Below are 115,473 nucleotides of genomic sequence, written 5' to 3'. Positions count from 1 at the left end.
CTGGCACATTGACGTGACAAGTCCAGGGCCATAGAGAAGGTGAGTGGCAGCACTAGGACTGTCGAGCAGGTCTGTCTAACCCTGAAGCTCTGCTCAAAACCACTCTGCCCTACTTCCTCCCCGAGCAGGCCGACCGTATGGCTTTGCCACATCCGATCTCATGTAGCCGTGTGGGCCCCACCCCCACGAGTCAAGTGGCCTGTGTTTTAAAAATTATTAAAAAAAAAAAAATTCCAAGTCTGATCTTATTCCTCTCTTTTTATTTTTCTTTTTGGAAACGAGAATGGGACCTAAATCACAGAGCACCATCATTCTCGAAAGTCCCTGCTCCAACCGTTAGCTTTTAGGTATAATTTCCTAGGTTGATTGTATGTGAACTGACAGAGATGAAATGCATCATGATTCCATGCTCTAAAAAGCTTGGGAATTATTCTCTTTTTCTTATCTCACTTGTCTATCCCTCAGGTTTCAGGTATTTCCTTTGTATGAGGGAGTGACAGGGGAGAGCAGAGCTGGGTTCTTTCCTTTTAAGGATTTGGTACCCGAGAAGGGCATTTTACCCAGCATGAGATTGATGGAAGGATTCCAGTCTGGCACATCTGTAGAGTTATGATACGACAGGGGGGACAGAGATTCTGTGAGTGTTTGTCCCCAGTGCCGAGAAGGCAATCCTGTGGGTTGAATCAGACTAGAATAACTAACGGGTAGGGAGTTATTTATCCTCAAGCTGCAACTCTCCTGAAAAAGCAAAGCAACGTAATTGTTAGTTAAGATCTCAAGCAGTTTTTCACCAGAAAAGATAAACCATACAAATTACTTGTGATGTAAGTTGATAAAAGTACTTGATTAAACCTAAAGTCCACGTTAACTTTTTTCATTGATCCTAAAATATATCCTGACATAGAATGTAACGCTTAATGATAATTAGAGAGCCATAATCAGGGAGTAAGAGGCCAGACAGTTGTAACACATTTCAGAATTAGAAAGTCTGGGTCGTATGTGTTTTAGCCCTTTCCCCCATCTTAAGACAGAGGTTCTAATTCTTGGGTTACTCCAAGAACTAGTACAATAATGATTGTAGAAATGCTTTATATCTGTAAACTATTGTTAAAATAGTGATGCTATTATGTTTTTGGTGGATCCCTGTGCAGATACATACATAGGCTGAATATTCTAGGTCAGATTAAAATATTCTAGAACTTGTTAATAGTGGGCCACATGATGGGAAATCCACGCAGAAGCAAGCTCCATTTTTAGCAATGTTAACTAGAGTAAGATGAAATAAAATGACACATATTGATAATAGCAAAATACTACATTTGAATGCTTACTGGTTCCAGGCCCTGTGCTAGGCACTTTATATATATATATATATATATATATATATATATATATATATATATATCATCTCATTTAATCCTCAAAACATGTTCATAAAGGAACTATTATTCTCTCTGTTGATAAGAAACTGACAGACAAAGAGAGATATTTTCCAGTACAGTTCTTTTCAAAATGTCTCAATTTTGCCATGTAATTTTGATTGTAAACTTGACCATCTAAAAATGATATTGTGAATTACATTTAATGTTCATTACCCCAGCTAATTTAGCTAAGATGGTGAGAATGATGCCTGTTACACACTGTAGGGACACCCTGATGATGAGAGCTTGGCAGCCTTTCTGTGTGAGATTTCTTTTGTCATTCTTCCTGTGAAAAGTCTCAGGTGGTTCATATTCCACTGTCCTGGCTGCTCTCTGCTGGCTGTCCCTACTCCCCCATTTCCATTTTCTACTTGTTGCTGAACTCCTATAATGAAGGGTCTCAGCTCCCGCTCCCCACACAAGAACGCAGGATATGGTGAGGCCAAAAAGGAACACCAACGGAGCCATGGATAGGGGGTTCATACCACTATATTCTCACTGGTGGCTGGGTTGGAGACACAGGAAGCAGGCTCCATATGATCCGCAATCCACAATCTGCTTGCTAACCGATTGCTAGCCCCAATCCGCTCTTGCTAACCTCACTTGCAATCCGCTGTCCGCTTCTCTGCCAACCAACCAACCAACCAACCAACCAACTAACCCCTTAGCATAGCCATGGCAGTTATATTAGTGTCTAATGGCTCACAGCAGAAGGCCATCTGATTACAGCTGATGGCCATCTAATAACAGAGCCAGCAGCTTTCCATGTGAGGCTGAGAGCCTGGAAACTGCTCTCTGGGACTCTGTCCCCACACTCCATCCTTCCAGCGTCTCATCTCATGATCTACACAAGTGTCTTCCGCAAGGGGCCCCATGCCAGGAACCCAGCTCACAAGAGAAAGTTTCAGTCCAGTTCAAGTAATGTCCCAGGGGGTGTCCCTCGATGTCCACCTACTTTCTGGGCACAGCCAGTGTTTCTCAGGGTATCTCCAGTCTTTCTGGGCACAGCCAGGGTTTCTCAGGGAACCGTTGTGGGGGCAGAGTCCCAGAGAGCAGTTTCCAGGCTCTCGGCCTCATGTGGGAAGGTGCTGGCTCGGGTAGTAGATGGTCATCAGCTATGACTAGTTGGCCATCAGCTGTTACCGGTTAGCCTTTAGTCACTGATATAACTGCCGTGGCTACGCTAGTGAGTGTGGATTGCGGATTGTGGATTGCAAAGAGGCGGATTGCAGTTAGCAAGTGAGGTTGGTTGGCAGATAAGCAGACGGCGGATTGTGGATCATGTGGCTCCTGCTTCCTGTGTCTCCAACCCAGCTGCCAGCGAGACTATAGTGGTATGACTACTCCATCTATGGCTCTGTGGGTGTTCTTTTTTGGCCTCACCATGTTCTGCATTCTTATGTGGGGAGCGGGACCAGGGACCCCACATGACACCCTGACAACCGTGCTGGAACCATAGTGGCTCACAGCCAAGGTGCTTACATATTCTCAATGACGGATGGTCGAGACACAGGAAGCAAATATCCACCTGTACCCCAATAAGGGGTCTTCCTGCACCCCAGTCTCACTGGTGGCTGAGCGAGACGCAGGAAGTAAATATCCGCCAGTTCCACCACATGGTGGCATGTTCCCAAGCAAACAGTTAAGCATTCCATCAAATCAGGGATGGAAAGCAATTCCCCATAACCCACAGTCATTCGCCAGGGCTGTGCATTGGCCTTACAATGTGTGCCCTCCCCACAGGGCGAGGGCTCCAAGTCTTCCCCAACCTGGGGGTGAGGGACGACCTTGACCTCACCCGCATGCTCCACCGAGGACTCAGCAAGCGTTTCCTCCTGGGACCACAAGTCCCGCACCTGGGCTGCCTCAGCAAGCACTTCCCAGCCCACACGGCTGCAACGACCTTCTATTTCTCTGGCCTATGCTGGTTGGAGAACTGTCCACATCCTCCCACCCCTCCACAGGCGTCCAGCTCTCCGGCAGCTGCGCGGCTTTTCCTATGCGGGTTGGAGAACCATCCACATCTTCCCACTCCTCCATGGGGGTCCAGCTCCTGAGAACAGTGGCCACCAGGCACCACACACTGTGTAGGGGCCACATGTCCTCCTGCCCAGAGTCAGGCATCATTCCTACCTGGTCGGAATCCTACTCTCCACGCCAGGTATCCGAGTGGGCGGTGGACCCCGTGCAAGATGTCCACAACTCTAGGAGCCTATGGCAGCAGCAGCCTACCAAAAAGCAGGCGATGCCTGCCATGACCAACAGAGCAGCACGCCATCCAGAGGCTCGAGAGGACCACCAATTCACTGAGGGGTCACGTTTCTCCCAGGCAGATTGTGTTTTCTGTTCCTGGCACCGCTCCTCATGGGCTTCCTGAGACTGAGTGTTCACATGCACAAACTCCTCCACCATCCTTCGGAGAGCCCTGGCCGGCACCATACGCTGCTGCTCGCTGCACCATATGTAATGCAGGGTCTGAGCTCCTGTTCTCCACACAAGAACTCAGGATATGTTGAGGCCAAAAAGGAACACCAACGGAGCCATGGATAGGGGGTTCATACCACTATATTCTCGCTGGCGGCTGGGTTGGAGACACAGGAAGCAGGCCCCATACGATCCGCAATCCACAGTCTGATTGCTAACTGCACTTGTTAGCCACAATCCACACTTGCTAACTCCACTTGCTAGCCCCAATCTGCCGTCCACTTCTCTGCCAACCAACCAACCAACCTGCTAGTGTAGCCATGGCAGTTATTTTAGTGGCTAATGGCTAACTGGTTACAGCTGATGGCCACCCAGCTGCAGTGGATGGCCATCTGATTACAGCTGATGGCCATCTAATAACCAAGCCAGCACCTTTCCACGTGAGGCCGAGAGCCTGGAAACTGCTCTCTGGGACTCTGTCCCCACACCTCCTCTGTGCCTGGGAGCCTAGCCCTGTGGACTGCATCATCCAGGAGCTCTTCCTGGCTGCCTTCCACTTGGGTGCAGCTGGTGGGAGACTCTGCTGGAAGTCAGAGGGTAGGAGGAGAGAATAGTTGGGTTTTTCTTCCTTTTCCTTTCTTGCTTTGGTGATGCTCATATGTCAATAGCTGTGACTCATTCCATGTGAGGAGCTGGAGTTCCTGCTGGGCAGCTCCTCCTCCACACCTCCAGCTTTCACTGGGGTCCAGGACAGTATTTCCTCACCCTGCCCATGAGCCCCGAAGGAGGTAATGGTTTCCCACTGGTGCTAGTGTTGGGATGCAACATCTCTCATGTCTTCTCTTAACAGACCTCTACAAGTAGTGCCTTCATTCAAGTCTCTTTATCTGAAACATCTAAAATAAATTTGGTTTCCTAAGGGATTCAGACTGATACACTCACTAAATATTAACAGTAATCTATATATTCTGGCATTAAGTGATTACTCAAACCTCCACTGAAGGGTATAGATGTGGCGATCTGGGTCCTAGCCTCAAAACCGAGGAAATATCACTCTTGACATCTATTTGCTTGGAAGAGAAAGAAGGAGTGTGTTGATTAATTCTGATCTCAATAAGTAAAAGAATAGTTCTGTGATAGCAATATTCAACAATTATGGGTCTTCTAGATATTTATATTTTAAAAGTTCTGTTATTATCCATAATATATAAAGAACTACTATGAATCAACAAAAATAACCCAACTTTAAAATGGACATTTCTCAGAAGAAAAAAATATCCATGACTGATAAACAATAAAAAAAAAGTACTTGAGAGGTGCTCAGGACCACTAGCCATTAACAGTCCCTGGTGGCTCTGCCCCAGACTCTGTCATGCCGTGATCGGCACTGGTACTGAGAGCAAGGACTCAGGGAGACCCGGGAAATATAGAAGTGAACCACATTAAAATTATAAATAAATTATAGAACTATCAACCTAGAGAACGATCTGAAGACTAGCTGAATAGAAGTCTTATAACTAAGGATATAAAGAAGAAGCAATGATGAGATTGGTAGGAGGGGTGGAGAAGTGAAATGGACTGGCCCCGCACCGACATGTGGTGGTTGAGAATTGGGAGAGATCTCACCTACTGAGGTTCCCCCTGAGGAGTGAGGGGTCCCAGCTCCACACTAAGCTCCCAAGCCCAGAGTACCAGTGCTAGGAAGAGGAGTCCCCACAACATTTGCTTGTGAAAAATCAGCGGGAATTCTGTCCCTCCAAGTAAGATGGAAGGTGGCTGGAAACCCAGGCGTCTAATTAAAGGACCTGCACACAGACTCACTCACTCACTCACTCACTCACTCACTCACTCACTCACTCACTCACAGGCATTCACCCTGGGCTCCAGCAAAGGGACAATGGCTTGGGAGGTGTCAGAGACATACAGAGAAAGACTGAGTTGTGTGGATTCAGGGTAAGAACTGGAGGGATAGCCACCATTGTCTCTGAGTTGAGCCCTCCCCACGACGTGGCCAAATCTGAATCTGTATTTGCATGGTGAACTCTGCTTGCCCCACACTGATGACTCCCTGGGACCCCACCCCACCCATCTTGAACACAGCTAGCTGGAGGCTTTTTTGGGTGGGCTGCCAGCCCCAGCCTGTACTGCAGTTTTTCTTGGACAATTCTCAGGAGTCTGTGGGCCACAGGTGGGTGGTGGCTGGCCTCAGTGTGCTCTGTGCCTTTTGCTGAGTAGCCCCAGGCTCAGGAGGGGTGTCAAATCTGAATCTTCATTAATCTGGTGAACGCTACTGGCCCCACTCTGATGACTCCCCTCCTTATCCAATTTGTATACTGCTGAAATGCTTTCAGAGACTGGGCCTTACAGGTAGCTAGGAGGTGGTGACAAAACTTGGGGGTACCCTGGGGCTTGTGCTAAGGTACATCAGGCCTGGTACTGGTGGTAGCTGGCCTTGGTTTGCAATGTGGCCTGTCCCACATGTCTTCAGGTCCAGCACAGGCAGCAAGCAACTGCGGATTACTTTGTAGCTCCTACCAGGTAGCCCCAGGCTGGTCAAAGGTAGTGGCTGACTTTGGCCTGCACTAGAGCCCCTTCCAAGAGGCCTCAGTACCAAAACATCCAGTGGTTGGCTTCAGACCACAACAGAGCATCACCCAATTAGCCCCAAAAGTGGGGCACCCAAAGGGTGGTCTCAGCAGGCAGCAGAGCCCTGCTCCCTGCTGTCAGCCCCCCATAGCAGCTTGTACACTGTGGTCATGGCCAATCCTCACAACCAGTCAGCCTGAGGGTCAGTACCACCCGATGATGTGCCAACAGCAATCAAGGTTCAACCACAACAGGAGGATACACACAACCCACACAAAGGACATTCCTAAAGCACCTGGCTCAGGTGATCAGGGGGACTGTGCCACTGGGTCCCACAGGACACCTACTACATAAGGCCACTCTACTAAGACTGGGAAACATAGCAGATCTATCTAATACATAGGAGCAAACACAGAAAGTCAGCCAAAATGAGGAAACAAAGAAACATGTCCCAAATGAAAGAACAGAACAAAACTTCAGAAAAAAACACACAACGAAACAAAATGGAGGCAAGCAATGTACCAAATAGTGTTCAAACCACTGGTTATAAGGATGCTCAAGGAACTTAGTGAGAATGTCAACAGGGAGATAGTAAGCATAAAAAACAACATAGAAACCATAAAAGAGAAGCCGTCAGAAATGAAGAATATAATAAATGAGATAAAGAATATGATAGAAGGAATCAACAGTGGATTAGATGAAACAGATGATTGAATCAGTGATTTGGAAGACAAGGTAGCAGAAAACACCCAATAGGAATGGCAAAAAGAAAAATGAATTTTAAAAATGAGCATAGCTTAAGAGACCTCTGGGACAACATCAAGAGTAACAACATTTATATCATAGGGGTACCAGAAGGAGAAGCGAGACAGCAAGAGATTGAGAACCTATTTGAAGAAATAATGACTGAAAACTGTCCTCATCTAGTGGAAGAAATAGATACAAAAGTCCAGGAAGTGCTGAAAAGTCCCAAAGATGAACTCAAAGAGGTCCACACCAAGAAATATCATGATTAAAATGGCAAAGGTTAAAGATACAGAATCTTAAAAGCAGAAAGAAAAAGGCAGTTAGTTACCTACAAGGAAGCTGCCCTAAGACATCGGCTGATTTCTCAACAGAAAATTTTCAGGCCATAAGGGATGGGCATGAAATATTCAAAGTGATAAAAAGCAAGTACCTAAAACCAAGACTACTCTATCCAGCAAGGCTATCATTTAAAATTAAAGGAGAGATAAAGAGTTTCCCAAAAAAGAAAAAATTAAAGGAGTTCATCACTACCAAAACAGTATTGTAAGAAATGTTAAAGGGTTTTCTTTAAGAAGAAGAAGGGGGAGAAAAACACATAAGTATGAATAGTAAAATGGCAATAAGTAGATATCTATTAATACTCACTTTAAATGTAAATGACTTAAATGCTCCAATCAAAAGACATAGGGTCTTTTGAATGGATAATAAAAGAAGACCCATAGATATGCTGTCTACAAGAGACCAACTTCAGATTGAAAGACATGCATACTGAAAGTAAAAGGAGGGAAAAAGATATTTCATGCAAAAAAAAAAAAAGCTGGATTAGCAATACTTATATTAGACAAAACCGACTTTAAAATAAAGACTATAATAAGAGACAAAGAAGGACATTCCATAACATAAAGGGATTGATTGAATAAGAGGATATAACTCTCATAGACATTTATGCACCCAAATAGGAGCACCTAAATATATAAAGCAAATATTGACTGACATAAAGGGGGAGATTGACAGTAATAGGGGACAGTAATAGTCATAATAGGGGACTTTAATACCCCATTGACATCAATGGATAGATCTTCCAGACAGAAAAATCAACAATTAACAGCAGCCTATCTCCAACACTGGATTGTTTCATAATTATGTGTTTATGTTTCCATTCCCACATTGCACCATGACCTTCTTAGCACCAAGGTTGCAAGTAGCCAAAGTTCCTGCTTTTGTGGCGTTTAGGATCTAGTTAGGTAGGGATAGGTGTGTATGTGCAGATAATAACTTTGTATACAAACCAGATAAATGTAGATGGGCTGTCAGTGGTATATGGAAAATAAATTAGGAAAAGGGAGAGACAATATTTGGTAGTTTCTTCTTTAAATTGAAGAAGAAGCCTGGACGATGTAGACAGACCTCATCATTTAAAAACAAACCACCCCTCTGAGAAAGATAGCAGGCTTAACTGTTTTTCTGCTGGCGCTCAGAGAGGGACACGCATGCTTTTTACAATAATCACTGTTCAATACCCAACTCCCTCCAGAAGTGACTGATTTCACAGGGGATTCCAACCATGTTGGGTTAGGGCTGTTCCAAGGAATGGATTAGCAAATAGATTGGAACAGAGAATGACATGATTAACAGAAGCAAAGTGGTGCTGGTGGCTTACATAGGCAAGTGGTTTCCAAAGGATTCTGAAAACAAGGAAGGAAACGAGCAGAACTCAGCCTCTAGATAGGACTCAAAGGAGAGCCAAGACCGTGCTTACTGGGCCCTGTGGAGTGATTCCAAGAATCTGTGCACCTATGTGGCTGCGCAGGCACGAGAAACAGCTCTGTTATGGCAGCTAGAGCCCATCTACTGATGCAGTTGGAAATGTTGTTTAACTAGAACATAGTAAGGTGCCCCAATCTGTCCGCAGAACTTTCACACCAATGCACACTAATTTCACATTAAGGGGTGTAACTTGCAAGTGAGTCACGGGAATGAACACAAGGGTAGTTGTTGGATGATAGAGCAGTCGTCTCAGGGAATGGAAGATTTACTGAGGATTTTGACTAAAGGTATTTTTTTCTTAAAGTCTTCAGAAAGCCCCCAAATAAATCAATATATGCATGTACTTCTCAAATACATCTCCTGCCCTTCCTTTTTCTCTTTTTCTTTTCACCATTCTCTCTGCAGCCAGGTACCCCTCTCAACCATCTTTGATTACTCCAGTACTGAGATGGGGCCATAGTAGATGCTGAATTCTCTTTCTTGTGTAGATCAATTCTCATTATCATCCTCTTGCACATTCATTCATGCGGCACTTTAAGATTGTCCAAAATGCTTTCCTGTGTCTTATGGTAATAACTGCCCATATCTGCTTAGCACTCTAGGTTACCAAGTTCTTCATGTACATTGTCCCACATTACCTCACAGCAATACTGTGGGCTATTATTATCTGGCTCATTTTACAGGCAAGGAAGCTAAAGCTCAAGAAGGCTAACTGACTCATCTATGCACACCTAACTAATGCTTGGCAGAACCAGGATTATGCTTTGACTTCATGGCTCCAGACTCCCCATTTTCCACTCCACCAGGCTTTCATCTGAGGCGCAAGATGACTCTGTGAAGTAGAAGTGAGAGAGGTAAGGCCCACAAAGCTATGTGACGTGTTCAGGCCACACACACAGTTACAGACCAGAAGTGAGGTCCCCATTTCCAAGCCATGGTTATCCTTACTATCAGAACACATTTTTAAAAATATTGGACCCACCACTGTGTGGTTGTCTGCTAAGCACTCATTAGGTAAGTAAAACAGACATAGATTACATCTATGGAAAAGTCTGAAAGAAGGAAATTATCTGCTAATCCAGGCCCCAAACCATATTTGCATTAATTCTCTGGATACTGCATGCAAACTCACACTAATTTTTTTCTCTCCTTTGTTAGTGTATATACCTCCACTGAGGGTCTAATATCTAAATTAACATGACTGGAACATTTGCTTCTATTCTTTATTATTTTTATTATATTATCTCTATTATTATACTATCTGGTATTATCTATATTATATTATATTATATTATATTATATTATATTATATTATATTATATTATATTATATTATATATTTTATTACAATTATATTAAGACTAGACTTGCATTTTTGGAGCTGGAAGGGAGCTTAGGGAGGATTTAGTCTAACATCACTTTACAGATCAGGAAACTGACTCTCCTAGTTGCCCAAGGACACAAAGCTGACTTCAGCAAAGCTGGGGTTTGAGAGCCAGGTCTTGGCTCCCAGGTGCTCTCCCCTCTTCCCTCAGGCCTCCACCTTTGCGCTATGGGCTTTGTGTCTATTTGTTTCAGTTTGAATGATGGAAGTTTAAAGCTTTACCCTTTGCTTAAAATGTCAGGGCACTGACAGGTGATTGTTAAAAAAACAAAAGAAAAGAAAATGTCAGAGACAAAGGCAAGCACATGAAACCAGCTACAGTACAGGAGCAGGAAGACACAGGACACAACTGCCAGCCAGAAGCACTGCCTCACCTGTTACTGACAAGCTCAACAGCTGTTCGGAGCGATGAGCCCTGAAGAGCTCAGGGCTGGGGCTTCATGAGTTCAGGGGTAACCTGAACTCTCCCACCCTCCACCCATACGCTCAGAAGCAAAATCTGCAAGCCAGCCTGATTGGGGCAGGTGAAAGGAATCAGAAAGGAAAGAGATTCTTTATATAGATATATATTTCTATATTTACCTCCCCCCTAATTTTTACAAATATTGCATGCTTACTGTTGAAAAGATTTTTTAAAACCAGCAATGCAAAAAGACAATAATAAAAATCATTCTGACAATCAGTTACATCATTTTCTGTATTTACCCTTCCAGGATTTTTCTTATACACGTATGTGTGTATTTTTTAGAAAATAGAATCACATGATACAATCTGATTTTCAACCTGCTTTTTTCACTTACTATATTGTGAACAGCTTTCCATGTTAGCATGTTAATGACTATACATACTCCTACGCCACTGTGTATAAAGGCACCAGGATAACTACCTCAGATTTTCCCAAGGAACCTGTAAGCACGAGTTTGTTAATTGCATCTATGGGCATCTTTTGAACGTTGTACTGGAAATGCATGAGTGTGTGCATGCTTGTGAGTATGTGTGTTTGTGTATGGCCTGTTTAAAGCCATAGTAAAAACCACAGATATATCTAGCACTTTGTGCTTTACATAAGTTAATTTATTTACTTGTAGACACTCAAAATACAGGTACTATTATTATCACCATTTGACAAATGAGGAAACTTACCCAAGGTCAGACACCTAGCATGCGTCAGAGTCAAGATTCAATCCAGGCAATCTGGCTCAAGCCTATGTTCCTGACCACCACACTGCCAATAATGGTTCCCCTTATTTGGTTTCACACACTGGCTCTTTGGTTCCATAACTGGGAGGGCCTATAGGAACATCCAGTCCTAGAAAGAAAAATCTTAGTATGACAAATGTGAAGTCCAGAGATTTTACTTTCCCATTAGGTCACCGGTAAGTTCATTACATAGTTTGATACCCATCCATGCAGCTATTCTCTCTCTGGTTTTCTCTATCTTTTCTCCACTGTCCCCGCATTTTTTCCTACCTTTTCTGCCCTTCCTGCACGGTAGGACCCCATAAAGACGGTCCCTAGAGGAGGCTTAAACCCTTCAGAGTGAAATAGCTACACAAAGAACCACCCTTTCTTTTATTACCATTGATATCTGTCAGACAGAACAGTCACTTTCCTCCATTTTACCAGACATCCTCCCAGGAAGGGCTGGGAGGGGGCCTTGGGGAGGAAGAAAAGGAGGGGGTAAGGGGGAAGAAAACCCCCATCCTGCCACAACACAGAGCCTCGGATTTTGCTCTGCTTTGATGCTAACGTCTCTGATTCTCCCTGGTTCGTTCTGAAGTTTGGGGGTAGGGTAGGGAGGAGAGTCTGCGCGGTGCCGGGCCTCCAAGCTATGGCATAGCTCTGAGAACCGGTAGATGAGGAGCCTAGAACGGACACCCCTCTTGCCCGCCCTCCAAGAAATAAGTGGTGATCTTAGGTGAGGCTCTTGTTAGAGCTGACTGGCTGAAGGTTTGTGTAGGGCAAACTCAAGGTCTCTTTCTTCCGCTTTGATATTTCTTATAAATGTAATTTCTCATGTGATAAAGTCGTCTGGACTTTCCAATGGGTCTGCGATCGTCTGATTAAACTGCTGAGGTAAAATATCTTTTCTTTTTTTAAAATTTCCAATCATTGCAGACCAATACTGTTTAAAAGCACAACAAATTCCTGGAAGAAGGAAAAAAGACAAAGGACTAATAGGAAAACATGAAATTAGAAAATAAACATATATGACGCCAGCCCCATTTTTTATTATTAGATTCAATAAACATTATTCAATTGCTAAAAAACTTTCTGCATACGTACTGTCAATTTCTGTGCTTATCTTGCTGTGGTCCACTAACAGTTTGCAGACCTACCTTGCATGGTCCTTGGATTGCCCTTTGAGCAGCATCAATCTGGTTTACTCATTTCTTTTCTGCCTGAGAAATTTAATACATTTGTTCATTCATTCTCTGAATAAACATTTATTAAGCACCTGTTATAGGCCAGACATGTAGGTTGATCCTGACTGTCTCAGCATTTCTGTAACACCATGATTATGTGTTATCATTACATAATTACTTTGCAATAGTCATGTAATACATCGCTAAAATGTGATGTTCACTGTAATAACATTGAAAAGAAAAATTGTCCCAGATCTGGTCTGGGGCCGACCCTTTCTGTGTGTGATGTAATTCAAAACCTCCTTCTGGGAAGAAAATCAGTGGTCCTGATAAAATGCCTATGCAATTTTCTGATAGATTGTAATGTGGTTAAGACTTGTTCTGGGAAACCAGTTACCCTCACACCACTCTTCTGTCTTCTTCAGTTGACCTTTACCCAGACATGCTTTTATTTCCTATGTCTACTCTAAAAATAATAATCTGGCCAATCCTATCAAGTGTGAATCTTTGAAATGGATTCCTAGAGGCCCCTTCACTGGAAGAAAGGCCTCAATACACTTTGACACATGATCGTATCTAAAGAGGAAGGAAGAAACAATTCTGATGGATTGGTGGAGTTGGTGTGAGCCGGCAACACTGAGCAAGCTTTGTAATATTTCTGAGTCTCAGTTTTTTCATCTATGAAATGGAGAGAATAATACCTCAGGAGGTGGTTGTGAGAATTAGGTGAGATATTGAATGGAAAGGGCATGGTACATAATAAGTGCCCTATAAATGTTTACCATTATTATGATGATGACTGTGGACTCCTGGTCTCCTTGAAGTAAAAGGCCCTGTGGTAGCAGGTTCCTGCTTTGCTCCAAATTATGCTCTGGGCTTTAGCTTGGTCTCGTAGCAATGAGGCGAGAAAGAGCAGACCCACCACAGGCCTCAGGAAAGGGACTGAATGTGGCCACAGGAGCCCACTCCCTCAGGGAGAGGAGGGGACTGCCTGAAGTGAATAAGCCATCCAGGCTTGCCTGTGGGGTAACACTGGCATTTCCCATACTTTTAAAGCTCCTTTTAAGGTAGAGAGGAGGGAATTAAGCTAGAATGAGTCTGGGGCTGATTCTAGCCAACAGACTTACAGCGGAGCCTGGGCCACAGCAGGTGTGAGATCTGGAACCCTGCCAAACCTGTGCTCACCCACAGCTGTGGGACACGGCAGAGCTCTCCTGTGGTTTCAATTCTGTGGCTGTTACTCAGGTACTGTTTATGGGTTGTCCTTTTTCACAACTGTTCTCTTAGCTCTTAGCTTGGAGGGAGGCTGCTGTATTCTGTCTGGTTCTGTTTTCTTCTTTCTACTCTTGGTAGAAGAAGCACATTCGTCATGTAGTGAATAATGTTTCTTCTTCACTCTCGATCTGCTTCTTCAGAGAAAGTGAAGTCCATGTGTAAGAGGCTCTGGGAAAGGTGTGAGGGAGAGATGGAGAATAGTTGGAGGGAGAGCGAGGAGGGGAGATGTGAGTCTGGCCAATGTTCCCAGCCCACATTATATTGTGGAGACTTACAAACTAACCATTCTCTGCCATGGCCCTCTATGGTAAAGGAAGAGGAGGAGGCAGGAGAAAAGAAAAAGCACAGTGTCAGGCAGGTGTTATAGCACTGGTCGCCTGCAGGGCTAATTCTAACTCATGAGAGTTAGAAAATGGTGCCTGCTCTGGGTGTACACAACCCCATGCCAGCCCCCAGAGCTTGGCAGGTGCAGCACAGGCCGGTTTCAGTCTCCACTGTTGCCTCTGCCTAGAGCCTTGTTCAGCGAACAGCCTGCACAACTGTGACCAGCGATCTTGAATGGGGACGACCAGTCCCAAATGCTGTGGAAGATGAGTCCTCACAGGGTACTGAGATAAGTGAAGAAGTAAAACCTGTCCTTGCTTATGACTACAATGTCTGGTGAGTGTATAGATACAGTCCATTTCCAGACATAAAGCCTTATTACTGGGCAATCACTCTTGCTCATCGAGTGCAACTCTGTACTTTCTCCATTAAGGCATCAGTCAAACCTTGCATAATCTAGTGCACTTCTTGTTCCACCGTACTTGGACTCTGTCCCTCTTTCCTCTCCTGCATTTCTTCCTTTGGACTCCCCAGGAAGTGGCTTCCTGAACTTCAGAATGAAATTTCTAACCTCAACCTTTTTGCTGCTAATATTCACTACTTCATACAGGAAAACTCTAATGCCTTATTCTGCTAAAAGAATCTTTTTTTCCTTTTCCCCCCTTCTTATCAAATGACACCTCTTTTAGAAAAAAAGGAAAAAGAAGTCATGAGGGTAAGGAAACATGAAAGTGGAGAAAATCCTGCCTAGTCACACACAATTTTTTTTGCTTTAATTCACTTTTTTTCCCTTGGGGAGAATGTCTAAAACTTTCATCAGATTCTCAAATGAGTCCATGACCCTAAAATTTCAAGAGCTGCTGCTATAAAATGATTTGGGAAATTCAAACAAAAAGGGCATAGAAAGTTCAGGGAGGGTTTATTAAATTGATTTTATCCCACTGCCTGATTTTCAGTGGATTATCTATCTCTTTTAGGCATGAACACCGCTGTTTATTATCCCACCTGGCTTGGATGGCTCCCAGAATCACATTATTCTAACTGCCATCTAGCACGCATCTTCAGCCCCTCATTCTCCATATGTCACCAGAGTTGTGTTCGTAAAACACATCTTTCATCTTATCTCCACCCAACTGCAAGCAGCTCACACATTGGAGTTAAACTCCTCCATCTGACTCACCCGACCCATCTGACCTTATCTTGCTCTGTTCTCTTGCCAGAGCTCCATGCCAGCCACGCTGGTCCATATATTACCCACAACATGGTCCATATATTACCTCTAGGTCGTCACTCATAATCTCCTGTCACCCCTTTCTAGAGATTCTTCCCATTGTTTAAGGCCAGCTCTTCTGAAGCGGGGTGTCTTGCTTCTGTGTTCACAGCACCCCGTTTTCCCCATCACAGACCCCATGACTATGTGCTGTAACTCTTTCCTGCCCTGCCCATTTCTCTCAGTGGTCTGTGACTTTTTTAAGAAAAGGGCCTGTGTCTGGCAATGTTCTTATAGTATTGCCTGGAACTTAGCATGTGATTAATAAATGTTGGATAAACGAAGCTTTCACTGACAATGGGAGTGCATTTTGATCCTGTAGTCCCCCAAGCTTCTATTGTATTTATTGTGTCTACCAGTGACTGATGATCAGAATTATTGGGAGTTCTTATAAAATGCAAATTCTAAGAGCTCTGTTACAGCTCACTGAATCAGAATCTGGAGGAGTGGGATCCAGAATCTGTATTTTTTACAAATTTCTCCAGGTGATTCTGATATAAAGTTTGCCTTTTATCTGCAGTTCTCAAACTTTTTGGTCTTGGGACCACTTCATACACTTAAAAATCATTAAAAAAAAAACCTAAAGCTTTTGTTGATGTGAGTTGTTGCTATTAATAATAACCAAATCAAAATTACAACAGATAAATTACTTATATGACAAAATATTTAAATATCAATTTACTTAAAGTAACAACAATAAACTCATTAAATGTTAGCATAAGTAACACATTCTTAAATGAAAAATGACTGTATTTTCCTAAACAAAAAATGTTGGTGAGAAGAGTGTCTTTGTTTTATATTTTTGCAAATCACCTGAATGTCTAAAAATAATGATAGCTGGATCTCATACCTGCTTCTGCATTCAATCTGATGTGATCTGCAGTGTGTAGTTTTGGATGCAATATATGAAAAAAATTTGGCTTTACGCATATATGTAGTTAGAACACAGAGAAGTATTTTAATAGCTTTTTCAGATAATTGTGGATATTTTCTCTGATAGTACTCCAAAACTTGACGTTATAGTTTCTTATAGGTTCGTTGTAATGTGGAATCTGAAACCCCATCAATGAACTTTTTGAACTCTGGTTACTTGTAGAGAATGAGTGAAATAGACAAGTAAGACCTTAGTATTATTGTGAAAATAGTTATGACTTCATGGTCCCCTGAAAAAGCCTTGGGGTTCCTGGATCACACTTTGAGAAACATTGCTATATTCTACAACATTCAGCACTTGTTCTCAAATGGTTTTATATTAATTCATTCAACAAATATTTGTTGAGTGCTATGTGCCAGGCAGTGTTCTTAGCATTTGGGGTTCTAAAAGTAACTGATCCACAACCAAATTGTTGAAGACTGAAGTCCCAGTTTCAAGGTTGCCTCTCGAGAACCTAATTTCAGGGCTGCTGCTCGGCCATTTGGCTCTTTTGAGTACATTAGAAAAAGTCATTTCCTCTGAAGAGACACATTTCATGGGCACACACCTTTGCAGACAGATCCCCCCTCCTTCAGGTGGACATAACCCTATACTGGACAGAGAGCTTGGTAAGAAGAGCCTGGGCAGAATTATGGCGACCGCTCACTGATCGGTGGAGCACTTTTATACAATAAACAACTTATGCAACTGCTCATGGTAGCCTTACATGTTTTATATTTCTTTTGTTCTCTAAATGGTGAGCCTCAGAGCCAGAATTTAAATGCAGGCAATGGGGCTTCAGAAGGCTCCAATAAGTCTATGGCCTGCACCACTAAACTATGCAATTCCTGATGCATAGGAGACTCTCACGAAGTAGCAGAGATGTGGGCATTAGGTGATAATATTACATCTTCTTAGGCTTAACAGACTTCTATTAACAGATTTATACAGACTTGGTAAACTTGGTACTTCCTGAAGACAACCAAAGCGCTAAGCTGAGAAGAACTGAACTTACTTCATAGAGCGACCTATACACAGTTAACTTAAGCACAAATATACATTCAACAACTACAAAGAATGCTGGTCCACTTTGGGTTAATTACCAAACCTCTGTCACTGGGGTATTGATGGACCACTCAGCCAAGTGACATCATTATCTGGGCACTGACCCTGTCTTCAACTGTGTCAAATGCTACTGACGTACAAGTGGATGAGAATTAAGAATAGTCCATTGGATTTATTAATAAATAAATAAATTTGGTAGTGACCTTATCAAGAGCAGTTTTAGCTAAAGGGCGTTGGCAAAATTTCATTGGAATGTGTTCCATAGAGACTTTTCAGTTAAGGTCTAACTGAATGTGAAAGAATGGGGCCTTCATCAGCTATATTTCTATAGATCTTTTTATTTCATTTAGTTATATTTCATTCCTTTGCTACTGCATGAATCTGTGCAAAGGTTTGAAATACAGTTCTGCAGATATCTCGGCTGTAGTTGCTGTCATATGGGGGTGAACACATTCTAGACAGCAGAGTGGTGACACTATCTGGAGTGTGGTGAGCTGAGAATAGTTGGGGTCTAGGGGGAGTCTCTCACCATTTAATTAAAGTTCACAGCTGCAGCCCTTCCTGCACCTGTGTGCAGAGCTCTGTGAAAGCGGGCAACCCAGCAAGTACAGACAGCTTGACCATGACCCGAAGGCCCAAGGATGTGGTTGGTGCGACCTGGGGGAGGGAGTGAAACAGAGAGGGAAAGACAGGTGAATTTTTCAACGCTTCCGAGAACTATCTGAACAGACATTAAAGCTCTACAGGAGGGACCAGGAGGAAACTAAATGAGGCCTGGCAAAATAAGGCTTGGACTGGAGCTTCGTGTGGCCTTGCCATGACCCTCTGCTCTCCCTGGGACAGTGTCTTCAACTATGAAAGGAGGTGACTGGTCTCTATGACTGTGAATGTCCCTTCTGGTGCTCTGTGCTGGTGTCATAGGGCTGCAAGTTTCTTGGATTGAGAGCAATTTTAAAAAACAGAAACAAAAATCTTTTTTTCTCAACTTGTAGGGAAGAGTGTTTCAGAAATGAAGTTTATTTTGGAATCCAATACTGCATACAAAGAATAATAAGATGAAACTCTCTTTTTATTACTTTTCTAGTATGTGTCTTCGAGACTTTTTAAATATTTGACATGCTTTCCTGTGATGTGTTATAAATGTATATCAAAGACATATGGTCTGAAGGTTAAAAGCCCAGTTTTAGCGTCATCAGAAGGATCTGAGTTTAAGTTCTTTCATGGCCATTTGCTAGCGGTGTGACTGAAGACAAATGATATAGCTGCTCCAAAACACTGTTTTCTAACTTATAAATTGGGGATAACACAAATAATTGTTCCATGAATTTTTGTGGGGATTGTGTGAGACAAATGAGTGTTAAGAGCTTAGCCTTGGGTCTGGCACATAGTATGCATTCATTAGCTGCTTTCACCACCATCACCATCACCATCACCATCACCATCACCATCACCATCACCATCACCATCACCACCACCACCTGTGAAGCAGGACAAGGCAAAAAGAATCAGCCCGTTTTACAGACAGGGAAACCAGGGTCCGTATTCAACTGGCAAGATACAGGAGAACTGAGCCCCACCTAGCTCATCAATTAAGCCGTCTTTAGTCAGAAACTCCCTCCCTCCATTGTTAATATAACCACAAAAACATCTAAACTCTCCTTTGGAAGAATGTCAGGGTGAATGAAGGGGCTTCTACTGAGTGGTAGCATCCAAGAGGAGGGAGATGTTCCTTTCCACATGCAACCAGAGAGGAACATGCCAGAAGCAGAGTGTGGCTCTGACACTGTGTGGGAATGTTCTGTCAGACAACATGGAGCTGGGGAGAACCGAGATTGTGCTGTTCTACCCGGCTGGCAGAGCACAGCATCCTACCCTCAATGCAGAGTAATTGGAGGGGATGAAACCTTGGTTTGTTTCCCCTGATATAGCCTGACCTGGAGCTAGAAGTGTTGAAATTGTGTTTTGTTGTGTTTGAGTTTTTACAGCAAGGAGTGATGAATGTGGGTGTGGGAGTGAGAGTGAGGGGAAAACTCTGAGTGTCAGCACTCAGATTGCAGGTTTTAAGAGAAGAAGTTTTTTGCTTATATAATAGCTCGTTCTTGTGTCTACCAATAAAACATACTGATGCTCAATTAAATTTATTCATAAATACCAATAAAATATTTAGATTCACTTTGAGTAATGCCCTACAAATATTTACTCTTTTTATGATAGTGTGGTATAATGATCTACATTTTCCAAGTTTTAAAATTGTAGTATACTGGTTAATAATTTTATTAAAATCCTATAAACTTGAAATGGCAACTATTTATATTACCTAATATTTTATCCCTATCATTTTCAATGTGTAGTTATATTTATGTAGAATTGCAATTAATGTATTATATGTATTTTTTTCACTTAACATTATTTTTGAACAAATTTCCATGTTTCCCATGGTGATATTGATTTTATGGCTAAATATTCCATTCAATGAACAGATGCTGTAAATATCTATGTGCTTTTTGCCTCTATATTATTTATCTGGGGTATCTTCAGAAGGTGTTTATACCTTGATTAGAAGGTATAAATACTTTATAATTCTTTTTTTTTAAATTGGGGAAGGGGAACAGGACTTTATTGGGGAATACTGTGTACTTTTAGGATTTTTCCAAGTCAAGTTGTCCTTTCAAGCTTAGTTGTGGAAGGCGCAGCTCAGCTCCAAGTCCAGTTGCCATTGTTAGTTGCAGAGGGCGCAGCCCACCATCCCTTGCGGGAGTTGAACAGGTAACCTTGTGGTTGAGAGGACGCGCTCCAACCCACTGAGCCATACGGGAGCTCAGCTGCAGCTTAGGTCAAGGTGCAGTGTTCAATCTTAGTTGCTGTGTTCAATTTTAGTTGCAGGGGGCGGAGCCCACCATGCCTTGCGGGAGTCGAGGAGTCCAACCAGCAGCCTTGTGGTTGAGAGGACGCGCTCCAACCAACTGAGCCATCTGGCCACCCAGGAGCTGAGCGGCAGCTCATTGACTTCATTGTAGTTGCAGAGGGCGTAGCTCACTAGCCCATGTGGGAATCAAACTGGCAGCCCCGTTGCCCAGAGCTCGTGCTTTAACCAACTGAGCCACCTGTCCGCCCAATATTTTATAATTCTTATAAAAGTTATTGAACACTCAGCAAATTGACATTGTTTTGGTCCCTCTCAGTTCTTAGTCTCTTTCTAGAATAATAGTCTCCTTTAAAGTTAGCTTTGACTGATAATTTACTAGAACAGTGTAAAGCTCAGAAATAATTCTTACAGGGGAAAAGGACTAACGTAACGTTATTGAACATCTATCAGCAGGCAGTTTTCATCTATCTAGCCAGTATACATGGATTTAGTTAGTAAATGAGAAATATGGGATTTAAACTCTGGCAATCTCATTCCAGAGTTTATGTACTAAACCACTATGACGTTGTATTAAACCTAACTCAATTCCTAAAGAATCCTCTGAGGCATGTGTACTTAACCCCATTTTACAGAGAAAACTTAAGCTGAGAGGGGTTAAATCAAGAGCTCAAACTGAGGTACATATAGGAAGTCAGTGTAAGAAAATTTTCACCCCCAGTCTCAGTTTGCTTGAAACATATAGCTCTTTCAATCTTTATCGATGATCACGGTGATAAGACCTATTTTAGTTTACTCTTAACCCAATGATGAGAATAACAACAGCTCAAGAATGATAATTAATGTCAACTATCACTCAGCTATTATGTCAGAGAGACAATAGTGGCAGGAATAGTAGGGAGCTGCAAAATTCATGCCTCATCTCAAGGGGCTGCTCATCGCAGTGAAGTATTACCATGAAGGACAGCAAGCCCACTAGTTAGCTATTGCTACGTAACAAACTATCCCAAAATTCAGCAGCTTAAAACCATAAACATTTATTATTGTCTATAATCTGTGGATCAGGTGGGTGGTTCTAGTCCTGGCTGGATTCATTCATGCATGTGTGGTCAGCTGGTGGGATAGTTGTGAGTTAGCTTTGTTGACATTGGGTAGGCTCTTTCACATGTCTTGGGCCTTGGCTGGGACAACTGAGACAACTTGTCAATTTGTCTTTGTTTGATATGGTCTCTCAACTTCCAGCTGTCTAGCCCAAGCTTATTCATAGGGAGTCCTGGTAGGTTTCCAAGAAAGAAAGAGAGGCACCCAAGGCCTCATAGGTTCAGGCTCAGAGCTGGCACACTGTCATTTCTGTCATAGGCTATTGACCAAGACAAGTCACAAGGTCGATCCACAGAAAAAGGTCGGGCTATAGACTCCAATCCTTTATGCGAAGAACTGTAGGGGTAACATTGCAAAGTGTGTGGACAAAGGGAGGGTGAAGAATTGAGACCACTTTGCAATCAATCTACTACATCATCTTCCAACTTTTTGGGAAAAGATAGAAATCCAGATCTTTATGTAAGATCTCTTGAGTTTTAAGTATTGTTGTGGGAAAATGACGAGGACGGAGAGACTCAAGTGGGACCCAGAGATCAGGGAGAACACAGCTTTATTACGTTGGTGGGCTCAGCGGGATTATTCCCAAAGACTGAGCACTTACCGGGTTGGGCGCTTTGTTTTATAAGGTTAGGCCTCTGGGTTTGGGGGGATTCGCACTATTGCTATTGCGACGCTAGGGATTGGTTAAATCTGGCCACGGTGCCGGGAGGTCCGTCCCTAATAGCTGTGATCATTCAACATTGTTTTGACGGGGAGGCCTCTAACTATGGTGCCCGCCGGAGACAGCTCTGATTAGAGGGGGATGGAGCTCCTAGCAGGGCCCGCCGGAGACAGCTCTGATTTAATATAGGAGGGGGATGGAGCTCTTAGCGGGCCCGCTGGAGACATCTCCGATTAGAGGGGGATGGAGCTCCTAGAGGGGCCCGCTGGAAAAAACTGTCCTGACAGTATTGTCAACTAATTTACAAACTTTTAAGACAGCGGTGGGCCAACACTCTGTGGGTCAAACTGATCATGTCCGAGTTGGATGTGGTTTGTGGGCTATTCACTTGCAACCTCTCGGTAAATAATTTGTTCATGTTTCCGAGGTTATTGGCAGAGAAGATCTGAACCTGGAGCTTTCTGGACTCTGGATCCATATCCATTCAGCAAACATTTGCATGCCTTCCAAGTGCAAGGCTCTGACAAACAAAGATAAAGAAAGCACAATTCCTCCCCTCAAGGGCTTTCCAGTCATAAGTGGGAGACGGTATGTAAACATTTAAGACATGTGATTTAACGCTACAGATGTTCCTGGGGAAACACTTCTTTCTCACTCCTGATGCTTCCTTCCTGTGAAGGGCATTTGATTAATATAACTCTGGGTCTCTCTCTCTCTCTCTCTGTCCTTTTTATACATTCCACACTTTGGAAATGGAGTGACTGATTTCATTGGTAAATTGAAGAAAAACAACAGGGTATTCTTAGCTCAGTTCTTGTCTGTATTCTCTTGGGCCAGACATGGCCAAGGGAGAGCCCATGTTGTCCTCTGACCCTTTATGCAGGAAGTCCTCCCAGAGCTGGTCGCTCTGCACTGATTTCTCTCTCCACTCCGTGCCCTTGGTGAGCACTGCTGAGAATGGGTGGGAAATCTACCTGATTCTGGTTCAGGAAGCAAGGCCACACTAAGCTATGTCTTCATACTATATACATATGTTTCTACATAATACATACATGCTTCATACATATGTTTGTTAGTAACAACGGTAACATCTTGGCCTCCAGCTTTCTCTTCTATTTTATTTCTTAACTTGTTTAGTACCAGGATAGGGAAGAGAAATGTTATGTATTAGGGGACAGCTTCAGAGGTCTCAATGGTGCTGTGATTATGATTAGAGTATATATGAGACATATATATGTGTGTATATATATACATATATATACATTCTATAGGCTTATATGCATACATGTAGGCTTATATACATATACATACATATATATGTGGCACTGTTAGAGCTCTGACTGTTTGTTTCCTTCAATAGGCTGCTTCCCAGAACTCAACCTTAAGTTTGAGTGTACCTAGATGAGGATAAGAATCTCATATTCAAGCAAAGGAAACAGAAATAGTCTGAACCCAAATAAACGCTGGCATTGAAAACACAGAGCAGCACTTTCTATCACATTACAAAATTACCTCTTATATTTTGACACATACTTTTTCTTTTAGGAATTTCTCTAGCTATCATCTGTTCTGATCCCACTCTAGCTTCTGTTCCAATGTTGTAGCGTCTGTACTTTCATAAGCTACAGGCCTATGTTTCCCAGAAGATGAGTTTGATTTCAAAGGACTCTTTAGGCTGCCTTCTGGGTCTCTGAATTTTGTGAGTTTATTCACCAAAAGGTCCTGAGCACTACCTGGTGGATGTTGTGGAATGCTGGGGACATAATGGAACGTGAAGCTCCATTCTTGCTCTCAGGAGCTGCCATCTCCGAGGGAAATATGAAGCCCAGAGAGTATAGTGAGTGCCGTAATTATGCTAGGGTCCAGGGTTTAGGTCCTGGGGTTCGTAATAAGAGGCTAAGAAAGAAAACTCAGTGAGTACCCCTCTCATTTCTCCTGACAAGGTTCTTGTTTCATAGCGTTTGTTTTTTTCCTGGTAGCGCTCCGTGTCTGTTGTACTGTAAAGACAGAGTGAGAGGAGCCATCCAACGCTGCACATATTTTCCGTCTGTCAAACGTGAGTGGCAGATTGTCAGGTTGTATAGGTCGGGGAACCCATCTTCCTTATGACCCACAGCTAAAAGCTCACCCACTTGCTCTCTTTATTTCTCTTTGCTTTTCCTCCTCCCTATGTGCTGCAGCCAAGATGAGAAGGAACTTAGTCCAATGGAAGGAATTTTATTTCTCTCTAGCAGTTTGACAAGATAAGCTTGAGAGGGAAGCCACATCAAAAAAGGAGGCTGCTGCCACCATTAGGTTTTTGCAGTACATATGAGTCAGTCAGAGCCCTCGTTTCCATGAGGCGCCTGTAGCAAGCTTAGGGACAGTTAATATTTTCCATTCACAAAGGCATCTGTGACCATTTTACGGTATATGTGTAAGAGTCCCCATGACATAACATTACCCATGTCACCTCAAGTTGACAAGTCAATTCTGACCCAAAGTAAACTTTGATCTAATCACTATTGTAACCATCTAGACCAGAGGACAGTATCTGGGAGAGTAAAAGCCATGGAATCTGATAACCTGAATTTAAAACCTTGAATGACCTTGGGCAAGTTATTAAACTTTGCAAATATCAGTTTCCTGCCCTGTAAAACAATAATTTTGTATTGGATGACATAGTAATAATACCTACCTCGTAGTGTAATTAAATTTAAACCAGGTAATGTACTTAGTATATGGGTGGGCCATATGGAGACTCAGTAAAAATGTTGACCTTTGTCATTTCTGGGGCATCCTCAGTCTTGCTGGTGACAGTGAAACAAAAGGGATGGGAAGATGCACCACTGGTCTGAAATAGGTTGCCTGCAGTGCACAGAATGCACTTTGCCCGCAGGGTGTTGAAATGTTTCCCAATCCAGTAAGGTCTTAATAAATTGGATGCAGCCCTCAAACAAACCAGGGCACAGAGCTGCTGTTTTTTCTCATCCTGGAGGCAGCAGGTGGAGGCAGGGCTCCTACTGCCCCATACACCTGGATGGAGCAGGAAGAACCTGGGCAGAATTCCCACTTTTTGAAAATTCGCATTATGTCACTTCTCTTTTACAAAATACCTACATTAGTACCTTCCTTTTGCTAACTGAAAGAAATCCGAAGAGGATTTTTGCTTTTACTGAAAAAAGAGAAAATAGCATTCAGCATGTGTTTGGCAGAATCAACATAGAAGCAGCGGCACTGAGAACAGCGAGAGTAGCGCCCCCAAGCGCCTTCCCCATGAACTACACTCCGCATCTCAGCGACAAGCCCCATAGCTTTGAATGGTATGCGAGCATCTGTTTTATCTCCGTTTATTTTGTGCATCCCTTAGCAAGATGTGGCCTAAGTTAATTGCTTTTTTGCTTTATGCCATTTCGGCCTAGGAAAGGTGTAATGCAGGGACTCTGGTCCCTCTCCCCATGCAAGAACGCAGGATATGGTGAGGCCAAAAAGAAACAACGGAGCCATAGATAAGGGAGTCATAACATTATATTCTCGCTGGTGGCTAGTCGAGACACAGGAAGCAGGAGCCACATGATCTGCAATCCGCAGTCCGCTTCTCTGCCAACCAACCAACACCGTGCTAACTGCAATCCGCCCTTGCTAGCTCAGCCACGGGCAGTTATATCAGTGGCCAATGGCTAACGGGTTACAGATGATGGCCAACTAGTTACAGCTGATGGCCATCTAATAACCGAGCCAGCACCTTTCCACGTAAGGTCGAGAGCCTGGAAACTGCTCTCTGGGACTCTGTCCCCACAAAAGTTTTCATAGGAATGCGGTACTTTTGGGGGAAACTTGTATTTCAAATACTTCAGGCTAAGGCACCAACAGGAGGGAGATGCTCAGAAGCATCTTGATGGTAAGGCTCTGAGAGCAAGTTGGAGAAGCGGCAAAAGGCAGAGAAAACCAGGAGTGAGAGCGGAAATGAAGAAGGTTTGACCCAAATCCTCTCCCTCTGCCCACTTTCCCTGTTTTTCTCACCTCCTTGAATCTGGGCAGGAGAGGCTACCTGGCTGGAACGGGGCTCGGGGCTTTTTTAGGGAAGTGAGTACAGCACACATCTGACCCTTCATTTAGACCCTTATCTACTTGAGGAGAAAACCTCTCGGGAAAGGGATGGGCGCAAGAGTGCACAGAAGTGCTCACTGGAGCTTCTGCTCTTACAAAAGATGGGGATTTTCTCCTGAGCTGATGGCAGCCTTTGTGGGTGCTGGGGGAGGATGGAACTAGCAGCGCTTGAGGGAATGGAACACCTCTCCTCCTCACATTGATTTAGGCTGATTTTCCCTTTTGGACTCTAATAAAAGCCCTGGGAGTGGGTTGCCATGGTTATGCTGGTTTTAACAGGAAATTAGGGCTAAGTGGCTTTCCTCAGGCCATGCAGCTTTTAATGGCTATGTTTGGATTTTTAACTTCTGCTCCTGGGAGATGCTGCTCTGCAAGGGGAAAGGATCACAGACCGTCAAGTCCTGGGGGGCCATTGGAAGGTGGGTGAATTTAATTTGAAAGAATTTATACTTTATTCATAAACAAAAGGTAGAAAAGGGTAGTGGTCAAGTGAAAGGGCTTTAGAGACAGATAATTTCATCTGAATCCCAGCTTTGTCATATACCACCTATGTGATCTTAAGTAAATGACTTAACCACCCTCTCGGAGAAATGGGACCTAAGAGTATACACTTCACAGAACAACAGTGTGAACGCACAGGGTTAAACGAGATGACGTGTGGCCCATGAAAAGCTCCCAGGGTATCTTGGTTCACCAGGTCCTTTCACTCACGTTCTCTCAAGGGCTCCTAGAATAAAGCCTGGCATACCGGTGAATGCCACCCTAATTTTCAAGTGGAAGTAACTGAAGCAGAAGCTCAAGGACTTCCTTTGCTGGCCTTTAATACTGATGTGTACCTGCTTCTCTGACTTCATTTCCCTTTGCTGCCAAGCCTGGGCCTGCCTTCTACCATCCCCTCTCTTTGTGACAGGCTTCCCTGTCTTTTTTCATGAGACCAGCTCCTTCTCTTTCTTTGGGTTTCAGTGAAGGCCCCAGGGGGCCCTCATTACTAGCTAATCTCTCTTACTTTGTTTTCTTTAAACAATTTACTATCATCTGAAATTGTCTTGTTCATTGTCTTTAAACAACTCATCAGAATCTGAAGTTATTGTGTTTATTATCAACCTCCCCCCACTAGAACATACGCTCTTGTGTTTCCTATTACAGTGTTTTCCCGAAAATAAGACCTAGGGGGACCATCAGCTCTAATGCGTCTTTTGGAGCAAAAATTAATGTAAGACCCAGTCTTATTTTACTGTAAGACCAGGTCAGCATTAGAGCTGATGGTCCAGCTAGGTCTTATTTTCGGAGAAACAGGGTATGTTCCCCGATTTAACCTAATTGACTTCTGGAGCCCTGAAGATAGAATTTTGGTTCTATGAATTTGGATAGAAAAAAATTACGTCATTATTTTCACTAACCCATAACTGAAATTTAGCATTTCCTTCCATTGTGATTGTAGGCAACAAACCACAGTCATATGTACTTGGTCACACACTACCATTTTACAGATATTTTGAAATATCATTTATGCTGATCACTAATATGAAGTTACAGTATTTTTTAGACCCACTGCTAGATCTTGTTATTTCTTAATAAAGAAACATACGTTACTATATCACACTTCAAAAATATTTTGGTAACTATTTCAATACACTTGGTTTCTTTTATAATCCTCTGTATTTATTTCATGCCTTTAAAAAGTGTTAGCCTGGAACACAGTTCAACACATAACAACCCTCTTCCTCCATCTTCAAAGTCAGAAATGTTGGGTCAAGACCCTCTTATCTTTCAAATCTCTCCTACCTCTTCCGCCATCTTATCTCTCTGATTAATTCTTCTGCCTCTCTTCCTCTTCCACTTTTAAGGGCTCATGTGATTATATTGGACTCACCTGAATATTCCAGAGTAATCTTCTTACAGGGATAATGTCTCTACAATAAAGTCCTTAATTCTGCTTGTAAAGTCTTTTTATGTTTGTTTGTTTGTTTTTGTTTGTTTGTTGCGCCATGTTACGTAGCATATGCACAGGTTCCAGGGATTAGAGCATGAACATCTTTAGGGGTGGGGATCATTCTGCCTACCATACCAGTGTTCACCGTAATATCCTTTTCAACCATGTTTATAATATCTTGGGGAAAAGAGTGGGTACGATAATATCTACCTTATCTAACCATAGGCCTGTGGTGAGTTTCAAGTGAAATAAGTAAACAATGACATAAAGTGATATTTAAATAAAATTCATCATCCTTAAAAAAAACATGAAAAGTTTTAGCCTGAGAAAGAGGCCCATAGATTTCACCAGATTGCCAATAGGGTTCATGGCACAAAAAAGTTTATTTACCTGTGTGGCCTGGAACAGTGCTTGGTATATAGTACGAGCTTGATAAAAAATGTTTTCGAATGAATGAATCGGTTAAATGAAGGGAGGTGGAGAAGGAAACTGTGTCCTAGGCAGAGGAAACAACATTCAAAGGCCAGGAGCTCTTCTAGAAACAGAAAAACTGTCTGGTGTGGTTTGAGCTTCAAAAGCTGAAGGAATGTTATACTCTGACACTAACAAGAAAGGCTGGTTAAACTTCATCCTGGGGCAGTGGGAAGCCAATGGGAAGTATTATGCAGGGACAGGAATAATTATATTCGCATTTAAAAAAATCTCTATGGCTGCTGAGAAGAGAGGAAAAAGAAGAAAGCAAGTGTAGTCACCAATTAAGAGGCGACTGTGGGTGGTTTGCAGTATTCTAGTGACAGTGGATGTAGAAAAAAGTAGACAGATTTGAGAGCAATTTTGGAGATGAAATAGACACCATGGGAGGACTGATTAGAAGTAGTGGTGAGGGAAAACAGGAAGTACAGAACAACTGTGGCTTTCCAGTCTGAGTTCCTGAGTGATGGTAAGGATGGAACACAGTAGGAAGAAAAAGGGAGGTGTAAGGGTAGGCCCCAGGGCTCCTGAAACTGCAGGTAAAAGTATTTTTATTTTGTTTTCTGCCTGGCTTCATTAAAATGACTTGAAACTCAAATAATGGTTTGAGACTCCAGCTTTAGTGTTAGTTCTGCCACTAACTTACCTCAGGCACCCTTTTCAACTTCTGTTTTCTCATCTGGACAACGGAGATACTGCTACTTGATCCAGCACATCTCACTTGTTGGAGTGACATCTTTCTCCCACCCACTTGCCTCAGGTCAAGTCAGAAACATTTGAGCCTATGACTTTGCCAAACGTAGTGTTCTTTTCTTTAAGCCTTGAAAAATAGCTTGGGTCTCATATTAACATTATGATGAACTTAATAAATATTATTATTAATAATAAAGGCTAAGTCATATTGATCCCTCATCACATGTCACATATGAGTTTTTAATGCACATTGTTCCTTTTAATTCCCTATGATAATACTGTGAAGTAGATAGTGTTACTATACCCAACTTACAGATAAGTAAACCGAGGCTTCCCTGAAGTCACATAGTTATAAGTAGTAGAAATCAGAACTCATATATTCTGTCTCTTGAAGCTGTACTCTTAATCACAGCATACTCCTGCCTTCGTAGATTAATCACTGTTGTGGTCCAGGTGTTCACTGTAGTTATCCTGACCTCTAAGACCTAGATTGAATTGGGTCATTACTCCATTTCATATTCTGTGCAAAGTCCAGCCTTCCCTGAGATTTCTGTGAATTCAGAGTCAGGTGGTCTTGCATTGTCATGGTAATCTTTCTCTTGGAGCTCCTGCTTCTGTGGAATTATTTTGGTTTATGGACTGTTAGCCTAAAAATCTAGGAGGCAATAATTGAACATAAAGTGTTTATTTGGGATTTAAAGAATTGCAATTCTGGGAATACAGATTCAGGCAGAAGCCCAAACAGTGTTCCGCCCACCCCAGGAGAGAGGCTCAGGATTTTTAAGGGAAAAAGGGAGGAAGAGGAGGTATGTTGTATTAAAGAAAAGTTCACTGGTGCTCGATGAGGTAAGGTTAGATTTGTACTTCATAGATTGGCTTCAAATTAGGTCATCAGGCCAAAGGTTAGGTTTGAACTTCATTGATTGGTTAGTGATTTGGTCATCAACAAAGTCCAATTTCATAAGTCCTTACAAACTCTTTTTGACTTCTTGGAATGTTGGTAGTTTGGCCTACTTTGGAAGATAAAGAAAACAAGACATGAAGGGCAGTTCTGAAATGGCTACTCCGGCTCTATTTTAATATGGCTCCACTCAGTGTCATTTTTAACAGGATCGTCCTGCATGTATTTTTTCCCTTGTCTATGCTCTGTAGGCCCAGCGATGGACCCAATATCTCCTTGATTTCTACCAAGCCTCTTACTCACACAGGCCTTTATGTTTGTAATACATTTTGCCAAACGTCAAAAGATGGCAAGTTTACAGCACAGTAATATACAAAATTAAAAAACTGAATAATAGCTATCTCCATTTTCTAAAAGTGTGATTTTGCCTTTGTATTTGTTAAGATTAAGGCTAAGCTGCTGAAACAACGAGACACTCCCCTCAGCCCACCCCACTGAAAAACCACTGTGACTTTATCTCTCTTAGTCCAGAGATGAGCAGTCCAGTCTAAATGGCAGCTTTGCCTTCTGCCACCACTCCAACAAGTGTTCCTTCTATCTTGTTGCTTTGCCATCCCCTGGGAGTGGTTTTGTCCTCATCTTCATGGTCAAAGCTGGGTCAAAGCATATCCACAAAAGCCCACTGAAAAGGAAGAAGAGGAGGGAATGGAGGCCTAGGATTTCCTTCTAAACAATCCATTGTAAACATTACTTCCATTCTCATTCCATTGGCAAGAACATAGTATTGATCACACTGGCTGCAAAGAAGCCTGGAAAATGCATTCTTTCACAGGGCTGCCATGTGGCCTGCCGGAAGCCTATTACTATGCGAGAAAGGGAGAACAGGTTTCTGTAGACAACTGGAGATGTCTGCTTCAACCAACCTGGTTCCAGCCTCCTGTCCTTTTATTATAATCTTTTGCTCTCTCTTCTTCTCTTTCTGTTCTCCTTTAATCTCACCTCTCTCCCTCTGCCTTCCCTCTCCACCCCCATTCTTATTTATTTCTAAAGCAGAATAGTTTAATCATCTCTCATTTTTCTCACAACTGTTCTCCCATGTTTCAAGGTCTCACTTTCCATCACAAATGACCCATAAGGCTATTGTCCTAAACAAAGGTATTTTATATTTAGATTGGGAGTCTGGCGCCAGCTGTTAAGATATTTTTTCTTACTCTGCTACATGGTGAAAATAAAACAAGACATTGTTTTAAGACACTTTTTCCAAAAACATTGAGTTAAGATTCAAAGAAATTCATTGCTCTGTAATGTAAACATCCCAAATTATAAATGACTTAAACTCTCAAGAAACACAGGCTGCTCGTTGCTTAAAAGGAAACAATTTCACACTACAGCAGTGTTAAAATCTGGACTTCCAAGAAAAAGTTTCAGAAAGGACAGCTGCTACTCTTATTACTTAAAAAGTAAAATGATCTTCGTGAGAGAGTTCTACACTCTTTTTCCCCATTTCCTAGAAGCCACCTGCCCTCTCAGTTCAGCTAACCCACACAAGCATTTGCAGTTCCTCCTAGGATGGGTAGATGTCACATCTGATTATATTTCATTGGGCAAAGCAAGTTATGTGGACAAACCCCAAATCAACGGAGCGGGAATTTATACTCTTCCCACGGAGGGGGGGGGGGGGACTATAAGTCACAAGGCAAAGGATATGGATGTATAATCTTATTAGGGGAAGGAGTGAACACTGGTGCACAACAATCAATTTATCTGTCTTAAGAGGTAGGCCTGGGTGCGGATGTTGAACCTAGGGCACAGAGACCCCTGGACATTAGACCCTGTAATTGGGGCTTTATTGGAAGGCCACAGAGAACTATGGAAGATTTTAAGCAGGCTGGTGATGTTATCAGAGCCATGCCTTAAGAATGCCAATTAAGAGCAAGACCTGCTGCTCTACCTTCTGAATGCACCATTGTGGGAGGAAGTGTGGTGAAGTTGAATTAATAAATTGTTACAAAATAACGTTTTAGTCCTGTCTCTATCCCCTGCTCACTGGACAATGGGTTAAGCCATTATATTAGTCCGAATTCTCCAGAGTAACAGAACAACCTCCTTTCCAAAGCACAAAGCTGAGCACACAATGGTCAGACAACCCACAGCCTTCAGTAGTGCCTCATTGCATTCCTATGAAGGCTGAGTACATTAGGCCGTCCAAGACCTGGTCCCAATCTGCTGCCCCAGTAAAGTCACCCACTTTATCCTCTGTGCTGTAGAACCTCCAGTCTTACCCCCTACCCGACCCTGGGAGTCTTACGCCTTGTGAGGACATGCTTCAGGGGCCACCTGAGGAGAGGTGTCCCCTACTGCCTCTACGTAGCCAACCTGTTTTATCACTGGGTTCCTACATATGATTTTTTGTTTGAGGAAAGGATTCTGTGGTTGACAAAACGTTTGTCGAGTACTCTTTTGGTAAGACCAAACGGCTTATAGTTTCCTGTATTCACGAAGTCATTTCACACTTCTGTTCCTTTGTTTATGCTGTTCCTGACTCTGGGAATGCCCAACTTCCAATGCCTGGGATTGACTCTTCCTTTGCCATAGACAGAATGTTTGTGTTCCCCCAAATTTATACATTGAAGTCATAATTCCCAATGTGGTGGTGTTGGGAGATGGAGCCTTTGGGAGACATTTAAGCTTAGATGAGGTCATGAGGGTAGTGTCCCTATGATGGAATTAGTGCTCTTATAAAAAGAAGAACAGATCAGAGCCCCTCTCTGTCTCTACCATGTGAGGATACAGGAAGAGGACAGCCGTGTGCAAGCCAGGAATATCTCTCTCACCAGGCACTGCACTGGCCAGCACTTTGATTTGGGACTTCCCAGTTTTTAGAACAGTGACAGATAAATGTCTGTTGTTTAAGCCACCCAGTCTAGGGTATTTTGTTATAGCAGCACAAGCTAATTAATACATTCTTCAAACCTTAGTTCAAGAAGCTCCACTTCCAAGAAGCCAATTTGAGCCAGAGGGTGAGCTAATGTGGTTTGTCTATTTTCCCACTGACACCTGTGCATGTATCTATAATAGTACTTATTATGTTAAGTCGAAAGATTACTGTTTATGTGTATACTTTCACCATTAGGCAGTAAACTCTTGAAGATAAGAGTTGTTTCTTTATGCCCTTAGCAGCTGGTGTAGTTGGAGCTCAAAACAGTATGTGTGTACATGTGTGGTGTGTGTGTGTGTGTGTGTGTGTGTGTGTGTGTGTATGACAGAGAGAGAGAGAGAGAGAGAGAGAGAGAGAGAGAGAGAGAGAGAGAGAGAGAGAGAAAGGAAAGAGAGAGAGAGAATGAAACCAGTTCTCTGGAAAAGACCCCCGTTCTGCCATATCTACTTTGAGCCCCACCCTTCAAGAAGCCTTCCATGACTACAGAAGTCCTCGGTGATCTCCTTCTAACCATCTAATGAAACTCAACAAAATAATGACATTTTGAATTTGTATTACATGGCTGAGCATAAATTGAGCCTCCTTCTTCATTTTTCTAGTGCTAATCAGCACTAAAAATAAATTTAAAACATTAAAAAAGTTATCATTATCCTACCCTCTTTACAGTAATCACATCCATTTTTTTAGGTTTCCCTTGTAGTTTCTAGTGAAGTGATGTTTTTAAAAACTAATGAAAGAAAGGTTTATTATAAGATGTTTTAAAAATAAAAGAAGAAAACATAAAGCATCTATAATCCCACTCAGAGGTAACAACAGTAACTCTTTGGTACAATTTATTTCAGTCTTTTCTATGTTTTCTATGTGTGTATGTATATGTATGGCTTATTATAATAACTAATATTCATTGAACATGCTCTATTCTAGTGTTCTAAGTATTCTAAGCTCATTGACTTTTCTTTTTTTTTTGAAATTGATTCTCTTTCTTTTTTTTTTTATAATTAAATTTATTGGGGTGACAATTGTTAGTAAAATTACATAGATTTCAGGTGTACAATTCTGTATTACATCATCTATAAATCCCATTGTGTGTTCATCACCCAGAGTCAGTTCTCCTTACATCACCATATATTCGATCCCCCTTACCCTCATCTCCCAACCCCCACCCCCACCCCCCTTACCCTCTGGCAGACTTTTCAACAATCTATGCAGAAAGTATTATTATTATCTCCATTTTAGAGACCAAAAAACCGAGACACAGAAAAGTTAAGTAATTTGTTCACGACACACAGTAGGCAATTTTGTGGGGCCCTGTGTATGTATGTGTGTTTGTATGTGTATATGTGCATTAATGTTCATATAGATAACCCATTATTTTTTTGTAGCTGCTGAGCATTGGAAGTTTTATATCCACAAATGTTGAAGATAAAGCCAGCTCCTAGGAAACACTTGGCAGTTGGCTGATGGTTTGCAGACAACTTCTGCATTATTATTTTTCAGCCTGCCATGCTGAGGCTGCCTATGGATCATGGCTCTGCTTGTCTCTTGGCTCCAGTCCTGCTTCAAAGAGGATTTCAAGGTCAACTCATTCTAAAGCTTCCCCATTTTTGATGACTTAGGGAGTTAAAGAATCCTTCTTAGGTTTATTCCAAGGAAAGGCTACCTAGCTGCTTTTCCCTCAGGAGAACATATAAAGTGACTCATATTTCCAGTTCTTATTGTGGAGTCATTTTCAAATAAATTGATTAAAATGCTTACTCTTGATCATAAAAATAGTTGATAAACACATGACAAAAATTAATTATGCATCATGAAAATAAGTGCTAAACTAATAGTTTCTAAGAAACAACAATCAATAACATAAAGCTCACGGCAGAGCTTTGTGCAATATATTGTAGTGTCCAGTTATTTATTGTAGTATAATAAACCACTTCAAACTTAGCAGCATAACACAACAATCATTTATTGTTGTCTGGGCTCAGGAGGCTGTTCTCACTTGGAGTCTCTCATGAGATGACTGTCTTGAGATGGTGACTGGGGCTGGAGTCCTCTCAAAAACTATCTGTTCTCTAGGACTTTACTTGAACCTGAGGAATGAAACACCTAAACATGGCCTTTCCATTGTCCCTTGGGCTTCCTCAGCCCATGGCAGGCGGTTGGAAGAGCAAGCATCCTGAGCGAGGCAGGCTAGAACACCTTTGATAGCCTCACCTTGGAAGTCACACAGTGTTACTACGTGTAGCACATATTCTAAGGTAGGGGATTCGACTCCACCTCTTGATGTGAGGAGTGTCAAAGCATTCGCAGACAAATAAAAAAACCCATGATATGTAGAAATTCTGCAAACTTTATGGTCATTCTCCAGTTCACTCCTCTCAGTGGACTCATTCTCTGAAATGTCCTGGGGCACGCGAAGATTTTCAGCACACTTCTTCTCAGAGACTCCCCTATTAGGTGCATTCCCTTCCGTGACAAACAGCTCTATGATGCCATCTATCTCCTGGATTTTGTCACTGCCTTTAAAAATCCTTGATGGTTCTGAAAATGCTTTGTGGGTCCTGCCACGACTCACCATATGCAGCTCCAAAGGGGAAGGGCTATATGAGGAGGCAGGAGGAGGTTTTCTCTGTCTTATGGCTTCCCCTCCCTATGTCAGCCATATGGAGTAGCTGAGATAATATGGAAGGCTCTGCTTTGGTCAACAGCGGGGAGTAACTGGAAAGAGGACAGGCATTAGAGAAGTAAGGAAGTGGATCAATGCTTTAGGCCACCATTATGTTGCTAATGATACTCAGCATTTATTGAGCTGTACTAGCCTTCAGTGGTAGGCACTCTTTTTATCCTCACTTTCTAGATAAGAACGCAGTGATCAGAGTGGTTAGATGACTTGCCCAAGGTTGTACAACTAGGGCCTGGATTTGACCTCAGGTATGTCTGACTCAAAAGGCAGCATAGTGGTTATAAGTTCAAACATTGGGGTCAGACTGCTTGGGTTTGAATCTTTGCTTTGGGTGATGTTTGACAGTTAACCTCCTTTGTGTTTCAATTTTCTCACTGGCAGAGAAGGAATAATCAATCAATCAATTGCTTAATCCAATAAGAGTTTTAGCATTAAATTTCATGAGGCAGTTAAGGTGTTTAGTACTCAACAAATGTTAGTTATCCCTCTTCCTCCTCTACTGCTTATGTCTGCTGGGGACGGTGATTTATTCAAAAGAATAATATGCTAAAGACCCAGCAATCTGAGGAAGTACAGGATGAGGAATCTGCCATAGATCCACTGTCAGAACTCAGTATTCAGCCACTCACTTCAGCTCCTAGTGACTCTGAGTGTTTCCATCTGCAAAGTGAACACAAGACTGGGATTTTGTGACAATGAATGGAGGACCGGAAACACTTCTGCACTACAGCATCCCGGTCTTTTCTCTATTACCAGGTCCAACTAAATTTGCCAACCACATACCAAGACCAATACCAATACCAATACAAATACAAAACAAATACAAATGATACATATTGGAAATTGATTCAGGAACTCAGAGTCAGAAGGAAGGGCTGGTGACAAGCCCTCTCTGCCTCGTTACTAGGTTCAGAGTGCTGTCCAAGTCACAGAATGGCCATATGCTGGTCTCTTCCTTTTGGGTTAAATCGTAGAGAGTGGGGGTATGATTTCCTGAATTGTATTGACACTGCAGCAAAACTGTGCAATCTGTTACAACAGGATCACATCTGTTGTCTCTGTGAGTAACATGGGGTGTTACTCTATGTTATGAAGCATTGGGCTGGAAAGGGCCTGATGCAGGCCCAGCAGGTGGTGTGGCCTGCCCTTTTCCAGATCTGGATCAGCTCTGTCTTCCAAACCCAAAGAGGCTTGGAGGTTTTCACACAGACCCCATGTTGTCAATGTGTGTGGTTTGGCCCCTCCCAGACAGGCTGATTTGTGAATGTGCTAATCTCCAGTGCGCTAGGCGGCCTAACCACAGAGCCGTGTTTTGTTTCTCTACCGGATACACCTGCCCAAAAGGCAGGGTTCAGTCATGCTGCAGGCTCCAGTTTGTTTTACTTTTGAAAGATCGTACCCTCCAGATAAACCAGAGCGTACAACTGTGTGCATTTAGGACCTGCAGAGGGTGAAAAGTAGTCAAATTAATCTTCTTTTCTCTTGGGGGCAAGGGACAGTTGTATAAAATTGTTTTTCCATCCAAATGAGCATCACATCACATCATTTTCACATCAGTCATTAATTATCACCCAGGACGATTTTAGGAATATGGGGACACAGCATTAAAGAACATCGAGTCACCGACTGAGAAAAACAAGTATATTATTTTTAATTTTTTTCAATCTTTCTGGTTTTGTCAAGGAAAAAATGTTCATTTGAAGATAGTACTTTTTTAAACATCTATTACTTGCTAATCTCCTTTAAAAAAAATGACAACAAAATGAGTGCAGACCTCAGATTTGAAGTTTTTATAGTATCTACTTAAATGTTATAATATTGTCTAGATAAAGTTTGATAATATTGTTTTGTTTTTATTGTGATTATTTTTTGAGGATTATCTTTAATTTGTGGCAAAGGATAGGAATTTACCATTTATTTTAGAGATACGTTTCTTTCTAAAATGAATATATTTAAGTTTTTTAAATCAGTTAATTTAAATAAAAATATTAAGTAAATAATGTACAGGTGTTATTCATAAATAATATAAGTTGTGTGGGTAGTATGTGGTGATATTTGGATACAGTAGAAATTGAGAAGGAATTACACAAATATCTGACATATGAGTAAGTGGGCTTTGGAGTGGGATGAACTTGGCTTTGAGTCACGGTCTGTCACCCACTAGATGCATGACCTTGAACAAGTTATTTAACCTCATTCCACATATGTAAAATCAGAAGAATAATAGTTCACTACCCACCTTAGGATTCTTGTGAAGACAACACATGTAAGGCTGTAATGCATTGCCTTAGAACATACTGTAGTAAGTGCCCAATAAAGTTAGTTATTATTATTATTACCAGGAATATATTTCTGTTTCTCAGAACTGTGCTTGTGTAAGCACAGTGCCTGGCACATAGCACACCGTAAATTATAACTGCTCCTATAATTGCTGTTGCTATCATTAGCATCATGTGTTAGTTCATGTCTGCTTTGAAGCAGATGCCAAGATGGGAATAGATATGTGAGAGATTTATGAAGGGGAAAGCGAAAGGAGAAGGGGGTAGGAGAAAGCAGGAGAGAAGTTCTGACACCTGTGAAAGGAAGGAGGCTTGGGTTGGAGGAGTCTCTGCCTGCAGTACAGTTATAAGAAAGGTTTGGCCACGCTCTAGGTTTGAGGAGTCCTGGAGCCAAAGTCTACCGACCATTAGAGAGGTCTCTGTTCTGTGCTCAGTCATTGTTTAGGAGGAACTATGGGAAGTGTGGACTTCATGTGAAAAATGGTGGCAGATCCAAAATGGCAGCATATGGGCCAACAGTCACTTATACTCCCCCCCGCAGGAGATCTGAGTGGTACATTTTGTGGCTGCTGCACATATCATCTCCATCTTATACGTGAAAAACGGAGCCCAAGTATTTCCTCCAATTCATTTATCTGGTGAACTAACTACCAGATCATTGCAACCCAGAGAAAGATTACAATTATTTCACACCAAAAGAGTGAAATATGGTATTTCAAGGACAAAAGAAATTCATGGCCAATTCGTGATTTTCTTGTCTTGATGCCCAACTAAGAAGCCGAGTATATCATTCAGTTTAAAGACATTATCTTGATCACAATTCTTTTTTAGCCCTGTTTGTCTTTTATCTCTAATTTTGGATTTCAAAAGTTTTGCATTTCAGGCAGAGAGTTAAGCACAACTGTCACTTTCATGCATATCAAATCTAACATAGGGCCCCAGATGCTAGTCCATAGATATGTTTGGCCCATATAGTGTTTAAAAATATTTTTTGAGCGAACCTTTTAAAATTAGGAGATGCATTTTTTTTTTAAATGTTGATTTCTGTTGAAAACCAGCAGAACTGGAACACTAAGCATGAATTTCTGCATGACAGTATTACCTAAGGTAAAAGTGGCTGCCCCTCAAAGTGGGCCTCTCCTGTTTGCTTGAGGCTGTATCACCCACACCAAATATGCATATTTCCTTATACCCAGCAGGCTTTACTGATTTATATTCTTGTCTGGTCCTGTGTGCAGAAACTGTTAAATGTCTCCCCATATTACATTCTCCCTTTCTTCTATAGTAATGTTTCAGCTGGACTCATGACTACATTTCCCAGTCTCCCTTGCATCTAGGTGTTGTCATGTGACTAAATTCTGGCCAATGTTATGAAAGTAGAATTGTTTGAAACTGCCAGTGCTTTTAGGGTAACGCAGGGCAAAACTTCCAGAGCTTTTAGGGTAAGGCAGGATGCCCTCTCTTGCTCCTTTTCTTCTTCTTGCCAACTGGAATATGGACATGATGGTGGAAGCTGGAGCAGCCATCTGATATTACAAGATGAAAGCTATGTATTGAGAATAGCTGAGCAAAATGATAGGAGGAAACTGGGTCTCCAACAAGGAGCCACATACCAGCTCTGAAAAGCTTATGCTCAGACTACTGCATCAGAAAAATAAATTTCCACTTTTGTGTCTCTTTTTTAAATAGTAGCCTCAACGACATCTTACATATTACATCCCTATTTGCAATTGAGTATGTAGCCCCTGGCTTAACCGGAACTGAGGTATAAAGAGAAAAAAATTTGTGATTTTGCAAATTGTTTTTTCCTTGCAAATGGAACTTATGCAGGCAGCATCAAATCAAATTGCACTGAGGACTGACATGAGGCATGATCCTCTTTACAGGAAAAGCATCATTGGAAAACCCTGTTCATGTCTCACAGACTCCGTTTGCAGGTGGCATCATTTTCTGGCTGTGGATGGGGTTGCACATGTGGCTCCCTAGAGGCCACTATTCCCCACAGTTACGTGTCTCAGGTTCACAGGCTACTGTGCCACATTTACATCTCCACCTTGTCTTAGAAGGCCACACTTCAGCAGGCAGCCCTCCCACCTTTTCTCGGTAGTGCCCTCTGAGTTGGAGAGAAGTAAAAAGTTCTCAGTTGGTACTGTCCTGGCTCCCAAGGGGCCAACAGAGGCTTCCTGGTGCGAAGTGTGAAACCACTGAGGATCCTTACAGTTTCGACCTGAGCAGACCCTGCTGTTTCATTTGAGGTTTAAAGGCCAGTTAAGGAAATGATCTATGACAAAAAAAGACGTTACTACCTCCCCAGAGGCAGGTGCCAAAGGTGACATGTTATTGTGTTCCTTAGAATGATGAATGAAAGTACTTAGTGAACTTTGGGTAATAGTAATGTCAAACTGTTTAGTATAGCCTTTGACAGAGAGTTCTTCAAACCAAAACTATTTTGGGGTGAACAGACAGGGAAGAAAAGAACTACTATTTAGTGAGCACTTAATGTGCCATAAATGTTATGTACATTTTCTCATTTAATCATCTCAAAAATCGTATATGGAAGTATTATAACTATTTTTTTTTAAAGCAGAAATGCTAAAGAAAGTAACTTGACAAAGATCACAGCTAAGAAGTAAAAAGCCAGGATTTTGACCTTCTGGTGACTTTTGTTCATTCCATATCATGCAGCCTCATGGATGCTCTAAGGTGGGCCTAATCAGAAGGAGGAGACAGTGAGATCATGGATAAAACTGCCAGGGATGGAAGTATCTGGGTGAGGGAGGTAGGCCATAATAGATGCAGGAAGGCCAGAAAATAAAGTGGGGGAGAGACGTGATGAAAAGACTATATACCTGCCTCAGATCATCCTATGATGCCCCACAGTTTACAGAAGATATCAAGATGAGTAAAATTCTCTCGTTCTTGAGGGAGATCGTGAGAGAGGCAGATAAATGGTAGAGCTGACCAGGGAGCAAAATCAAATAACTCCAAAAAATAAATCTTAATATGTCCTTTACACTGACGGATATTGCTGAGTCATTGGTTGGTATGATACGGCGTAGAGAAGGAATTACAACTTAATAGTTAGCCAGACAGAGGAGTTAATATTTCTGCTTATTTAAACACATATGCTTTTCCCTTTTCTGAAAAATTCTTTTGTTTTGCCATATGTATCCAAGTTATTCTTTTATATGAATGGTCTCTATATCCATTCAAACTGTTCTGCAAGATCAAAGGGAAAAACTAATTCTCAAAGCACTGTTCTGGGACATTGAATATCATCAAATATCAAACAAAATTGTATCAACATTCCTTTTGTTATTATCTCTTAACTTCTGCCTCTTCAGAGAGGCAGTTCATCTTTATTTTCGTTTAGTGGTAAAATATTTTCTAACAGCATCAGCAAAACCCCATTCAAAGTCAATGATCAGCTTTCTGGACAGAAGACAAATGTGAGTTCTGTTTGGCACGGAGTGGCCACTAACAGATCTTTAAATACATTTTTCTCTTTCTCAACTATGGACAGGTGTCTGACAGCTCCAACTCCCTCAACAGTAAGCCCATTTTTTAGACAGATAAAACCCTCAGAAATGGAAAAGTTGTCTAAGATGTAGCTGTTGAAACTTCAGTGGTGGTGGGCAAGGTTTAGGGGTGAAGGGTGGGGTGTGGGAAACAGGCTGAGGTTCCAGATGTCTGCATCCAGGTTATAAAAGAATTTGTCCTCTCCCCTCAGTCAATCAAGCTCTTTCTACAGAATGAGTCTCAGATGATTGAATGCCATTCTCCAGGCAGGAGCAGGAAAATGTATAAAATAGAAACACTGATGAGGCAAAGAGAATGATGCTCCCAAAGCTCTCTGTAGTTCTGTGGAGCTTTTATTTGTGCAGAGCTTATGTTTCTACAAAGCAGGGTGAGTTGGAGATGAGGCTTGCAGACAGCTATAGAGAATGGTAGTGGGCCCGGGAAGGACAGGGGCGTCTGGTTTTCAGAAGGCTTCTTGATGATTTCATCATGAATAAGCTTTCAGAGCTGGTATGTGGCTTCGTGATGTTGGGGACCCAGTTCCCTTCTATCTTTTCTCTCTGCTATTCTCAATATGTAGCTTCCCTCTAGTGAGGTCAGATGGTAGGTAGGTAGTAGACTAATGTTGCTTCGCTCATCGCTCTTTACCATTGGTTCTAATAGGTGGCTTTGTTAATGAGAACATGGATGCCTGCTAGATTGTAGGTAAGAAAGAAAGACAAAGAAAAGTGATGAGGTACTAGTGTAGTTAGAAGCTGAAAAATTCATGGCGTTACCAAGTTCTCTGAGTTAAGTGTTCTTGCCTGCCTTGCATTGATAAAAAACAGAAACGCAGCCCTCAGTGTCATGGAAGACAGTTCTCCATCGCTGTGACCCTGGCCTGGTTGGGAAGAAGTAAAACCAGTTTGGGCAAAGACACGTCCCATCTGTTCTTCCAGTGGGACCCTGGGGTAGAAGTAAAGGGTTATGAGTGTTGGGCTAGAATATTAGGGAAAGAGGAAACAATGTCTGAAGTGGGACTTTGGGGTCAGGAATATGTCAAAATTTAACAATTGCATTTTGCTTTAGGCTCTTTCACGTCATTTGTGTGTGTGTGTTTTTTTAAGTCAACTTTAGTTGAAAAGGCAATATGTTTAAGCTGATTCAGTTCTGAATATGAAGGTCCTTTTGACACTCACAGTAATTAAAAATAATAATAATAATAGTAGCATGTTTTAGCACTAACTTCATTTAATGCTATGATAACCCTCTGAGACAATGATCGTTATCCTCCCTTAGGGATGGAGTAAGTGAAGCTTAGAGAGGGTAAGTGGCTTGCCCAAGGTCACATAGCTGGTAAGTGACAGAGTCTAGGGTTTTCTCTTTTTACCATATCTGTTGCCATAATTCTGAGGTATGAGAAGTCACTTCAGGTAGATGTTAAGGTTTCTATCCCCAGAAGTCCTCTGGGCTGAGTGATAAGTCCACTTTACTCAGCTTCCCACAAGTTGGGACGTATGTTATGAGACTCCCCAGAAACTTCAGTTCTTCCTCTCTCACATTGCATCCAAAATTATAAACAGCTGACTTTCTTTATCATCATTTTAGAAGTGATAAAAATTTCCAAATGAAATTTTATTCCTGATGTGGAATTGGCAGCCTTTATTCATAAGGGTTGCATTCTGGAGTGTTCTGTTTTGGTGAGAGGGAGAAATTGAAGACAAAGAAGAAAAGGGAAGAAGTGAGAGGGAGCTGAAGGGAGGATGTTCATGTCACATTGGGAGTCTTCACTCTTCTTCTTTGGCTTTAGGGGTCTCTGCCTTCCTTCTCCTCAGGGGAAGCCAGGGCCACTGCCTTTTAAGTCAAACAGACCTTAGTTCAAGTCCCAACTCTGGTGAAAACTCTTGAGGAAGCTATTTAATCTCTCTGAGCCTCAGTTTCTTCATCTATAAAATGGGGATAATATTATTACTTTCTTCATTGGGTCTTTGGGGGGGATTGACTGAAATAATGCAATGTTTCTCCAAGTGTGATATGCATGCATACTACTTGTGATAGCAAGATGATTTTCTGGTGATAGACATTTTTAAATGTAATAATTATGCCATATGCCATATATATAGATATAGATATAGATAGATAGATAGATAGATAGATAGATAGATAGATAGATAGATAGATATCTAACATACCAAACACCCAACCCGTCATTTCACAGGTCTTATTACTTAAGGCAAGGCGAAGTAAAGAAATGAAATCCAATTTAAAGTCTATTTTAATAAAATGTTAAACATGTGATACAGAGATGACAAATCATGGACTATAAGGAGGAAACGACTATTGTCAGGGAACCCTGATCTAATTGATGTATGACAGCTGCTGGGCCAGCCTCCTCTGCTCAGGGAAGTAACTCCTTCCCCACTCCTCCAGGTTGAGGTGGGTGATTTTGGACCAAAAAACAAACAAACAAACAAACAAAAACAGAGAGACTCAGGTTGGATAGGAAGTTCCGGGTTATACTGGAGACCTGGAATTAACCCACCCTGTGAGGAGTCCCTGGAATTTCGTCTCCTGTTGCTGCCCTCTCGTGGTCATGGGCTGTCCCAATGTCCTGAATACAAGTCAATGTAGCCCCACTGCGATTTCGGACCCAGCAGTTGTGCACTTCCCTTTCTGGCCTCTTTCTCACCTCTTTATTTCCCTGGCTCTGGCACTCCCCCAAGCCCATCACTGCCACCTGACCTTGGCCTACCTTCCCTAAAGTGTCACTTCCTCCTCCGACTTAGTCACAACAACTTCCTTTCCCCAAACTCCTTACAGTAGAGGATGTTCTGATTCTCAGTTGTGAAACATCAATGAGCTTAGCTTTCCAAGGGGACATTTGTTTGAAAAGAGGAACTGGTTTAAAACCCTAACGAAGTCAAGTTGGCAGGAAATGAAATGGCTATATTTTTGTAGTGTGGATCTTTCCTCAGCTCCCACCTTTTTCTACAGAATAGACCCTTCTCTTTAAGTAGGTGTCTAAGTCCAGGGAATGAAATCCTCATTTTTTTTCCCCCAGGAAATTCTGCAAGAAAGTTTCAAAATACTTTCACTTCTGGTGTTAGAGTTACATTATTTTGCTTGAGACTGAGGCTAAAATCTCTCATATTTCTCTTCTGCCATCGAGAAAATGCCACTGGTGCAAGAGAATAACGCTTTAGATATGCAGGCAGGATATTGAGGTTCTAGTTTTTGCTCTGCTGCTAGGCAATGACATGGCCTTGAGAGAAAAGTCTAACATTCCAGGGCCTCAGCTTCTCTAAAATGAGGTTACTTAATTTGATCTGCTGGGTCCCTTCCTGCTCTAACATTATGACATTATGTAACACCGTCTTGGCATCTAAAATTAAGCAGTTAAATAGAAAATGAATGCATTTTTTTTCTTTTCCATTAAATGCTTACTATGGATAATTAAGACGGGATAACCAATTGTTGGCTCCCAGTTGTCCTTTTAACCTTGTCATCCTTCAGCAGGACTTGTTTCTGCAAGCACTGGCTAGAAACGAAGTTGTTGGCCCAGAGACCCACTTTATTTCTCTATGAGCTTCGGAAACAGGAGGGTTAAAGCAGCAGACCAGGAACCTAGTGGTTGAAAAGTCTCTGTTTATATCCGGTAGTTATAGCTGCAGTCGCCCATCTCAAACCACTGCGACAGGAAGCATATGCAGCCAGTTGATAAAGAGGGCATCTGCTGTGAACGCTCTAATCTCGAGGAAATGGGGATCCCAAAGGCACCTGGATTAGCCAAGAAGCCCTTCTAGAGTTCCTTTCAGTTGCTAAAACACACTATGTTTGAGGGGGGAAAAAAACCCCTCCTATTCCCTCCCAGAAGAGGAAAAACATAAGCTGCCACTGCTCAACTTCTTTACAAATAGCCAATAAACAGTAGCACAGGTGCCTTAATAAGTAGCTAGTCCACAAACAAAAATGCCACCTTGTCTGCTTCTTGGGGCTAGATAGTGAACTCATTTGGTGGTTGGTCACCATGGCTGTGAGATTTTACTGTTCTGGCTCTATGGGATATACTGGATGAGTTCTGTGGTGTCGGGAAGAGGACAAAAAAGGACATCCCACCAGGAAAAGCGGCACCCGCCTGCATGCCTGCTGTCCCTTAGCCCATCAGCCTTGCTCCTGACTTGAGAGAGGCCTCCCAGAGATTGGCCTATCAGATGAGCCCAGGCACTCCCAGATGTAGCACTGGGATAACATCTTCCCTCTGACTAGGATGTTAGGAAGACTATGCCTGGAGTTAAAGGAGAAGGGATACAGAAAGTTTTAGAGGAAGGCAGATTTTTATCTGACACTCTGGTATAAAACTGGCTGGCTTCAGTTAAGTGAGAGCGATTTCTTTCCTGGGGCTGGCCGACGTGGTGACCTCCTTCTGCCTGACTAGTAGCTCAGACCTTCTGTGTCAGCTTCGATGACTGCCCCCCCTTGGCCTGAGTCCCCGACACACTTCTTTTTTCAATGCTACACAGCTAATACTGATAACTATTATTTATTGAGCTCTCATTATATGTCAGGCATTGTTCTAACATGTATTCTCTAATTTACTCTTACAACGATTATATCTCCACTTTAAAGATAAGGTGACTGAAGCACAGAGAGTTCAAGTTACTGGCATAGTTCATGGCATAGCCAGGACTCTAGGACACTAGCCCAATGCTACGCGGTTCCAGAAGCCATATTTCTAACCATGCTGCCTCTTCATTTAACACACTTTAATTGAGCGCCTCTGCACAGTGCTGTATATGATCCTGGTTTGATACCTGCTTTTCCTGTTCTGACTTTGACTAGAGCAGAGGAAGCAATCTGCATATGAGTTCAGTAGCTCCAGAGTCTTGACTATGGATATGTTTGGTTTGCCCACAGTATAGGGCTGGCAGTCAGCTGGTCTGCACCACTGCTGGTTGTTTCTGCTGCTATTTGTTCTGATGGGTTGGTGTCCATGTGATACCAGTTGTTAGTCATAATACTTTTAATATCACCCTTGCCCGCACAGTGTTTTCAAAAAGTGAATTGGAATGCTTGCGTTGGTCACGAAAGCACCAGCTCTCACAGTCCCAAGTACTGCCCATTACCTTTTTAGTTACATTTTCACTCTTAGCTATTTTCCTACATTTGAGTTCATGACTCTTGCCCCATCCCTTCATCATCCCAAGCCAGGCCCTGGATTGGCTCTCTGGTTTCCCAATGCCTAGGCCTGGAAAAAAGTCGGAGCAGGCCTGGTGAGGACACTAAGAGCCTGGGGAGGTGGGGTTAGATGGGCAGATAGTCAATCTTGACTGAGCTGAAGTGATACTGATCATTGTGAAATTCTATCAGTACGTCATGGGGTATGGTGTATGTATGTTGGTAAGTTGGTTCATTCCTTCATAGGAGGTCTGACGATTAAGTTTGCAAACTTGTTGCAACGATGTTGCTAACCTGTTTTTCATATCAGAGAAATTATTCATTATGAATTTGTACAACTGGACAAACAGTTAACCAAGTTTACTATTTGGAAGTGCTCAAAAGGCTGTGTGAAAAAGTTAGATGACCTGAACTTTTCGCCAACAATTCATGGCTCTTGCATCACGACAATGCACCAGCTCACACAGCACTGTCTGTGAGGGAGTTTTTAGCCAGTAAACAAATAACTGTATTGGAACACCCTCCCTACTCACCTGATCTGGCCCCAATGACTTCTTTCTTTACCCAAAGGTAAGAAAATATTGAAAGGAAGACATTTTGATGACATTCAGGACATCAAGGGTAATACGACGACAGCTCTGATGGCCATTCCAAAAAGAGTTCCAAAATTGCTTTGAAGGGTGGACTAGGTGCTGGCGTCAGTGCATAGCTTCCCAAGGGGAGTACTTTGAAGGTGACCATAGTGATATTCAGCAATTAAGTATGTGGCACTTTCTCTAGGATGAGTTCACGAACTTAATTGTCAAACCTCGTACAATAAGGAAAACAATAACTTCAATGGAAAAGGAGACACAAAGGCAAAACCAAGAATGTATAAACAAGAAGTATTCATTGAATGAATGACCAGACCCCCCACTCCCCACCCAGTCTGCTTGGGAGTCCTTCTTTTCTACCTTCTAGTCTAGCTCACTTATTACTTCCTTCAAAACTCCCAAGATGGATATGTCTTATTTTTTATGGCACATCTACTTACTATATTTTATTTTAATAGCCAACACTTATTGAGAGCTAACTGTGTGCCAGACACTTGTTTATGTATTTTACATGTACTAACTCATTTAATCATTGCAGCAATGCTATGAGATAGAGGTACCATGTTGAGGCCCAGTTTACAGATAGGAAAAACTGAGGCACAACCATATTAGGCAACTTGTCAAAGTCATACAGCTATGAAGTGGAAGAACAGGATTTTAGTCCTGCCAGGCCGGCTCAGGAGTCTGTGCTCTTAACCACTATGCAGCACTGCCTCTCTTTTCTTTATTCATTTAGACATCAGAGCAGGTCTGGTGAGGTCTCACCTGCATGCTTCCTGAGCTCCGTGTTACTTGGATTTCCATACGCAGTGCATAGTACCTAGCCCTCAGGAGGGTTCAGTAATTGAGCCATGTATACACAAGCACTGTAATACCTTTAACAGAGACCTTTTCATTCAGAGATTTTCAGGGCGAATCTTTCCTTATATCTGAGGACTATCCAGGGCAACATGCTATTTCTTGTCTCTAAAACCAGGGCTAGAAAAGGCCCCCTCATTTGGAGAGGTGGCAAGTTTGGCCATTACAGTAGAGGAGTTACGTGATCTGATTTTAAACAAGGGTATAGTAACCAGTGTGATGGAGCTACCACTGCCCACATTTGGGGCAATTTGAACACCTAAATAATTAAGGATAGCAATGGGTCATAAACTATTGAAAAATAGGAATCCACCCATCCCTACTGATAATAAGTAGATAAAGGGGAAGGGAGGAAATGCAGAGTGCGGACTGGTAAATGTGCAAGGTGTGCTGGAGATCAAAGATCACCATTTCTAATCATCTAATTAAAGATGGGTTTGGGCAAGAATCATCAGTGGTTGCTAAATCTAAGTGGAAATTTCAGTGAGGAACAGGATATGTGCATGGTCTTAAAGTACCTATTCAAAGATTGCTTATCAGTCACATGGGAAAAAACAGCAACTACACAGTGAAGTCAGACCACTACTTGACAGCATGACTAAAATCCATGCTGCCAGTAAGGCAAATGGACCTTGTTTGTTCCCTGATGAGATACCCTAAGAAAGACACAGCATCACTTATGTAATGTTCAGGCCAGGAATTCATAACCTGAATTCAATGATGAGGAAACATCAAAAAACCCAAAATGAGAAGACTCCATTCAAAAATAGGAAAAAAGGACTATTATTCTTTAAAAATGTCAGTATTATAAAAGACAAAGAAAGTCTGTGTAAAATGTTCCAAACTAAAGGAGACAAAAGCATCCTGACAAATAAATAATACACCTGACTCTGATCACAGACTGGATCCTTTACTAAAGGAAATAAAGTGTCATACATGATATCACTGGGTCAATTGACAAACTAGGAAGACAGATGGGAGGTTAGATAAAATTACTGTATCAACATTATATTTATTGAGGTTAGTAGCTATACTATGGTTATGCAAGAGAATATACTTATTCTTAGAAAATATACACTGAAGCACTTGGGAATACAGGGTCACACTATACGCCCTTTAGATAGGTACACGATGGATAGATCGATAGATAGATAACAAACAGATGGGTGAAATATTGACTATAGGTAAATATGGGGTAAAGGAATATGGTGTTCTTTATACTTTTCTTAGTCTTGCAATTTTTCTGTAAGGTTGACATTTTTCCAATTAAAAAGATAGTACAACTTTTAAGAAGCTCATACATGCTGCTGTGATGCCGAGATTGTGGAGGGAAAGCACAGGAGCAGAGCCAATGGTCAAGGTGTAATTGTAACAACTGTAAGTGAGAGACCATGGGGGCTCAGACAAGGACAGTAACAGAAGAGACAGGAAGTGCTCAGGTTCTAGAGGTTCTTCACGCCTTGAAGGCAGAGCTAATAGAATTTGTTGGTGGATTCTGTGGGAAGCTGAAAGAAAGGAGGCAAGGAAGAGGCACAGGGTTTCTGGCCTGATCCACGGAGGGGATTGAGTTGTCAGTAACTGAGACAGGGAACGCTTGCGATGAGCCGGTTTGAAGTGGAAGACTGAAAGTCTGGTTTTGGACACGTGCCTGGTTAAAAGGATTTGTGGGGACGAAAAGCATTTATGGAATATACTATCTGATTTTAATTAAGCAAAACCTTATAAAATGGATAACTAGCTTTAAAATTAATCTCCAAAGTAACCATTAATCAAAGTAATCTTAACAATGCAAGCACAAGTAAATTTCCAAAAAACCTTTGCATTTTTGGTGGACTGGACTATAAATGGGGCCAGCAAAAAAAAATGTATACAAGTGGACACTTTGGTCAATGTTGCTCAAGCAGTAGTTCGCTGTAATCAGAAGTGTCTGGACGCTGATGGTAACCACTTTAAGCACCTCTTGTAATTGCAGAAGTCAAACGTGACTTGTACTCATCTTTTGTTATCGGTATATATTGAGTACTACAATTTTGATACAGTTTTCCTTTCTTAAAATGTGTATACATTTTTTGGCACCCTCTATATATTTATGAGGGGTCTCTTCCTGTGATGTCAGCCCTTAAAATCAACTATTGTAATAAGCTGAACTTAGATTCAGACCCCAGAATAACTAATACAAGATGTTAAACCAATACTTTGAAATATAATAAAGCATGTTCAATCATACTGCTCTTATCAAAGAGTAAAATGATTTTATTATTTAATTTTATATTATAGTTTTATTTTGATACATAAAAATTTATTATATGAAATATATGATTATATTTTATATGACATATTTTAAATATATACAATTTTTATATAGTAAAATTATATATATAAATAAATTTAATGTCTAGGTCTTCTTTAATTCAACCCATTAAAATGTTCATTTTTGTGTATGTTCTGTCATATAAATAATATATTTATAAAGTATTACAGTATATAATTTATAATGACTAAATGCACATAAATGGCAGAGCATACATATTCAAAATTTTAATCAAAGGCATGGAGATCAGAAAAGTTTGAAGGTATAAAGGCAACAAAAGCAAAACTAAATAAGTAGGGCTACATCAAACTAAAAAGCTTCTGCACAGCAAAGAAAACCATCAACAAAATGAAAAGGCAACCTACTGAATGGGAGGAAATATATACAAACCATACATCGGATAAGGGATTAATACCTAAAATATACAAGGAACTCATACAACTCAGTAGCAAAAAAAATCAAATAACTCAATTTAAAAATGGGCAAGGGACCTGAACAGATATTTTCTCAAAAAAGACATATACACAGCCACCATCACTAATCATCAGGGAAAAGCAAATTAAAACCACAATGAAATATCAATTCACATCTGTTAGAATGCCTATTATCAAAAGATTGACAACAAATTCTGGAAAGGATGTAGGGAAAAGGGAACCCTTATGCATTATTGGTGGAAATGTAAATTGGTGCAGCCCCTATAGAAAACAGTATGGAGGATCCTCAAAAAATTGAAAATGGAACTAACATATAACCCAGCAAACCCACTTCTGGGTATATCAAAAAAGGTTGGCAACATTGTTTTGACTCTTGATTTGGACTGATGGAACTTGATTTGGTCTGACAATTAAGTTCGCAAACTTGCCATCGTATGCTTACATTGGCAGCGCTGTACAAACAGCTCAATAAGGTTTCATAACCTTGGTATATCAGTGTCTCACAGCTGTGTTCATGTCAACGTGTGGTGGTGTCTTGCTGAGTGGCGTTCATTATAGTTGCATGTTTTTGTGCGCTGTCGCGAGAATGTCTGAGCTTGAATTAGAGCAACCAACAAACATTACATTTCTTGTTCAACGTGGCAAGAGTGGAAGTGAAATGAGGGACATGTTAATCCAAGTTTATGGGGATAATACCATGAAGAAAATGGCAGTGTACAAATAGATTAAACGTTTTTCTGAGGGGAGAGAATGAGTCACTGATGAAGAGAGGTCAGGACGGCCAGTAACGAGTAGAACTGATGAAAACATTGCAAAAATTCATCGAATTGTGTGTCAAAATCATCGGCTGACTGTGAGAAGCATAGCAGACCAAGTAAACATCGATAGAGAAACAGTTAGGAAAATCTTAACTGAAAACCTTGGCATGAGAAAGGTGTGTGCAAAAATGGTCCCGAGGGAGCTCACTGATGAACAAAAGCAAAGGAGAGTCGAAGTTTGCCAAGACCTTTTGAAGAGGCAAGACAATATTTTGGGCCGTGTTATCACTGGTGATGAAACATGGGTGTACCAATACAACCCTTAAACAAAGAGTCAAAGTGCACAATGGAAGTCAGCCAATTTTCCATGACCAAAAAAGTTCCATCAGTCCAAATCAAGAGTCAAAACAATGTTGCTAACCTTTTTTGATATTAGAGGGATTATTCATTATGAGTTTCTACTAACTGGAAAAACAGTTAATCAAGTTTGGAAGTGCTGAAAATGCTGTGTGAAAAAGTTAGACGAAAATGACCTGAACTTTTTGCCAACAACTCATGGCTTTTGCATCATGACAATGCACCAGCTCACACGGCACTGTCTGTGAGGGAGTTTTTAGCCAGTAAGAAAATAACTGTATTGGAACACCCTCCCTACTCACCTGATCTGGCCCCCAATGACTGTTTTCTTTATCCGAAGATAAAAGAAATATTGAAAGGAAGATATTTTGATGACATTCAGGACATCAAGGGTAATACGACAACGCTCTGATGGCCATTCCAGAAAAAGAGTTCCAAAATTGCTTTGAAGGGTGGACTAGGTGCTGGCGTAGGTGCATAGCTTCCCAAGGGGAATATTTCGAAGGTGACCATAGTGATATTCAGCAATGAGGTATGTAGCATTTTTTCTAGGATGAGTTCACGAACTTAATTGTCAGACCTCCGTATATACAAAGGAAACAAAATTATTAACTCGAAAAGATATCTGTATTCATTGCATCATTATTCACAATAGCCAAGGCATAGCAACAATGTAAGTGTCTGTTGATGGAAGAATAGATAAACAAAATGTTTTACACACACACACACACACACACACACACACACACACTAATATTATTGAGCCTTTTAAAAAAAAGGAAGGAAATTGTGCCATTTACAACAGTATGGACGAACCTGGAGGGCATTATGCGAAGTAAAATAAGCCAGAGAGAGAAAGACAAACTCTGGATGGCATCACTTATATGTGGAGGAAATGGGGAGAGGTCAGTTAAAAGATACCAACTTTCAGTTAAATAGAACAAGGTAAAGTTTAGAGACATCTGTAGATCATAATACTGTCTAATTCCAGCCAGGTAAGGCTGTTACCTTTGCCATTGTCTGTTTACTCTTAGCAAAAGTGTGGTGTGGATGAAGCAGTGTAGATTCAGACCCACTGCTGGGAACCCAGCTCACTGAATATGTATTGAGTGCATTAAGAAGTTCTGTCCAGGGCAGTAAGTGATAGTACATCATCTAATGGAATATTGTGCAACTTCTCAAAATAATAGATCAATTTGGATTGATGTGAAAAGCTGTCCAAGATCAAGTAAGTGAAAAAGGCAAGTGGGATAAAGCAATTTTTAGTGTCAAACAAACCAACGACATATATGTGCTTCTATATTCATAGGAAACTTCTGGTAGCAGTGGTTACCTCTAGCGAACGGTACTAGATAGAAAAAAAAGGGAAATTTACTTTTTAATGTACTGTTTATATTTTTTAAAAATTATACATGTGTTAGTTCAATTTTTTAAAACATTGCTCAAAAATGTTCAGGCTTTTTGAAACTCCTTTTATGACTTTATCCTTAGGAAATAGAGATAAAGTAAATATTTTGTACTAGGATGATCATGGCATTATTTATTAAAATGGTATGAGGGGAAATAACCCAAATGTCTAGCATTAAGAGAATGGTTAAGTAAATAAAGGAATATGGACTGTAATGTAATGCAATCGTTAAAAAAACAAAAATGGATTTCTGAAAATTTTAGCCAGATGGGGAAATGCTGACAATATGCTAAGTGGAAAAAGTATAATCTATGTAAATTCAGTACTAATATCAATAATGTTAAAAATGCATAGAAAAAAAAGACTTGGAAGAAAATATCCGCAAATGACAACAATGGCTGCCTCTGACAGATAGTGAGATTATAAGAGATGTTTCTCTTTCTGGACCTTTATGTTTTTGTATTCTTTTCAATCTTTCTTCAATGACCATGCATTATTTTGTAATGTGAAAAAAACCGGAGCAAAATACTGAGGAACTCATGACATACATTACTGGCATGAGTCAGGAGCTGAATTTTCACGTTTAAATTAGTTTCAGAAACACAGGAGTGGTTACTAGGCAACCTGCTTGAGAAATCATGTTCATTTCCATTGTTGGTGGAGTGTCTCAAAGTGTGCGTGAGTGTTTCAAAGAAAATGTAAGAGATGAACCCTTGTGAAAGCGGATTCTTGATAAGGAAAAACAAGCTTTGTCACTCAGTTTTGGCCACGGGGACTTGAGTTATCCTGACCTGAGAGGCACATAGTGGGCTGAATTTATTTATTTATTCATTTTCATATGAGTGATTGATTATAATGAAGATTGCTGGAAGTATGTAAAATATGATAGATATTCAAGTCTCCGCTTATGGTGTGGGAAACTGGGTGGGGATGGGGGTGGGAAACAAGAGCCCAAACCAATAACCCCAGGTGAATGGTTTTGCTGAGAATCCAGGGCTGTGAATTCAGACAGTGGCAAGGCTTTACAAGATGAATTTGCAGCTCAAGATGTGAAAAGATTGCCTTATCATCACGTGAGCCATTTCTACCATTATAGATAATCCTGCTGAGCCAAAGGGCTTTTAATCAGGAGGAAATACTGTAAAATGGATTCAGAGCTAAGAAACCCTTGGCCCAGCCTGATGGGCTGTGGAGGAGGGGTGAGTTAAGAATGCTTGGTAGCCTCCAGGGAGCTCTGTTCTTTACGAAGAGTTTGCAGAAGGTGCAGAAAGTATTGTTCTCGGCCCACAATGTATGTTTTGTTGATTCTGACTACTACGTTTTCCAGCAAGAACAAAAGACGTTCTGCAAGATAAACAGGGTCAGAGCCCAACTCTGACTCTTATGACCCCTAGTGGTTGTCTTTTGCAATTAAAAAATTAAGTGAGGTAAACAGCAGGCATTTTGAGTGATAACAGCAGGTGACTAAGGGTTACTGCTTTTGATCTTGGGGTCCATCGGGCTTCATCACAGCTCAAGGGAGAGGCTGCATTAGCAGGAGCTCTGGCCTCAGGAGCAACAGAGCCACTTCCAATAGAAGGTGACAGAGGAGGGCAGGAATCTTCCAAAATGGAGGGTGAAGAGCTTATTCTGTCTACTAACTTCTGAACCCACATCCTGCATCCCACTTAGTAATAGTCCACTGAATCTGGCTACCCATCCTTTAAAGTGACAGACACCTGGAGGGTAAAGGAAGAGGGGGACTAATCTTTACTGACCTCTCCTTATGTGGTAGCTCTTGGGGGTTTAACATGTGTCTGTATTAAATGTTTGTGGTCTGGAGTGATATATGGAACTTATAAAGTAAATAACATTATTCTTGTTTTTCTGTTGAGGAAACTGAGGTGCAGAGAGGTTTAAAAATGCCCACGACCTCTAGCTAATAAATGGCAGAACAAAAACTCACTTTAATACCAAAAGACCTGCTCTTTCCTTTCTACCAAGATGCCCCACCCCCATGCCCTCCATCTTGTTGGCCCAACCTGTCAACTGAGAACCCCACACTGTCTCTGTGTCCTTTGAGTCAGTCCACTCTGGGGGCCAAGGTTTTCTTTCTTCTCTGAACATCTCATTTGCAGTGAGTCACCCCTTTAAGGCATATTCTTTTTTTTTTTTTTAAGGAGGGCACAGGGCACAATGTCCTGTGCAAGGATCCAACCGACAACCTTGGTGTTATTAGTACCACCCTCTAACCAAGGGAGCTAACCGGTCACCCAGCATATTCTTATATTATTGTTTAACTCTCCTATTAGTATTATTCAACTTTTCTTAGAAGTTTGTCTTTTTTCTTCAAATAGTCCATAAGCACCTTGAAGAAGGGACAATGTGTTAATTCTTCTGTAAACTCTCTGCCCAACATTCAGTAAATATTTAGAGTAAGAGTGAATTTAGCAACAGAGTTCAGGTCGGAACTTACCTCCCAGGGCCTGTTTGTACTAGGAAACTAGCAAATAGTTTTCATTTTTATCTGAAAACATTATTCTCATCAAAAACACCCAATTAAGTGACATTTTCTCCCGATGAAGGGTTTGTAATCTAAGGTAAATTAAATACAGGTTTCTTTCTCTAGGAGCTTAGAATCTTGAACTCATACGGAGCTTGGCTCTTATGACATGGGATTTGGGTCAAAGGTGGACTCTAATTCACTTAGCTCCTTCTGTTCTGACTGGAATCTGTTGGTTCTCAGGCCAAACACAGCGCACGCTATTATGCATTCTTTCTGAAACAGGGATCTGCTCTGACCAGCTGGGATCCTAATGACCTGGAAACAAGTAGCTGGTTTCTGTGCCAGGAGCATTTACATCTGGGTTTGTTTCATCTTCCTCTTAAGGCTGCCTTCTAGGGAGCCACGCTTGGCAAATATATGTGCACAGACAGGTTAAGACCCAAAGCACTCAGCCCCACCATCCTCTCACAGTGGGCATCGGACAGTGCCATGTGTCAGGGCAGGCCAGCCAAGACTGCCTGGGGAAGTGGCGTGGGGGGAGGTCTACTGGCAATCAGGAGACCTCCTGACAGGCTCTTGCCACTACGATCATGTATTTCATGAGCATTTATTGGGCACCTCTTGTGTTCTAGGGTCTGGGGTTACCAAGACAAATACAGCACTTGGGAGGTGTTCAATCTGGTTGGGGGGACAAACAGGTAAACAGTTAAACAATAGGATAGGCATTATAACAGAAGCACGTATGAGAAACCTTAAGAACTCAACGGAGGAAGTATAGAATTCTGCCCAGGGGAGTTCAGAAAAAGCCTCATTGATTAGGCGGCTCTCACAATGAGTCTAAAAAGAGGAGAAATTGTTCACTGGTTGGGCAAGGTAGAATGAGTATTACACGCTGAGGGAACCACATGCTCAAGAGAACGGAGGCCGGAAGGAATGCAGCAAAAAAGTTGTATGGGGATGGCAGGAAATGAGTCTGATGGGGAAGGCAGAGCTGAGAATATGAAGGGCCTGAGATGCTACATCTTAAAGTGTGACTCCATGCCATGGATGATGAAGGAGCATGAAAAGATTTCAAATAGGGAAGAGGGTGGGACATGGTCAGATTTCAAAAAATCTGCGTAATGACAAAGTGAAGGAGGGACTAGCAGAGGAAGAGATTGAAGTAGAGGGACCATCCCTGAGGGGATTTGCAATAGTCCAGATCACACTACCTTGTGTGTCAGGGGAGATGAGAGGGACAGCATGGGATTAAGAGATGGGACCAATAGGCTTGGTGAGAGATGGGGTGTGGTGATGTGTGAGGGGAGTCTAGAACAACTCCCAGTTTGGGCATGGGAGATGGGAATGGTGGCTCCATTCAACAAAAGCAGGAACAAAGGGGGGTAGGGTGGGAGAGAAAGTCAGTGGGGAGGGTGAGTTAAATTTTGGCCACGTCCAAAGTGCATGTGGGCCATCCAAGTAGAGCTGGTTGGTATATGGGCATTTGAGCTCAGGGAAGACGGCTGGTTTCTGATGGAAGAAGCCTGGATCAGGCTTCTCTTTCTGTAGACATTTAATAAACATTGCTTTGAGTAGCTAATTCATGATTACAAGGCATTGGGAAAACAGAACAATGTTGCCCTGTAAATGGATGCTCCTACAGTAATGACTGATGGTTTCAGAAAAGCTCTAGCTAAATAACACTAATTTTTTCTAACTATAAATAACTCTCCTGCAGTTGGATTTTCAATTACACAGTGAAAAATGCTGCAATAGAAAGGGGCAGATGGGGGGCATATTGTGCCTACAGGGTAATAATGTTAGCAAAATGGATAAGGCAATGATCTGATCTGGTGGAAAAGAGAAGAAAGTCTAATTGTCCCGGGTTCAAGTGCTGATTCTTTAACTAACCAGCTGGGTGTCTGTAATAGATTATCAGATGTGTAGTAAATGTTTGCTACCACTTTTAGAGACACAGTAACAGTTTTGAGCTCTTTATATATATTACCTCATTCAGTCCTCAGAACCACCTCATGGTAGGTCCTTTATTATGCCTTCTTTGCGATGAGGAAACTGAACACACAGAGTTTAAGTGACTTATCCAAGGCCATTCAGCTAAAAAGTGGCAGTTCCAAGAGCTGAGCCCAGACAATCTGGACCTAGAATCCTTTTAGAGGCAAATTAACTAGGGTGCTGTGCTGCTATGTAAAAAAGTTAGGAAATATCATTTCTCATGGCATTCGCTTTGTCATCAGAGCGTAGGTTTTTATAAAGGGCAGGTGGCATCATTTATATGAAGGCCTAAATTATAGCTGTATATTTTCATCGTGCTCTCCCATGATTGGTCCTTCAAGGAAGCAGTGTTTAAGGATTTATCCCCAAGTCTCTTTTCGGGGAAAATACTGGGAGTTTTTGTAATTGTGTGACCTGTGTTTGCAGACTACAGCAGACGACTTGAGCAGCACTGTCATTCAGCATTAGGGAGTCCTGTTTATTGGATTCAGCGTAATAATAATGATCAAGGGCTCATGAGTAAGATAGACCTTGGTTCCATCCCAGCTCTGCTACTTGGCACAGTACTTAAAACTCTCAGGCTCCGTCCTCATCCATACATGCGATAATACGAGTAACTTTGTAGGACTATGAGGGTTACAGCGGTTGGGAGTTCTCAGTTCAGGGTAAGAGAACCACTAAGTGCACTAAGACACACATAGATATGTGAACAGTGGGGCAAGCACTTTCCAGGAAAAAGGACCTGCCGCAGTTTGTCTTTGGTGGGGAACTTTGAGTGTGTGATACACTAAAAGGTCAATGGGATGGTCATTATTTTATTAAGCAATTACCGTTCTTTTAAATATTCAATAGTCAGCGTATCTGTCTTTATACAGTATGTATATAACTAATAAAGCAAAACTTATGCTTTTGAGAAAATAATTTTCTGCAGACATTTAAGCATCGATTGCAAGCCTAAATTAAGTTTTTCTATTCATTTAATTAAAATCACAATATGAGCATATTGGATTTTCTTAAATGCATACATACATCAAACACCTTAAAAAGCTGACAAAACACACATTAATTACCACAATGATTACAGAAATTACTATGAAACACTTATTTTAATATGATCACTACCCTGGATTTAAGGTTGTTTGTTCTTCATCACCATTGTTATCCATATTTTAATTCTTATTTTTATTTTGGAGGTTCCTGGGATTCCTATTTCTACATCAATTCACGGTTGCAATAATCATACAGACCCCCCCCCACACACACACACAATTCATATTAGTGAGAGTTGCAGAGTCTGAGTTATCAAATCATTGATTTTTGGTGGGAATACTGGACCTAGTGATTCAAACCTGTACAGCTATTCTTTAGATTGAGCCCTTTTAAAAACAATCAAGCCTCATTTCTGATGTCACAGGAATTTTATGTCCCTTTTAAGTTCAAATAGATTTTGAGTTTCGAAAATCCGAAGCATGTCTTCTTTAAATTTCTCATAATGGATATTCCCCATTCCACAATTCAGCCATTATTATAATTGATCTTGTCTGTTGGTGTCCCTGGCAACTTAGGTATGCTTTATCAGTACCTCGTTATAATTATAGAATACTCTAGAGCCTTGTTACTCAAAGTGTGGTCCATGAACCAGCAGTATAAGCATCAAGTGGAATAAAGAATCTCAATCTCACTTCAGACAAGTTGACTCAGTGCCTGCATTTTAATATTCTCCCTACTCCCACTCCCACCTTGTGATTTGATTACACTTTAAAGCGGAAACACACTAATGTAAAGAATTCATCTATTATACCTGGAGACAAGGAATCAAACCGTCATTGGCACTTCTCTTCAGGACATGCAATTAATTTATCATCTTGGAACCCATCTTGGAAGCCATTTATCACTATGGCTTCCTCTTTTCTTATAGTTTGAGACTTTATTTTAACGGCTACGATTTTCTGCTACATTGACCAAGAGGAGAGAGCCTGGGACTGAATCTGAGGAAGAATTGCCCAGAAAGGTAAGAGAAAACCAGGTGAGCTTAACAGTCCTGGAAGTGCAGAGCAAAGACCTTTCAAGGACATAGTAATATTTGTCAGTCTCTCTTATCAGACCGACGGAGCACATAGTAAATATTAACCATTGTTCCTGTTGTGATTACTATTAGTAGTAATTTAAACATGGAAACTGGGTGTTGTCTTGGACAACCTGGGGAAACTCAAGAAGCATCATCACAGAGGTTGCCCACAAAAGTCATTTTTGTGGACCCTTGGGGCGGGTACCTATGGTCCTTCTAGGGTGTCCAATGAAAAAGGGCTGACTTGCAGAATGAACTCAGAAAAAAATAAGGTCAGAGGAAATAGTGTGTTCACTGTTCACATTTCTTTCCGAGGGCAGGATGAGATGGTGTGAAGGGAGAGGATGATTACACGCATAAGTAAACTTAAAGAACTGTACACCTTTTCCACCACTTTGTTTTCTGGGTCTTGACCATAGTACTTCACGCATTTATTTTTTTTAACATAAGCAGATGGTTTGAACACTGTTTTCAAAATTTCCTGCCCTAAAGGAGTGAGAGATCTAGTCCTACAAACAAGGTAAAGCGAGTTCCTCCGAAATCCTCCTGGGATATCCTATTTGGGTATTGCAGGGTTGTGTTCTGTTCTCTAATCTGGCTAAGAGATAAAGAAAGAATAACGCAGGAACATTCTAGAAAGTACATTGATTAGGACAAACTGACTCTAATAACCTATTTCATAGCTTAAACCTGTTAACAGAGTTATTATCATAAGCATTTAACTAGTAGCCAGAAATCCTGGATAAATGGATGGGTCTCTGCAGATTTGGTATTTACACCTGTTAACATTTCAAACTGTTTTTTGGTACCATCTCTTTAGTGCTGGTTAAAACCCGCCGATTTCACGTATGACGTTATCCTCAGTAGCCTGTGCAGGGACCTGCAGGGAGTTTACAGAGACACCTTGTGGCTGAAAAGGTGAAGTACCCTGGCTTTGTTAGAAAAGATCTACGTTGTGTCTAAAATTTGGTTTATTTTCATGGTTGAGAATTTCATTCTTTCTTCCAATTCTTTTTGTAGGATTGAAGTAACATATTTTATCAAATAGACTTTGATTCTTTTAGATTATTTTTTTGTAGTCTCCAGCTTTTCTTTCCTAAAGAAACCACCAACCAGGCAAGGAGCGTCATCAGCTGGATTAAATCTAACCAGGGCTAGGACTAGGGCGACACAAGCTCATATTTAAGGAGGTCCCAAAATTCTCAATGAATGTAGATAACATTTTAATGCAGTATTTTAAAAAGTCAAAATTAATGTGAAAAAGGCCTGACAAACAAAAATATCAAAATCATAAATACAGGATCAGCACTACTGATTTTCCTTTTCCTCTTAGACTTCAACGTGGGTCGGAAAAGCACCGATGGCATACTCCTTGACCTGGCTTATTTGTGGCCAGTGACCTTGACATTCTTGTGGCTTTCCTGGTCTCTTCTCATTTAGATCTAGTGTAAAGAGATTAGGTCAGTGGAAATGACAGGTGAGAAGAAATAGAGACTAGAAAATTTAAAAGTGGCTTTCAGAAAAAAAATTGGGAATGAAGTCTTCTGGTTCTCCTGTTTTACTTATCAGGACACTCTTTGTTCTGCCTTTCTCCCAAGCATACTTCTCATTCCCACGGAGCTTCTCTTTGTTAGGTGGGCCTGAGCAGATGAGACTCAAGACGCTCGGACGCTGAGAGCAGGTGGCGATGGGAGATGGACAAGGGCCTTGCTCTGGTGAGAAAGCCCCTTCTCATTTCTTTCCTATCTTAACACACCCCTCTCTGTCCTGCTTACCAGGACCAGGGCAAGGGCGGGAAGGGATAAGTGAGGCTCTGGGGCCAGAGGGACATACCACTTCTCAGGGGGGCACATCCGTGGAGGATGTGGGTAGTTAGTATATCTCATAGTGCCCGTGGCGGCTATGAGTTTGGTGTGCGTGATGTTGTCTCTGCATCTCCCCATTCCTCTTCATGCAGCTCAGCAACCTGGAGGGAGTGTGCACTGTTAAGAGGAGAAGAGAGTCCCCCTCCTGCAGCCTCCCTGAGTCTGCAGGGCTTGTCTTTCACCTAACTATTGCATTGTCATCAGGCAGATGGTGACTACAAATAGCAGGAAAATATTGTGCAATTGTAACCACACAAGCTGCTATGAGAAGAGGAACTAAAAAGCCAGTGGGGTGAGAACATCCTGGAGTGAGAAAGGATCAGAAACTCAAGAACAAAGGAAAATTTCAGAAAAGCTGTAAGAAGCAAGTGGCCTAATAAGGATGCCCCAAGGGTCTCGTAGATGGGGGCTCCTCAGCTCATGATGAAGAAAGAACCCAGAAATAAGAAGAAGCCAGGGGTACTCACCCTACTCAACTGTGTACAATTTTATGGCTTTCAAATATATTCCCTTAGGGGATTTCAGGGAGAATAGCATGCGCCCTCTGACAAAGCACAGATACCAGAGCCTGCCACAGTCCCCGGATCATTCACCTGTAGACATCGGATATCCTGTATCGTGTGTCAGCTGTTCTCCTGACCCAGAAAACTGCATATCCCTTATCACCTGCTTGTGTCTCTTCATGAACTTGGCTCTTCTGCTGGCAACTAGTGGGTCTCTTTTTACCAGTGGAGGTTTTGCGGACTCCGGGAGCCTGTGTGGTTCAGCAGGGGAATCATATTAACGTTTATTGAGAGCCTGCTGTATGCCAAGTATGTGCCTGGCACTTTATCTGTTTCTCTTGAATCCTCACAATAGCCTTTTAAGTAAATATTGTAATTATCATTTTTTACAAATGAGAAAATTGAGACTTGAAGAAATTATGTGATTGCTTAAGCTCACGTAACGAGTGAGTGTGGTTCCAGGACTTGAATCTGGGCCGCGGGACTCCTCCTGTGTCTTTATGTTATTTTTGTTGCATTACGTTAGCAGAGACATTGGGGAGACACCTCCACAACCTCCTCCTACATCCATAGCAGACACTGCTAATTGATTTTGGTGGTCTTTCCTCTTGAGCTAGGACTGTGAATAGGGCACAGGTTACAAATAGAGAAGTAGAAATTATGATCCACGTTCTCAAGGAATTTTCCTTTGACATAGGTTTAAATAGTATAACAGCAGTAGACTAGTAATGTAAGGCTATAAAAAACATCCCACCAATGAGTGCTAACAAGATTCTGGAAAGCTTATGAATCATAGGACATACATTCACCTTCCTTTGTCTGAAAGCTGGACTTTTCCTTACTGTTTAGTTCCTTAGACTTCTTTTTCCCATTCTAGATATCACTCATTTATTCAACCAATAAATATCTTCTCTGTATCTAAGAGTACAGCACAGAAGAAGCCAACTCCCTATTCTCATGGAACTTAATTTCTAGTAGGGAGATTAGACAATAAGCGAACAAGTGCGTCCCCCTACACACACACGCACACACACACACACACAGACAAACGTCAGCTGACCATAAGTGTGATGAGGAAGCGAAGAAGAGGAGATGGACAGAGTGGGAGGAGTGTTGCTTTAGGTAGGCTGGTCAAGGAAGGGCCTTCTGAAACGGTGACGTTTAAGCTGAACCAAGAAGGAAGGGAACCGACAGAATATGGCCAGGGACACCCCAAGAGGAGGGCACAGGAAGAGCAAAGGCCCTGGCAAGGAGTGGCACAGAGGCCAGTGTGGCTGCAGTGCCGTACACAAGGGGGAGAATCTTAGAGATGGAAAGTACAGGCCTTGTCGTTGCGGGTAAGGATTTGGGCTTTTACTCTGAGCAAAATGAAAATCCACTGGAGAAGGCTGAACAGAGTAGTGACATCGTCAGACTTGTGCTGTAAAATGACCACCTGGCCCCTGTATGAAGAACGGAACGTGGGGCAAAGTTTGCTGTGATGAGGCAAGCCCGGTGGTGCTAATGGGAGTTGGTGGTGGCCTTGAAGCAGGATGACAGTGGTGAAGAGGTTGAGAGGTGGCTGGATTTCAGGTATGTTGTGAAGGTGGAGCTGCCAGGACTTGTTGACAGATTGGATGTGGGTAGTATAAGCTGAATTATGTCCCCCAATATCCAAATGTTGAAGTTGTAACCCCTGATACCTCAGAATGTGATTATATTTGGAGATAGGGTCTTTAACGAGGTAATTAAAGTCCTGCAAGGTCTTTGGGGTGGATCTCAATCCAGTATGACTGGTGTCCTTATAAGAAGAGGAAATTAGGACACAAACACACACAGAGGAAAGGCTGTGTGAAGACACAGGGAGAAGACAGCCATCTACGAGCTAAGGAGAGAGGCCTCAGAAAAAACCAGCCCTGTAGACACTTTGATCTGGAACCTCCAGCCTCCAGAACTGTGAGAAAATGAATTTCTGTTGTTTAGGCCCCCCAGTCTGTGGCATTTTGTTATGGCAGCCCTAGTAAACCAACGCTGAGGTGTATAAGACAGAGAAGAGTCGGAGATGATGCCCATTTTATGGCATGTTTAGAAAAGTTGGGAGTTGAGCATTTTCTTCACTCTGCTCAGACGCACCAAGAGATTGTCCTGTTGGGTTTTGCCATAAGGAGTTTTCTAGCCTACTGCACACATTGCCAGAAGAACATGGGGAAAGAATGTGACACAGACATATGCAGTTACAAAACGAGGAATTCGGCCCCACACCAGCATGAACACTTTTTGGTGCCAGTACCACAGTGAGACATGTGGCCTACTGTTCCTGTTTTCCAGGGGGTCCTCCTTCCTCCCCTCTGGAATCCCTTTTATTCTGATCTCCCCTGCATTTCCCCACACCAAATGGATTTGGGTACAGTTGAGGAACAGGGGTCGCTATCCTAGAAATAAAACAGTGTTCTGTGACTCAGTGAATTTACCAGAGCCCTGTCTCATTCATGGGGACGTGAGGGGGATTCGCATGTCCTACTTCTGGAACATCTCCCTGCTGGTCACTCCTCTCAGCCCCTACCTTGGCGGTAGCCACCCACAGTTGCTTTCATCACCGGGCATGTCACCCATATTTGGGGAGTCTGCTTCCTTGCCCCTGACACTCAAATGGTCACTATGTGGCGGTAAGGAGAACTGCCCAGCCTCCAGACATCAAATGGGGCTGCTGTGTGCTCTCCAGTTGCCATGTGTTTCTGGCTCCTCATGGAAAGTCTCCTTCTATGCGTGAGAGCTCCCTTTCTCTAGGACTCTGATATGGCGCTGGGACACTGTGGGGACAGAGCCAGGAAAGCAATTTCCAGGCTCTCAGCCTCACGTGGAAAAGTGCTGGCTCGGGTAGTAAATGGCCATCAGCTCTGAATGATTGGCCATCAGCTGTAACCAGTTAGCCAATTAGCCACTGATATAACTGCCGTGGCTACACTGGTTGGTTGGTTGGTTGGTTGGTTGGTTGGTTGGTTGGTTGGTTGGTTGGTTTGCAGGCAGAGAAGTGAACAGCGGATTGCAGATCGTGGGGATCCTACTTCGTGTGTCTTGCCTGGCCGCCAGTGAGACTATAGTGGTATGACTCCCCTATCTATGACTCTGCGGGAGCTGAGACCCCGCATGACACCCTGCATGACATACAGTCAGTGTGTTAAATGCTGTAATGAATAAATACATCTTCAGTGTGCACTGCCTTGTTAAACAACAACTGCATCTAGCCCAAGAGATTGGAAAAATATAATTATGATGACACCGAGGAGAAACGTCTACCTGGGAACCTCTTAGGAATGTGCAGATGTAAGTATTCCCAACAATCCTTCATAAAAGGGCTCTAATTTGTTGGAGAGGTGTTAACAGATGACTTAGTGGAAGGAAACTGTTCAACAAAACAGGAAATTATCATAGAGAGTTAGTTGAGTTTTAGGTTTTGTGGGGACAGAGTCCCAGAGAGCAGTTTCCAGACTCTCGGCCTCTTGTGGAGGAAAGATGCTGGCTTGGGTAGTAGACGATCATCAGCTGTGACTAGGTGGCCATCAGCTGTGACTAGGTGGCCATCAGCTGTAACCAGTTAGCCATTAGCCACTGATATAACTGCCGTGGCTGCGTTGGTTGGTTATTTGGTGGGCAGGCAGAGAAGTGAATGGTGGATTGCAGATCGTGTGGCTCCTGCTTCCTGTGTCTCCAACCCAGCCGCCAGCGAGACTATAGTGGTATGACTCCCCCATCTATGGCTCCGTGGGTGCTCCTTTTTGGCCTCACCATATCCTGCGTCCTTGTGTGGGGAGCAGGACCAGAGACCCCTCATGACACCCCACATGACAGACACACAGTTTGAATTTAACCGGCTGAGCTACACTCAGTGTCAGTCCCTTCCTCACTGCGCGTCTGCCCACATCAAGCTTGTGATCATGACTCTTTTCCCTTCAGGCTGTTCTCCATCTTCACTTGGGACACTGGCCCCTATTGCAGTTTTCTTGAGCCTAGTGAAGTGGATTTAAGGATTCGATGACCATATATCAAGGGTCAGCAAACTATGGCTGGTCACCCATTTTTATAAAGAGAGTTTTATTGAACACAGCACACTCACTCACTTACATATTGCCCATGGCTGCTTTCCCAGAACCATGGCACAGAAGAATAGCTGCTGCAGAGACCATACGGCCTGCAAAGCTGAAAATATTTACTATTTGGCTCTTTATAAAATGAGCTTGCCAACCCGTGTGCTAGACTTAGATTGGTTGGCTCTCACAAAGGGGATAAGAGGATTTAAAAACTACTATGAGGGGAGAGGGGCACCGCACTGAGGGGATGGGGCGGGGGGGTGGGGGTGGATGGTAGCTCTCTGGCTCCCCCTGGGCCACGCACCTCAGTTTGCCCCTCTGGTCGCTGTCCCTCTCCCGGAGCCCGGGTGTGAAGGCCCAGGACCAGGTTATTATAACTTGAAAATACTTTTAGCAAGGTCTGTTACTTCTTGTTTCCGGTCCAAAGTACCTTGATTCCTGCCTGCCTGTTTCAAAACCTGGGGCCCAGGAGCTTGCATATCTTCACAATTCCCAAAGCAGCCCCGGATCACCGTCAAAATTGGGAGAGAACATGGTCTTTTCTTCAATAACACAATTGGCTTTTAAAATAAAGCTGTCTTGGCCTTAAGCTACTTTGAGTTTAAGCAAGTTCTATGGTTAGAAAACTCTGTTTTGTCTCCTCTTAGGAGGGTTTGAGCACAGAGCCTAATAGATTGTCCAGGGTGAACATCCAGCCTGCTGCTCTGGAATTGTCCCAGCTCGCTCTCAAAAGTATCCTGATTTGAACAATAAATTATATGCTCAATCTGGAAAAAAAAACACACGACTACATAACTAAGTAAATAATTAAATCTACTGTGGATTGACAATAATATTGATATTGCAATAAAAAATGACAACAAGAAAATGTCAGGACTGATATTCTCCCACCCATAGTACAAACTGCTTGTCAGATAAAATAATTATCCTCTAGTCAGGTCTTTCAAGAAGTTGGTGAAAGAGAGAAGGGAGAGGGAGAGAGAGAGATAGAAACAGAGAGAGAATGACAGTGGGGAAGAGAGAGAAATGGATGGATAGATAGATAGATGGAATTGTGGCTACAGGTTACATGCTCAATTTTTAAAAAAATACTGGGGTGCATTCCCCCCTCTAAATATCAGTTATTTAGCACTTCTTTATGGCCAAGTGCTGTTCCTAGGGTTTCACATGTATTAGGTTGGTGCCCAAGTAATAAAAGGTTGAAAATAATTGCAAACACCACAGTTACTTTTGCACCAACCTAATATTTACTCATTTGGTTCTCAAAATAACCCTAAGAGGCATGTACTATTATAATTGTCCCCATTTTATATATGAAGAAACCAAGGCAGAGAGAGGTTAAGTAATCGGCCCAAAGTTACATAGCTGGTAAGTGATAGGTGGTTGGTCTTGAATCCAAGCAGTTCAACTCCAGAATTTATGCTATTAAACTTGGCATTGTATTGCTTTTCTTTATTATAAAAATAAAGACAGAAAGAACCCCGAAAATGTTCAGAGAGCTCTGCCTTAATGGGTAGACTGTTGGGCATGACTTGGCACCCTGGCTACCAGAACTTATCCCAGACTCTGGCGCGTGGTGAAAGAATTGGGAGACTATTCCTTTAAAGGAATTTGAGTTTTTAACTTCGAGGCACATGCCCAGGATGAACCCAGCAAATTTAGAAAGTAGCAGTAATATAGGTGCTCCCTCAGGCATGGAGGCCCCTGGAGCATCTCCTGAGGTTTCACTGAGTCGGGGAGCAGTGTTTAGCAGGTGTCACAGCTCTGAGCACCCAAGATAGCTCTCCTCTGCCTAGAGCTCATGCTCCTAAGAGGGGCTGCGGGCCTCTGGCTTTGCTCTCAGTGGAGAGTCAGCATCCTTCCCTGTCTACCCCTCTCTGGGCCTCAGTTTTCCATCTGTAAAATGAGGGAGCTCGGCTAGATGGTCTCTAAGAGCTCTTCGTGGGTTAAAAATATTCTGATTGTAGATTTCATGAAATGGAGAAAATATTCATGCCACATTAATTTGTGGGGGGTAAGACCCTTTTTACGACATTATGTTTGACTTTTGCAATTTTTGTTAAGAAAAATACATGTAGCAGATATTTGTCCTCTTTACCCCTTTGTCCTCTTCCATTCCCTCTCTTCTATCGGGAGAGGGTCTTCTAGCAAAAAAATTCACTGGGACTCTTTGTCAGGCAGGGGCTCTATTCTAAGGGACTGGAACACTGCCATCAGCCTCCTGGAATGGAGCCAGGGGTGCTCCAGGAGACCTGACCCCAGTGGGCAAAGAGTTCTCAGCAGCTTCAACCAAAAAGGGTTGAGCAGGGACCCTGAGGGAAGGAGAGAGGGGCAGGAAAGGATGGTACACCATTCAAGGCAGATTGTGTGTGAACTACAATGCAACCCCAGGAGAGCAGGAAGACTATTTAGAAGTATCCTCACTTCTATGTACTCAGGATCTGTTTGGAGCAAGACAAAGTTGTGCTAATGGCCTGTATCCTTCCAGATCTCAAGGACATGAGCATTTAAGAAAGATGGCTGCTGTGGGAACCCTGTCTATCTCTGCCTGGTTGGATTCCTCTGGGTGACCTTTCTTTACCTGATTTTCTATACTTTCTATAGTAGACATGTATTGCTTACATGATACAAATTGTGTTTAAAAAAATATGAATATCTTGTGGAATGTCTCTAATACCCTAATATCGTATTTGGCAATAGATAAGTGCCTCAGCATTGGTATATAGGGGAGGATTTGGCTCCCAGAAACTCTGAAATGGCTGGAATGTTTTACTGTGGTTTGGGACTCCTGCTTCTCAAAAGGTGCAGATGTTGAAAGGATTATTGTGCTCTCTAGAAATATTTTGAATTGTGGGTCCCTTTTCTCTGGCCAGAGTATACTCCCTCAGGGGATGATTTTGCAAAAACTGTGGTGAGATGCTGTCAGAATTTCTACCCATGAGCCTGGGAAAAGTAGCTGCTGGCATGAGAATCATGAACTTCCAAACTGAAATAGTTTAGAGCTCTGTGAACCTTAATTAACATGCCAATAAATAGGACCAATCCTAAATTAATGGGTGCTCAGGAAATGGAGTACACTTGGAAGGTTCCAAATTTCTGTATGGCTGAAGTTTATTCAGATTATTTTCATTGTCTGAGCCCATATTTTAGAAAATCAGTCTAAAGCCTATCCAGCTGCTTTCAGCTTTACTGAACTCTAAATAGAGAATTTAATGGATTTCTTCTCCCATTGGTGTCCTGCAAGCTATAGGCCACTATATTATGGCTCCCTCTCTGTCTTTATGTCTATCTGTCGGTCTCGGTCTGTCTGTCTCTCTTTTTTGTATGGTGTTGAACTAAGGAAGAGCTAGAGACTGGGCATCGCTGGGCCTTAGTTTCCTCACATGAAAGAAGATGTCAATTCAACTTCAAAAGAACCTTCAGCCTCGGAGATTTCAGAGTGGATGATTTGTTGAAGGAGGCCTGAGTGTGGGCACTAGGAATTGTGTCATTTGATGGGTGAGTCAGACTAGGGCGTCAGGAAAATAATGTCTTCACAATCAACAGAAGGGCATAGGCAATTAAGAAACACATTTAGCTGACAGCTTGAGTGTCTGTTCCACTTGGAGGATATATTCCTGAAGAAGGACAGGGTGACTCATCAGCCAGCTGTAACCTGACCAACTAGCGCTATCCAATTTCCTTTCTCTGATTCCAGATGACCGAAAGATCTTCATTTGGTTTTCCAAGGCAATTTCCCCAGGTGAGAGGAGGGCAGGCTATCTATGACAACTGAAAATTGACATTCTTTTATGGGAACAAAATTAGATCACATATGAGAAATTGTATGAGGTAGCAAAGGGATAGCATCCTTGGTAATACCATCACTACTTATGACTCATTCTCCTGCTGATTTAGTTAGTAGCCTTTGAACCTTTTTTTTTTTTCTTTCTTTTTTTTTTTTAGAGCTAGTAAACCCTGGTAAATATGGACTTGGTAAATATGGAAATTCTGGATCTGCAGAGCCAATCAGAGGTGAAAATCACTAACATTTACATAGTGCTTTACAATTTTCAAAGTGCTTTTGCATACAGTATCCCAGTAACTCTGGGAGAGAGGGCATATTATTTTCCCAGTGTCTAATTCAGGAGGCTCAGTGTTATAGAGCTAGGAAGGGTTTGGGCTGGCAGTCCAACCTGGGTCCAAATCACATGCTACTGCTTCCACAGGGAGTGAAATGCTTTTCTCCCCTCCAACACACCCCACACACAGGCGCACACATACTATGCAGGATCTGTATCTAGTGGGACAACTGAAGGCAGAGAAGAAACCCAAAGGCCCATCTGTTCTGGAGATCATGGAACTTCTTCTCTTTCCTTGTTCAAATGCTGCTCAAAGTGCATATAGGCTTTCCAGAGGGCTGCCCCATGGCTGGGTCTGCTCAGCTTCCTTTAGCCCCTGGGCTCAGGCTGAATCTGCTTGCTGCAGATGTAAAAAAGTACCCATTCTACTAAGGTGGAATCTTAGGGGTATTGAGCGCCTACCTCTCTCCCCACCAAAAGTTTGGACTGGATGTTCCTGCTGAGGGTGACTAGAGACCCTCAACTGGGATGGTCCCCCCCAGAGCAGCACTGCCTGACCTAACCCACCTGGGGCTCCTGGCATCTCAGCTGCTGGAGCTGCCAGTCTCGGATTACCAGAGGGGAGGGAGGGCGGGTCTGGATCTCAGGACCTGGGGCTCTCTGTGCGGTGCAAGCCTGAGTGCTCCATCAGCTACTGGAGTCTGCAGCAGAGCGGGATCTTTGTACCTAGACCCTTCCCACTCACAGAAGAAATTGGAAGACTGTGCTGCCTGGCTGGGAATTTATAGAGGTTCAGGAAAAAGATGAACTGGCCCCATTATTACATCTCCTTTTACTGGATTTACTTTGCTGCCTCGAGACTGAGGGGTAAGAGGCTGGTGGGTGCACTTTTCGGTGGGAGGTGGGGTGGACCAGGAAACACACCAATAATCTAACTGCAAGGAAGTGTTCCATACTTCTTACTGATTGGTGCTGATCACGGTTGGGCATGCCAGAAAAATAATTCTCATCGACCCAAAGGTTGTCCTTAGCTAATGCTGGATCCTCCCAACTCTAGTCCTCAGTCTGTTGTTATTTTCCTTGAAATACACGACACTGAATGTTGATCTAAGTCTCTTTTTGAGCAGCTGTTGAAACAGCAGATGGAAAATATGCTCAGAAGTTGTTTAATGACCTTTTTGAAGATTATTCCAATGCTCTTCGTCCAGTAGAAGATACAGATAAAGTCCTGAATGTCACGCTGCAGATTACACTTTCTCAGATTAAGGATATGGTGAGTGTCATACAGTGGTGACTCACTGGCATGTTGCTTAGAAGGAAACTAATAATGCTTTCCAAAGGGATGCTTTATCTGTGAATTTGAGAGGGGATGAGAACAGATAGTCCTGGGTGCAAGCTGGTGGAAGAAGGAGACACCAGGGAAAAGAAGCTTTCTACAAAGTTAATTTCACTAAATGTTACCTAATCTTGCCCATTAACAGTAATAGTCTTAGATCATCTAAAGAAAGGTGGTGTTACATAGTATATGACTCCAATTCTATGAAATATCCAAAATAGGCAAAACCATAGAGACAGAAAGGAGAGTAGTGGTTGCTGGGGGCAGTGAGAAAGACAAAGAAATGCTTTATGGTCATAGGGTTTCTTTTTTGGGGTAATGAAAATGTTCTGGAATTAGATAGTGGTGAGGGTTGTACAACGATGTGAATATTCTAGAAACCATTGAATCGTATACTTTACAGTGGTTAAAATGGTGAGTTTCATGTTATGTGAATTTTATATGAATTAGAAACAAAGAAAAGTGGTGTTTTAAGATGCCATACATTATTTAGTGCTTACAGGTGTTTAATTACACAAAATTATGAAACTGGAAAAACTTTTCTTCTGTCCATTGGAAATATTTCCTCACTTTTTCATTCAAGTGAATCACCAGTTGATCAATTTTGGGGGCAATTTGGGCAGTTGGTCCATGCCAAGATCTGACGACTTAAATATTTGTTCACTTTACATTCCAAACACTAAGGCAGTCAAGCAAGGGGATGGACTGAAAAAGCTCCTACTTATGTACTGAAAATAGATTAGTGCTCTTGGAAATCCTGTTGTGAAGAACACGTGTTCTAGAGATGGAGGGCATTCTGTTGAGGTGTCTGCTGGACAAAGTTGTATCTGGATTCATTGTGCAGGATGAAAGAAACCAAATTCTGACTGTCTATTTGTGGATCCGCCAAATCTGGAATGATGCATATCTCACGTGGGATCGAGACCAGTATGACGGGCTGGACTCCATCAGGATCCCCAGCGACCTGGTGTGGAGGCCAGATATTGTCCTATATAACAAGTAAGTGCAAGGCAGTAGTTTCTCAGGAAGGAACCTATTGATTTAACAGAATTTTAACATGATGAAAAAGGAATATTTAAAGCATGCATAAATTCAGTACCAATTCATGTTGTTAGGCCTTAAAATTATGGTACTAAAATCGTAGATGATAAAATAACAGCACATGAAAGCTTAGAGATAACATTCCCCTTTCAGGGAACAAACTGTTGTAGAGGCTGTATTAGTGTTCTAGGGCTGCTGTAACAAGGTACCACAAACCGGAGGCACTTAAACAACAGGAATGTGTTGGCTGGCGCACAGTTCTGGAGGCTAGAAGCGCAAGATCAAGTATTGGGCAAGGTTGGTTCCTTCTGAAGGCCGTGAGAAAGAATCTGTTCCAGGCCTCTCCTCCGGCTTCGGGTGGTTGCTGGCAATCTTTGTTGCTCCTTGACTTGTAGAAGTGTCACCCCAGGCTCTGCCTTCATTTTCACATGGTGTTCTCTCTATGTATTGCCTATGTCCACATTTTCCCTTTTATAAGGTGTTGGATTAAGTGCCCACCGCCCACCTACACTAGTGTGACTTCATCTTAACTAATTATATCTGTAATGACTCTATTCCGAGTAGATCACATTCTGAGGTGCTGGGGGCTAGGATTTCAACGTATGAATTTGGGGGAGACACAATTCAACCCATAGTAGTGGTGATCCCTTGTCCAAAATCATGTATCAATAACAGTGATACTACTAAGATTAAATCAGAATGGGTCAGCTAGAAGCTGGCCTATGGATTTTGAACTTTGTTTGGAGTGGAGGATGAACTAGATTCTAAAATCACCAGTGGCGTTTTCCTGGTTCTAGAGCAAGGAGGCTTGAGTAAACGGGTAAGTAAGGTTTATGTTTCTCAAACTATAAAGTGCACATAAATCACCTGAGGAGGTTGTTAAAATATAGATTCTGATTCAGTAGGTCTGGGTTAGAGTTTGACATTTTGCATTTCAGTAAGCTCCAGGAGTTAGTGCAGCTGGTTCATGGACCACACTTTGAGAAGGAACTAGAGGGCTTGGCCACAATTCAGGCTCGGTTGCTTCATCTGTTTTCAAAAGGGGCTTCTCTCTCTTTTTATTCTGGAACTCAAGTTTCTGTGGGTTGGGAAATGTTCCTCTGACTCAGAATGAGGTGAATGAGGGGCAGCTCACAGGGGCTCTTGTGAGAGCTCAGCCTTCTAGTGGGAATGAGTTTTCCTTCGGGAAGCAACACTGGTATCCTGGCGCCTGGATTTTAGTCTTACTTCTTACCCAAAGAGCTCCTCCAGGGATTACGACCTCTTGAATCATAAAACTGATCCTGCTAACCAATCCCCACTCTGAGTGGCCAGAAGACTCTTCCATATCTTTTCTCTAGCAAGATAACATCCAAGTGGTAGTGCTTTATTACTCCAGCTCACCACCTCTCTCTCTCTCTCTCTCTCTCTCTCTCTCTTTCTCTCGCTCTCGCGCTCTCTCTGTCTGTCTGTCTATCTCACATACACATACAACACATACACACACACACATACACACAAACACACACATGGCGAGAAGGAAACATGTCCATTACCTCATCTCACCCACAGGGTGCAGGAAAGTAACCGGAGAATACAGTTTACATAGATCAGCAACAGCATTCTACTGTGTTTCCCCGAAAATAAGACCTAACCGGAAAATAAGCCCTAGCATGGTTTTTCAGGATGACATCCCCTGAATATAAGCCCTCATGCGTCTTTTGGAGCAAACCTTAATATAATATCCAGTCTTATTTTCGGGGACACACGGTATAAGTTCTAACAATTCTTTCTGGAAAACAAAAGAATGTTGGTTTTCCTCTCCTTCCCACTTGAATTGGCTGAAGCAATGACCAGCTCCTGCAGAAATGCTTCTTTGCAAGCGTGCATGGTAACCTAAGTTAAGCCTGCCCCAGGCCCCACTTATCAGAGAAGCCAGTTATGTGCTCATGAGTTCACATAAACCTTCTGTGGCTTTGATAAATTCTGTCCCCATTCTCTCTCCCTCCCCCCCAGATCATTGGCCTTGAAATGTGTGGGTTCTGTCCCCCATCCTTTCACACACAAAGCCTTTAATACACTGATTAATCAACATTTTTCTGTTCCTCTGGTTTGACTCTTGAGTCTTCCCTCCCCTCTTGTCACCGATAGTTCTGTTTCAGATCCTCTCTTCTCCTTTGCATTCTCCTACTCAGAAATGTCAGAATTTTACTATTCAGACAAAACTCTAAATGTAATTATGGTCAGACGTCATTTGCCTTTTTTTAGCCAACTGAAAACAGAACTGAAGAGAGTTAAAAGATTGGGCAAAGGAGGGACCCCAGTCCTATCCATTTCCCTGACCCTGGTCCTTCTAGCTGAATCTCTGGACCCACAGAATCTTCTGATCCCAAATATAATATAACTGCTTCTCAGAAGATGGCACAGAACATCGTAGACCACAAAATGGGCTTCCTGAGTGGTAATGGGGAGAGAAAGAGGGGTGATCCAGGCGGTGATCCAGTCAGGTGTGATAAAGATAGTTTAGGCAGGAAGATGCTTAATATTTAGGTTCATCATTGGTGCCTGAATCCAGGTGTTAGGCTTGTTAGGGAGTGATCAGGATGGTGATGGGCCTGGAAGCTGCTTCAAATGAGGAGAAGTTGTATTTGTTGATTCTTAGTTTGGAAGAGAGAAGTTCCTAGGAAGACTTGATGGCCATCCTAGGCAATCATAGAGAAAATAAGGTAGAAAAAAGAGTGAAAAATGCTCCAGAGGGCAAAACCCAAGACAATGAGTAGAAGTTCAAGAGAAGATAAGCAATTTAAAAAAATAATAATTAATAACTTAAGCAATTAATTTTCCCAAGAGGTAGTGAACTCTTCATGAATATAATGGTTTAAGCAGATACTGGCTTTATTACCAAATCCGTAAAGGAATAAATAAATTGGGACTCAAAGTTCTGGTAAGGTTGTTTAGTATAAGTATATGGCCAATACAATGGTTAGTATAAGAAGTTGCAAGGATTCCTGACATTTGTAGAAAAGGTAAAGAGTGGATTACAGAAATTCCAAATGTGCATTTATTATAAGAGAGTTCTAATGGTTAGGTTTTAATGGGAAGTTTTAATACTTGGATTTTAGACCTAGTGAAGAATTGGGTGCCCTATTGTATTCAGAAAGATTTATCTAGAATTTAGCTTTAAGTTTCATTTAAGTAGCCTAGATGATTGAGAGGACAGAGATGGGATCTTTTGATTTGCCTATTTGCAAGTTATGAATGACCTTTGAAAGAGCACACGTTGATAAGAAGTCAAATGGCAAGAATAAAACCAAGATGTAAAAATAACAGCAACAGATATTGATTACTCTTGAGAGCAGGGTGCAGAAAGAGATAAGAAGGGTGGGAAGGGAAGTTGGCAAGAGAGACTTGGGAACAGAGTTGGGCAGGGACTAGAGGAGCCAGAGAGACCAAGAGAGGTGACATCCTGAAGGAGACTTGGGAGGAAAGAAATCACAATGCAGGAAGGAAAGTTACCCTTGGAAGGAAAGAGGGTAACTTTCAACATGGGAGAGAAGGAAGGGGATACTTGAGAGATGGAGACCTTGGGGATAGAAAAAGAAATGGATTGTGGGACTAGTAAATAGACAGGCTATGCTGAGGTTCCAGGCACTCTCTGGGGACTAAAAAAAACTCGCTGACTCTCACGGTTCTCTCCACTCTCACTGTTCTCTGGTGTCAGCCCACTCCTCCAGTTTCAGGGAATGGGATTTTAATAGCCTGCACTGGAAAAGGCTGGACTCAAGTGCAAAACAACTAAAGTCAGTACAGTCTTTGATCAGATATAGAAAGGGAGGAGGGACTGCCTGAAAGTAAAACAATTTAAATATTCTCTTAGGGTCATATTATTGAATACTGCTCTCTTGACCTCCATTTTGAAATTTTGTTCTTCTAATATTTTCATACTCTAGTTGAGAACATGGGACCGAGTTAGAAACAGAAAGAGGGGGAAGAGGAGAAAATAATATATTTCGGACAGTTGTTGTGTGTCAGGCAGAGGTGGGCTTTACATAGTGTGGTAGACGGAATAATGGCGCCCAAAGTGTCCACACCCTAATCCCTGAAACCTGTGACTATGTTACTTTACATGGCGAAAGGGACTTTGCAGATGTGATTAAATTAAGGATTTGAGATGAGATTATCCTGGATTATCCTGGTGGGCCCCATATAAACACAAGAGTTTTTATAAAAGGGGCAGAAGGGTCAGAGTAGGAGATGCCACAAAGGAAGCAGAGGTCAGAGTGAAGGAAAGAAGGAAGCCTGTTCCAAGGAAGGCAGGCAGCCTCTAAAGTCTGGAAAAGGCAAGGGAACAGATTCTCCTTTTTAGAGCCTCCGGAAGGAACACAACTTTGCCTACATCATTTTTGACGTCTAGAACTATAAAAATGTTAAATTTGTAGTTTTAAGACACTAGGTTTATGTAAATTTGTTACAATAGTAGAAAGAAATTAATATACATAGTTATTTACTTAATATAAAAATTAAAAAGAAACCTTGAAGTATGACATCTCTACTCTTACAGGTAAGTGATAAAGATATACTTTGCTTGAGGTTACAAAACCTGAATCAGGTTTTGAACCAAAATCTCTGATATTTCTATGTTATCATGTCACTTTCTAAAGGAGAATGAGCCTTATTTATTCAACCAACCCACTTACCTACCTACCTACCCTTCTTTGTTAAATCTCTCTTCTGTGCAAGGCATTCTGTAGTGTGTTGGGGGGTAAATTAGGATTTAAAAACTCAGTCTCTGACCTCAAGGAATAGTCTAATAAGAAATGGACATAAAATCATCTAATACTGCATAAAAATGTAAATCTCTTATTATATAGAAATAGAGTGCCATGGCTCTTCAAAGACAGAAAGTTCATCTGACTGGAAAGGCAGGGAAGGCTGCTCAGAGGATGTGGGTCTTGAAGGATGTATTAGATTTGTACATGCAGAATATTTTAGCTAGAAGAAAGAGTTTGAGTAAGAGAGAAACTCACAAGATGTGTTAGGGTTTCCGCCTTGATTGGTGGAGTGTGAGTGAAGGAGACAAATGGAAGACATCAGGGTCAAAAGTTGAATGGAAGTAGATTATGGAACACCTAGAACACTAAACTAAGGAACTTTGGAAGTATTTGGCGGACAATAGGAAAGAAATCATTGCAAATTTTGGGCTGTAAAATGATGTGATCAGAGAAACCAGAGAGAGCGAATAAATAGTCATGTTTTTAAACTACTTCTGAGTAGCTGGGGTGATGTTTTCAGACAGTGGGCTCCCTTACCTCTGGATTCTGGTTGGGTTTGGCCAATGGGAAGCAACAGTGGACAATTGGAGGGAGAAAAGAAAGTGAGGTCAGGGTATACATTCCCTAACTCCCTTCCTATAGAGTCTATCTTTGGCTGTGCCGCTTGACAGAAAGTCATAACTCCTATCCTGGCTTGGTCAACAGTCCATCTGCCTTGCAATGGCAGTGGTGACAGAGTTATTCCCTAAAGGAAAATAGAAGTTCTGCACCCAAAAATGCTTGGCATAAATGTTGACAGAGCAAAAAGAAAATTTATCCAGAGTAAATGATTATCTCGTAGATTATGGTGAATAATTTTTTTTCTGTTTTCCAAATGTTCTACAATAAACATGTACAACTCTTCCAACAGAAACAAAAAGCAGTGTTAATGGTTTTGTGCCCAAAGTTAATAAAATCAGGTAAGCAGAGCCTCCCTGTCAGATTTTAGTTTTGACAGCTTTACCTTTTGTCATCATACCTGTATGGAGAGAGTGGCATTGGGAACGGAGAGGAAAGGACATAGAGCAGAGATGCTTTAAAGGAAGAATCCAAGAGAACTTGGCCCTGATTAGTGACAGGAGATGGACGAGAAGGGAAAATTAGGGTTGATACCAGATTTTCAAGCCAAGGTGATAGGGAGAATGGTGATCCATTGCCAAAGACACTAGAGTGATGGGCACAGGTTGGTGAGCTGTCTGGAGTAATAAGCTGGTGAGCTCTTCTAGCAAGCTGCTTCATTTTCCTCCTCTAACCTCCAGGGCTGATGATGAATCTTCTGGGCCTGTGAACACAAATGTGGTCCTGCGTTATGATGGGTTGATCACCTGGGATGCACCAGCTATCACCAAAAGCTCCTGTGTGGTTGATGTCACCTACTTCCCCTTTGATAACCAGCAGTGTAACTTGACCTTTGGTTCCTGGACCTACAATGGCAATCAGGTGGACATATTCAATGCCCTGGACAGTGGTGACCTCTCCGACTTCATTGAAGATGTGGAGTGGGAGGTCCATGGAATGCCTGCTGTGAAGAACGTGATCTCCTATGGCTGCTGCTCTGAGCCTTACCCAGATGTGACATTCACTCTGCTTCTGAAGAGGAGGTCCTCATTCTATATCGTCAATCTCCTTATTCCATGCGTCCTTATATCTTTTCTGGCTCCCTTGAGTTTTTATCTACCAGCAGCCTCTGGGGAAAAGGTCTCCTTGGGAGTAACCATCCTATTGGCCATGACTGTATTTCAGCTCATGGTGGCAGAGATCATGCCGGCCTCCGAAAATGTGCCTCTGATAGGTGAGTTAAAGGGTCTTATTCTTTAAGCCTAACTTTGTAGTGACTGAGGTTATGTCTATGCCTTTAAACTCATAACAATTAGGTCAGCTTCACACTCAACACAGGCTGTCACATACTTCAGTTGGTGTCTTCTGTATCTTTGAATACAGATGTGGTTTTGGGAAATAAAACTGGTCTTTTGGTCTCCAGGTTGACACAAAAGAAGAGTGAGAGGCAATATAGTTTAGAGCCAGTGGTTTTCAAAGTGTGGTTCCCAGACCCACAGCATTTTAGAAATACAAAGTCTCAGGGCCCACCCTAGACCTACTGAATTAGAAACTCTGGGTGTGAGGGCTGGCATCTGTTTTAACAAGTCTTCTGGGTGATTTTGGTGCACTTTCTGTTCAAATCTAAAAAACACTGGCTTATAGGTGAAGGCCTTGGTTTTGAAGTTGAAGCAATTTGTATTTGAACTCTTGAGTTCACCATTCATTCCTTGATCCACCTTAGACAAGTTATATAGTCTTTGAGTCTCTGCTGCATCATCTGTAAAATGTGTAACTGATACCTCACGGGTCATGGCTTAACACAGAACCTGGCATATATGGTACGTACCAAGTAAACAGTGACTATTTTTATCTTTTCACATCAAAAGGGGTCTCTTCTTGGGAAAAATAACAGACATGATAGAAATGATGAGCTGGATTTTTCGGTCTACCATCTATCTTTAATAGAATAATTCTCAACCTTTACTTGGTATAATAGGTGTGGGAGGGCTTGTTCAAATGCAGGTTCCTACACACAAAAAGTTTGATTTAGCAATCTTGGGCAAGATTTGGAAATCTGAAGTGATTATAAAGTAGAACACATTTTCAGAAATCTGCCATAATGAAATTGTCACCCCAATACACTTTAATGAAAGAAAACATGCAATAATGAAATGTCTCTTTAAGAGTAGGAATGTAGATTGAGACTACCATTCCTACCTTCCGTTTTCTTTACCTTCCTTGTTCTGAAATCCCTCCTAACACCTTCAATACCTACTTTCTGCCACGTCTCTATCTCAGTGATGTGCTGTTGTAACAGATGCTTACCCAAATCAGAAGCTAGACCTAATTTGTAGTTTCTTAAAATAAGCAATGAGGAGAAATTTCACAACACTAAGACTTAGAGACCACTATCAAAGGGATATTGTAGTACCATTTTACCCTCTACTGAATCCAGTATTCACTGCTATTCAGATGTTATACATTGGTTTCTTTGTTTGGAAATTTCTTTCTTGTGTGTCTCTCCAAGGAAAACACACACACACACACACACACACACACACACACACACACACATGCACCTTTTAAAGAAATAGATACAGAAAGTTCTCTACACCCCCCCACCCCACCACCACCACCACTAGTAAAGAGGAAGAGATGTATCAGCATTTTTATTACTTTTCCTGTGGCAGAAATGACTGACAGTGAGGACATCTAATCATAAACCTATTTGAGGCAGGATCAATTGGCAAATCCCTCTCTCTTCTTTAATAGTGACATTCAATAGCAAGCTGGATCAATTTCTGAAGAGAGATGTCTTAGGTCATGTCTTAGGAATTTTGCCAGCATCACTTGTCCTGTTTCTGTGATAATATCAAACATAATTTTTTAAGGAAGGTACACACAAATCTTGAGAATATTTATTAACGATCACAATTTGTTATTTGTAGCACCTATGAAATGTACTTCCAGTTTTAGAGAAATGTGTTGAAGTTTTCTTCATAATGTAGCTTTTAATCTAGGCTTCTGGCCCACAGCTTTTACCGTATTAAAAAAGGTCCCATTTATTTTTAGTTTACTTAGAGCTTTTAACAAGTAATAAGCAGATGATGAACAATATCAAATACATTGTCTTCATCTGTTAAGATAATCATGTAAGTTTTGTCTTTTACCCCATAAATAGTCAGTTAGATTTTCTTCTTTTTTTAAAATTAATTAATTTATCATTTTCCTTCTTCATTTTTTTTAAATTAAAGTTTATTGGGGTGACAACTGTTAGTAGTTACACAGGTTTCAGGTGTACAATTCTGTATTACATCATCTATATATCACATTGCGTGTTCACCATCCAGAGTCAGTTCTCCTTCCATCACCATATATTTGATCCCCTTTACCCTCATCTACCACCCCCCTCCACCCTTACCCTCTGGTAACCACTAAACTATTGTCTGTGTCTATCAGTTTTTGTTTCTATGTTCGTCTTGTTCCTTTGTTGCTTTCAGTTTTATATCCCACATATCAGTGAAATCATATGGTTCTCAACTTTTTCTGTCTAACTTATTTCACTTAGCATATTAATCTCAAGATCCATCCATGTTGTTCCAAATGACTATCATCAATAAAACAAATAATAAGTGTTGGAGAGGCTGTGGAGAAAAAGGAACCCTCATACACTGTTAGTGGAACTGCAGGTTGTTGCAGCAATAATGGAAGGCAGTATGGAGGTTCCTCAAAAAATTAAGACTAGAATTACCATATGACCCAACCATTCCTCTCCTGGGTATCTACCCAAAAATCTGAGAATATTTATCCGTAAAGATATATGTGCTCCAATGCTCATTGCAGCTTTATTTATGGTGGCCAAGACATAGAAATAACTGTCTGTCCTTCGATAGATGAATGGATAAAGAAGATCTGATATATATACACAATGGAATACTAACCTGCCATAAAAAAAGATGAATTAGGTTTTCTGATGTTGAACTAAACTCTCCTTTATCATGATAAGTTATAATTTTAAGACTCCATTGGATTTAGTTGGCTAATAATTTTTTAGAATTTTCTCAAATACGTCTGTAACTGCAATGGGCTGTCTTGTTACTTTTGGAATCAAGGATAAAATGACTTTATAAAATTAGTGAGACAGTTTTCCCTCTTTTTCTATTTCTGGAACAACTTGCATAAAATATGATTTATCTGTTCTTTAAAAGTTTGGTAAAACACACCTATAAAATCTTTTGGCCCTAGAGCATTTTTGGAGGGTGCACAGTAGAGGTATTTTATTAATTCCCATTTCTATTCAAGTGTTCTTTGTTTTCACACAAATTCGTGTTCATAAATTTGACATATATTTCTAGAAATTTTATCTAGGTTTTTCAAGTGTATTGTCATTCAGCTATTTATATTATTGTATTGTTTTCTAAATGTTTGTTTTGTTATTTTTTTTAATATCCTCTCTCTCTTTCCCCACCACCCTACTTCTGTTCCACGAGCAGCCTTATTAAAGGTTTATCAATTTTATTACTCTTTTCAAATAGCTTGCCTTTGGTTTTGTTCATCTTCTTAGTTTTTTGTTCTATATTTCATAAATTTGTGCCCTTATCTTCATTGTTTTCTTCTTTAGTTTTTCTTATTCATGGATGTTTGCTTCATGGAATCACATGTTAAAGACTAATAGTGTCACAGTGTCTCCTTTTTGAGCTTTCACATTAATGAGGTCCAAAGACAATTGTGAGAGCTGGCCCAGATTGTTAATTGTTTGCTTTCAGAAAGCAGAAGTTTTTCACATCATGTTCTCAGCAAACCTAAATAAACCTTTTAACTCAGTGCAAGGGACAGTGCTCACAACTTCACATGTATCAATTAAGCCTCACTCTATTCCTATGAGTTAAAGAAGCTGAGGCTTTGCAGGATTTTATAACTTATTTCAGGACACAAGTCTAGTAAGTGGCAGAGTCGGGACTTGAACCCAGGAAGTTTGATTCGACAGTCTATACTAGTAACTGTTAGTGTGTACAGTTTCTTTAGAATAAGCGTTTGTTTCTTGAGCCACACATGAGGCCACTTTTAAGCTAACTTGGTTGTTCTTCTTTTCCAGGCAAATACTACATAGCCACGATGGCCTTGATCACAGCCTCCACTGCCTTGACCATTATGGTGATGAATATCCACTTCTGCGGAGCTGAGGCCCGGCCAGTGCCACACTGGGCCCGCGTGGTCATCCTGAAATACATGTCCAGGATCTTGTTTGTCTATGATGTGGGGGAGAGCTGCCTTAGCCCCCGCCACGACACGGAGCGGGACCACCTCACCAAGGTTTATGGCAAACTTCCAGAGACCAATCTGAAAACAGCCAGGAACAAAGACCTTCCCAGAAAGAAGGAAATGAACAAACTCTTAAAGAATGACTTGGGGTGCCAGGGTGAGAACTCACGGGATGCTGACAGTTACTGTGCACGGTACAAAGTGTTGACAAGGAATATCGAATACATTGCCAAATGCCTCAAAGACCACAAGGCCACCAATTCCAAGGGGAGCGAATGGAAGAAGGTTGCAAAAGTCATAGACCGATTCTTCATGTGGATTTTTTTCATTATGGTGTTTGTGATGACTATTTTGATCATAGCAAGGGCAGATTAGTGGGCATTTGTTATGTGGGGATAAATTAATAGAATTCCCTGTAATCTATTCTGATAGTCTTCCAAGTCAGATATCTATATCTATATCTATATATATCTAAATATAGATATATATAGCTATAGATAGATAGGTATAGATAGATATAGAAAGATATAGGTAGGTATAGATATATGTACACTATATATATATATATAAAATTGATAATTTAGGTGTTTATATTGTCTTTTTATTTTTAACTTCAAAACAATATTATTAAGCAGGAGGTCCAAAATTTCATGGGTAGAAAGATGGAGGACATGGAGAAGGACGCTTTTATAGCCTACCTGAGCGGTAAGTGGCTAGCTTCTAGATCACACATTATTCTCCCTTTTAGCAGTGCAGATAACAAAGTACACTATATTACTCTTTAAAATGTAAAACCAATCAAATTTTCCCCTTAGTCCTTATTAAAACATACTTTTAAAAAAGGAAAACAGTCATGTACTCCTTAATGTCATTCAAGTCTCGATGTTATCTTTCTCAGGCATGGTGCATTTCAAGCCGTATCACAAATGATGGAATAAAAAGTTCTGTCCTGATGAAGAAAGTCTAAGGATGAGCAGCTTAGTGGGGAAAAGAGCTTTCTTCATAATGATGATGTCATATGTGTTGCTGAGGTTTTATATAAACTCTAAAGATGAAGTCGTTCCTGTATTTAGTCTTTGATTTAAATAAGATAATTAGCAGACGGGGCTCATTCATTCATTCAATTATTCACTAAACATTGATGGTGTTTCTCCTACATACAATAAAGCTACACGATTCAGTTTTATGTTGGGTGTTATAGCAAATCTTACGCATAGGCTGATCCCCTTTGAGCGCCACAACATTCTAAGCACTGGGCAGGCAGGAATTCCTAGTCCTCTTTCTCAGAGGAAGAAGCTGTTTCTATCCAACTAGGTGGCTAAGTGGAGCTGGGATTCAGACTCTCAACACTGTGGCTGAGTTAGGGCAAGGTCTGCTGAAGCCACATTGCTTTTGGCCATGAGAGATTCTGATTCAAGATAGGAGAGACTGAGGGATTCTCATTCTTAATTCTCAATTTCTGCCCTAAATTACTTACTATGCTTCTCAACATTTTCCCTACTTTCAATCAAACATGACTTCAAATTCTCCCCACTCCCATCTTGATTAAAATGATCCAAGTACTAAGACCCATACCCTAACTCCTAACTCCTCAACTATTCTTTTACCGATTAAAAACAAATGAAAGAACAGAAGTGGAGAGAAGACAGGGATTAACTTAGGAAAGAGAGGATGATATTTAGCAACATTTTCCATCAGCTCATTGCTCAAACAAACACTTGCCAACACAACCATGGGCAAGCCTGGCAAATGGACTGACGGTCAAACTAGAAACACAAATTCTAGAATGCCTTGAGCAATAGTGGTGAGGCTACTTATAATGTCATCGACTCCAGAGGCTAGCAACATACGGATATTGTTTTTCAGTCTCGTGTTTACTTATTAGAAAAACATTTATTATGCACGTACTATATACTAAGTGTCATGTCAGCTTTGAAGGAAACAAATGCAAAACATGGCTTTGACCCTCCAGTTGCTAACATGTTCCTCACAGTTCAGTAGAGGAGACAGTCAAGAAAATAGACAAATACAATGTAGTGTACAAAGTGCTATCATAGAAGCATAGATAAAATGACATGGGAACTATGATGATAAATCTGTTTGAGGGAAAGCTTGGGAAAGAATTGTGAGGGTGTAATATTTGAACAGGGCTTTGAAGGATGAGTAGGAGTTTGCTAGAGAAAGAAGTAAGGAGGCATTAGGGAAAAGAGTGTGAACAGAGCTTAGAAGAACAGAGACTTTGGTGTATTTATGGAATGGATGACAAAGTTGGGGAACTGTAACTTAGAATCAGAAAAGTTTTCCTCTTTATTTTAATTATAGAAATGCTTTTGGGGTGGCCGGTTGGCTTAGTTGGTTAGAGCACAGTGCTCTTATCAACAAGGTTGCCAGTTTGATCCCCACATGGGCCACTGTGAGCTGCACCCTCCACAACTAGATTGAAACAACTACTTGACTTGGAACTGATGGGTCCTGGAAAAACACACTTACATAAATAAAAGTTTTTTAAAAAAGAAGTGCTTTTATCAGTTATAATTGCAGTTGTCTTCAAATTACAGAAAACCCATTGGATCATGACGTAAGCAGATAGAGGTTATTCATCTACACAAAAATAAATCCAGAGCTACAAAGTCTAGGGATCTTTCTACCTTTCCTCTGTGTTGTTTGAAGCCATAAATTTGTAATAATTTGTTACAATACCAATAGAAACCTAATATAGTACTCACTGAGCAACTCTGTAAGTTTTTCTATATTTTAGATGATCTGTGTGGGATAGATTTGTCTACAGCCACATTGAAATGATCCTATTGAGCTATGCTAAAATAATTTGAACTTTATCCTAAAAATATTGGAGAGCCATTAAAGGATTGTAAGCAAGGGACTGATAGTGTTAGATTTGTGTTTCAGAAATAAGACTGTGGTGGTGACTACAAGATTGTAGAGAAAAAAGAGAAGAGGCAGAGAGATCTGTTGGAATGTTTTTGACCAATTCAGGGAAGAGATAATAAAGGTTTGACCCAAGGAATAAGAAAAAAGAGTCACAAACTATTTATGATCTAGGATAGACAAAACTTGGTGACTACTTGGATGTGGGGTTAGGGAGAGGGTGGCACGGACAATAATTCTTGAGCTTCCGATCTCAGACAACAGACATGCAGAATAAAGGAAGACTAGGTTTCGGAGGGAAGAATTCTATTTAGGACATTTTCAGTTGGAAATGCTTATAGGACATCTCGGTGGAAATATCTAGTAAGTAGTTGAAATGCGTTTGGCCCTTAGGAGAAAAGTGAAAGCTTACAAAAGAAAGATTTTACACTCAGGTTAATTGTTAAAGTATTTATTGATTTTTAGGAGGGGTAAGACAGAGTGCTATAAACTGTGAGAGACTCAAAAGGATGGAAACACATTCTTTGCCAGAACTACAGACGCTTATAGCCATCATGCGTCATCAAGCAGTTACCTTGTTATATTGTCATTTCTCCATTCGCATGTCTGCTTCCTAAGTATATTTAGTCCTTCTCCAGGCCTCGGACCCAGTAGCTCTGTCATTATTCTCTTGTCCTTTGTGATAAGGATATTCTCTTTTTATTCTTTGTGTGCAGTAAGGGGCCTAGTAAAAGGTCATGAGTCATTAAACAACTGTTGAATGGATGCATGAGAGGAAGAGTTGTAGGAGGTTCCAACAAAGTGCTATAGAAGCACAGACTGTGAAAGGGTGCCTATCCTCTACAATATATAAAAATAAATACCAGATGGATTAAAGACTTAGATATGAAAACAAACAAAAAGCTTATAAGAAAATCTCGGAGACTCTCTAAATAAAATTCTCCATGTCAATAAATTTTAAGATGTGACTGCTATGAAAGAGGAGTCCAAAACTCTCTGAAGGAGAGTAACAAAGGGAGATTGGTTTGGATTGGGTAGCTGGCCTGCTGAGGAAGTGGTGGTTAAGATAAGATCTGAGGGGGGAGGAAGTTGCCAGGATAAGAGTCGGGCAAGTGCCAGGTTGCAGGCAGTGGAAAGGACAGAATTCAAGCTTAAGAGCCTAGCAGGGCTTATATTATGTGAGACAGAGAAAGGAGGCCCCAGAGACAGAGAAGTGCGGTGGAATCAGTGAACTGGAGAAAGGTAATAGAGGAGATTGGCAATGTGGGTAAAGTCGGGTCAGGCAGAGCATTGCAAAATTTAATAAAATACCAATGGCTTTGTTTACTGTCTGAGTGTCTTGGTGCATTGCAGTGTGCCTGGGTTTGCTGAGATCCTGACCTTTGTTCTTTCTCCTTCTTTAGACTCTGTGTCTACTTTTCCATCAGCTCATTGCTCAAACCAACACTTGCCAACACAGCCATGGGCAAAGCTGGCAAAAGCACTGTCTTGGTCAAACTGGAAACACAGGTTCTAGAATAGCTTGAGCAACAGTGGTGAGGCTACTTGTAATGTCATCAACTCCGGTGACTAGCAAAGAGCTCTCTGCCCATTTCTTCCTTCCTCTCAGGTCACACCTTTGAAAGAGGCACTGGCTGTTAAAACTTCATGAGCTTGTCAATATATCCAAGACTCTCTAACCCTTAAAAAACAAACCCTTGAATAAACCTCCCCTGTCCTTGCGTATTTCTATCTCTCTTCACAGCTCACATCATTCAGGTTTCCAGCAGGTTTCACCCCAGCAGGACACGGATGGTGTACTCAAAGTAGGATAATTCAAGGAAGGCTTAATAAAGAACTCTGTATAAAGATGTGGTCAGGATGTAGAGAAACACAAACAGTGGTAGAGAAGCCTCAGACTAGTAAAGCAGAGCTATTACCATTCTGAGGCCTGAGAAGAGGCAGGAGAGAGCGGATACCTGAACCCAGCTGGAGAAAATCGTGACCTTTGGCTGAGTGAATGCAGCAGACTCTGTAAGGAGGCAATTGGGGGACTACATATCCCACCTCACTCTCCTTTTTCCCTCTAATCTCCCAGGGCTCATTGTTGACCAAACTCAATGGAGTCACAGGAATCTGTTGATGTTGCCTTATATCTGGGACAGAGAGCAGAGTGGTGAAGGGTAGAATGTGGATCTGAAGGGACAGAGGGAGACATCTGGCATAGTCCCTCACTCTTCGACTTCACTCTACATTTAAAACCTGACTTCTTTTTACCCCACTCAATTGAAATGGCTCTTGCCAACTTTACCATTTGGTAATTGCCAAATCTACTGGATACTTCTGAGGCCCCACTGTTGCCTTCAACAGAACTGACCATTTCCTTCTTCTTGAAGCACTTCTCTCTTGTCTTTTGTGTTACCACTTTCTGCTTCTTAAACGGCTTGTTCTCAGAATACCTGGCTGGCTCCAATTCCTCCTTTTCCGGTAAAGGTTGATGTCCCTTAGTGTTCTATCCTCAGCTCTCTTCCCTCGTGGTTTTTACTGCCACATATACCCTGAATGTTCTCAAAACCACTTGTCCAGGCTTGCTCTCCCCTTAGCTCCAAACCCAGTATAATCTTCATGTCAACTGAGTATCAACTGAGTATCACCACATGAATATGTCACAGACCTTCAAATTCATCATGTCCCAAACAGCTCATTACTTACATTGCCACCCAAGTCTACTCCTCCTCCTGTGTGTGTGTCTGTGTCATTTAGCTGTACTACCATCGACTCTACCACCCAGGCCAGAAATCAGATAGCTGTTCTGGATTCTTATCTAACCCAACATCAAACCCATCACTGATCCTGTCAATTCTACCTGCTAAGTGGTTTTCAAATGCTCTTCTCTCTATACCGCTGGCAATTGCCTTATTTCAGTTCCTTGTCATTTTTGCCTGGACTTGTGTACTCGTAGCTTAACTGTGCCTTCTGCCTCCAGTTTCTTCCCCTTCTATTCATCTTCTTCACTGCTGTCAAACTGATCTTGTGACTCTTCCACCTAAAGCTTTTAAATTGCTAACTAAATACCTACAAGTTGGATAATAGGATATATCAGAGATTAAAAATGCGTATATGTACATTTTCTTTTCTGCTGCTCTAGTAAGAGGTGATCCTTTGTTTACTCCAGGAGTATAAGTCAACTTTTTGGAAGAAAAAGTAACCACCCTGTCATCTCGTGCAAGAGAAGTTATCAGACCTTTTCTGTTGTAAGAGTCTGAAATCTCTGGGAGCAATTAGGATCTTCATCATGAGAGGAGGTATAGAAATAAGACCTTTGGTGTTTGGTGGTTAAAAAAGAAGGAGCAAAACTGGCTTCCCACTGTGGACGTGTCACTCAGGCTGAGCTAGACACATACTCTTACCCGAGACCTTGAATCTTAAAGTTTATATGGAAGAATGAATACTAAATACCAGCAGCCAGGAAAAATATGCAAAAGAAGACTGTGAGGGGTACTTGCCTAAGAAGATATTGGAGACCATGATAAGCAAATCAAATTAGGATTGGCCTAAGAATAGACAAGAGCAAACGAACAAAATCAGTAAAATTGAGAATTCAGAAATGGATCTCAGTGTTTGTGAGAATTTAATGACAAAGAGGGTAGTTCAAATCAGTGAGGAAAGACTATCCATTAAAAAACAATAAATTGGACCTCTATGTTAAATAAGATACAAATATTATTCAAGAGGAATTAAAGACTTAAACATAGAAAAACAAAATTAAATGATATAGACCTTGTAAGAAAAACTAGGAGGACATGAGCAAGATGGTGGAAGGTCCCCTACTTGAGGAAGGTCCCCCGAGCAACAATAATTTGGCATCTATTCACAGACAAAAGTACCTTTGTGGGAGCGTTGAGGGGTGCAGACATAATGTAAAACCCTGGTGGAGCCCAAGGCTTAGGAGAGACATTTTGATAAGGCAGGCACATAGCCAGGTGGCAAACTCATGAACTGTGGTCCTAGCTACAGACCTGGAAACAGCTTCTGTGGACTTGGCTGCAGCCCCATCAGCAGCATCTACCAAGGGACCGAGCAGACTCTCCCATTCATGTCCCCAGAGATAGACCTGTCAATCTCAGTCTGACTGCAGATCATGAAATGGCTCCAGCCTCTCTCAGCCATGGGGCCAAAATACTCCTGTCTGCCCAGGGATCGACCAGGAGACTTGCCTACCCGTGTCCCTGGACACGGTAGGCCCTCTTTACTCAGTCTAACTAAAATCCTGACACAGGCCTATGACTCAGTTCCAGGCCCTTTCAACTGCAGTCCAAGAGCAGTCCTGCCTGCCCAGGAACCCAGTAGGAGACACACCTCCATGTCCCCAAAGGCAGGCCTACCAGCCTTGATCTGAATGCAGATTCTAAAGAAGCCCTGTGACTTGGTTCCAGTTTCTTCTCAGCCATGGTCTGGGGCCGCTCCTGTCTGCTCAGGGCCTTTACACCTCAAGAAACTAGAAAAAGAAGAACAAACTAAACCCAAAGTTAGCAGAAGGAAGGAAATAACAAAGATTAGAGCAAAAATAAATGAAACAGAGACTAGAAAGGCAATAGAAAAGTCAACAAAACTAAGAATTGGTATTTTGAAAAGATTGATAGAACTTTAGCTAGATTAACCAAGAAAAAAAAGAGAGAACTCAAATAAATAAAATTATAAATGAAAGAGGAGACATTACAACTGATACTACAGAAATACAAAGTCTCATAAAAGACTACTATGAACAATTATACACGAATATATTGGACAATCTATAAGAAATGGGTAAATTTCTAGAAACATGCGACCTGCCAAGAATGAATCGTGAAGAAATAAATAATCTGAAATGACCAATAACAAGAAAGGGGATTGCATCACTAATCAAAACCTCTCAACATAGAAAGCCCAAAAACAGATGGCTTCACTAGTTAATTCTACTAAACATTTAAAGACGAATTAATACCAGTCTTTCTCAAACTCTTTCCAAAAATTGAAGAGGAGAGAGCAATTTCAAACTCATTTTATAAGGTCAGCATTACCTTCATACCAAAGCCAGATAAGGATAATGCAAGAAAAGAAAATTATAGGCTAATGTCCTTAATGAACACAGATACAAAAATCTTTAACAAAATACTAGCAAACTGTATTCAACAGCACATTAAAAGAATTATACATCATGATCAAGTGGGATTTATCCCTGGGATGTAAATCAATAAACATGATAGGACACATTAACAGAATGAAGAATTAAAATCTTCATATTAAGTGTTATCAACACACACACACACACACACACACACACACACACACACACACAGTAGCTATGCGTGAGGATGGATGTGTTAATTAACTTGATTCTGGTAATCATTTCATAAGGTGTGCATATATTAAATCATCACCTGGTACACCTTAAAAAATCATGTTTTACTGCCTAAATCTATATAATTTTTACTTGTTAATCATACCTCAATAAAGCTGGGGAAAAAAGAAAATTTAGGAGCCTACATGTAAGTAGCAGAGGAGATTTTTTTATTTTAATTGAGGTATAATTGACATACAACATTATATTGGTTTCAGGTGTACAACATAATAATTCTATATTTTGTGAAATGATCACCACAATAAGTCTAGTTAATATCTGTCAGCATAGGTACAACATTTTTCCCTTGTGATGAGAACTTCTAAGATCTACTCTCTTAGCAACTTCCAAATATGCAATACAGTATTATTAACTATAGTCACCATGACTTATTTATTGAGGTCTTCTTAACATAACCTAGAAATCAGAAGCTATAAAAGAAAAGACAGACATATTTGATTACAAAAACTAAAAATTTTACATGACAAAAGTATAATAAATATAATAAATAAAAAGTCAAATGATAAATGATAGACTTGGATATACCATTAATACTACTAATATTCAAACACTGCTCTTATAAACTGATCAAAAAGTATAAACAACTCAATCAAATCAATGAACAAACAATATGAAAAAGCAATTCACAGAAAAACAAACTGATATGGCTAAAAAACATATAAAAAGTTGCTAAAATACAAGAATAGCCCAGGAAATTAAAGGAATGCTATGTCATTTTTTTTTTTTACCCAGCTGGCTGGCAAATATTTAAAAAAATCTTGACATCTATAGCTGGTGGGACTGGGTGTGGGAAGGGAGGGCTACTCTTATATACCACAAGTGGAAATGTGAAGTGTTATAATATTTTTGAAAAACATCCAGGCAGCATTTAAAAATATTAAAAGTATGTCCTTTGCCACAAAATCCCACTCCTGGGAATCTAGCCCACAGAAATAGATGCAACAGCAAGTAGAAATGTATGTCCAAAGATGTCAGTTACAACATGCTTATCATACTCATCAACAGGGGAATGGTTGGATAAAATATGGTATACTTACAGGATGCAATGTTATACAATCAATAAAAAGAATGATTTAGAGCCATATTGACTGAAATGGAAGGGTTTCTACAAGGTTTTGTTGAGACAAGAAAAATACATAAAATATCTACAATATGATCACATTTTTGTAAAATGAACAATGACAACACATATATGTATATGAGTATGATTGATTACCTAAGTTTGGAGAAAAATATGAAAAAATAAATACTAGAGTATTAACAAGATTAACTAGGGTGGGAGAGTGCTCATTGATGTGGGTTGTAAAGGATGGAGAGAAGGAAGGGAGCCAAACAAAAAAGAGAGAAAAGATTCACTAAAAAAGGCCAGTGGTTCTATACACAATAGCCAAGACATGGAAACAACTGAAATGCCCATCGGTAGATGACTGTATTAAGAAACTATGGTACAATTAGAGAAATGCAAATAAAAACCACAATGAGATGCCACCTCACCCCAGTCAGGATGGCTATCATCAATAAATCAACAAACAACAAGTGCTGGCGTGGATGCGGAGAAAAGGGAACGCTGGTGCACTGTTGGTGGGAATGCAGATTGGTGCAGCCACTATGGAAAACAGTTTGGAGGTATCTCAAAAATCTGAAAATGGAACTACCTTATGATCCAGCAATCCCACTCCTAGGTATCTATCCGGAGAAATCCAAAACTCCAATTCAAAAATCTTTATGCACTCCTATGTTTATTGCAGCACTATACACAATAGCCAAGACCTGGAAACAACCGAAATGCCCATCAGTAGATGACTGGATTAAGAAACTGTGGTATATTTATACAATGGAGTATTACGCAGCTATAAAGAAGAAAGAAATCTTACCATTTGCAACAACATGGATGGACCTAGAGAACATTATGTTAAGTGAAATAAGTAAGAAAGAGAAAGACAAATACCATATGATCTCACTTATATGCGGAATCTAAAGAAAATAATAAGTGAATGAACTAATCAGAGACAGTTTTGGAAACATGGAGGAAAAACAGAGGGTTGCTAGAGGGGCGGGGGGGTGGGGATAAGGGGAAGGTGAGAGGTTTTGGGAACGTACAGAGGGATAGTGGATGGGGGGAGGGGGGTTCACACGGTGTGAGGGATATAAATGATAAACGTCTAAGTTTTGCTTTGTCTTGTGCACCTGAAACTAATAAAAAAAAAAAAAGAAACTATGGTACATTTATACACTGGAGTATTACGCAGCCATAAAGAAGAATGAAACCTTACCATCTGTAACCATACGGATGGACCTAAAGAACATTATGCTAAGTGAAATAAGTCAGACAGAGAAAGACAAATAACATATGACCTCACTTATATGTGCAATCTAAAGAAAAGAATAAATGAACAAATTAATCAGGACCAGTCTCAGAGATATAGAGGAAAAACTGAGGGTTGCTCGATGGGATGGGAGGTAGGAAAGAGGGAGAAGGTGAGGGGATTAGAAAGCACAATTGGTAACCACAAGATTGCCACGGGGATATGAAAGTCAGTTTGGGGAATATAATCAATAATGTTGCAAAGATTTTGTAGGGTATCCGATGAACACTTGTTTTATTAGGGAGACCACCTCAGGGATGATGTAGATGCCTGATCACTGCACTGTACACCTGAAGCTGAAGCTGAACAATAATGAATGTCAACTATAATTTAATATATATATATATATATATATATATATATATATATATATATATGGTCACAAGAAGTGGTAGAGCATTAGGAATAGAGACAGTGGAAATATAACGGCTGTATGCGATGTCAGAGGGGTAGTAGATTGGGGGAGGAGGGTTATCACTTTGTGAGGGGTATAAATGATAAATGTCTAACTATTACATTGTTTTGTACACCTGAAATAAAAAATTTTTTTAAATAAATAAATAAGGCCAGTGCTTTTGTATATAAAGAAAAATTTTAAGAATTTTTAAATTCACTTTTTTTTGCAAAGCTTCTCCTATATTCCCAGTTTAATTTCTCCCTTTTTTGTGTTGTCTCTATGAGCATGTACCAATTTCTATATTTACATTTATTACACACTAAAAATTTGTAATTTAAAAATGTCCACATTTTTCTCTCTTAGATTGTGAGGATCTTGGTAACAAGAATTGTATCTTATGTGTCTTTATATCTCGTCATCAAATTGGGTGTTGTATTAGTGTCCAAGGGCTGCCATAACAAAGTACCACAAAATGGATGGCTTAAAACAACTGAAATTTATTGTCCTACAGTTCTGGAAGATAGAAGTAAAAAATCAAGGTGGCTGCAGGACCATGCTCTGTCTGAAGTTTCTAGGCGAGAACTTTTCCTTGCCTCTTCCAGTTTCTGGTGGTTGCCCACAATCCTTGGCGTTCCTTGACTTGGAGCTGTAACTCTCCAGTCTCTTCCTCTGTCTTTACATGGTGTTCTCTCTGCATGTCTCTGACTCTGTATACAAACTTCTCTCTTTTCATAAGGACACCAATCACTGAACCTAGGGCCTGCCCTGATCCAGTATGACTTCATCTTATCTTGACCATACCTGGAGACCCTATTTCCAAATAAGGTCACACTCATAGGTTATGGGCGTTATGACTTCACCATATCTTTTCGGGGGAACAATTTAACTGATAATAGGCATGTAGTGGATACTTGATAAAATAATTTTTAAATTTAATTGAAGTCATAGAATCTTCATATTAAAAGAAAAATTTATAGAACAAACAATAAAGTTTTAGTGATCTAAGGAAAAGTGTAATAAAAGCAAAATGTATACTGATTTGTAGCCAATAATTCATGTCAATTGGGGGGAGTAAAGTAATAATAATAAAATAGGTAACCATGAGAAAAGTAAAGATGGGGATGGGGATTGGGAGATGTACTAAAAATTCTCTTTCTTTAGGACATGTTTCCTTATCTAGGTCAGAGAAACCCAAATATAATAAAGTTTCTACCTTACACAATATGTACCTTAATCACCTTTAGAAATGAATGACTCACCATAGTTTGAAAGTACAAGGGTTAGAATTCTTTAAGGCTAAAGCTCACATTCTCACATTGGGGAAGGGATCTTACCTCCCGGAAATGCAGCAGAATGGAGAAATGTCTTTGGTTCAAAAAAGATTATTCCATATAGCTATTGTTTTCATTAACTCAACTATAGGAAGTAAACCTGATTACACCTTGGCTGATAGGGATATTAAAAATTCAATGTGAAAAACTTTTGGAGAGGACTTGCGTGGAAAAAAAAAAGGAGAGAAACACTAGGTAAGAAGAAGAGAGAAAAAATTCAGAATCACAAATTATAAAATAACTCCGTGTTTTCATGGAGACAATGGAAGACTGGTTCTTTAAGTTTTGGGGGAACAGCATTTTGACAAACTCTGGCTGTGAGGTCCCCTTTCTGGCTATAAGCCAAGGAATGGTTTTCTTTGCCCTGTCTCTGGCCTGAAGACTGTGGTTGGAGCCTGCTGACTTCAGTCATTTATAGACTAACAACTCCACTTGCAGGTCCCAAGTTTAGAAGATTGATATATAAACCCAAAGCAAGTGAATTGCTTTGTTTCAAGATCTTGGAGATCTGAAGCAGGGTCTCCCTCTCCACCCCACCCCTGAGAGTCTTGGGCTAGGTTGAAATAAAATCCAGCCCAAAGTTGATGCGGTATTCCTTGTTTTCTTAATTAACTCAACTAATAAGTGGTACATGCCTATGGTAGTGATTAAACTGTTGCAAGTGCCTACATGTAGCCCACAGGTGTCCTTGTAATCCAGAGAACCTATCTATAGATAGCAATTTGTCTTGTTTTGCACCAGCTACATTGCGTTCTTAATAGCTGGGTTTGTGGGAAGTTATTTAAGCTGTAAGACTCTCTGAGGCTTCATATGTAAATTAGCTGTACAGCATATAGCAATTGAGATTCCCACATAAGATACCTGGGCCAAGGTCCAGAAACCAGCTACTGAGCAGAGAAATGGCATACACCCAGGTGTTCTTTGTCCCTAAGAGTGGACTCTGAGCATTCCAATTCCTGTCCCATCTTGGCGGGATGTAGGGTGAAAGCCACAGAACTCCAGGCATCTATCTTTTTATGGGGACCTGTTCTAACATTTGGTTCAACTAAGAGAATTAAGTAGTAAATTATACTATTTTAAAACGTGTTCTGCAAATAGAACAAGTGCTATCAAAAAGATGTGCAATGAGAAAGAATTAGTAGAATGCATTCCCTACTTTTATCAGGGAGCAAATTCTTTCCCAAAAGCCCCAGCAGTGTTCTTTCTCTATCTCATTGGCCAGAACTTGGTCACATGTACATCCCTAGCCCAATCACTGACAGAGGTTGGTCTATGTTATTGCATGACTGGTTTTACAACAATCAGATGTATTCCCTGGGGCTGGGGAAGGGGTGCACTTTCCCTCAACACATTGCTGTACCCCTAATACCTGAACAACAGTAAGGTTCTGTTGGCAAGGAAGATTTTGGTTGGATAGCCAACAGTGTGGACCACAACAACACTCGAAAAAAATAGAAAATAGGGCACCAGTTAATCCAGGTATCTACTTAGTAGACAGCAACCTTGAATCAGGAGAGAAAATTCTTCCATATATGTTATGAGTAGTCCAATTGCAGACCCACCCACTCGGAGACCAAGCAGCTGATAATAATATAAAGTTGCTTCCTAGAACCAACTGAAAGTCAGACAGACATTAAACCCTTTCCTAGTCTGTCTCAGAATTTGTCTACTTTGTTAAATTGTATAAGAACACAGATGGGAGAAAAAGAACTTTAGAAACAAAGGAGATAAGAGTATTATGCCAACATGAAAAATCAAAAAAGAAAAAAGAAGCAAACTTAACAAATGTTGAAAAAGATTTTGAAACTACATTCGTTAAGTCATTCTTAATGACTGAGAGTGACCAACTACTACCCAGTTATGAGTGACAGAAATAGTATAAAATGAAAGACACTGTCACTGAGGTTAAAATGTAAAATGTTAGGCTATGTTAAGTGCAGGAGATTAATTCTCTTTTTGAACATAAAAACATTATATACATACATATATATATATATATATATATATATATATATATATATATATAGTGTGTGTGTGTGTGTGTGTGTGTGTATAGTTAGTAATAGAAAATCCATTTCTCCTGCCTTCACTAAAATGAACAAATACTTACTGAACACTGCTTCGATGAGGTGCCCAGCTATAAGCCGGCGTAGAACACCCCGTCTGACTCTGCCAGTGAGGCAGGGGGGTGTAAAAGACAAGGGCTTTGGCATTCAGAAAGCTGGTCTTGAACATGGGCTGCAGCACTTATGCTTCTGTGAACCTGAGGAGGTCTTTGGAATCTTGGAATTAAGGAATCTTGTTGATTCTCAAATACTCAGTTGTAAAATGGGAATAAGCGCTCAATGTTCTTGTAAAGTGCCTGATTCGTAGTTGATGCTCATGACATAGACGTTACCTTGACCCGTTGTTAGAGCAGGGCTTTGCAATGTGTGGTCCCCAGACCAGCAGCATAGCAATCTTAGGAACGTGTCAGAAATGCAAATTCTGGGGTTCCACCTAAGAACGACTGAGTCTGAAACTCTGGGGCAGCCTAGTGATGAGTGTTGTGACAGGCCCTCCTGGGCTTCTGGCGTGCACGCACGTCTGAGAACCACTGGTGAAGAGCAAGGGCCTACGTTTGAAGCCAGCTCAACTTCCTACTATCTGTGTGATCTTGAACAAGTTACTCAACTTCCCTGTGCCTCAATTTCCTCATCTGCAAGTGAGGATAATATTTATATCTGTCTCATGGAGCTGCTGTGAGGCTTGAATGAGTTAATACATTTAAAGTGTTTAAAATGGGACCTAGCCCACAGTTAGTGTTTAACAGATAACAGCTGGTATGATTAATTATGAATAGCCCTACTGTAGATCTTGTTCTGCTATGAGCATTTCCAGGTCAAGGGTCATTGGGGGTGAGGTGGCAGATACACTCTAATGATGTTTCTGCGTCCCTAAGCCTTTCTCCTGTTCTGAAGCTTCTGCTCCACTCCCACCCAATGTGGTTTGAGGAAAGTTGAGAATGGTAGTCTTATACCAAAAATACCTCTTTGCCAAGGAACTGCTAAAGTCTTGTCATGTTGAGACATTTGGTGAGCTGATGAAATCATGTTTGAACTGATTATTGCTGTGAATCATGGGATTTCAGCCAAGTTGAACTGATTCTTATGAGTTCAGTTTTATTTTGTAAATGTTAATAGTCTTTTTAATTTAAGAAGTAATTCATAAAAGGACAAATACTGTGTGACTCCACTATACGAGGTACATGGAGGTACAAATTCATAGAGACAGAAATGAGAATGGGGGTCGCCAAGGGCTGAGGGAAGGGGAAAAGGGAAGTTAGTTAGTATTTAATGGTTTCAGAGCATCAGTGTGGGAAGATGGAAAAGGTCCTGGAGATGGATGATGGTGACGGTTGCACAATTCTACTGAATGGTGCACTTACAAATGGTAAATTTTATGGTAATAAAATATACTATAATAAAAAATGAAAAAAAGAATTGATAGAAAGAGTAATAGATGATTTTGGAGGTAATATGCAGAAAAAATGGTTTTAAAAAGAATCTCACGATTCTGGGGTGTAGGCATTATTCTATTCTTTCACCTAGTTACATAGGTGCTGATTTTGTAATTTTCCATCAAGCAGTTCATTTATGTAATTTTGTGTCTTTGTGTTGTATTTCACAATGAAAAGATGGGAATGATAAATATTTAATCACTGTCATCTCTTGTCTGGGTTGTTGTAATAAACTTCTAACTGGTCTCTTGGTTTCTGCTCTTGGAAACCAACTCTATTCTCAACCCAGCAGTGAAAGTGATGCTGTTAAAATGTAAATCAGTTGCTATGGGCTGAAATGTGTCCCCCCTCCCAAATTCATATGTTGAAGTCCTAACCCCTAGTACACGAGAGTATGAGTCTATTTGGAGATAAAGCATGAAAGAGCTGTTAAGTTAAAATGAAGCATTAGGGTGGGCTCTAAACCAATCTGACTGGTGTCCTTACAAGAAGAGGAAGACACACGAGGGAGGGAGGGATTCATACACACAGAGGAAAGATCATGGGAGGACACAGCAAGAAGGCGGCCATCTACAAGCCAAGGAGAGAGGCCTCAGAAGAAAACAAGCCTGCTGACACTTTGATCTCTGACTTTCAGCCTACAGAACTGTAAGAAAATAAATTTCTGTTGTGTAAGCCACTCAGTCTGTGGTATTTTGTTATAGCAGCTCCAGCAAACGAATACATCAGATTACATCATCCTCTACCCCAAACCCTCCTGTGGCTTCCAGTTTTATCCCAACTTAAAGCTGAAGTTCTTACAGTGACCTACAGAGCCCTATATCATCCGGCTTGCATCCTCTTTTTCTAAACTTACTACTATTGCTCTCTCTCTTGCCCGTTCTGTTCTAGACCTTCAGCCTCCTGGCTGTTCCTTGCACACAGAAGCCACATTTTGCCTCAGACTTTGTACCTTCTGGTGTCTCTACTGAGAAGCCCTTTCCCCAGATACCTCAATGGCTCACTCCCTCCTCTCTTTTGGCTACTTGCTCATCCCTGGCCACCCTATACAAAAGAGCATGTCCCACTCACCATCCTTAAGGCCTTCTCTTCCATGGCTTTACTTTTGAGCACTTATCACTATCTAATATATTATGTCTTTTACATATAATTTTTTTTTTATTGTCTGCCTCCCATACCAGGATGAAATCTCCAAGAGGGTGGGGTTTATGTCTACTTTGTTTACTACTGAAGTTCCAGGGTTTGAAGCGTCTTGCACACACTATATGTTCAATATTTATTTGTTGAATGAAAGAATAATTTTTATTGAGGTGTAATTGACAAATGACATTATATTGGTTTCAGGTGTACAACACAATGATTTGATATTTATGTATATTGTGAAATGATCATTACAGTAAGTTTAGTTATCATACATAGTTATAATTTTTTTTCTTCTAATGAAAACTTTTAAGATCTACTCTCTTAGCAGCTTTCAGATATGCAATGCATATGGATAAATAATTTGACATGCAAGGAATCCTTTCTCAAAATTAAAATTTGTTCAGTTATCAATGATGTAAAATATTTCTTCCAAAGTTTTTTCATCATTTATATTTCCTCCTTGATGTTTTATCTATTCATGTTTTTTGGCCATTTTAAAAAATTGGAGTCCCAAAGACAGTGTTTTCTCTATATTGCTGCTCTCTTCCAAACATAACTAAATTGTATGAGTTATGTAATAAGTTGGTGCAAAAGTAATTGCGATTTTTGCAATTATTTTTAACCTTTTAAACCTCAATTACTTTTGCACCAACCTAATATTAAAGTGATTAGACTCTGTTTGCTGTATTTTGTAACATATATTTTCAGTTTGTGGTTCATCTTTGAATGATTTTTTTAAACAAAATAATATAGATGTTTTATATACTTAAATCTATTGTGAGTTCTTCCTCTGATGCAAACTTAGTCTTAAAGCAGCAGCTCTTTATAATTCTGTCCATTTCCCAGGAAATCTTCCCTTATCTTATTCCTAGTGACCCCTCTGATACTCATTCATCTGAAGCTCACTGACCTGGGGCAGGTGACAGAAGGCTGTTTTCCTGCAAGGAGTTCTTACACGATAACCACATATGGATTTTGCCCTCATGAAATTGTAATTGTAAGCAAACAATCATGTGAACTGAGGACTTTTTTCATGGTGCCATCCAGGTCCCACTCTAACCAGACAGGCCTCGAGTTATATGGCTGATGGTTTATTTTAGAACCAATGTACAGAGCTGTCTCATTTCCTCTTATCTACCTTCAGACGCTAGTTACTGTAATAAGTAGCCTCCCCTACTCTAAGCAAAGGGCTTGTGGCTTCTGGTAAAAGGATGACGAAAATGGAGCACAAAAATGCCTAAGTGACGGGCTAAAATTTACGCATGGAGTAAGGTATTCAAAATGTTTAATGACTGGCATGATGTTGATAGCAAACATTCACAACTGACCAATCAGGACAGATGCCAGCATGAATTCTAAGGAATCAGAGCAGAGGCCGCTGTCAACAACACCAGTAGCCTCAACATAGAGAACATGCATTATTGTGGGAGGGTCGGGACTTGGGCTCCAGAGCCTGTACTCTTGAATATACCCTACTATACTGCCTCATACCAGACTTCACAGCAATGAATTCTGATAATCAATTTCAAACCCTCTTGTTCTGTTCTATAATCAACAACTGTTCCTCCTAAGCCTGCAGTACAATGATCTATATATATTCAACTCTGGGTGTGGTGGTGTCAGGAAGGGAGAAGTCAGTGTGAAGCTGTGTGTACACTGGGAAAGAGGTCGTGTTTGGGGTGAACCACCGCCCGGAGAAACGTTCTCAGAAGGTATGAGCAATCCACAATGCAGCTCAGAGCTGCGGTCTGCAGTGAGGGTGACAACAATCTCCATTCCCCCAAGATCTTGAGAAATCTTTGGAAGGGAACTAGGTGTCCTGCAAATATATAAGATATGATTTGAAGACATCATTATTATTGTTATGTGATTAAAGGAATGGATGAGTGAAAATGTTGGAAAATCTTGACATAGATACATTGAAACGCAGGGGAAGTTTTATGAATACTGTTGTTTGGAGTCAGACATTGCTCTAGGCGTGGGTCTGCCATTTACAGGTTAAGTGACCTATATCAAACCTCCTTCCCTAGATTTCCTTAATCTGTAAAATGAATGTAATACTAGTGCCCATCCCACAGGGTGAGGGTTAAGTGAGGGTTAAGACGACAAATGTGACTGTACCTGTGAGGCTTAAGCAGACACATGTATCCAGCTGCTGAGCACAATGAATGGAATGTTCAGTCATCACCCCCGAGAACAGTGGCATCATCACCTTCATTATCACCATCATCTCTGAAATATTTTGAGTCCTTAAACACACACACACACACACACACACACACACACACACACACACACACATGAACAATCCAGGGTAGGGATGCTCACATATTTTCTCCTAATCTCCAAATGACAGAGGAAGAGAAAGCAATTTTGCAGGAATGGGAGAGGCCAAATTTGAGAGCTCTTGAGAAAGCTAAGTGGGCAGGACACTGCTCTCTGAACTCAGTGGATTCCTAAGGAGTTAAAGCAGGGAAATCACAAAAAAGAGAGATCCCTTAGGGAAGAAGAGAAGCCCTAGGGGCAAGGGTTTGACTGGGGAGAGCTGGAGAGGCAGTTAATGGTTATAAAAGACCGAGGTGAGTAATGAGCAGCATTGTATTTTTAGACTAAGAGGGCATCTCAATCTCTCAAATTTTATCTCTTCCCTTTTCATTGCCTCTCCAGGAAGTTTAAGGTGCTCAGAGGGTAATGACAATTGATTTCATCTTTTTACACAATGTCATGATTCAAATATTTTTAAGGTGATTTTGGTCAGCATTGGTGAGGTGAAGTGAGGTGAGGTGAGTGAGGCGAGGTGAAGCCAGGTGAAGTATGTATTCTCATGCTCTGCTAGAGGGAATGTAAATTAGTACAACTGCTTTGGAAAGCAACTAGGCAATGCATTTCAAAATGCCTTAAAAATGATCATCTATTTGGGTACAAATTTTAGAGCAGTAACCTATGGAAATGATAAGAAATTTGGCCAACAAAACGGAGGCTATCATATTGTTTTCATGACTAACAAAAAATACATAGGAAGACAACTGTAAAAAAAACTAAAAATTTGAGGAGTTGCTATACCTGGGTAGTAGGATTGTGAAAAATTGTTATTTGCTTCATTCTACTTTTAGATTTTCCTAAATGACTCCAACATGTTACTTATAAGAAAAATGTATTTAAAAATAAGTGCATATAACAAAATCCATTTCCTCCTTTCCATTCCTCCTTTTCCTCCCTCCCTTTGCAAACCGAGGGTCTGGTTATTCTGGTAATGATAGGAGCAGGATGACCCATTGTGGATTCTGTCCTTGAGTCTCCTCTCTTCCTTTGTTAGTTTTGCTGTGGGTTTTAGACTGGAATTGTATGGCTTCCTCAATGTGGATGGAGCTCTGCAGGATATTCTCTCAATGGCACTAGTCCATGAACACCCTTCCCCTTTGCTTCTCACCAAAGCCAAATTAGGCAGAGCACCTCACCAGGGGGAACAGTCAGGCTTAATTCAGCATACTTTGCTTAGAGCTCATCTTGTTTCAGAGATACTGGAGTAGGGCTGGGAAAGTGGGAAGAAGAGGGAGGAGGGGCAAAATTTTTTTCTATCCACTAATATTTCTCTTTAGCAAGTTAAAAGTCACACCTGGTGCGCTCAGTTGGATATATCCTGGTTAATGATAACCTGTTTCATTTTATACATCCCCCCAAAAAATAAAAAATAGTGTGGTTGAACTGACATTTTGCAAAGGAGAAATTCTTTCATTCGTCCATCCGCAGCTATTTATTTATTAAGTTCCGCCTCTGTATCAAACACTGCTAAGCTCTGGGAATATAGCTGTGAACTAACGAGGGAAAATAGCTGCCTAGACAGAGCTTCTATTCTATTGGGGGTGAGAGTGAATAGTGCAATGAGAAAAATTAAGCAAAGTAATGGAGATAGAGAGTGATGGGGTGAAATGTGTGCAAGTGTTTTTTTAGATTGAGTACTTGAAAAAGGCCTCTTAGTAAAGAGATATTTGAACAGAGATCTAAAGGAAATAGGGGAGTGAGGCATGTGGCTATCTTGAGGAAAGGCTCTCTAGACAGAGGGAACAGCAAGCGTAAGGACCCCAAGGAAGAGCTCGTTTGGTGTGTTCAAGGACTAGTGAAGACGACAGCATGGCTGGAGATGAGGTTGGGGAGTTATGAGAGATCTGTTGTGTATTGGTTTAATATGATTCCAAATCCACATGTTTGACTTAAGTGAAATTGTTGTAATCTACTTGTTTATGACAAAGACAAAAGAAAAAAGTTGCTTTGAAGTAGGAAGTAAGCTGTGTCAGGATGTTATTATTCCTCATCTGTTGCCTTTGGTATACACCGCCTCCCAGCAGCTGGGGGCTCATTGACAAGAACACATGGAGAAGCAACTACTATGGCAAGAGGACAGTTAGACTACAAAGACTGAGTCTGTGAGGACTATTTGAGAGTTTTGGTTTGGGTGAGGCAACTCTTTGCTAACCTAAGCCCTGGGGTGTTTAGCTCCTACCATGGAGAAGGAGAATCTTTGGTGGGCAATGGCAAAAACCCAAGCAGTGGCCCCAGGAAGAAAGCGACTCTGTAATTGAGTCCAAGTTTGTACCACTCACCATATCTCAGCCGAGAAGTAGAGTGACAAAGTGTTGGGCCAAGAAAACTGACTTTATTTGGAAAACCAGCAAGCGAAAAAGATGGCAGACTAGCATCCCAAGGAACCATCTTGAGAAAGTACACAGTTCAGGTTTCTTTTATATAAAGGAAGGGGAAACAAGAGGGACAAGGGATGACTGATGCCCATAGACATCTGGGCGCCAACAAGGGTCCATGGAAGATTGTGGAACTTCTTTGTTCTTAGTCTGTTGACTCTAGTTGATGTGAATCTCATCGTGAGGTTTCTGCAAATCTTTGATTAAACAATCATTTTTTTAAATATATACTTCCCTTATCTCCTCAGGAAAGGCACTTTCTTGTAAGGGGCTGTTTTTGTAAAACTCAAGCTGCAAGCAGAATTCTTCTAATGATGAGCATGCCTATATGCAAGATTAGGCAGAAGCTATTAACCTGAAAGCCATGGGAACAGAGCAGGTTTGAACAAGATGGAATCAGAGAGGCTGAGCATTTCACTCTGTTACAACTCTATGCAGAGACTTGGCCACTTGGGCACCTGGCTTTTACTGGTGTTACACCAGATTTCTACTTATATTCAGGAAATTTCCAATTTATTCACACTTTTGTTTCTGATATTCAAACACCAATATTATTACTACAGACACTTTAAAAAGCTGTTCAGGAGGTTTTAGAGAATGCCGAGAAATCCTTATGTATCTATTTTCAATCATCTAAAGAAGCATTCACTTCCTATAAATCCCCTCTTATTTGGCTCTGGAAAAATTTTTCTTTCTTACTAAATTGATTTGTTCTTTTAAAAAAATACATAGGAGGCATTCAGCTGGGCATGATAAAAAGAACGCCAGTTTTAGTGTGTGTGTGTGTGTGTGTGTGTGTGTGTGTGTGTATGTGTGTGTTCTCAAAAAGAAACACTAGAAGCATAAATCAGAAATTAATAGAAATTATTTATAAGGGGGAGAAGGGATGGTAAGAAGGGACAAGGATGGAAGTGAGCATTACAAAACTAAAATAAAATTTAAAAGAAGAGCATCAGATATAGAATCAGACAGACAGGTTCAAATTTCAATTCTGCAGCTAACTACCAATTGACCTTGGAAAAGTTACTTAATCTCTCCAGCTTCAGTCCCATTAATAAAATGCATAGGGTTCTTGGGAATATAATAACACCTGCTGAAACACTTAGCCCAATGCCTGGTAAAAGTCAGCCATACTTAGTATTGTCTTGTTTCAACATGCGAGAACCAGGACTATGGGGACCTTGGAAGATTCTTATGCTGTGTAAATATCCCTTTGTATTTTTGTTGTCCCATTTGTTTGTCCTGAATGCTTAGGAAGAAAATCCTTAGGCGAATAAGGGCTTATATTTGTCTTAGAGGGCACCTGGAATGAGGTGTTCTTATTCTGTAGCCATTTTGGGGTGGGATGGAGCAGTTATAAGAACTTCAGGGGATAGCGTGGGTGGGAGCAGCTTTAGAGAGGAAATGGAAAACAGAAGTGAAAGAAAGGAAATTTGAAGACCTAACTGGCTTTATTGCTAGACGAATCGGGCAGCATTCCATCTAGCAACTAGAAGGGTGCTCCCAGGGTTGTACAAAATGGGAGTTTTTTGAAGAAGAAGAGTAAGGAAGGGGAGTGATTAGCAAAAAACAAAAAAAAGACAAAAATAAAAAATAGAAAACAACAACAACAAAAAACAAAGAAAGGAAAAAGAAAGGATTATTTTTAGACTGGGGCGTCTTCTTTTCTGGGGTAAAGGAAATTTAAGGGTTTTATCATGCTGATAGATTCTTCTTCTTATGGGGGATGGAGAAGGCCTACACGAGAGAGTATCTTACTGGTGCTCAACCTAAAAATTCCAGATTGGTGATTAAGATTATATTTCTGGGAAAGGTTGAAACTGCAATTAAATCAGGTATTAAATCTAGGTTTGGTATCATGGGCTTTCAGCATGAGTAATGCCATTCTGAGCCTGTGGGGTTTTTGTTTGTTTGTTTTTTTAACACGGGGTGATTTCCTGGGGCTTGTCACAAAGAACGAAAGGGGAGCACAGGGCCTGGACCTAGAAAATGGTAGCCTAACAGAAGATCAGAGGGTATTTCCTCATATCTACCACAGATATCTCCTGTCTTCCTCTCGTATGATCAGCCTGGAAAAGCAGGGAGACAGTGCAGCTATTACATAACTTTCTCAGCAAAGCTTAAAAATCCTAGCGTTGTCTTCTTTGTTCCAATCAGGAAATAGCTCTCACCTCCCTCTCTCTCTCAATCAATGCTTCATTGTTTATGAAGCTGAGGAAGTCCTTGGTACAGATTGTATAATCCAGACCAGACCAGCACCTAATGCTTCTTTTTAAAAGGAACCAAAGCCTCTTTTCTTCCTTACATTTCAAAGTTCAATTGAACCCAACATCTTCCCAGCATTCTACCTCTTGGCTACCAGTGTGACTGTGGGCAATTTTCTGAACCTCCAACTTAAATGTGGGTCTGTCCCTAATGGAGAGCAGCAGTGGCAGGACTGTCTGACCTGGTCTTGCCCCCAGCATCATGTACGTGATTTTAGCAAGTACAACAGATGGTTTTACAAATTTGTTTCCTCAGTGTGTTTTTCACTGTGAAGCTTTTCATCATCTGTCATGCTCTTCCATCTTCTGCCTTTGTAAGATGCACAGGTGAGCTGACCTGTAGCCTTCTCAAACTCCTGTTGCAGGTGAGGAATGGCGCCTGTGTTAGCCAGGTATCTGTAGTTGGATGCTGGCCAACAATGGTGGAAAATGAATTAATGAAAAGCAACCAGGATGCCACCATTATTTCCAACCATGGTCACTGTCCTTTGACATTGATTTTAATGCTAGACCACCTCAGCTGCTGCCATGGATCCCACATCACTGTTTATGACTCTGCCCAGTCCAGAGTCCTTGGTGGTGATGAGCGAGAACCTGTGCTCTTCGGCAGTGGAGGACAAGAAGGGCAAGATTTCTTCCTTTTTGCTTCGGTACTATGCGGGCATTGGCTAACAATCAGAAGATACAACATAGTTACCCTGGGTTCCTATCCTCTGGTTAATTCTTGAGATACTGGTGCCAGAAGAATGCTCTGACTCACATGGGGGATTCCTTAACATTAGGAAGGGGGATTTTGATGCTGGGCAACAAGAAAAAAAAGAAAGAAGAGGAAGAATGTTCACTGACATCCCAGAATCTTGGATAGTGTTGTAAAGTAAGTTTTTCCAACCAAGCCCTTTGCTCTGCCCTCCTGCAGCTTCCCCCCGTTGGGGTTAGGCCTGCCTGGGGCCTGTCGTGCTTCAGTACCTAAACAGGTGCATTTGCTCCCTTCCGGTGCCTGGAGTCCTGCCATCCATTGCTCAACTCCAACCTCTTGTTTCTTTAACATTTGGGCCTCTATTCCAGGGCCTTCTCTTGGCTGCAGTTCTTGGAGTCAAGTTTCTTTTCATGAAGCTGAAAGTTGCCAGCTAACCAATCATAGGTCTTGAGACTTGGATAGAAATGACTTTTTTTTCTTCTTCTTAGCTATTCCCTGTGAGGGTCTTCTCTCTAATCCCTGGATATGAAAAGAGTGCTATAGGGAAGCTGGGAGACCCAGATTTATTAACTGTGGACTTGGGCAAGTAATCTGACTTTATGAGCCTCAGTTTCCTTATCTGGAAAATCAGGGGAAGTGCTGACTGTAAAGGTTTTTTGAGCTGCTGAATCACAGTGATTATGGTTCTAACTCCAGTGTCTTTTTTTCCCCCTTCAGCTCTAGTTCCTGAGTCCCTGACTTTCCTCATTCTTCTACCCTTAATTCTGGTTTGTATTATGTCTATCTCTCTTGTTCATTTTAAACACACAATTATGAAGCCACAATAAAAATGGGAATTTTCCATTCTTCGCTCGACCCGGAGTCCTCCCACTCAGTATCATGCATATATTGCCCCAAATCACTCAGCCTGAGGGTTCTGACTTTTTTGGGGTCACAAGAGAACGTGAGAGGGGTTGAGCTCTCGGCATGTAATCCTTACCCTACAGCACAGGGTCAAATATCCTTGTCATTTTCTTGGTAAAACCCCTGACGATCCTAGTCACGTTATGTCCTCATTGACAACATGGATTGCAACATTACAATCGTATCTTTGCTCCTTGGTTTACCCAGGAGGAGGGGATAAAAACACCATACAAAGCAATCTTTTGTTTATTTTATATACCAGAGGATCCTCTTGAAGATTTTTCCACTCTGCCTTCCCTGTATTGTTTCTTTCAGGGTTTCACTAAAAATAATGGCAGTTATAAAAACTGCTGTCATTTACTGACAACTTGCTATGTGCCAGGCCCTGTGTTGGGTGCTAGATCTATGTTATCTCATGTAACCTGCTCAATAAACATAGGAGGTAGGCACCAATACCCTCTTTTACGGATGAGGAAACTGAGGCTTGGAGAAGCCAAGGCTGTGACCTTTTTCTCTGGAGCCCTGTCTAGTAACCCCCATAGAGCCACCAAGCAGGGCCTCTGGTGGAGTTGGTTCACTCGCCTCCAAAACCAAGCTTCCCAATCTCCATGCATGAAAGAATCTCTGCGGCTTCTCTGATTTTCTTCTTCCCAGAAGCCTCTGAGTTTCCTAAGATTTACCGAGTTTCAGTTGCCTTGCTGGGAAGGATTTCACAGACATTCTATAGAACCGAAAACTTCTTGGCCTTATAATGTTTCTGACCACACACATACACTGGACTCTAGAAAAGATGGTTCAACCTCATCTCTGGGCCTTCTCAGTGTGAGGAGAACAGGAGTGTGATCTAGAAGAGATTTGCAGAGGCCATTTAGTTCATCTCTTCGTCTTTGGCATGATTACTCTTCCTTACTCCAATTCCCAAGTATGGTTACACACTCAGTCTCTCTCCAACTGCTCAAAAGTGTTTCCATTTTGATTCAACCCAAATTTTCCTTGTTGTTTCCTATCAAATCAGGAGATAGTTATTATCTTCAAAATATTAATTTCCCTCCTACTTTCCCCTTCTCTTCCCTAAAATAACATTAAACAAGAGCTTCGGGGAAGTACTTTTGCCTTCAAGAAGTAGACACACTACTGTAATGGGAGGGGGGGATGAATGTGCTTTTCTTTTTTTCTTTCTGCAGGAAGTCTTTTTATCTGGAGAAGTAAATAGAATGACATTTGAAGGAATTCAAAGAGAAAAAAAGTTAGTATTCAGTGTCTGACATTCAAAATAGGATTTCACAGCAAGACAATAACTTGAATGTTAGGCTTGGGGTGAGAAAAGGGATTTTTCTAAATAATTTTAGCTCCCAGTTGGTCTGGAGCATAGAGTTTCTCCCATAGGATAGAGAAGATAACTCTGTTTACTATTTAGGTTTAGCCAGGAATCTGTAGGTTATATTTAGGTTAGAGTCAGGAAGCTATAAAGCGTTGGAAGTAAATGAATTCGCTGCTACTACTTGTCCCGGGGCATCGTGGGAAGAAGAGGCCATGGATGGAAGCTGTTATGAGGGCAAGTGGTGAGATATATGCTCTGATACCCCTTTGAAAGGCATGTCCAACAAGCTGAGAAGCACGTAGAAGATAAGTCTCTTCCCTACTCCCTGTTTGTTTAAGACTGTGAGGAGAAGTCTGGTAGCAGTCTCTGCTCTGGACAGGGGCCAAGGTAGAGTGGAGAGTCCAATGTGGTATGAAAGCTAAGCTGCATGTCAGGCAGAGAGCAAGGGCCTAACTCTACAGTCCCCAAGCTCTCTCCATTCCCACTGGAGAGCCAGTGAGCTAGCCCAGAATGGCAGAGGGAGGTGGGGGCAGAGCTCTGAAGTATCTACAGCTTCAGAAGGAGCTGAGGTGAGAAGAGGAGCCAGGGGACAAGTGATAAGACGCCCAGACCAGGAGCTACACAGGTTGCAGACCTTAGTAGTGTGGGCCAACTGAACACCTAGGGGCAAGGACACATTTAAGGGCCTACATAAAACAAGGTGCCTTCTTCCCTCCAACGATGCCATGGGCCAAAGGCTCAGATGTGGCTGAGCCCCTTAGATGGCTCTAACCTCTAAGAATGGGGGAGAAGCCAAGAGAAAGCGAAGACCTTGAGTGGACACACAGGGACTAATTAAGTGATTGATTTAGACTAAGGTTGAAGCTGGATTGGGCATTCAGTTATGTTTCTCCTCTTTACCCAGCAAATAACAACAAATAAGGTGACAACACAAAGAAAATGTTTACCCTGCACGTCCAAGTTGTATGGTGAGCATATTTAAGCCGTTCCCCTATATTTCATTAAAAGAAAATCAGCCTTTTCTATTTCAGGCCCAGTGATCCGAGTTCTTTTAACTTTTCTTCTTATTTTACATTCTTGGTTCTAGTTGCTAACCTCTGGATAGTTCCTGACTGTTTATATTCCTCTGAAATTCTAGAATATGTTCTCCTCTTCTTCTTCCTTAGCAGCAACAAAAAGAGAGCAGAAACTCTCACTGTTATGGGCTGAAATGTGTCCCCTCAAAATTTATATGTTGAAGCCGTAGCCCTCAGTACCTCAGAATGTGACTGTATTTGGAGACAGGGTCTTTAAAGAGGTGATTAAGTTAAAGCGAGACATTAAATTGGGCCTAGAATCCTTATAAGAAGACAAAATTTGGACACACCAAGTAACATCAGGGATGTACAGTGGAAAGGCTGTGTGAGGACACAGCAAGAAGATCACCATCCACAAGCCAAGGAGAGAGCCCTCAGGAGAAACCAAACCAGCCAACACCTTGATCGTGAACTTCTAGCCTCCAGAATTGTGAGAAATAAATTCTGTTGTTTAAGCCACTGAGTCATTGGTATTTTGTTATGGCAGCTTTAGCAAACCAATAACACTCACCTTTCTTTGTTTTTGCCCAGATAACAGAATTATGCAAGTGACAGTCCCATAGTTAAAGAGAGCTCCCCAGGTCCCTGGGAGCTCATTGTGGGCACACTTTTAAAATTAAATTTATTGGGGTAACATTGGTGAACATCATATCATTTTTCAGTTTTGCACACTTTTTTAAGTGGAAGAGCATTCTACAAGGCCGATACTCCTGTTTGAGGGTATGCTGGACATATTGCTGTTATTTAGCCTAAAAGTGTGACTGTGACATGATGAATCAGTGGGCAAGCTCGTATTAAATGAGAACACATGATCTCTAAGATCCCTTGCAGCTCCCATTCTTCTGAGTCCAGGCAGGAAACAGAGTGACAGAGTGACAAAGACGGCAGCTGGGTTGTGGCTGGGTGGGGTTGGCCTTTGACCACCCAAACCATTCTTTTTTTTGGTGACATATGCTTCTTTGATACTGACAGAGGCATGGAATTAGTGGCACAAAATGAGAGACAGTATAAAAAACAGAAACAGGCCCTTGAAATTTTATCACAGCATAAGATGTGTAGGAAAAAACTTCAGGAAGTTTGTCATCTAGTAGAGACGTTCCAGCTGGGAGGGTGACAGAAACCCTATGAGTTCTCAGCCAAAGGCCTGGGGTCTTGTGAATATTCTTAATGAGCAACACTTTCTGCCAGCTGGAAACCATCTCCTTAACTGACATCTGGAAATCACTAATGGAAATGAGGGGAGGCCCCAAAAGAAATGAGACTCTGGGAAAACACGGATTGTAGAAAATGTTCTGTACACATATTCATAGGTTCCTTTCCTTTTCTTTTCCCTTTCATTCCTTTCCTTTCCTTTCTTTTTTTATGGAGATGGGGTTGATCCAACGTATTTTGGGAATAAGTCAACTTGAACTCCTTAGCATCTTGCATTACGGACCTAGGTCTGTCTGAGGAAAAGATTTTCCTTCTGCTCTGTGTCCAAGGTACTCAATTCTTGTCCCATTATGTACCTGAATTAGGGACATTAGGACAACTTGAAATATTAGGCAGGACTAAACGCTAAAAGGATTCTACCTGCCTTCAACCTAGCCCTCTGTTTCCTCCAACCCAGAGATAAAAGCTTTGCCTTAAGACACCCATCTCTTTCCTACTTTATTATATAATCATTCACAGGGCCCCATTCAGAAAAAATAAGCCTCTGCCTCATTCAACCAGAGCCCAGAGGGGAATTTTTTTCAAAAAGTGAGAGCTGTCTCATCCCTGCTCCACCACCTCTTTTGGGGGTAGTATCCCAGAAGATGGTGCTAGGTCCCTGAGCAAATGTTGCCATGTCTATCATGACCTCCGCCCAAGATCACATCTGTTCCCCCCGCTCTAGGTAGTCTTTTGAAGACCCTGTTTTCACTACACCCAGGTCTTGCTACCTAGCACCCTGGCCCCTCTTTTAATCCTGTGGTTAGAGAAACACCTTAGTTTGCTCTTTGTCCCAGAGCCTTGGAGCACTATTCAAGGGGAGGAGTGAATAAGCCTTCTTGGCTGTCAAAGGTCTTCACTATTTGAGCATTGCAACAGACAAAGCATATGGCTTAATCTCTTGCTGTACGTAGGCAGAGCCAGAGCTGAGGCAAAGAATCTTGTTTGTTGTGGAATAATGGAATGCTAGAATCAGAGATGCCCCAGGGTCATCTAGCCCACAATACACAAATGAGGAAACTAAGACCTAGAAAAATGAAATAACCTGCCCAAGTTCACCAAGGCGGTAGTAATACACCAGTTGCTCCGATTTATTGAGCACTTACTACAATATTACTTACCATTGGGCAACGCATTTAACTTGCATCATGTCTCCCCACAGTAACCTTGCAAGGTAGGTCCTATTATCTCTGATTTACAAAAAGGATATGGAAGGCTGAAGAAGCCAGGTGACTTGCCCAGGGACCCCCAGTTGAGCACAAAGCCAGGTTTCCCAACATACTGCTGGCCACCACTCTCTGAAGTAAGACATTATTTTGGTGGGATTGTGACAATGCTCGATTTCCCATACCTAAAACATGGTTGACAGGTTGCAACTGCTCTTTCCTACATGACCAGTATTCCAAAAAACAGAAACAAAAAAAAAAAACCACCACCCAAAGCCAAAAACACCTGGCCTCCCCAGGGGGAAAGGATTATACTTCTCAGCTCATCTCTCCACAGGCCTCTCCAAAGAGGCTGTGAAATGTTGACAAACGAGTTGAAGGTGGATCAGGTGCCAGCCACTGTGCATTTCCTTCCTGAATTAACTATATCCCTGGCACTTGCAGTTGAGGACACAGAAAAGCAGAGGCTGTCAGCTTTCTCACAGGGCGGTGGAGGCTCCAGCAGCGCTGGGAGGCAGGGCAGAACTGGTTTTGTGTCTCTTCTTGACCCTTTCCTCTCATTGCTGCTTGGTATCTTTACCTTCCTTCACATCTTAACAGCCCCCAGCAAAGCCCCACTCCACGCCAGAATCTTTGCCCCAGTCCTCCCTCCTTTTGTCCCATGACACATACCTGCTCCATGTGACGTTTCTCTAGGGCCCTGCTCTCTGCCCTGCAAGCTGACTGATAAGCCGATCCCCGAGATGAGCTCAGGGCCAACCCCTACTCCCTGTAGGTAACACATTGGACATTTAGAGGGCAGAATTTTCAAGTTTCTGAGCCATCTGTCAGGACTATATTTGCGGAACCAGGAAGGTCTTATAGGGGGTCTTCACATAATCACAGTCTGGTTCCCAATTTTTAGGGTTGCTGTGAGCATGATACTTTGCTTCCCCTCCTCCAAAACTCCTGGAGGCAAGATTTCTAAGGCTCTGCCATGCAAAGTATATACCATGTTTCCCCGAAAATAAGCCCTAGCATGATTTTTCAGGATGACATCCCCTGAACATAAGCCCTAATGTGTCTTTTGGAGCAAAACTTAATATAAGACCCAGTCTTATTTTCGGGGAAACACGGTAATAAGTGAAACTTATTTGCATGTGTGTGTTCACATAAGTGCTATACCCAATGTTGGACTTAGTAATTCCCAATTGTATCCTTGGTGACACTTAAGTGTCTTCTGTGTACAAAGTAAAACTGAAGCTATGCTTAAAGCTATGGAAAAATAAATATTAAACTAACATTTCTGAACACCTCTTGTGGATCAGACTCTATATATTTATCTTTAAGTTTTATAACAATCTTGAGAAATAACTATTGTCAGTTTCAGTGAATTGCCCAAATTCTCGTAAGAAGTCAGTCTAAGAGAGGTCTGTCCTCCTTACCCATGCTCTTCTGTTTATGCAAGGACATGTGTCCCTTAGCTCTAAGTGTGCCTCTAGCCCAGGCTGAAGCTGACTTGTGCTAGCTCCTTAGTGCTAATTGTTTAATTTTTAGGGATTTTGTGAACCAGTTATTAAACAGCCATTGTTAAAAGTAAAATTATATAAACCTATAATTAAACAAAT

At 41.3% G+C, this 115,473-nt stretch overlaps 1 protein-coding gene and 1 long non-coding RNA gene across 2 annotated transcripts; both read left to right on the top strand.

Annotated features, from left to right (window-relative positions):
• Positions 1–14,307: 14,307 nt before the first annotated feature.
• LOC141569975 (uncharacterized) lies at positions 14,308–65,194 on the top strand. Its single transcript, XR_012493730.2, has 5 exons — positions 14,308–14,629; positions 59,935–60,027; positions 60,905–61,002; positions 61,719–61,799; positions 62,042–65,194. It is a non-coding gene; the product is annotated as an uncharacterized LOC141569975 (long non-coding RNA).
• Positions 65,195–69,108: 3,914 nt separating this feature from the next.
• On the top strand, positions 69,109–86,475 carry CHRNA9 (cholinergic receptor nicotinic alpha 9 subunit). The gene is made up of 5 exons (XM_019751892.3): positions 69,109–71,447; positions 71,708–71,853; positions 72,761–72,915; positions 79,007–79,539; positions 83,383–86,475. Exons 1-5 carry the CDS (start codon positions 71,384–71,386, stop codon positions 83,922–83,924), a joined length of 1,440 nt encoding a protein of 479 aa, XP_019607451.3. The 5' UTR covers positions 69,109–71,383; the 3' UTR covers positions 83,925–86,475.
• The last annotated feature ends 28,998 nt before the right edge of the window (positions 86,476–115,473 follow it).

The sequence above is a fragment of the Rhinolophus sinicus genome, chromosome 1 (assembly GCF_057876585.1).
Source record: "Rhinolophus sinicus isolate RSI-liver-muscle chromosome 1, RSI-T2T, whole genome shotgun sequence".
Classification (NCBI taxonomy): Eukaryota; Metazoa; Chordata; class Mammalia; order Chiroptera; family Rhinolophidae; genus Rhinolophus; species Rhinolophus sinicus.
Note: the sequence above shows the minus strand (reverse complement) of the source record. Positions and strands in the feature narration are given on the sequence as shown.

Bases quoted from the DNA above. Each gene is read 5' to 3' on its own strand.
- CHRNA9 (XM_019751892.3), top strand. From the start codon at position 71,384: ATGAACTGGCCCCATTATTACATCTCCTTTTACTGGATTTACTTTGCT. The intron at 71,448-71,707 runs GTAAGAGGCTGG...CTTTTTGAGCAG, and splicing joins TGCTGCCTCGAGACTGAGGG to CTGTTGAAACAGCAGATGGA. The intron at 72,916-79,006 runs GTAAGTGCAAGG...TCTAACCTCCAG, and splicing joins GATATTGTCCTATATAACAA to GGCTGATGATGAATCTTCTG.